This window comes from Hypanus sabinus (genome assembly GCF_030144855.1).
Source record: "Hypanus sabinus isolate sHypSab1 chromosome X1 unlocalized genomic scaffold, sHypSab1.hap1 SUPER_X1_unloc_12, whole genome shotgun sequence".
Lineage (NCBI taxonomy): Eukaryota > Metazoa > Chordata > Chondrichthyes > Myliobatiformes > Dasyatidae > Hypanus > Hypanus sabinus.
In genome coordinates, this window is record NW_026778960.1 from 330636 (window position 1) to 474814 (window position 144179).

The 144179-nt window shown below is 51.9% G+C and overlaps 2 protein-coding genes across 6 annotated transcripts in view; one reads left to right on the top strand and one right to left on the bottom strand.

Moving 5' to 3' along the window:
- LOC132385591 (chromobox protein homolog 1) overlaps positions 1 to 991 on the top strand; it is a 64254-nt gene extending 63263 nt beyond the window's left edge. For both annotated transcript variants that reach the window (XM_059957763.1, XM_059957764.1), the window contains exon 5: positions 708 to 991. In XM_059957763.1, the coding sequence (XP_059813746.1) occupies positions 708 to 849 (142 nt within the window). In that variant the 3' untranslated portion in view covers positions 850 to 991. The remainder of the gene's footprint in view (positions 1 to 707) is intronic.
- Positions 992 to 29965: 28974 nt separating this feature from the next.
- nfe2l1b (nfe2 like bZIP transcription factor 1b) lies at positions 29966 to 115756 on the bottom strand. Of its 4 annotated transcripts, XM_059957765.1 has the most exons (6): positions 114843 to 115755; positions 66427 to 66639; positions 48882 to 48968; positions 46084 to 46260; positions 35525 to 36849; positions 29966 to 31763 (listed from the first exon to the last, which is right to left on the bottom strand). In XM_059957765.1, the coding sequence occupies exons 1-6, from the start codon at positions 115347 to 115349 to the stop codon at positions 31622 to 31624; spliced, it is 2451 nt and encodes an 816-aa protein (XP_059813748.1). In that variant the 5' UTR covers positions 115350 to 115755; the 3' UTR covers positions 29966 to 31621. The 4 variants fall into 4 exon arrangements, with proteins under 4 accessions (XP_059813748.1, XP_059813750.1, XP_059813749.1 ...); XM_059957767.1 differs by lacking the exon at positions 66427 to 66639; XM_059957766.1 differs by lacking the exon at positions 46084 to 46260.
- Between the last annotated feature and the right edge of the window lie 28423 nt (positions 115757 to 144179).

The window sequence follows — 144179 nt, forward strand, 5'->3', positions numbered from 1 at the left end:
GAATAAGTACGTGGTGGGGGGGGAGGAGTACTAGGTAACAGGTGAGACCAGGTGAGAGTGGAAGATGTGTCGGTGAGTGAGGGGAAGAGGACAGGCTGACAGATAATAAGTGAGACCAGGTGAGGGGGAAGGTGTTTGGATGGGAGAAGGGGTAGTGAGGTAAGAAGCTGGGAGGTGGTCAGTTGAAGAAGAAGGAATCCTGACAGGAGAGAAGAGAGGACCCGGGGAGAAAGGGACTGGAAGTGTGGTGGCACTTGTGAGCACAAAGTCACCAGTTTGATTTGGCACAAAGGCGCATTTTGCTGTGTGTGTTTCGATGCGCATGTGACAATTAACGCTAATTTCTCCCCCTCGCTCTCCTGCACCTTCTCCCTTCCTTTCCAGCCCTGAAGAAGGGCCTCGACCCAAAATGTCGACTGCTTTTTCCCCTCCATGGACGCTGCCTGACCCGCTGAGATTCTCCAGCATTGTGTGTGCGTGTGTGTTGCTCCAGACTTACAGCATCTGCAGAATCGCCTCCTCCTCCCTTTCCCGAGGACGTTGCTGCCTCCTGACCTGCTGAGTCCCTCCAGCGTTTCGTGTGCAGTAAGACTCGCTGGGCAGAAGGGCCTGTTTCGGTGCTGTGTGACTCTAATCCTGAGCCCCCTGTGGCACACGGTCTTTGCGTTTTTGAAACCTGCCCCTAACAGTGGTGTTCTGCCCTGCAGGAAGAACTCCGACGAGGCTGACCTGGTGCCGGCGAAAGAGGCGAACGTGAAGTGCCCCCAGGTGGTAATCTCTTTTTACGAGGAGCGCCTAACGTGGCACTCGTACCCGACCGAGGAAGAGGAGAAAAAGGAGGAGAAGTAACTGGGCTCGAGGGGCTCACAGAAAAAAAACAAACACACAAGACACTCACACACACACACACACACACACACACACACACACACACACACACACACACACACACACACACACACACACACACACACACACACACTCACACACACACACACACACTCACACACACACACACACACACACACCTCCCCTTTAACACTTCACACGATGAGAAAAAGAATAATCCTGACATGTCCAGAAGTGGTTTTCCCTTGTACAGATGTAAAGTTTTCAAGACATTACTTTGTAGTTCATTTCGGACATAATATCATCGTCTCTGATAGGGAGAGCGGGCAGGTTGTTTTTTTTAAAAATCCAGCAGGAGTTTCTCGAATTCCGTTATATTTTTCTCTCCAGGTCTTGGGTATAACAACTGATCGTAGCAGCCAGTGAATTGTAGATTAGTTGCCTTGGCTTGTAGAACGTTTGTGGGGTGCCGACTGGAGTCGGAGGCTCTCCTTGTTCGATGTTGAGTGTCGTTCCCTCCCCGCCCCTCCTTTTCCATTGCGCGTTCTTGGATACGAGAAGCGACTCGCGCATTTTAGAAAACTCCCCGGTGGGACTGGGAAGGCGGCGGGACCCAGCAGTTCCCGCCGCTGGAATGCCTCTCTGCCCCCCCTTAAACCCTGCCTTCCCTCTGGTGGTGTCCACGCGAAAGGCCAAGGGGCTGCCTGCTGCTACCCCAACCAACCTGCGGGACGTTTGTTAACGTACGCTGCCTCCTTTCCCCTCACTTCTCTCTCTGTCTCCATTCTTCAGTCGTGTTTCCGTTGTAGTGAAAGACACAGCTTCTGTTCGACCCTCCCTGCTTTAAGGCCTGGAAGTACAGTTTAGTGGTGGCGGGGGGGGGGGCTCAGTCTTCATTCGTCTCTGAGGCTGTTAACAGCCTTCTGTCTGTTACTTCAGGTGTTGTCATGCTCCAGAGCCCCTCCATCCTCGCCCCGCGCCCCCCGTTGGACTTGGATTAACCCCTACCTGCCTATTCTCTGCAGCATGTGAGCTTCAGACACTCGGTGACTGGGTCCGTGAGCAGGATGGAGGCAAAGTGCTGGCTGAACCAAGGATGTGCCAGTCTGCGACGGACGTGATGAATCAGTGTTTTCAGTTGTAAGCAACTCTTCTCCCACCCCCCCCCCCCCCCCCCACCAAGGTTCACATCCCAACCATCTCTCTCGTGTCCCAGCCTCTTCCTCCAGTATTTTCTGCTTGTTACAGTCACGATGGGGCAGGTTGTGTCTCCCCTCCCGTCAGCAGCCGTTGAGAGAATGAGCTCTGACAAACCCCCCCCCCCCCCCCACTTCATTTTGATGCAGCAGCACAGAGCAAGGCCAGAGAGCTCGGAGGCTCTGTGGGTCCCCCCCAAGGGGTTGTTGCACACGTTCTGGGAGCGACAGCTGCCCGGGCATCTCACCCAGCCCCAGATTACATCTGATTATGGACAGCAGTTTCTGGTTTGATAGAAACCCCCCCCCCCCCCCCCAATCTTCTTGCTAAATCTACCTGCGGCAGGGAGGAGGGAAGACGGCCATCTTACCGGTTTGCGTTTTTCTCTCATCCCTGCCGGCTGCCCAGAAATGATCCCCCAGAGCCGGTAGCAGTCGCAGATCAAGCTGAAAGGTGTACGTTTATTCTCTCTGCAATATTCTGCTTTTTTGAAACAGTGGAGGGCTGAGGGTAGGTTTTGCGCTTCCGGGGAGACCTTGGGGTGGGGGGGGGGGGGGAGAGAGAGGGAGCGGAGAGGTTTAGGCCGCCTACTGTTAGTTCAGGTTGGCGGAGTGGGAGAGACTTTCTTCATTTGGTATTCTGGAAGTCCATTGCCCGCGCACAGCAGAAGTATTGATTTGACAGTGTTCCGGTGTTATTGCAGTAAGACCGATTATAATGTGCTCTGTAGTACTTTTTAAACAGGATGGGGAGGGAGGGGGGGAATATATTTGTGTCTGAGGTATTTGTGGAAGGAAGTGGCAGAAGCTGGGGGATTGAAGTGTTAATGTCACTTTCCTAGCTTTCATCCGTTGGAGCCCTTCTGCCCCGTTCACATTTGCTCTTCAGGTGTTGTCTTTTAGAGGGGAGAACTGATTTTAGCTGGTTTTAAAGGATCTGTTTTTTGTAGAATTCCTACCGAGTATTGTGATAAACTGATTCTGCAGCTCTGCACCGTGCGTGTGCCGACGAACGCGCGCACAAATATTATTGTGTAATAAAACGGACAAAAAGAATAACCCCTTTCTCAGCGGCGTCTTCCGTCCTTCCAGCTGGCAGAGTAATCAGAATCGGGTTTAAAGTTCACGGGCAGGATTAGCGCCGAGTGGGGCCTTTCCTCCCTTTCCTTGCAGCTGTGCTGTCCCAGCAAGCCCCCAACCTCCCCGACAAGACCCGGTACGTCTTTGGAGGGCGGGAAGAAACACGCATTCTGTGGGGTGGACCCACAGACCGCACCAGAGCCGAACTCTGAACTCCAGCACACCTTGAGCTGGAAAAGTTCCGCGCTAACCACCACACCACTGTGGGTTTATCGCTGACACATTGTGAAATCTTGCGGAGGCAGCGTATTGCAAAACATCATAATAAAAACCATAAGTAACAAGAAGTGTACACATCGCTGGCCGGTGGTGTAGTGGCATCAGCACTGGACTTTGAGATGAGCGGCTCCAGGTTCGAATCCCACCGCCTCCCTTATGCGCTTTCCATCCGCGCTGGGTTGAGCGTCGAGCCGGGAACTCGGCCTCGTAAAATGCCAGAGGCACAGCAAGGTTGCCCCAGTGAGGTGCGGGAGGGTGTTAGTAAATGGGTAATAAATACTTCATTTATAATGTACAATACAATGTCACAGTAACATTACAAATATTAGAAGAGAAATTTTTTTTACAAATAGAAAATGAGTTACCTCTAACGGAGTGGGGCGGTTATCACTTCCCCGGCTACAGGTTGACTCATTATGGAGCCTGATGTCCGAGGGTAAGAATGGCCTCATTTCGTGCTCTTTGGAGCAGCGCAGTTGTCTCAGTCTGTTACTGAAAGTGCTCCCCTGTTCGGCCAAGGTGGCACGCAGAGGGTGAGGAACGTTGTCCAGAATTGCCAGGGTTTTCCGGAGGGTCCTTTGTTCTATCACAGCCCCCAGTGTGTCCAGTTTGACTCCTGTAACAGAGCCGGCCTTTCTAATCAGTTTATTGAGCCTGTTAGCATCATCCGTGTTGATGCCATTGCCCCAGCTCACCACCGCACAGTGATTGTACTGGTGACAACAGACTGGTAGAACGTGTGAAGGAGAGGCCTGCACCCTCCAAAGGACCTCAGTCTCCTCGGGAAGTCGAGGCGACTCTGGCCCTTCTTGTACACTGTGTTGGTGCTCCACTCAAGCCTGCCATTCAGGTGCCCCCCCAAAAGAGTAAAATAAAGTTGTGAGGTAGCGTTCATGGGTGCAGTGTCCATTCAGAAATCGGCAGAGGGGAAGAAGCTGTTCCTGAATCGCTGAGTCTGTGTATTCAGGCTCCTGTACCCCCTCTCTGATGGCGGAGGGGAAGAAGCTGTTCCTGAATCGTTGAGTGTGTGTCTTCAGGCTCCTGTACCCTCTCCCTGATGGCAGAGGGGAAGGAGCTGTTCCCGAATCGTTGAGTGTGTGTCTTCAGGCTCCTGTACCTCCTCCCTGATGGCTGAGGGGAAGAAGTTGTTCCTGAATCACTGAGTGTGTGTCTTCAGGCTCCTGTACCTCCTCCCTGATGGCAGAGGGGAAGAAGCTGTTCCTGAATCGCTGAGTCTGTGTCTTCAGGCTCCTGTACCCCCTCCCTGATAGTAGCAACGAGAAGAGGGCATGTCCTGGGTGATGGGGAATGGGAATAAGCTGCAGAAAGTTGGGAATTCAGTCACTGAATCAAGGTTTAGAGTGCTTGGTACAGGCAGCCAGAATTAAGTGGTTAATTCTTCATTTTCAAAGTTCAAGAAAACTTATCAAGGTACGTGGCGTCCCCTCAGTGTGGTACACCTGTACATCGCATCAATGCAAAACCCAATCAGCCAGTTGTGTGGCGCCAACTCAATGCATTAAACACATTGTTCAGGCCAAACAGAGTTGGGAAGAAATGTGATCTGAGTGACTGAGCGTGGAATGATGGCTGGTGGTCCGGATGTTTCAGAAACCGCTCAGCTCCTGCCATTTTCACAGACAAGTTCACAGAGAGTGGTGCAAAGCAAAAAAAAAAACAGCCAATGAGCAGCAGTTCTGTGGGCGAAACCCCCTTGTTAATAATGTGAGAGGTCAGAGAAGAACCCCAGGGCTCTGAAAGAGGTGGCTGGGGAGATTGTAGACTCATTGGTAGTGATCTTTCAAGAATCAATAGGTTCTGGGGGGGCTGGAAAATTGCAAATGCCACTCCACTCTTCCAAGAAGGGAGAGAGGCTGAAGAAAGGAAATCATAGACCAGTTAGCCTGACCTCAGTGGTGGGAAGGTGTTGGAGTCAATTGTTTAGGTTGAGGTCTCAGGGCACATGATAAAATAGGTCACAGCATAGTTTCCTCAAGGGAAAATCTTGCCTAACAAATCTGTTTGAATTCTTTGACGAAGTAACAAGCAGGATAGACAAAAGGAGAATAGGTTGATGATGTGTACTTGGATTTCCAGAAGGGCTTTGACACGGTGCCACGCACGCGGCTGCTTAACGAGCTATGAGCCCATGGTATTGCAGGAAAGATTCCAGTATGGAATCTAATTGGCAGGAGGCAAAGAGTGGGAATAAGGGGAGCCTGTTATGGCTGGCTGCCGGTGACTAGTGTTCCACAGGGGTTGGTGTTGGGACCACTTTTTAAGATTTGGATAGCGTAATAGTTGGCTTTGTGACCAAGTTTGCTGATGGTATGAAGATAGGTGGAGGGGCAGGTAGTGTTGAGGGAGCAGGGAGACTGCTGAAGGATGAGGAGAATGGGCAAAGAAGTGGCAGATGGAATTTGTGTCAGGAATTGTATGGTCATGCACTTTGATAGAAGGAATAAAAACAAGACCTAAATGGAGAGAGAACTTAAAAATCGGAGGTGAAAGTGGACTTGGGGGTCCTTGTGCAGGATTCCCTAAAAGTTAATATGCAGGCTGAGTCGGTGGTGAGGAAGGCAAAAGCAATGATAACTTTATAAGGGACTGGTGAGTCTTGAGAGGAGTTTTGGGCCCCTTAACTAAGAGAAGATGTGCTGACATTGGAAAGCGTTCGAAGGAGGCTCATGAGAATGATTCTGGAAAGGAGAGGGTTGTAGTTTGAAGAGCATTTGATAGCTCTGGGCTTGTACTGGCTGGAATTTAGAAGAATGAAGGGGATCTTCTTTTACTGAATATTAAAAGGCAGCGATCGAGTGAAGGGGGAGGGGAAGTTTCGTTTAGAGACATTGATAGGATGCAGAAGTGGGCTGAGAAGTGGCAGATGGAGTTCAACCCGGAGAAGTGTGAGGTGGTACACTTTGGAAGGACAAACTCCCAAGGCAGAGTACAAAGTAAATAGCAGGATACTTGGGAGTGTGGAGGAGCAGAGGGATCTGGGGGTACATGTACACAGATCCCTGAAATTTGCCTCACAGGTAGATAGGGTAGTTAAGAAAGCTTATGGGGTGTTAGGTTTCATAAGTCGAGGGATAGAGTTTAAGAGACGCGATATAATGATGCAGCTCTGTAAAACTCTAGTTAGGCCACACTTGGAGTACTGTGTCCAGTTCTGGTCGCCTCTCTATAGGAAGGATGTGGAAGCATTGGAAAGGGTACAGAGGAGATTTACCAGGATGCTGCCTGGTTTAGAGAGTATGGATTATGATCAGAGATTAAGGGAGCTAGGGCTTTACTCTCTGGAGAGAAGGAGACATGATAGAGGTGTACAAGATATTAAGAGGAATAGACAGAATGGGACAGCCAGCACCTCTTCCCCAGGGCACCACTGCTCAGTACAAGAGGACATGGCTTTAAGATAAGGGGTGGAAAGTTCAAGGGGGATATTAGAGGAAGGTTTTTCACTCAGAGAGTGGTTGGTGCGTGGAATGCACTACCTGAGTCAGTGGTGGAGGCAGATACACTAGTGAAGTTTAAGAGACTACTAGACAGGTATATGGAGGAATTTAAGGTGGGGGGGGTTATATGGGAGCCAGGGTTTGAGGGTCGGCACAACATTGTGGGCTGAAGGGCCTGTAATGTGCTGTACTATTCTATGTTCTATAGTGGCAGAGTCTTTAACCAGAGGGCACAGCCTCAGAATGGAAAGAGGGTATCCATTTAGACGGGAGGAGAGGAGGAATTTCTTTAGCCAGAGGGTGGTGAATCTGTGGAATTTGTTGCGTTGCCACGGACAGCTGTGGAGGCCAAATCATTGGGTGTATTTAATTAAGGCAGTTGTTGATAGGTTCTTGCTTGGTCAGGGCGACAAAGGTTATGGGGACGAGGTTGGAGAAGGTAATGGCGGAGCAGACTCGATGAGCCCAATGGCCTAGTTCTACCTCTTGAGGTCTTACGAAGAACAGCCGGGCTGGTTCAAGCTGACGGGAAGGCGACATGAACTCAGATAACCAGTCGTTACCACAGTGGTGTCCAGGAGAACGTCTTTGCACTCTGCTGCCCTGAGATTCATTTTCTTGCTGGCTTTCACAGAAGAACAAAGAAATGCGACAGAATCGGTGAAACTCTTCGTAAGGCTGCTGTTGGCAGGGGAGTGCAGCGTTCAGAACATTCAGCGTCACAACACAGCACACCAGAGGGCATATGTACAAAATTAAGGGAGGGAAGTTTAGGGGAGACATCAGGGGTAAGTTTTTTACACAGAGGGTTGTGAGTGCCTGGAATGACTTGCCAGGGATGGTGGTGGAGGCTAAAACATTAGGGGTATTTAAGAGCCTCTTGGACAGGCACATGGATGAAAGAAAAATGGAGGGTTATGGGGTAGTGTGGGTCTAGTACTTTTTTGTAAGGTTTATGTGGGTCGGCACAACATGGAGGGCTGAAGGGCCTGTACTGTGCAGCAGTGTTCTATGGTAATATGCTGGCCTTTTGACCTACTGTGAGGTCAATCTAACCTTTCCCTCCTTTTTTTCTGTCATCCAGGAGCCTGTCTTGAGAGTTTCTGAAATGTCCCTAATGTATCATCTGCCCCTTGGCAGGGCGTTCCACACACCCACCACTCTCTGTATATTTAAAAAAAACCTTAAGTTAACCTTGTATTTTCCTCCAACCACCTTAAAAAAATTTGCCCACTCGATCTATGCCTTTTATCATCTTGTGTGCCTCTGTCAAGTCGCCGGGTTGCGGCCTGAAACTTTGTACTTTTTACTTTTTTCTTCCCCCATAGATGCTGCCGGGCCTGCTGAGTTCCACCAGCATTTTGTGTGTTGCCTCTCATCCTCCTTCATTCCAAGGAAAGTTAAACCCCAGCTCGACCCTCATGAGTCGAGCGTTTGGGTGTGCAGGCTGACCTGCCCTCCCATTACTCTCTCCCAGATACAGGGGAACTCGCCGCAGTCGGGCTCTCACCTACGTGAGCTGCTTCAGAAAAGCGGGCAAGGGCTCCCCCTGCTGGCGCTGGCCATTATTTATTTATCTGTTTGGAGATGAGTCACTTTTACTGTCATTTCGACCATAACCGCTGCTACAGAGCACAGTAAAAATGAGGCAACGTTTTTCAGGACCATGGTGTTACATGACACAGTACAAGAACTAGACTGAACTACGTAATAAAAAACAACACAGAGAAAGCTACCGACACAGGACTGCGTAAAGTGCACAAAAACAGTGCAGGCATTACAATAAATAATAAACAGGACAATAGGGCAGTAAGGTGTCAGTCCAGGCTCTGGGTATTGAGGAGTCTGATGGCCTGGGGGAAGAAACTGTTACACAGTCTGGTCGTGAGAGCCCGAATGCTCCGGTGCCTTTTCCCAGACGGCAGGACGGAGAGGAGTTTGTATGAGGGGTGTGTGGGGTCCTTCATAATACTGTTTCCTTTGCGGATGCAGCATGTGGTGTAAATATCCATAATGGCAGGAAGAGAGACCCCGATGATCTTCTCAGCTGACCTCACTATCCGCTGCAGGGTCTTGCGATCCGAGACGGTGCAATTTCCAAACCAGGCAGTGATGCAGCTGCTCGGGATGCTCTCAATACAACCCCTGTAGAATGTGATGAGGATGGGGGGTGGGAGATGGACTTTCCTCAGCCTTCGCAGAAAGTAGAGACGCTGCTGGGCTTTCTTTGCTGTGGAGCTGGTGTTGAGGGACCATGTACGCCTCCAGCGAGTCACCCCTCACCCTCCTCGGCTCCAACGAGAGAAGCTTCTGTCGGCTGTGGGAGGGAACCGGGACACCCGGAGGAAACCCCGGCGCGCAGACACGGGAAGGGACGCGCCGGAACTGAACCTTGGCCTCCGAACCACCGTGCTGCTCCTCATTGCCGTACTGCCCACCCAAATCCTCGGGCGATGTCCCCTCGCCCATCACTCGCCTTCAGGTGTTTCACTCTCATTCTGGTGAAATACAGAGAGTGTAGCCCACGGCGACTCTCACAGGCTAACCCCCTCGTCTCCAGGACCACCCTCAAAGCCTGCAAGGAGACCAGAACTGCACGCAGTACTGCAGGTCCGGCCTCGCCAGTACCCTGTACAGTTGACGCACGACCTCAGCCCCTCCGCCGACGAAGGCCAGGGTTCCATTCGCCTTCTTCATAACCTGCTGCATCTGCAGGCCAGCCTTTTTTCAATTCAGGAGAAGACCGGAGTGGGTGGGGTGAAACTGAGAGCCGGAAAGGTGATTGGTGAAAGTGATACGGAGCTGGAGAAGGGAAAGGATCATGGGATGGGAGGCCTCGGGAGAAAGAAAGGGGGAGGGGAGCACCAGAGGGAGATGGAGAACAGGCAAAGTGATGGGCAGAGAGAGAGGAAAAAACAAACAACTGAATATGTCAGGGATGGGGTAAGAAGGAGAGGAGGGGCATTAACAGAAGTTAGAGAAGTCAATGTTCATTCCATCAGGTTGGAAGCTACCCAGCCGGTATATAAGGTGTTGTTCCTCCAACCTGTGTGGCTTCATCTTGACAGTAGAGGAGGCTATGGATAGACATATCAGAATGGGAATGGGACGTGGAATTAAAATGTGTGGCCACTGGGAGATCCTGCTTTCTCTGGCAGACCTCCAACGGGATCCCACGACCAAGCACATCTTTCCCTCTCCCCCCCCCCCCCTGCTTTCCGCAGGGATCGCTCCCTACGCAACTCCCTCGTCCACTCGTCCCCTCATCCCTTCCCACCGATCTCCATCCCGGCACTTATCCTTGTAAACGGAACAAGTGCTACACCTGCCCTTACACATCCTCCCTCAGCACCATTCAGGGCCCCAGACAGTCCTTCCAGGTGAGGCGACACTTCACCTGTGAGTCGGCTGGTGTGGTATACTGTGTCCGGTGCTCCCGGTGTCGCCTTTTATATATTGGTGAGACCCGACGCAGACTGGGAGACCGTTTCGCTGAACACCTACGCTCGTCTGCCAGAGAAAGCAGGATCTCCCAGTGGCCACACATTTTAATTCCACGTCCCATTCCCATTCTGATATGTCTATCCATGGCCTCCTCTACTGTCAAGATGAAGCCGCAATCAGGTTGGAGGTACAACACCTTATATACCGTCTGGGTAGACTCCAACCTGTTGGCATGAACATTGACTTCTCTAACTTCCGTTAATGCCCCTCCTCTCCTTCTTACCCCATCCCTGACATATTCAGTTGTTAGTTTTTTTTCCTCTCTCTCTGCCCATCACACTTTGCCTGTTCTCCATCTCCCTCTGGTGCTCCCCTCCCCCTTTCTTTCTCCCGAGGCCTCCCGTCCCATGATCCTTTCCCTTCTCCAGCTCCGTATCACTTTCGCCAATCACCTTTCCGGTTCTCAGCTTCATCCCCACCCACTCCGGTCTTCTCCTATCATTTTGCATTTCCCCCTCCCCCACTACTTTCAAATCTCTTACTATCTTTCCTTTCAGTTAGTCCTGACAAAGGGTGTCGACCCGAAATGTCAACAGTGCTTCTCCCTATAGATGCTGCCTGGCCTGCTGTGTTCCACCAGCATTTTGTGTGTGTGTTGCTTGAATTTCCAGCATCTGCAGATTTCCTCATGTTTGCTCTTTTACAATTCAGAATCAGATTTAATATCGCCAGAATATGCCGTGGAATTTACTGTTAGTCGGTAGCAGTACGTAATAGCAACTGTAAATTTTAGTAAGTATGTATATTAGAAAAGTTAAATAAGTAGTGCAAAAATAGAAATAAAAAGGTAGTGAGGTAGTGTTCAGGAGTTCAATGTCCATTTAGGAATCTGATGGGAGAGGGGAAGAAGCTGTTCCTGAATCGTTGAGTGTGTGTCTTCAGGCTCCTGTACCTCCTCCTTTGATGGCAGAGGGGAAGAAGCTGTTCCTGAATCGTTGAGTGTGTGTCTTCAGGATCCTGTACCTCCTCCCTGATGGCAGAGGGGAAGAAGATGTTCCTGAATCGTTGAGTGTGTGTCTTCAGGATCCTGTACCTCCTCCCTGATGGCATAGGGGAAGAAGATGTTCCTGAATCGTTGAGTGTGTGTCTTCAGGATCCTGTACCTCCTCCCTGATGGCAGAGGGGAAGAAGCTATTCCCGAATCGTTGAGGGTGTGTCTTCAGGCTCCTGTACCTCCTCCCTGATGGCAGAGGGGAAGAAGCTGTTCCCGAATCGTTGAGTGTGTGTCTTCAAGCTCCTGTACCTGCTCCCTTGATGGCAGAGGGGAAGAAGCAGTTCCTGAATCGTTGAGTGTGTGTCTTCAAGCTCCTGTACCTCCTCCCTTGATGGCAGAGGGGAAGAAGCTGTTCCTGAATCGTTGAGTGTGTGTCTTCAGGCTCCTGTACCTCCTCCCTGATGGCAGAGGGGAAGAAACTGTTCCTGAATCGCTGAGTGTGTGTCTCCAGGCTCCTGAACCTCCTCCCTGATGGCAGAGGGGAAGAAGCTGTTCCTGAATCGTTGAGTGTGTGTCTTCAGGATCCTGTACCTCCTCCCTGATGGCAGAGGGGAAGAAGCTGTTCCTGAATCGTTGAGTGTGTGTCTTCAGGATCCTGTACCTCCTCCCTGATGGCAGAGGGGAAGAAGCTGTTCCTGAATCATTGAGTGTGTGCCTTCAGGCTCCTGTACCTCCTCCCTGATGGCAGAGGGGAAGAAGCTGTCCCTGAATCGCCGAGTGTGTGTCTTCAGGCTCCTGTACCTCCTCCCCGATGGCAGAGGGGAAGAAGCTGTCCCTGAATCGTTGAGTGTGTGTCTTCAGGCTCCTGTACCTCCTCCCTTGATGGCAGAGGGGAAGAAGCTGTTCCTGAATCGTTGAGTGTGTGTCTTCAGGCTCCTGTACCTCCTCCTTTGATGGCAGAGGGGAAGAAGCTGTTCCTGAATCGTTGAGTGTGTGTCTTCAGGATCCTGTACCTCCTCCCTGATGGCATAGGGGAAGAAGCTGTTCCTGAATCATTGAGTGTGTGTCTTCAGGATCCTGTACCTCCTCCCTGATGGCATAGGGGAAGAAGATGTTCCTGAATCGTTGAGTGTGTGTCTTCAGGATCCTGTACCTCCTCCCTGATGGCAGAGGGGAAGAAGCTATTCCCGAATCGTTGAGGGTGTGTCTTCAGGCTCCTGTACCTCCTCCCTGATGGCAGAGGGGAAGAAGCTGTTCCCGAATCGTTGAGTGTGTGTCTTCAAGCTCCTGTACCTGCTCCCTTGATGGCAGAGGGGAAGAAGCAGTTCCTGAATCGTTGAGTGTGTGTCTTCAAGCTCCTGTACCTCCTCCCTTGATGGCAGAGGGGAAGAAGCTGTTCCTGAATCGTTGAGTGTGTGTCTTCAGGCTCCTGTACCTCCTCCCTGATGGCAGAGGGGAAGAAACTGTTCCTGAATCGCTGAGTGTGTGTCTCCAGGCTCCTGAACCTCCTCCCTGATGGCAGTGGGGAAGAAGCTGTTCCTGAATCGTTGAGTGTGTGTCTTCAGGATCCTGTACCTCCTCCCTGATGGCAGAGGGGAAAAAGCTGTTCCTGAATCGTTGAGTGTGTGTCTTCAGGATCCTGTACCTCCTCCCTGATGGCAGAGGGGAAGAAGCTGTTCCTGAATCATTGAGTGTGTGCCTTCAGGCTCCTGTACCTCCTCCCTGATGGCAGAGGGGAAGAAGCTGTCCCTGAATCGCCGAGTGTGTGTCTTCAGGCTCCTGTACCTCCTCCCCGATGGCAGAGGGGAAGAAGCTGTCCCTGAATCACTGAGTGTGTGTCTTCAGGCTCCTCTACCTCCTCCCTGATGGCAGAGGGTAAGAAGCTGTTCCTGAGTCGTTGAGTGTGTGTCTTCAGGCTCCTGTACCTCCTCCCTGATGGCAGAGGGGAAGAAGCTGTTCCTGAATCACTGAGTGTGTGTCTTCAGGCTCCTGTACCTCCTCCCTGATGGCAGAGGGGAAGAAGCTGTTCCTGAATCACTGAGTGTGAGTCTTCAGGCTCCTGTACCTCCTCCCTGATGGCAGAGGGGAAGAAGCTGTTCCTGAATCACTGAATGTGTGTCTTCAGGCTCCTGTACCTCCTCCCTGATGGCAGAGGGGAAGAAGCTGTCCCTGAATCACTGAGTGTGTGTCTTCAGGCTCCTGTACCTCCTCCCTGATGGTAGAAATGAGAAGAGGGCATGACTAGGGGGTGAGGGGGGGGTGGGTGTCCTTAGCAACAGGCACCGCCTTTCTGAGGGACTACTCCTTTGAAGATGTCCCAGAGAGTGTAAGGCCCTAGATGGAGCTGACAAGCACCCCCGAGTCCCTCTGCACGTCATCACGTTGGCATCTTTCACAATCTATATAATGATCTAATCCTCTATTGTTCCTTCTGAAATAGACAACCTCTCACCTACCAACATTGTACCCCACCTGCCGAACTTTTGCCCATTCTCGTGATCTATCTATATCTATCTGCAGACTCGCCACATCATCTGGGCAATCTGCTATTCCACTCAGTTTAGTGTCATTAGCAAACTTAAGTAAGACCATAAGATTTAGGAGCAGAAGTAGGCCATTCGGCCCATCGGGTCTGTGCTCCGCCGCCATTCAATCACGGGCTGATCCAATTCTTCCAGTCAGCCCCACTCTCCTGCCTTTACTCCATTACCCTGTCATGCCTGGCTAATCAAGAACCTATGTTATGTTATGGGAATTGTTATGGGAAACAGAGAAATGGCAGAAGAATTTAATGAGTACTTTAGATCTGTTTTCACTAAGGAAGACACAAGCAATCTCCCAGATGTATGGATGGGCCAAGGACATAGGGTAACAGAGGAAATGAAACAGATTGATATTAGGAAGGAAACGGTGATGAGAAGACTGATGGGACTGAAGGCCGACAAATCCCCAGGTCCAGATGGTCTGCATCCTAAAGTACTAAAGGAAATGGCTATGGAAATTGCGGATGCATTGGTAATCATTTTCCAATGTTCCTTAGATTCAGGATCAGTTCCCGACTTATCCCACTTTTTAAGAAAGGAGGGAGGGAGAAAACAGAGAACTATCGTCCTGTCAGTCTAACATCGGTGGTGGGGAAGATGCTAGAGTCCATTATTAAGGATGAAATAGTGGCATATCTAGATAGCAGTGATAGGATTGGGCCGAGCCAGCATGGATTTACCAAGGGTAAATCATGCTTGACTAATCTGTTGGAGTTTTTCGAGGATGTAACCAAGAAGTTAGACGGGGGAGATCCAGTGGATGTAGTGTACCTCGATTTTCAGAAGGCATTTGATAAGGTCCCACATAGGAGATTGGTGGGTAAAATCAAAGCTCAGGGCATCGAGGGGAAGATATTGACATGGATAGAAAACTGTTTGCCAGATAGAAAGCAAAGGGTAATGGTGAATGGGTGTTTCTTGGAATGACAGGTGGTGATAGTGGGGTGCCACACGGCTCGGTATTGGGACCACAGCTGTTTACTATTTACTTCAACGATTTGGATGAAGGCATTGAAAATAACATCAGCAAATTTGCTGATGATACTAAGCTGGGTGGCAGTGTGACATGTGATGAGGATATTAGGAGAATTCAGGGTGACTTGGATAGGCTGGGTGATTGGGCAGATACTTGGCAGATGACGTTTAATGTGAATAAGTGTGAGGTTATCCACTTTGGGAGTAAGAACAGGAAAGCAGATTATTATCTGAACAGTGTAGAGTTGGGTAAGGGAGAAATACAAAGAGATCTAGGAGTCCTTGTTCATCAGTCACTGAAGGTGAATGAGCAAGTGCAGCAGGCAGTGAAGAAAGCTAATGGAATGTTGGCCTTTGTAATAAAGGGAATTGAGTACAAGAGCAAGAAAATCCTCTTGCATTTGTACAGAGCCCTGGTGAGACCACACCTGGAGTACTGCGTACAGTTTTGGTCTCCAGGGTTAAGGAAGGACATCCTGGCTGTAGAGGAAGTGCAGCGTAGATTCACGAGGTTAATCCCTGGGATGTCAGGACTGTCTTATGCAGAGAGGTTAGAGAGACTGGGCTTGTACACGCTGGAATTAAGGAGATTGAGAGGGGATCTGATTGCAACATATAAGATTATTAAGGGATTGGACAAGATAGAGGCAGGAAATATGTTCCAGATGCTGGGAGAGTCCAGTACCAGAGGGCATGGTTTGAGAATAAGGAGTAGGTCATTTAGGACAGGAATTAAGGAAAAACGTCTTCTCCCAGAGAGTTGTGGGGGTGTGGAATGCACTGCCTCGGAAGGCAGTGGAGGCCAATTCTCTGGATGCTTTCAAGAAGGAGCTAGATAGGTATCTTATGGATAGGGGAATCAAGGGATATGGGGACAAGGCAGGAACCGGGTATTGATAGTAGATGATCAGCCATGATCTCAGAATGGCGGTGCAGGCTCGAAGGGCCGAATGGTCTACTTCTGCACCTATTGTCTATTGTCTATTGTATTTATCTCTGCCTTAAATGCACCCAATGACTTGGCCTCCACGGTCGCTCGTGGCAACAAATTCCACAAATTCACCACCCTCTGGCTAAATCACCTTCTGGTATGAGGGGTTCAAAAATAAACTGCACAGAGATGTAAAATTGGCCAGCTCCTTCACGAGCGCTAGTCTCCCCAGCAACAAGGACAATCTCTCAAAAGAGGTGGCACCATCATTAAGGAACCCCCCCCCCCCCCCCACCGTCACCCGGGACGTGCCCTCTTCCCGCTGCGAGGATGTACAGGAGTCAGTGGGTGATTGGGGGTGTGGAGGGGTGGGGGGGGGGGGGTGGATCAGTGGGTGATTGAGGGTGTGGAGGGGTGTGGGGGAGTGGATCAGTGGGTGATTGGGGGTGTGGAGGGGTGGGTCAGTGGGTGTTTGGGGGTGTGGAGGGGTGGGTCTGTGGGAGGTTGGGGGTGTGGAGGGGTGGGTCAGTGGGTGATTGGGGTGTGGAGGAGTGGGTCAGTGGGTGATTGGGGTGTGGAGGGGTGGGTCAGTGGGTGATTGGGGGGTGTGGAGGGGTGGGTCAGTGGGTGATTGGGGTGTGGAGGGGTGGGTCAGTAGGTGATTGGGGGTGTGGAGGGGTGGGTCAGTGGGTGATTGGGGGGTGTGGAGGGGTGGGTCAGTGAGTGATTGGGGGTGTGGAGGGGTGGGTCAGTGGGTGATTGGGGGTGTGGGTCAGTGGGTGGTTGGGGGTGTGGAGGGGTGGGTCAGTGGGTGATTGGGGGTGTGGGTCAGTGGGTGGTTGGGGGTGTGGAGGGGTGGGTCAGTGGGTGATTGGGGGTGTGGGTCAGTGGGTGGTTGGGGGTGTGGAGGGGTGGGTCAGTGGGTGATTGAGGGTGTGGAGGGGTGGGTCAGTGGGGGATTGGGGGTGTGGAGGGGTGGGTCAGTGGGTGATGGGGGTGTGGAGGGGTGGGTCAGTGGGTGATTGGGGGTATGGAGGGGTGTGGGGGGGTGGATCAGTGGGTGATTGGGGGTGTGGAGGGGTGGGTCAGTGGGTGTTTGGGGGTGTGGAGGGGTGGGTCTGTGGGTGGTTGGGGGTGTGGAGGGGTGGGTCAGTGGGTGATTGGGGGTGGAGGGGTGGGTCAGTGAGTGATTGGGGGTGTGGGTCAGTGGGTGGTTGGGGGTGTGGAGGGGTGGGTCAGTGGGTGGTTGGGGCTGTAGAGTGGTGGGTCGGTGGGCGATTGGGGGTGTGGAGTGGTGGGTCAGTGGGTGGTTGGGGCTGTAGAGTGGTGGGTCAGTGGGTGATTGGGGGTGTGGAGGGGTCGGTCAGTGGGTGATTGGAGGTGTGGAGAGGTGGATCAGTGGGTGATTGGGGATGTGGAGGGGTGGGTCAGTGGGTGATTGGGGGTGTGGACTGCTGGGTCGGTGGGTGGTTGGGGGTGTAGAGTGGTGGGTCGGTGGGTGATTGGGGGTGTGGATGGGTGGGTCAGTGGGTGGTTGGGGGTGTGGAGGGGTGGGTCAGTGAGTGATTGGGGGTGTGGAGGGGTGGGTCAGTGGGTGATTGGGGGTGTGGAGGGGTGGGTCAGTGGGTGATTGGGTGTGTGGAGGGATGGGTCAGTGGGTGATTGGGGGTGTGGAGGGGTGGGTCAGTGGGTGATTGGGGGTGTGGAGGGGTGGGTCAGTGGGTGATTGGGGGTGTGGAGGGGTGGGTCAGTGGGTCATTGGGAGTGTGGACTGTTGGGTCAGTGGGTCATTGGGGGTGTGGAAGGGTGGGTCAGTGGGTGATTGGGGGTGTGGAGGGGTCGGTCAGTGGGTGATTGGAGGTGTGGAGAGGTGGGTCAGTGGGTGATTGGGGATGTGGAGGGGTGGGTCAGTGGGTGATTGGGGGTGTGGACTGCTGGGTCGGTGGGTGGTTGGGGGTGTAGAGTGGTGGGTCGGTGGGTGATTGGGGGTGTGGATGGGTGGGTCAGTGGGTGGTTGGGGGTGTGGAGGGGTGGGTCAGTGAGTGATTGGGGGTGTGGAGGGGTGGGTCAGTGGGTGATTGGGGGTGTGGAGGGGTGGGTCAGTGGGTGATTGGGTGTGTGGAGGGATGGGTCAGTGGGTGATTGGGGGTGTGGAGGGGTGGGTCAGTGGGTGATTGGGGGTGTGGAGGGGTGGGTCAGTGGGTGATTGGGGGTGTGGAGGGGTGGGTCAGTGGGTGATTGGGAGTGTGGACTGTTGGGTCAGTGGGTCATTGGGGGTGTGGAAGGGTGGGTCAGTGGGTAATTGGGGTGTGGAGGGTTGGGTCAGTGGGTGATTGGGGGTGTGGAGGGGTGGGTCAGTGGGTGATTGGGGTGTGGAGGGTTGGGTCAGTGGGTGATTGGGGGTGTGGAGGGGTGGGTCAGTGGGTGATTGGGAGTGTGGACTGTTGGGTCAGTGGGTCATTGGGGGTGTGGAAGGGTGGGTCAGTGGGTGATTGGGGTGTGGAGGGGTGGGTCAGTGGGTGATTGGGGGTGGAGGGGTGGGTCAGTGAGTGATTGGGGGTGTGGGTCAGTGGGTGGTTGGGGGTGTGGAGGGGTGGGTCAGTGGGTGGTTGGGGCTGTAGAGTGGTGGGTCGGTGGGCGATTGGGGGTGTGGAGTGGTGGGTCAGTGGGTGGTTGGGGCTGTAGAGTGGTGGGTCAGTGGGTGATTGGGGGTGTGGAGGGGTCGGTCAGTGGGTGATTGGAGGTGTGGAGAGGTGGGTCAGTGGGTGATTGGGGATGTGGAGGGGTGGGTCAGTGGGTGATTGGGGGTGTGGACTGCTGGGTCGGTGGGTGGTTGGGGGTGTAGAGTGGTGGGTCGGTGGGTGATTGGGGGTGTGGATGGGTGGGTCAGTGGGTGGTTGGGGGTGTGGAGGGGTGGGTCAGTGAGCGATTGGGGGTGTGGAGGGGTGGGTCAGTGGGTGATTGGGGGTGTGGAGGGGTGGGTCAGTGGGTGATTGGGTGTGTGGAGGGGTGGGTCAGTGGGTGATTGGGAGTGTGGACTGTTGGGTCAGTGGGTCATTGGGGGTGTGGAAGGGTGGGTCAGTGGGTGATTGGGGGTGTGGAGGGGTCGGTCAGTGGGTGATTGGAGGTGTGGAGAGGTGGGTCAGTGGGTGATTGGGGATGTGGAGGGGTGGGTCAGTGGGTGATTGGGGGTGTGGACTGCTGGGTCGGTGGGTGGTTGGGGGTGTAGAGTGGTGGGTCGGTGGGTGATTGGGGGTGTGGATGGGTGGGTCAGTGGGTGGTTGGGGGTGTAGAGTGGTGGGTCGGTGGGTGATTGGGGGTGTGGAGGGGTGGGTCAGTGGGTGATTGGGGGTGTGGAGGGGTGGGTCAGTGGGTGATTGGGTGTGTGGAGGGGTGGGTCAGTGGGTGATTGGGAGTGTGGACTGTTGGGTCAGTGGGTCATTGGGGGTGTGGAAGGGTGGGTCAGTGGGTGATTGGGGGTGTGGAGGGGTCGGTCAGTGGGTGATTGGAGGTGTGGAGAGGTGGGTCAGTGGGTGATTGGGGATGTGGAGGGGTGGGTCAGTGGGTGATTGGGGGTGTGGATGGGTGGGTCAGTGGGTGGTTGGGGGTGTAGAGTGGTGGGTCGGTGGGTGATTGGGGGTGTGGATGGGTGGGTCAGTGGGTGGTTGGGGGTGTGGAGGGGTGGGTCAGTGAGTGATTGGGGGTGTGGAGGGGTGGGTCAGTGGGTGATTGGGGGTGTGGAGGGGTGGGTCAGTGGGTGATTGGGGGTGTGGAGGGGTGGGTCAGTGGGTGATTGGGGGTGTGGAGGGGTGGGTCGGTGGGTGATTGGGGGTGTGGATGGGTGGGTCGGTGGGTGGTTGGGGGTGTGGAGGGGTGGGTCGGTGAGTGATTGGGGGTGTGGAGGGGTGGGTCAGTGGGTGATTGGGGGTGTGGAGGGGTGGGTCAGTGGGTGATTGGGTGTGTGGAGGGATGGGTCAGTGGGTGATTGGGGGTGTGGAGGGGTGGGTCAGTGGGTGATTGGGGGTGTGGAGGGGTGGGTCAGTGGGTGATTGGGGGTGTGGAGGGGTGGGTCAGTGGGTGATTGGGAGTGTGGACTGTTGGGTCAGTGGGTCATTGGTGGTGTGGAAGGGTGGGTCAGTGGGTGATTGGGGGTGTGGAGGGGTCGGTCAGTGGGTGATTGGAGGTGTGGAGAGGTGGGTCAGTGGGTGATTGGGGATGTGGAGGGGTGGGTCAGTGGGTGATTGGGGGTGTGGACTGCTGGGTCGGTGGGTGGTTGGGGGTGTAGAGTGGTGGGTCGGTGGGTGATTGGGGGTGTGGATGGGTGGGTCAGTGGGTGATTGGGGGTGTGGAGGGGTGGGTCAGTGAGTGATTGGGGGTGTGGAGGGGTGGGTCAGTGGGTGATTGGGGGTGTGGAGGGGTGGGTCAGTGGGTGATTGGGTGTGTGGAGGGATGGGTCAGTGGGTGATTGGGGGTGTGGAGGGGTGGGTCAGTGGGTGATTGGGGGTGTGGAGGGGTGGGTCAGTGGGTGATTGGGGGTGTGGAGGGGTGGGTCAGTGGGTGATTGGGAGTGTGGACTGTTGGGTCAGTGGGTCATTGGGGGTGTGGAAGGGTGGGTCAGTGGGTGATTGGGGTGTGGAGGGTTGGGTCAGTGGGTGATTGGGGGTGTGGAGGGGTGGGTCAGTGGGTGATTGGGGTGTGGAGGGTTGGGTCAGTGGGTGATTGGGGGTGTGGAGGGGTGGGTCAGTGGGTGATTGGGAGTGTGGACTGTTGGGTCAGTGGGTCATTGGGGGTGTGGAAGGGTGGGTCAGTGGGTGATTGGGGTGTGGAGGGGTGGGTCAGTGGGTGATTGGGGGTGGAGGGGTGGGTCAGTGAGTGATTGGGGGTGTGGGTCAGTGGGTGGTTGGGGGTGTGGAGGGGTGGGTCAGTGGGTGGTTGGGGCTGTAGAGTGGTGGGTCGGTGGGCGATTGGGGGTGTGGAGTGGTGGGTCGGTGGGTGGTTGGGGCTGTAGAGTGGTGGGTCAGTGGGTGATTGGCGGTGTGGAGGGGTCGGTCAGTGGGTGATTGGAGGTGTGGAGAGGTGGGTCAGTGGGTGATTGGGGATGTGGAGGGGTGGATCAGTGGGTGATTGGGGGTGTGGACTGCTGGGTCGGTGGGTGGTTGGGGGTGTAGAGTGGTGGGTCGGTGGGTGATTGGGGGTGTGGTTGGGTGGTTCAGTGGGTGGTTGGGGGTGTGGAGGGGTGGGTCAGTGAGTGATTGGGGGTGTGGAGGTGTGGGTTAGTGTGTGATTGGGGGTGTGGAGGGGTGGGTCAGTGGGTGATTGGGTGTGTGGAGGGGTGGGTCAGTGGGTGATTGGGAGTGTGGACTGTTGGGTCAGTGGGTCATTGGGGGTGTGGAAGGGTGGGTCAGTGGGTGATTGGGGGTGTGGAGGGGTCGGTCAGTGGGTGATTGGAGGTGTGGAGAGGTGGGTCAGTGGGTGATTGGGGATGTGGAGGGGTGGGTCAGTGGGTGATTGGGGGTGTGGACTGCTGGGTCGGTGGGTGGTTGGGGGTGTAGAGTGGTGGGTCGGTGGGTGATTGGGGGTGTGGATGGGTGGGTCAGTGGGTGGTTGGGGGTGTGGAGGGGTGGGTCAGTGAGTGATTGGGGGTGTGGAGGGGTGGGTCAGTGGGTGATTGGGGGTGTGGAGGGGTGGGTCAGTGGGTGATTGGGTGTGTGGAGGGATGGGTCAGTGGGTGATTGGGGGTGTGGAGGGGTGGGTCAGTGGGTGATTGGGGGTGTGGAGGGGTGGGTCAGTGGGTGATTGGGGGTGTGGAGGGGTGGGTCGGTGGGTGATTGGGGGTGTGGATGGGTGGGTCAGTGGGTGGTTGGGGGTGTGGAGGGGTGGGTCAGTGAGTGATTGGGGGTGTGGAGGGGTGGGTCAGTGGGTGATTGGGGGTGTGGAGGGGTGGGTCAGTGGGTGATTGGGTGTGTGGAGGGATGGGTCAGTGGGTGATTGGGGGTGTGGAGGGGTGGGTCAGTGGGTGATTGGGGGTGTGGAGGGGTGGGTCAGTGGGTGATTGGGGGTGTGGAGGGGTGGGTCAGTGGGTGATTGGGAGTGTGGACTGTTGGGTCAGTGGGTCATTGGGGGTGTGGAAGGGTGGGTCAGTGGGTGATTGGGGGTGTGGAGGGGTCGGTCAGTGGGTGATTGGAGGTGTGGAGAGGTGGGTCAGTGGGTGATTGGGGATGTGGAGGGGTGGGTCAGTGGGTGATTGGGGGTGTGGACTGCTGGGTCGGTGGGTGGTTGGGGGTGTAGAGTGGTGGTTCGGTGGGTGATTGGGGGTGTGGATCGGTGGGTCAGTGGGTGGTTGGGGGTGTGGAGGGGTGGGTCAGTGAGTGATTGGGGGTGTGGAGGGGTGGGTCAGTGGGTGATTGGGGGTGTGGAGGGGTGGGTCAGTGGGTGATTGGGTGTGTGGAGGGATGGGTCAGTGGGTGATTGGGGGTGTGGAGGGGTGGGTCAGTGGGTGATTGGGGGTGTGGAGGGGTGGGTCAGTGGGTGATTGGGGGTGTGGAGGGGTGGGTCAGTGGGTGATTGGGAGTGTGGACTGTTGGGTCAGTGGGTCATTGGGGGTGTGGAAGGGTGGGTCAGTGGGTGATTGGGGTGTGGAGGGTTGGGTCAGTGGGTGATTGGGGGTGTGGAGGGGTGGGTCAGTGGGTGATTGGGGTGTGGAGGGTTGGGTCAGTGGGTGATTGGGGGTGTGGAGGGGTGGGTCAGTGGGAGATTGGGGGTGTGTGGAGGGGTGGGTCAGTGGGTGATTGGGGTGTGGAGGGTTGGGTCAGTGGGTGATTGGGGGTGTGGAGGGGTGGGTCAGTGGGAGATTGGGGATGTGTGGAGGGGTGGGTCAGTGGGTGATTGGGGTGTGGAGGGTTGGGTCAGTGGGTGATTGGGGGTGTGGAGGGGTGGGTCAGTGGGTGATTGGGGTGTGGAGGGGTGGGTCAGTGGGTGATTGGGGGTGTGGAGGGGCGGGTCAGTGGGTGATTTGGGGTGTGGTGGGGTGGGTCAGTTGGTGGAGGTGTTGATCAGCTTGGGGTAAAGTCGCTGTTTTTAAGTGAAGCGTGGATGCTCTGTTCAAAGTAAACTTATTTATCACACACAAGTCATACACTGTCCCGACCACGGTGAACGTTTCGCGATGACGGAATTCTTGCCGTTTTCAGCATTTGTGCGTTCTGCCCCCCGTTGGGGGAAGGTCTACCCCGTTCTGTCTACACGCGTCGAATCAATCCAATCTAGTTAATCAAACCTCTCCCATTCACGTCGTTACTCTCATTGTTTAACCGGCCGACTTTGCCCAGTGTGATCAAGTTCACCTACTAAACCGGACGCCTAAGGATGCGGTCACGGGGAGAGCGCAGGAGCTCCTTGCAGTCGGCGCCGGGAATTGAACCCGGGCTCCCCGGCCCTGTCGCACGGCCACACTCACTGTCCCATGGAGAACTTCACTGGTTGGATCACGGCTCGGGTTAGGGTAAAAGCCGGGGGAGGTTGCAATCCCAGCCAGCTCCATCAGGGGGCACTAGACTGCTCAAGCTGATGGCTGGTGGCAGTGTTAACACCAGAAGACTTCGGGACGGAATCAGACTATTCGGCCCACCACTTCTGTGCCATTCCACCCTGGCTCATTCATTTTCCTCGCACGCCAATCTCCTGCCTTCTCACCGCAAGCCTTCATGCCCCGAACAATCAGGAACTTTATGACTTGGCCTCCACCATCATTGTGGCAACGAATTCCACAGAATCACCACCCTCTGGCTGAAGAAATTCCTCCTCATCTCCCTTCTAAATGAATGTTCCTCTGTCCTGAGGTTGTGTCCTCTGGTCTTAGACCCCAACCATGGGAAACATCCACTCTGTCGGTGCCCTCTGATTCTAAACTCCACTCACGATCGGAAACATCCTCTCCACATCCACTCTGTCTGTGCCCTCTGGTCCAATACTCCCCCACTATAGGAAACATCCTCTCCACATCCACTCTGTCTGTGCCCTCTGGTCCTAGACTCCCCCACTATAGGAAACATCCTCTCCACATCCACTCTATCTGTGTCCTCTGGTCCGAGACACCCCCACTATAGGAAACATCCTCTCCACATCCACTCTATCTGTGTCCTCTGGTCCTAGACTCCCCCACTATAGGAAACATCCTCTCCACATCCACTCTATCAGTGTCCTCTGGTCCCAGACTCCCCTACTATAGGAAACATCCTCTCCACATCCACTCTATCTGTGTCCTCTGGTCCTAGACTCCCCCACTATAGGAAACACCCTCTCCACATCCACTCTATCTGTGTCCTCTGGTCCTAGACTCCCACATTATAGGAAACATCCTCTCCACATCCACTCTATCAAGGCCTTTCAACATTCGATAGGTTTCAATGAGATCCCCCCTCATTCTTCTGAATTTCAGTACAGGCCCAGAGCCATCAGACACCTCTGATATGTTAAGCCTTTCAACCCCAGAATCATTTTTGTGAACCTCCTTTGATTTGAACCCTCTCCAATGCCAGCACATCCTTTCTTAGATAAGGGGCCCAAAACTGCTCACAGTACTCTGAGTGAGGCCCGGTATTACACCCTTGCTTTTATATCCCAATCCTCTCAAAGTGAATGCCAACATTCCATTTGTCTTCCTCGCCACCGACTCAACCTGCAAGTTGACCTTTCGGGAACCCTGCACAAGGACTACCACGTCAGTTCTTCTCTGCATGTAGGAAATAGTCAATGACTTTATTTTTTCAACCACGGTGCATGGCCATACATTTCCCGACACTGTATGCCACCCGACGCTCCTCTGCCCGTTCTCCTGACGTCTAATCCCTTCTCAGCTTCCCTGCATCCGCAACACTGCCTGCCACTCCACGTATCGCTGTATCGTTCCCAAACTTGGCCTCAAAGCCATCAATTTCGTCATCCGAATCATTGACATATAACGTAAAAAGAACTGGTCCCAACTCTGCCCATTGCGGAACATCTCACGTCACAGTCGTCAACAAATTGTCTGCAAAAGTGTTGCTTCCTCGGATTTTTTTTTTTTGTTTACGATAGACGGCTTGGAGCTGAACACAAGTATAATTTCAGACTACTTGTACCACGTAGGAGTATGGAGAAACGGGATATTAAATTTAATTGAATATAATGTGTTTAATTGCTTAATAGCGCTGTCGATTTCCAATAGCTTAACTGATCTAAAATGTTCTGTTGATGATTTTCGTTTGTACTCAGTGTCTGAGGCTCCTCGCTTTAGTGTCCAACAATAATCAGCCAGCATTGACGGATTCCAGTTGCTCTGATTCCATTTCTCCGTGACCGCAATGTCCGGGTGAATCCTTTCACCGTGCTCATCACTGACAGCGCCAAGATTTTCAAGGCAGAAGTCTAAATGGGAATGGAGAAAATGAATCTTCAGTGACGTGTTGGACTTCATGATTTTGTTTGCTTGATGCATGTTGTCAGCCAGCTGCAGGTAGTTTGGTGTTCTGTAGTTGCCAAGAAAACCTTCATCAACGTCCTTGAATGATTTTCTCCGGTCCCACTGGAAGTTCTTCGAATTGCCTGTCGTCCATGTCCTGTGTCTATTTGTGGACAAACTAAAATGCCTCCCTTAATCTTGGCATCTGTTATTCCGAGAAACATTACTCTCAAATATTGAAATCCTTCACCTTTGCCTTTCTAAAACGTGTCCTGCCATGAAGCATTGGCCCTGCCGGGACAAGATGGAAAACCTTTCAGCTTACGTGGTGGGCGACATCTTAATTGGCTTCAACTTCAACTCTCTTATCACGGTCCAGTATTGAAAACCCAATACCTTCGAATGGAAATTCAGTAGTGGATATGGCCAGGTCCATCACGGGTAAAACCCTCCCCACCACTGAGCACACCTACATGAAATCCTGTCGCAGAAAAGCAGCATCCATCGTAGAAGGTCCCCCCCCCCCCCACCACCCCACCATCCAGGCCATACTCCCTTCTTGCAGGAAGGAGGTACAGGAGCCTCAGGTCCCACAACACCAGGTTCAGGAACAGTTATTATCCCTCAACCATCAGGAAGGAGGTACAGGAGCCTCAGGACCCACACCACCAGGTTCAGGAACAGTTATTAACCCTCACCAATCAGGAAGGAGGTACAGGAGCCTCAGGTCCCACACCACCAGGTTCAGGGACAGTTATTACCCCTCAACCATCAGGAAGGAGGTACAGGAGCCTCAGGACCCACACCACCAGGTCCAGGAATAGTTATGACCCCCTCAACCATCAGGAAGGAGGTACAGGAGCCTTAGGACCCACACCAGCAGGTTCAATAAGTTATTACCTCTCAACCATCAGGAAGGAGGTACAGGAGTGGTGTGTGGTGTGGGTCCTGAGGCTCCTGCACCTCCTAACTGACAGCAGCAGCGAGAAGAGAGCATGGCCTGAGTGAAGAAGGTAGCTTTCCTCCACAGAACAGAACCGAATGTTAACAATGGGCAGGGAAGTGCCAGATGCAGGTTAATGCTGGAAGATCTGCGGAATAAGATTCGGGTTAAGTTCATGAGTGAAATAGGATTATTCAGATTCAGCCTGTGCACTGCTGCAGCAGAAGGTCACATTTCATATCTCATCTGCGACGTACTTTTAAAAGTTTATTTATTGAGATACAAGACAGTATATCAGCTCTTCTGGTGCTTATCCCCTGAATTAATACCGTTTACAATGACCAACTAGTCTCCCAACCGTTACGTCTTTGGACCATGGGACGAAACCAGCACGGCCACGGGGCGAGAACTTACAATCCCTTCATGTGAAGTGGTGGGAATTGAACCCGGATCGCCAGTCCCAGGCTACCAGGGAGCAGAAAACTGAGCTTTGCTTGTTGCGTTCTGGGCTGTGCGCAGCAAAATCAGAACCAGAATTCTTTATCATTGCCAAGTATGAGGACTCATACAGGGAATCTGATGCCGGTTACCCCTCCACACGCCCAGTCACCCACTGACCCACCCCTCCACACGCCCAATCACCCACTGACCCACCCCTCCACACGCCCAATCACCCACTGACCCACCCCTCCAACACTAACAACCAACCATTGACCCACCCCTCCACACGCCCAATCACCCACTGACCCACCCCTCCACACCCCCAATCACCCACTGACCTACCCCTCCACACCCCCAATCACCCACTGACCCACCCCTCCACACGCCCAATCACCCACTGACTCACCCCTCCACACCCCCAATCACCCACTGACCCACCCCTCCACACCCCAATCACCCACTGATCCACCCCTCCACACGCCAGTCACCCACTGACCCACCCCTCCACACGCCCAATCACCCACTGACCCACCCCTCCACACTAACAACCAACCACTGACCCACCCCTCCACACGCCCAATCACCCACTGACCCACCCCTCCACACCCCCAATCACCCACTGACCCACCCCTCCACACCCCCAATCACCCACTGACCCACCCCTCCACACGCCCAATCACCCACTGACCCACCTCTCCACATCCCCAATCACCCCACTGACCCACCCCTCCACACCCCCAATCACCCACTGACCCACTCTCCACACCCCCAATCACCCACTGACCCACCTCTCCACATCCCCAATCACCCACTGACCCACCCCTCCACACCCCCAATCACTAACTGACCCACCCCTCCACGCCCCTATCACCCACTGACCCCACACCTCCACGCCCCCAATCTCCCACTGACCCACCCCTCCACCCCCAATCACCCACTTACCTACCCCTCCACACGCCCAATCACCCACTGACCCACCCCTCCACGCCCCTATCACCCACTGACCCACACCTCCACGCCCCCAATCTCCCACTGACCCACCCCTCCACACCCCCAATCACCCACTTACCTACCCCTCCACACGCCCAATCACCCACTGACCCACCACTCCACACCCCCAACTACCCACTGACCCACCACTCCACACCCCCAATCACCCACTGACTCACCCCTCCACACACAACAACCACCTACTAACCCACCCCACACACCCCTAATCACCCTTTGACCCACCCCCAATCACCCACTGACCCACCCCTCCACTCCCCCAGGCACCCACTGACCCATGGCTCCACACCCCCAATCACCCACTGACCCACCCTTCCACACCCCCAATCACTCACTGACCCTCTCCTCAACACCGCCAATCACCCACTGACCCACCACTCCACACCCACAACCACCTACTATCCCACCCCACAGACACCCGTAATCACCTTCTGACCCACCCTTCCACTCCCCCAATCACCCACTCCTCCACACCCACCTACTAACCCACCCCTCCACATCCCCAAACCACCCACTGACCCACCCCTCCACTCCCCCAGGCACCCACTGACCCATGGCTCCACACCCCCAATCACCCACTGACCCACCCCTCAACACCGCCAATCACCCACTGACCCACCCCTCCACACCCCCAATCACCCACTGACCCAACCCTCCACACCCCCAATCACCCACTGACCCACCACTCCACACCCCCAACTACCCACTGACCCATCCCTCCACACCCACAACCACCTAACCTACCCCACACACACCCGTAATCACCTTCTGACCCACCCCAATCACCCACTGACCCACCCCTCCACTCCCCCAAGCACCCATTGACCCACCCCTCCACACCCCCAATCACCCACTGACCCGCCTCTCCACACCCCCAATCACCCACTGACTCACCCCTCCACACCCACAACCACCTACTAACCCACCCCACACACCCCTAATCACCCTCTGACCCACCCCCAATCACCCACTGACCCATGGCTCCACACCCCACACTCACTGACCCACCCCTCAACACCCCCAATCATCCACTGACCCACCCCTCCACACCCCCAATCATCCACTGACCCACCCCCTCCACACCCCCAATCACCCACTGACCCACCCCTCCACACCCCAATCCCCCTCTGACCCACCCCTCCACACCCCAATCCCCCTCTGACCCACCCCTCCACACCCCAATCCCCCTCTGACCCACCCCTCCACACCCCCAACCCACTGGAACTGTTTTCAGAACATCCCCTAAAAAGCAGTGCCGAGGCAGACACTGTAGCATGTCCCGGTAGCCGCCTGCAAGGAGTTTGAGTGTTCCTTCCCCCCCCCCCGCCCCCACACACACCTGTGAACCCCGTTTCGAAGGTAAATTGGTCGAGTTTAATTCGTATGTACGTCACTGATCTGGACTACGGTATTAATGGATTTGTGGCTAAATTTGCTGATGATACAAAGACAGGTGGAGGAGCGGGTAGTGTTGAGGAAACAGACTTAGTTTAGGGGAATGGGCAAATAAGTGGCAAATGAAATACAATGTTGGAAAGTGTATGGTCATGCACTTTGGTGGAAGAAATAAAAGGGCAAACTATTATTTAGATAGGGGGAGAATTCAAAATGCAGAGATGCAAAGAAACTTGGGAGTCCTTGTGCAGGATACCCTAAAGGTTAACCACCAGGTTGAGTCGGTGGTGGAGAAGGCGAATGCAATGTTGGCATTCATTTCTAGAGGTATGGAATATAAGAGCGGGGATGTGATGTTGAGGCTCTACAAGGCACTCATGAGACCACACGGGGTATTGTGTGCAGTTTTGGGCTCCTTATTTAAGAAAGGATGTGCTGACATTGGAGAGGGTTCAGAGAAGATTCACGAGAATGATTCCAGGAAGGAAAGGGTTAACATATGAGGAATGTCTGGAAGCTCTTGGGCTGTATTCCCTGGAGTTCAGGAGAATGAGGGGGGAAATCTCATAGAAACATTCCGAATATCAAAAGGCCTGAACAGATTAGATATGGCAAAGTTATTTCCCATGGTAGGTGAGTCTAGGACAAGGGGGCACGACTTGATGATTGAAGGACGTCGTTTTAGAACTGAGGTGCAGAGGAATTACTTTAGTCAGAGGGCAGTAAATCTGTGGAGGCCAAGTCATTGAGTGCGTTTAAGGCGGAGATAGAGAGGTTCTTGATTAGCCAGGGCATCAAAGGGTATGGGGAGAAGGCAGGGGAGTGGGGATGACTGGAAGAATTGGATCAGCCCGTGATTGAATGGCGGAGCAGACTCGACGGGCCGAATGGCCTACTCCTGCTCCTGTATCTTACGTCGTTAAACGGGCAGTTGCCGTTGCCTCTTTTCTGCGCCCTCCACCTCCAGTAAATGAAACGCTCGAATACGTGTGAAAATATAACTAATTTATTGAGTTCTCTCCCCCCACCCCCAAACAATCCTGGTTTGCTGCTAGTATCCGTATAAATGCAAATATATACAACAGAATGGAGAGATTCCCTGAAAAATAATAATTCCAGACACTTAGTTACAAGCAACATCATGATGTGAAAAAAAAATCTGACAGGAAAACGAGCGGGAGACAGCATCATCCGAGAGAGGAAAAAAAATCTTAAATTAAAACAGACAGACGAACGGGAGGGAGGTTACTGGTTACTGTGCAGGGGCCCGACAGTGAGGAGTTAGCGCACAGCGACAGGTTGGTGAAGGGCGACCAAATTCACCGGCGATACCTTCCGAGCAGTAGTGGGCGAGCCCGGTCGGGGCCTGAACCGGGATTTCACTCTCCTACGCCACCCTCCCCCCTAACTCGGCTATCAAGTATCAGTAAGCGGGACCCTTCCGTAACCCGCCAGCTCGGGTGGAGACTGGAGAAAGCGGACTCGGGTTTGCCTCTTGTGCACGGGCGAATAACGGGTTAATGATCTGCCGGCGATATTAGGTCCCGGGCCCCAGCCGAATTACCGCGGCGCCTGCCCGGGATTTCACCTGCGGGAAGCCCCCCGGCGGACCGGAGCCCGGCACACAAGGCTGTCTTTCCCCCCCCCCCCCCCCAGCATCCAACCACAGATTTTAATCCGAACCCACCCTTTCCTCCACTTGTCGGTCAAGCGAGTCGGGGAGGAGTCCCTGTGACCGATAATTAACTTGGGACTCCCTTGGCCGCTCCTGCGGGATTTACAACCACAACACCGACCGCCCCCCCACTCCGGAGACCCCACCGTCAGAGGTTAGGGGGAGGAGGCGGCAGAACGGGTTTGGGAGGGGGTGGTGGGGTAGTAACGTGGCAGACTCGATGGGGCAAATGTTCCAATTCTGCCCGTAGGTCTTACGGTCCTGATACACACTGTTCTGGAGTGTATGGGGTGTCCAGGGAGGGGCAGTGCCTTCGGTGAAAGGGCTTGCCGCGTCCAATCCGGGGGGGGGGGCGGGGCAGCAGTCAGGCGGGCTGAACCAGGTGTGGGTGGCCGGTGAGCCTCATACCCCGCTGAGACAGGGTCGCGATCCCACTGTGCAGAAATCAGCTCCGGCGGACGAGATCCCACGGCCAAATCCGCTACGCCCCGCGGAGAGCGAAGGGCAATTGACGAGACACAGAAGATGTCCATTGCAACTAGGGGGAGACCCCGGTTTGGGGCGCTTGCAGGGACCGCTGGACCCGGGGGCTTCCCAGGTCGAGAGAGAGAGAGAGAGAGGAACTGTCCCGGCGAGTTCAAAAGACCATCCCGCACAGGTTTCGGGTGCGACGGACAGGCGGCGCCGCGCTGGTCTCCCGTGTGGGGTCTGATCAACCCCTCCCACCCCCACCCTTCCCCGCCAGCCCCTGTTACCGAGCACACCGAGGTAATTGAAGGGAGGGGGCTGAGGATTATAAATTGGGGAGGGACAGGACGCTGGCGTGTCAAAGCGAAATAAAGAGCCCCATTTAAAAGGTCGCTGTGGCAGCCGCTACTTTTCACCCGGCTCAGTATTCAGAGCGAGTAACACAACACCCCCCCCCCCCACACACACACACACATACATACATACACATATATATTTACGCTTCAGCTCCAACCCCCAGCTCGGGGATACGGGCCTGATTCCGCACAAAGAGAGAGGGAGAAAGTCTGACTGTACGGTAAGAGTTCACACAAAGAAGGGATATCTCCCCGACGACGACAGTTAATAAACTTCAACTCGTATTTACTGTAAACATACAAAGGGAAAGAGTTAGACATCTTTCAGGAGGAAAAAATAAACCCGCACGCGAAAAAAGGGGGGGGGGAACCTGCGGCATTCTCGCTCCCCACACCCCCACCCCGCTTCATCTCCTCTACCGCCAGGAAAATGGAGGGGGGGTGGTTCACGAGGTGCGTCGTCCCATCTCACTCGTCTCCTTTCTTGCTCGTCGTCAGTAGTTTTGGCAAGTTGGGAGGTGGGGGAGAGGACGACTAAATCTGGACACCCCCCACCTCGGACACGCCAGGGCAAAGAGTCTGTTAGCGGCGGCTGCGCTGGGGAGGGGGGGGGGCGTTGACGAGGCCAGCCGGGCGATACACAATTGCTTTGCGGTCGGTCGGTACTGGATGGGAGCGCCAAGGCCATCGCACAGCCTGGGATTCTCTCTGCCCTCGGTCAGGGAGGTCACTGAATGCGAGGGGGATACAGACAGCTCATCCTCATCCGCACGCACACACGGCATTCGTCCCCACCTCATCCCCGGACTAAAACGATGGTTTGGGGGGGGGGCGCAGGGGTGACAACAGGGGACATTCCGCGGTCAGTATTTTCTGCGTCGCCTGGGGCATCATTTCAGTCCAGTATCTTCACGCACCCACTCAGAGAAACGGCAGCTCTTCGAGCCAGTGAACCATCGGCCCGATGCAATTTTGGTTTCTCTGAGCTGCGGAAGAAGCTGTTAGTACTTCCCGTCTTCCTCCACCACAGCGAACCGCTTCGTTTGGGCACCGACTCATTTCATTGTCCAGTCGATGGGTGGTTCGTTACAGAGAAAAAATTCGGGAAACGCCCAAGCGCTTCACTGTCGTCAAAACAGTTCCTCTTTGTAAAGTCTGTTTGAACCAATTAATGACACGGGCTAGCCATCCTTAACCAGCTTTGAACACGACATACCGTGTGCCAGGGAGGTCTGCAAAGCCCAGCCTGAAATCTCAGGTGGGACGGGGACCCCCCACTCGTGTCCTCTTGCACACGCTCACACGGCGACCTCCAGATTACAACATAAAAGCCCGGATCCCGTGTCCCCGCAGGCTGGGAGCAAAGGGGAAGAGTTGCGCGCCTGGACATCCCTGGCCCGAGCTGGGAGGCGAGGAGAGCCACCTTCCACGGCCCCAGGCCCCGTCTCCACTCCACGGGGAACTTTCTTTTTCTAAAACCCAGTTCTTTGACTGGCGAGACACCGAACCCACACCATCGTGCGTCTGGCAGCTCCCGGAAGTCTACCTGACAACCAATCTGTTGTCAGTGGAAACAATTTAATCCTCAGATTCTTACCAGAGCCTCTAAACCAGGGGTCCCCAACTTGTTTTTAATGCTCTTGGACCAATACCATAAAGCTTGGGGGGGGGGGGGGCTCGAAACTTCTGACCAGTGATGTCAGTTTCTTCCAGTTACCCCACAACACACCTCATCGGTGGAGTGCAAAGATCTGAGCTTAGGAGAATGAGGGGGATTTGATAAAGGGACACAAAATTATGGGGGGGGGGTGGAAATCGCTAGTGTCGAGTGGCAGGTCACACTTGGGCAGCTACCCCGACCAGGTAACGTGGAACTGCGGGGGCAGGTGGTGATGTGGCCGGGGGGAGGGGGGGGTCACTGCCCAGAAGGAAGAACCATCTGCCAGGACCAATCGCCACCGGCACGCATGATGGACGAGCGAACGGCAAGATACGGTAAATGCAAGCAGGCTTTCCCCACCGAGGCTGGTTGAGACTGGAACTGGAGGTCACGGGTTAAGGGTGAAAGGTGAAATGTTTAGGGGACCCCCCCCCCCCCCCCCCGTGGCGAGAGTCTGGAACGAGCCGCCAGCGGAAGGGGCGGGTTCGATTTCAACATTTAGGAAGTATATAGATGGGAGGGGTATGGAGGGCAGATGGGCTGAAGGGCCTGCTGGGGGGGGGGCTGTAGTGTTCTGTGACTTCTGTTGGGTGAGGTGAACTAAAGGAGTGGGGGGTGGGGGGGGAAAGAGGTCACGACCGTAGTGTTGCTGGGGAGACCGAGGAGGGAACCTGACAGCACTGGAAGACCGCAGTGATGGAGGAAGGTTGGGTCGGCTGGGGCAGCTCCTGGTCGGAGTGGGGATCCAGAGTTGATTAAAAGCAATGGAGAGTTGTACTGCTGGGTGGGCAGCCGTGCCTGAAAGGCAAGTTTGGACCGGGAGAGCTCTTCCTCAACCGTCACGCGCACAAATGGGTCAAATTCTTCCACCAAGCAGAGATCCCAACTCCTGCTTAGATGCTGACAGGTCCAGCCGCACCCCCCCTCACCCCCCAGGCGAGGCACAGCGGGTGACAGGGCTTCCTTTCTCGTGATGAGGGAGGGGTGGAGGGAGCAAGACAAAAGGAAGATTTTACAGTTAAAGAGGCTCACTGGATGCCTTCGTATCTTGCCCCACTCTCGGCAAGCTCTAGACTTGACAAAACCCCAGCAGCGTCTGGGATACTCAAACCACCCCATCTGGCACCAACCATCATTCCGCGGTCAAAGCCACTTCGATCGCAATGCCTTGCCCCACTCTGACGCCTGGCCTGAACGACAGCTGAACCTCTTGATCACGGCCTGCGTGCTTTCACGCACCCAGCCGCTGCCCCGTGATCGGGCGCCTGCACTGACGCACAGGCGGGTTCAGTAAAGTGGCCACCGAGCACACATACAACAGGAAATAATAAAAGTGAGTCACGGGAGCCAAACTGCCAAGCTAAATAAATAGAACTGGGCAACTCGGTCGAAAATCTCCTTCTCACCAAACACCACATAACGGGAATCCACACAGAGACCCGAGAAAACTTCACCAACCTGAACCGTTAACCACAGATGCCCCCCCCCCCCCCCCAACCAGCGTTCTCTGGCTGGGGACCGCGTAGTCGGACCTGCGGTACAGCCGTACCTCGCCGACCTCCACCAGGAACTCCGACCCTCGCCCAGCTACTTATCCCCTCTCCCCCCCCACCCCCACCGACAAACCCGACCAACTCTAACCTGATTGTGGGACAGCTTACAATGGCCGACTAACCTTCTAACCGGGTCGCCTTTGGTACTGTGGGACCGGTGCATTCCGCGGGGAGCCCCCCGAACTCCCGACCTCACACTACCCCCCCCCCCACCTTCCCTGTGCACCTGGCCTCGATAAGGATAAATGTTACAGCACTTGTCTACAAGGAGGGACGACTCAGGCAGGGCTGTGTACGGCGTACGTGGTTCGTAACTGTGCTCTCTGCAGAGCAGGCAGCTCTTTCTGTCCTCCGCGGTTTCAATATCAGCAAATAACAAGGAAACCTGCGCCGGGGGCCTCCTTCGTCGCACCTCCCAAACCACCACGCGCCCACACAGACACATACACACACGCACACGCTGTTCAATCTAGGGACATGCCAGGCTATGCACTCGGCAATCCTCTCAGATGTGGTCAAACACAAACCATCATCAATTCAACACACACATATATATATTTATATAAAGCTCTGTCACCAACCCTTCTGTGGGGGACTATTTTTTTTAAACTGTCTTTAACTGTCCTGCAGTTGCAAGGGTTTCTTTCTCTCTGAAAACAAGAAAGGTGCAAATCGAGTGTGTGTGTGTGTGTGCGTCTGCTTTCGAAAGCAAGCAATGCTGCCTTTCAGCGAGCTTTTGACTCCCCCCCCCATCTCTCTCTCTCTCTCTCGCTCCTCCCCCCCCACATCCCCACCACCACCAAGTTCGGTCTGAGCGGAGAAGACAGCGCGTCTCACTTCTTCTTGCTGTTCTTCTTGTCCGGCTTCCCTTGCTGGGCAGTCAGGGCGCGAGGCATGACCAGCATGCTGCCGTCGTTGCTGTACTGCAGGGAGTACTGGCTGGGGGAGTAGGGGCGGCCCTCCTCGTCGCGGAGGCAGGCGAACACCTCGTGGTAGAGCTCCTGCAGCTTCTGCTTCATCTGCCGCAGCGAGCGGGCAAACTCGCCGTTCTCCTTCAGCAGCCGGGACCGCTGCTTCTTCAGGTGCTCCACGTCCTGGTCCAGGTTCAGGATGGTGTCCAGCTTCCGCTTCCGGCAGTTCTGGGCCGCCAGCTTGTTCTTGCCACGGCGCCGGATGTCGCGGATCAGGGTCAGCTGCGCCTCCGTCAGGTGGTGCTTGGACAGCAGCTCGTTGAACTCGTCGACGGGCAGGTTGATGATCTTGTCGTTGGAGAAGGGGATCTTCAGCACCCGGGCCCTGCGCTCGTCGCGTCCCAGGTGCAGATCGATGCGGCTCGGGTGGGCTTCCTTCAAGGCCGCTTTCTTCCCCGGGGTGGGGTACGGCTGCTGCCCGGAGATGGAGGCCCCGGGGGGCAGGTTGTAGGTGTGGTTGTGGTTGACCGGATCCAGGTGCGGCAGGGAGCGGTAAAAGCTGGGATTCTGGTAACTCATCCGGCAGAACTTGCTGAACTCGGGCTGGTAGCCGCCCACCGCCCCTTCCCCCTCCTCGGAATCTGCTGCCTCCGAATCGGTGCTGTAGCCCACGGCCCCTTCCTCGGAGAACGACAGGGAGGAGGAGGAGGAGGAGGAGGAGGACGAGGACGACTCCGAGCTGCTGGGGGACACTGGGCTCTGGCTCGAGTCGAGGGAGAGGCCCGAGTCGGAGTCGAGCTCCTCTTCGATCTGGGAAGCCATCGGGCAGAAGCCTTCCTCCATGGCCAGGTCCATCAGGCTGATCTCGTCCAGCATGGCGTCGTCCAGCAGGCTGGACAGGGAGTCGGGCATCACCGAGGGCCCCGTCTCGTTGCTGGTGCCATTGGCGGCGTGCGGGAACAGCAGCCCGGTGAAGTTGGCGCAGCCGAAGGCGGCGTCGAAGCTGGTGGAGTTGGTGGACGCCAGCCGCTGGAGGCCGGGGGGAGGGCTGTGGCCCGCGGGAGCGTTCTCCAGGGTGGGGTTGAAGAAGGGCTGGAAGTCCTGGCCGCACGAGGGCAAGGTGGCGTCGTGAAGGCTGACGTCGTGATTGATGGCGGTGGCCGGCGGCTGGTCGTAGCCGACGGACAAGTCAGAAACGCTGCTGCCAGCGTCATCGCTGAACGATGCCCCTCCATTGGCCACTTCCATATCCTGCACACACACAAAGACAGAAAGATACCGTTAAAAATACTAGCTGCACACTTTCCTACACTCAGAGATCTCCACGCAAGACAGAGGAGCCCAGGACAGGCCCTCTTCTCATTACTACCATCGGGGAGGAGGTACAGGAGCCTGAAGACACACGCCCAATGTTTTACAAACAGCTTCTTCCCCTCCGCCATCAGATTACTGAACGGACATTGAACAGATGTGTACTACTGCACTATCTGGTTTTTTTTGCACTCGATTTGCACACTAATTTTATTGAAAATGTTTACATATATTGAGCTCCCTTAAGGTTGTTACAGCCGGGAGTGGTGATGGGGATAAACACCTGATGGCGTGCGTCTCAAACAGCCTCTGACAACCGAGTCCAGCTCCAGCCCTTCACCTGTGGTTTAGCTACTGAGCCCGGCAGGACAGTTTCGACTGACAGGAGAAGGGGCAAGGGTGGGTCACTGGCGCCTTAAAACCAGTCGCTCCAGGCAGATGGGGCTGGTCGGCCGGGGTCGGCAGCTCATCTAGGAGAAGGAAAACTCTGATCTCAAACCTCCCGCTGCCTTGTGGCTGCACCCATTCACGGGGAAGGCTTTGGGAGTGAACCCCCGAAGGAAAAATCTGGAGTTGGAGTCCCTGAGGCAGTCCTACGCTGACCTGCAACTCCTGGTGTCAAACTGTATCGGTCTCTGCCGTTCCTGTGTGTTCATCAGCTGCGTGGAGAGGGGGAGCCCGCCACACGGGCAACAGCTCACTCTCCGTATCCTACTGACCGGGCTTGCGTACCCAGACAGCTGGGATGCAACGTCCACGGCCGACCCTGACCAACGGAGGCCTCGTTTCTCTTATGGTAATAGTTATTTTTTTTACTATTATGCTTTGCATCGGGGAAGATTTCATGACATACGCCAGTGACATTAAACTTGATTCCAATTCAGGGTCTGATTCTGAATTGCTACTTGATCGCGGCCTGTGCCTTTTCCCTCTCAGCCCGACTCCCCAGCATCCTGCGTGCTATGGTAGCATGGAGGCAGCAGCGATCGGAGTTCTATCCCTGCCGCTACCCCCAAGGAGTTGTAGATTCTCCCCGGGACAATGAGAGATTTCCCTGGGGGCTCTGGTTCCCTCCTGCGTTCGAGTGAGGTAGGGGGTTAGTATGCTGGGGGCAAGCTGTGTTGGCGCCAGAAGCTGGCGATACTTGCGGGGGCGCGTCCTCTGACTGTGTTGCTGGTAACGCTAGTTGGGACTGGTTCACTGGGAAACAGCACGGACCAGAAGGGCCGAACAGCCTGTTCCAATGCTGTATATCATTCATGCAGGTGGCTGGGTAGAGATATGTCTCTACCAAAGGAGGTTCGAGTCGCTCCTTCCCTCCGCCAGCCTGCAGGTCACCCTTGGGCAAGGTGTAGCCCCTGCTTAGCCCCCCCAACAGGGTCAGGTGAAACCGTGGGAGCAGGTGGTGGACGGTTGTACGAGCAGCCGGTGCAGATCACAAGTCCTGGTGATGTGACACTGACGCCAGGCAGACAATCTCTGAAGAGTATTGATAATGACCGGGGGTCACCCGTCTTGTAAAGACACTGTCTGGGAGAACACGATGGCAAACCACTTCGGTAGATAAAATTTGCCAAGAACAATCATGGTCGTGGAAGGACCACGATCGCCCATGTCATACGACACGGCACAGAATGATGATTATAATATTATTCACACTTACACTGTATAAAGTTACAAGAGAATGTTCGTGAACCCTTTGCAATTAGCTGGTTTTCTGTATTAATTACTCATTAAATGTGGTCTGATCTTCATCTAAGTCACAATAATAGACAAACACAATCTGCCTGAACTGATAACACACAAATAATTGTGCTTCTCATAGATACTGAGTACAAAGTCCAGGTTCAAAAAGGTATGTGAACCATTTGGGTAGTGCCTTCTATGAATGCAATTTGGAGTCAGGTGTTCCAGTCAGTGAGATAATCTTTAAGTTAGATATGACCCTTGTGGCTAAAGGGATCAAGGGGTATGGAGAGAAAGCAGGTACAGGGTTCTGAGTTGGATGATCATACAATGGCGGTGCAGGCTCGAGGGGCCAAATGGCCTACTCCTGCACCTATTTTCTATGTTTCTATGAGATTGGAGCTGTGGGTTGTCAAGGTGCCCTGCCCTGTAAGATGGGACTTTCAAAGTCCGGTTTCTGACAGAGCCTCCTTTTCTCAAGAATGATTTATATGCACCACGCCTCGATCTAAACAGCTTTCAGACGGCTGTAGAAGAAGAATTGTAGAGATACATGAAGCTGGAAAAGGCTACAAAAAACATTTCTAAAGGCCTGAGTGTTCATCAGCCTTCAGTAAAGGAAAATTGTCTACAGATGGACCACAAGACCATAACACATAGTAGAATTCAGCCCATCGAGTCTGCTCTGCCATTCCATTATGGCTGATCCCAGATCCCACTCAACCCCACAAACCTGCCTTCTCGCCGTATCCTTTGATGCCCCTGACCGGTCAGGAAACGATTAACGTCCGCCTTAAATATACCCACGGACCTGGCCTCCGCCGCAGCCTGTGGCAGAGCATTCCACAGATTCTGGCAAAAAAATTCCTCCTGACCTCTATTCTAAAAGGTCGCCCCTCAATTCTGAGGCTGTGCCCTCTAATTCCGGATGCCCCCACCACAAGAAACATCCTCTCCACATCCACCCTATCTAGTCCTTTCAACATTCGGTAGGTTTCAATGAAATTCCCCATGCATCCTTCTAAATTCCAGTGAGTACAGGCCCAAAGCTGCCAAATACTCACAGACAATAGATAATAGGTGCAGAAGTAGACCATTCGGCCCTTCGAGCCTGCACTGCCATTCTAAGATCATGGCTGATCATGTGTTAACTCCTTCATTCCTGGAACCATCCCCATGAACTCTCTCCCCTGGGCTGTCTCCTTTCTGAGATATGGTGCCTCATTAGTGTCTGATTAAGCCTCAGCATTCCCTCCTATTCTAATCCCCTTGAAATAAATGCCAACACTGCATTTGCTTTCTTTATCAAAACTTGTGAGTTAGCCTCCTGGGACCCTTGCACGAGGACTCCTGAGTCCCTCTGATGCTGAAACCTTCTCCCCGTTAGTCTGCACCACTGTTCCTTTTACCAAAATACCTCATCACACATTTCCCAATGCTCTATTCCATCTGCCACAATTTTGCCCGTTCTTCCAGTTGGTCAAGTCCCGCTGCAATCACATTGCTTCCTCAGCACTACCTACTCCTCCACCTGTCTTCGTATCTTCCGCAAACTTTGCCACAAAGCCACCAGTTCCGTTATCTAAATCGCTGACAAACAACGTGAAAAGTAGAGGTCCCAACACCGACCCCGAGGAACATCACTAGTCACTGGCAGCCAACCAGAAAAGGCCCCTTTATTCCCACTTGCTGCCTCCTGCCCGTCAGCCATTCCTCTGTCCATGCCAGAATCTTTCCTGTAACGCCATAGGATATCTTGTTAGTCTGGCACCTTGACAAACGCCTTCTGAAAATCTAAGTAACGGACACCCGCCGCCTCTCCTTTGTCCACCCTGCTTGTCACTTCCTCGGAGGGAACTCAGTACCATTACGATTCTCCCTAGGAGCAGGCATCCTGCAAAGATTGCGCCAAGAACTCAACACCCAACGCAACACGGACTGTTTGAACTGCTTCCATCTGGTAGGCGCTTCAGATCCCTCCAGACTAAGACTAATAGGCACTGGAGAAGTTTTTTCCCTACTGCGGTCACTTTGCTGAACAGTTAACTGCCGGTTAACTGTCAGCTAACTATTACTTGGATTGCACTACCTGTGTGTATAATCTATATTTTCATTTATATTTATCATTATTATTGTTATGAGCAGAGAGACAACATCTGCCGGAAGTAAATTCCTTGTATGCGCACAGGTACTTGGCGATTAAAGTCTGTTTCTGATTCTGACAGAGCTGAAGAAGCAGCCAAGGGTAACAGCAAAAGACCTGCAGAAACCTAGCAAAAGTCTCTGTCCACCGTAACAGAAACATTGAACAGGAATAGTGTTCGTGGAAGGACACCGCAGAGGAAACTCTCCAAAATAATTTAATTTTTTTTTTGAAATGTTCCAGTCAGAATCCAGATCTAAACCCAATTGACCTGAAGAGGGCCGTTCATGCAAGGTTTCCCGGAAATGATGAGGAACTGAAACGGTTTTGTATGGGGGGGGGGGGGGGGGAATGGTCTAACACTTTCTCGCCATTGTGCAGCTACTAAACACAAGGGTTCATTCCTGCCTGGACTGTGAATGATTAAACAGTCTGCTCAAAAAAGACGTGAAAAGCACAGTTGTTTGTGCGTTACGAGTTTAGGCAGATTGTGTTTGTTCAGTATTGTGACTTAGATTTTTAGCATTCTTCCAGGATGCACCACAACCTGGTACGGAAGTTGTCCTGTCCAAGACCGGAAGAAGCTGCAGAAGATCGTGAACACAGCCCAGCACATCACACAAACCAGTCTTCCATCCCTGGAAACATCCTCTCCACATCCACTCTATCTGTGTCCTCTGGTCCTAGACTCCCCCACAATAGGAAACATCCTCTCCACATCCACTCTATCTGTGCCCTCTGGTCCTAGACTCCCCCACTATAGGAAACATCCTCTCCACATCCACTCTATCTGTGCCCTCTGGTCCTAGACTCCCCCACTATAGGAAACATCCTCTCCACATCCACTCTATCTGTGCCCTCTGGTCCTAGACTCCCCCACTATAGGAAACATCCTCTCCACATCCACTCTATCTGTGCCCTCTGGTCCTAGACTCCCCCACTATAGGAAACATCCTCTCCACATCCACTCTATCTGTGCCCTCTGGTCCTAGACTCCCCCACTATAGGAAACATCCTCTCCACATCCACTCTATCTGTGTCCTCTGGTCCTAGACCCCCACAGTATAGGAAACATCCTCTCCACATCCACTCTATCTGTGTCCTCTGGTCCTAGACTCCCCCACTATAGGAAACATCCTCTCCACATCCACTCTGTCTGTGCCCTCTGGTCCTAGACATCCCCCCACTATAGGAAACATCCTCTCCACATCCATTCTATCTGTGCCTTTCATTCCCGGAATCAGTTATACATACAGTGGTAGGTTATAACTGTAGCCACTGTAAGGATGAGATAGAATGGTTTGTTGTCCTGTAGATTGCATCTATAATATCTACAACGTAGCCCAGCACATCACGCAAATCAATCTTCTATCCCTGGACTCACTTTACACCACACGCTACTGGAGCAGTGCCGCCAGGATAATCAAGGACATGACCCACCGAGCCAACACAATTTTTGTCCCTCTTCCCTCCGGGAGAAGGTTCAGGAGCTTGAAGATTCGTACGGCCAGATTTGGGAACAGCTTCTTTCCAACTGTGATAAGACTGCTGAACGGATCCTGACCCGGATCTGGGCCGTACCTTCCAAATATCCGGACCTGACTTGCACTACCTTACTTTCCCTTTTCTATTTTCTAATTATGATTTATAATTTAAATTTTTGTTACATTTACTTCGATTTGTACTTCAGGGAGCGCGAAGTGCAGAAACAAATATTGCTGCGATCATTGTACACTCTAGTGTCAATTGTTTGGCGACAATAAAGTAAGTAATTAGATGAAGATCACACCACATTTTATGATTAATTAGTACAGAAAACCAGGTAATTGCAAAGAGTTCACGGACTTTTCTCTTGCAGTTGTATTCTATATATTCTGCAGTGTTCAATCCTAGAACACTATATAGTGATATGATTGTAGCAGAATTAGGCCATTCAGCCCATCCAGTCTGTTCCACCGTTCCATCATGGCTGATTTACTATCCCTCTCAACCCCATTCTCCTGCCTTCTCTCCGTGACCTTTGACGCCCTGACTAATCAGGAACCTGTCAACCCCCGTCTTTAAACATGCCCTAAGACCTGGTCTCCACAGCCGTAAATTTCCACAGATTCAACCCCCTCCGGCTGAAGAAATTCCTGCTCTGGGGCGGTGGACAGCTGCAGAGCAGATGAGGGACGCCCAGGGACAGGTGCCGAGCTCTTGGCAGGGACCCAAATTCCGTTTCGAAAGTGGCATCATCGGCTGTTGCTCCGCAGCTTGCTTGGCGAGCACGATGCCCTCGTTGTCTCACGGGTGCTGTCCTGCCCCCCACGCCAGCGGCTGTCCGAGCTGCGACTACAATTGATTCCCGCAACACTGTCTTACTGTTTAATTGCCACAGTTTTTTGCAGTTTAACCTTCTGTCCGTGTTGGTATTACTTACAGCTACGTACACACACAGATCTGCTCTTCAGTGGGTTCAGAGTACATGTATGTCACCATATACAACCCAGAGATTCATTGTCTTGTGTGCATACTCAACAAATCTATAGAATAATAAACATAATAGGACGAATGAACGGCCGCCCAACCTGGGCGTTCAGCCAGAGCGCAGAAGACAACAAACTGTGCAAAAACAAAAGGAAATAAATAATAGTAATAAATAACTAAGCAATAAGTATCGAGAACTTGAGATGAGAAGTCCTTGAAAGTGAGTCCATTGTTTATTGGACCCTTGTGGTTATATATGTTTGACTCTGGAAAGCTCTGGAAGCTTTTCTGCATTATTTGAATGGGGTCTATCTGATTGGTTGGCTCTTAACTGCAAATTTGAACGGAACGTTTCTCGTCTTTGGGGATAAAAAGCGCCGAGCACGAGCCAGCTTCTTTTTTTGCTTCTTCATTTGCTAGACCGCTCACTGTTCATTTTTAAACTTCCTTCGTTCTATTAACGCTTAATGAAACGGCGGTGAAGCAGCAAGCTTGCTGCCCCCGCTTCCGAATTCACAAGGAAATTTGGATTGAGGAATGTCAGAACCCGACAGCCTGCGAGGAGTTTGCACGTCCTCCCCGTTGCCACGTGAGTTTCCTCCGGGTGCTCTGGTTTCCTCCCACCGTCCAGACGCATGCTGAGATGGGGATAGGATTAGAGCGCTGTGGGCATGAAACGTAGGCGACCCTCGCCGGCTGCCCCCAGCTCATCCTCGGACTGCATCGGTCGGCAAAACACCGCATTTCACTGTATGCCCGAGCTCGACACACAAGGATGACCGTCACGAGCGACAGCAACTCTACCCTGAGCAAAAGGACAGGGTGGTTAGACTCATAGAAAAGGACAGCACAGTTAAAGGCCCTTCGGCCCTTCAAGTCCATGCCAAACCATTTAAAATGCCTGCTCCCATTAGCCGGCACTAGGACCACAGCCCTCCATACCCCTACCATCCAAGTACCTATCCAACCTTCCCTTAAACATTGAAATCGAGCTCACATCCATCACTGGTGCTGGTCAGTTCGTTCCGCGCTCTCACCACCTTCTGAACAAGTTTCCCCTCGTGTTCCCCTTAAACTTTTCAGCCTTAGCCCTTGACTCCGAATCGTAGGCCCATCTAACCTCAGCAGGAGGGAGCCTGCATTTACCTCATCTCTACCCCTCCTAATTTTGTGTACCCTCTATCAAATCTCCCCCAATTTAATTTAAAGTTTAGCACTGTTAGATTCCCCGCTGTCAAGCAGATAAAACTCTGCAAGTAATCAGCTGGTCAGGAAGCATTTACTGAGATTGGTGATTGGGTTTCGATTCCCGCCGTCGTAAGGGGTTCGTACGATCTCCCTGCGAGCGTGTGGGTTTCCCCCAGTGGCTCCGGTTTCCTCCCAGGTCCCAAAGACGTACCAATTACTAAGGAGTAGTACCCTGTAGGGGTGCTACGCCAGCAGCTCCGGGTGTCTGCTTCCCTCCCACGTCCCAAAGACGCGCGGGTTAGGGTCAGCACGCTGTGGGGACTGCGCTGTCAGCGCCAGAAGTACGGCAACACTCGCGGGCTCCCCCCGGCACATTCTCAGACGCAAACGGCGCCCCTCGCCGTTTGCCTCGATGTACGTGTGACAAATAACTAATCGTTACTCATTACGTTCCTGCCTGCCTCACTCAGTCACGCGTTAAGCTCCTGTTTCTACCTGCAAGGCCAACTGTCGAGAGAATAAAAGGGTCCACACCCACCCCCCCCCCCCCACAATCTCTCTGACCCACCACCGTCAGGAGGGAGCATCAGGACTGGGACGCCTCCCTCCCTCGGGCGGAGAGACCGATGAATCCCCTGCCAGCACCGTGGCCTCGTCACAAGGACAGCGATCCGTTTACCTGCGCTGCGCGTTGCTACGTGCATTTTGAATTACGTTTTATTCAGACTTCTGTGGTAATCTTTTGGTTTTACATGCTGTCTGCGAGACAGAGAGCGCCCAGTAAACGCACTCCTTAACCCACAGACAAACACTGCCTTGGCATTCTGCTGTTGCCCTGCTGAGCGCGCACACTTCAAAGTCTTCCCCCGGAATATTCTCCTCGTGGGCCCTGAACCAAGCCAATCCACTTGGGTTGGCTTTATGGTGCCTTTCCTGCCATACACGGTGAAATATTCCATTTCTTGAGTAATGGCGATGCGTAACTGCGTATAAATTGTTTATAGACTGTATTTAAGGTAGATACTGTTTATTTTGCAATATGATTGTAACTACATTGTGGGATGCGTCAGATTCTAATTCATGCGTAGTCTTAAGTTAACTTTGTGGGCAGCCGGTATGCAATCATGCTGAATAAACAGGGCTGGGCACTCTCGGTAAGGAACAGAGAGAGTGAGAATTAGGAGCTGTCAGAAGTTCACTGTGTTTTCTGATAAATATCATTCTGTAAATATTGCCAGTTTCTTTTCGCCAGGCAGCATCTACACGGAGAAGCACTGTCGACGTTTCGGGCCGAGTCCTGACAAAGGGTCTCGGCCCGAAACGTCGAAAGTGCTTCTCCCTGTAGATGCTGCCTGGCCTGCTGCGTTCCACCAGCATTTTGTGTGTGTTGTTGCTTGAACTTCCAGCATCTGCAGATTTCCTCGTGTGTCCAGTTTCTTTTTGCTATTTTAGATGCAACGAATAAACGCTTGAGGTGTGAAACGACCCCAGTGATGATCCCCTCTGGTCGTAACAGTGTCAGATTCGTTGTACGGTCAGATTACAATAAACTTGAACTTGTGAGCGGCAACAGCCGGCCGAGGTGGGGGTTCGACCCACCAGCGGTTTGACCCTTGATCATGCATCAAACTCCATGCACCAGGCAACAAGTGGACAACACACCTGCCCGAAACTTGGAACACACTCACCTGGAGTTCCATAAGGGACATGAGGTCCTGCCACTGCTGCTCCAAGTCTAACGGAGTCTCCGACGGCCGCAAAGGTGACAGGAGGGCCGTCTGTGAGGAAGTGGCCGGGCTCTCACGGGTACTGGACAGAGCGCTATCTAAAGCTTCATTCAGCTCCGAGGACACGGCAGCTGGAAACTGACAACACAAGATACGGGAGTCCGTAAGACCACTGGACAAGGGAGCAGAGTTGTGCCGTTCCGCCTACAGATCCTGCTCCGCCATTCCATCGTGGCTGATTTATTATCTCACTTTATTATCCTGCCTTCTCCCCAGGACTCCGGAGGACCTGACCTAACTATCAATCTATGCTTCCCCTCCCACCCCCCAGCCCCGTGACACCACTGGCATTTACGCAGCAATGAAGGTCGTCCACCTCTGTCACGCACAGCTTCACTGCGGTTTGGGTCAAAGTTTTAATTTTACCGGTTAGCATCGTTGGCCCTGAGCTGAACCCCCTCGAACCTGGAGGACCATTGGACCACTCTCAGTCTGACCTCTACCCTTTGACCTGTTTGGCACGGGTGACCAGACCCAGCGCCAAAGGATAAATCCCCAATTCTAGCCAACACATCTCTCCGGGTCATTGAGGCACGCAAACCTCCAATCCCTGCGACAAGACGGTGGTCCTCATAGAGACGCCTCTGCTTTATACATACTCAATGATTTGTTCACGAAATTCCACAGACTCACCACCCTCTGGCTAAAGCAATTACTATCAACTGTCCTTCCATTCTGAGACCGTGCCCTCTGGTCCTAGACTCCCCCACTACAGGAAACATCCTCTCCACATCCACTCTATCTGTGTCCTCTGGTCCTAGACTCCCCCACTACAGGAAACATCCTCTCCACATCCACTCTATCAGTGCCCTCTGGTCCTAGACTCCCCCCCATAGGAAACATCCTCTCCACATCCACTCCATCTGTGCCCTCTGGTCCTAGACTCACCCACTATAGGTAACATGCTCTCCACATCCACTCTATCTGTGTCCTCTGGTCCTAGACTCCCCCATTATAAGAAACATCCTCTCCACATCCAGTCTATCTGTGTCCTCTGGTCCTAGACTCCCTCACTATAGGAAACATCCTCTCCACATCCACTCTATCTGTGTCCTCTGGTCCTAGACTCCCCCACTATAGGAAACATCCTCTCCACATCCACTCTCTCTGTGTCCTCTGGTCCTAGACTCCCCCACTATAGGAAACATCCTCTCCACATCCACTCTGTCTGTGTCCTCTGGTCCTAGACTCCCCCACTATAGGAAACATCCTCTCCACATCCACTCTATCTGTGCCCTCTGGTCCGAGACTCCCCCACTATGGGAAACATCCTCTCCACACCCACTCTATCTGTGCCCTCTGCTCCTAGACTCCCCCACTTTAGGAAACATCCTCTCCACACCCACTCTATCTGTGCCCTCTGGTCCTAGACTCCCCCACTATAGGAAACATCCTCTCCACATCCACTCTATCTGTGCCCTCTGGTCCGAGACTCCCCCACTATGGGAAACATCCTCTCCACATCCACTCTCTCTGTGTCCTCTGGTCCTAGACACCCACTATAGGTAACATGCTCTCCACATCCACTCTATCTGTGTCCTCTGGTCCTAGACTCCCCCACTATAGGTAACATGCTCTCCACATCCACTCTATCTGTGTCCTCTGGTCCTAGACTCCCTCACTATAGGAAACATCCTCTCCACATCCACTCTATCTGTGTCCTCTGGTCCTAGACTCCCCCACTATAGGAAACATCCTCTCCACATCCACTCTCTCTGTGTCCTCTGGTCCTAGACTCCCCCACTATAGGAAACATCCTCTCCACATCCACTCTGTCTGTGTCCTCTGGTCCTAGACTCCCCCACTATAGGAAACATCCTCTCCACATCCACTCTATCTGTGTCCACTAGTCCTAGACTCCCCCACTATAGGAAACATCCTCTCCACATCCACTCTCTCTGTGTCCTCTGGTCCTAGACTCCCCCACTATAGGAAACATCCTCTCCACATCCACTCTATCTGTGCCCTCTGGTCCTAGACTCCCCCACTACAGGAAACATCCTCTCCACATCCTCTCTATCTGTGCCCTCTGGTCCTAGACTCCCCCACTACAGGAAACATCCTCTCCACATCCACTCTAACTGTGTTCTCACAAGTCAATCATTTATTTCGAGGGATGATTCTTGCGAACCTCCCGTTTATACTCGGCCCTGTGACGCACTCCACGACGAACAGAGAGCCCACGGAGTGGGTGCTGATGCCGAGACAATTCTGAGTTTTAAATGCAGGCCACCTCTCCAGGTGTTACCACTCACACTGCTGGCCACAGGTGGCTGACCAGGCCGCACAATGGCGCGGGGGGGAGGCCTCTCGCACCCAGTTCCGCCGAGAATGGTCGTTGCCCGAGTCTTACTCCAGATGCCAGGCGTAACGTCCCACCGCCAAAGCACCGCTGGGTCTCAGCAGGACAGGCAGCGTGGCCGGAGGGGAGTGGGCAGTCGACACTGCTTATTCCCCTCCCGAGGGGCTGCCCGACCTGCTGGGTTGCACCAGCTCTTTGTGCGGGTCGCTCAAAGTTCACAGAGACGCAGCGCTGGCGAAAGGATAGATGAAGCAGCCAGAGCACGTTTTACCAGCCATCTAACTGGAAACGGTTGAAGGAAGCAGCCTGTTATCGCGGTGGTGCATGGCTGCACGATTCGAGATCAAGCCCCTTAACGTGCGACCTAGACCCCAGGCTCTCCGTGCAGACCACATACCTGAGAATCAGCAGCGAAGGGGAATGTCTCCTCCAGGAGCCTCAGGCACTCCTCAAAGGAGGACGCCTGCTCGACCACGTCCGGCACCTGCCAAAACATAACCAGTAACACGGGCTTAGACTCGGCACATCATCTCAACTTCTGACAAACTTCTAAACGCGGTGGGAATACGCTGACAGTCCCGTACAGAAACACCAATGCCCTCGAATGGGAAAGCCTGCAAAACGCACAGTGGGTACGGCCCAGCTCATCACAGGAAAAGCCCTCCCCAGCAGCCAGCATATCTACTTGGAGCGCCGCTGCAGGAAAGTAGCATCCATCATCAGGGATCCTCACCACCTATACAGGCCATGCTCTATTCTCGCTGCTGCCATCAGGAAGGAGGTACAGGAGCCTCAGGACCCACACCACGAGGTTCAGGGACAGTTATTACCCCTCAACCATCAGGAAGGAGGTACAGGAGCCTCAGGACCCACACCACCAGGTTCAGGGACAGTTATTATCCATCAGGAAGGAGGTACAGGAGCCTCAGGACCCACACCACCAGCTTCAGGAACAGTTATTACCCCTCAACCATCAGGAAGGAGGTACAGGAGCCTCAGGACTCACACCACCAGGTTCAGGAACAGTTATTACCCCTCAACCATCAGGAAGGAGGTACAGGAGCCTCAGGACTCACACCACCAGGTTCAGGAACAGTTATTACCCCTCAACCATCAGGAAGGAGGTACAGGAGCCTCAGGACTCACATCACCAGGTTCAGGAAACAGTTATTACCCCTCAAACATCAGGAAGGAGGTACAGGAGCCTCAGGACTCACACCACCAGGTTCAGGAACAGTTATTACCCCTCAACCATCAGGAAGGAGGTACAGGAGCCTCAGGACTCACACCACCAGGTTCAGGAACAGTTATTACCCCTCAAACATCAGGAAGGAGGTACAGGAGCCTCAGGACTCACACCACCAAGTTCAAAACCATCAGGCTCCTGAACCAAAGGGGATAACTTCCTCAACCCAACACTGAACTGCTCTCACATCCTGTGGACCCACCCAAGGGCATTTCATCTCATGCTCTCACTATCTATGGCTTATTTAATATTATCACTAATTTGTTGTTTTGCATTTGCTATGAATGCTGCCAAAAAATTAATCTCAAGGTTGTAAATGTTGACATATACGTCCTTCAATAATAGATTTACTTTGAACTTGAAGATAGTCTTCCGGATGGTTTCAAAAAACACAAGACAGGAGTAGAATTAGGCTGCAGGCAGACAGACGGACATACTTTATCGATCCCGAGGGAAATTGGGTTTCGTTACAGTCACACCAATACTGTAGAAATATAGCAATATAAAACCATAAATAATTAAATAATAAGTTTATCATGCCCAGTGGAATTAAGTCCAGGACCAGCCTCTTGGCTCAGGGTGTCTGACACACCGAGGGAGGAGTTGTAAAGTTTGATGGCCACAGGTAGAGGAGTAACTTCCTATGACGCTCAGTGTTACATCTCAGTGGAATGAGTCTCTGACTGAATGTACTCCTGTGCCTAACCAGTAATTATGGAGTGGATGGGAGACATTGTCCAAGATGGCATGCAACTTGGACAGCATCCTTTTTTCAGACACCACCGTCAGAGAGTCCAGTTCCACCCCCACAACATCACCGGCCTTATGAATGAGTTTGTTGATTCTGTTGGTGTCTGCTACCCTCAGCCTGCTGCCCCAGCACACAACTGCAAACATGATAGCACTGGCCACCACAGACTCGTAGAACATCCTCAGCGTCGTGCGGCAGATGTTAAAGGACCTCAGTCTCCTCAGGAAACTTGGCCCATCTATCAGGGCTGACTTACTTTCCTTCTCACCGTAGCCTTTGATACCCTTCTTAATCAGGAGCCTATCAACTTCCACTGTAAGTACACCCAAGGACTCGGCCTCCACAGCTGCTTGCAGCAGCGAACTCCACAGACTCACCGCCCTCTGGTTGAAGAAATTCCTCCTCGTCTCTGCTGTAAAGGGGCGTCCCATTCTGAGGCAGGTTCCAGACTCTCTCACTACTGGAAAGAACCTCTACACGTCCACTCTATCTTGGCCTTTCAACAGAGAGCAAGCTTCAATGAGGAAACCCCCCTCCCGACCACTTCTTCTGAATGATTTTGAGACAGGGCTTTGTCTTCGGTCGAAAGAAGATAGCAGGGAAAGGAGATATTGGATAGCTAAATCTGATCCAGTATTCAACATGATCACCAGGTCAGAGGGGACACGAGTCTGACACGAGCCATCTCTTCCGCAACTGTTCCCAATCTCCAGGTCTTACAAAAATCCCCCCTTCCGATTCCACTTTACGCACCTCTATCCACAACTCTTGAGATTCGTCGCCCACTGCGAGAAGCTCCCATGCACCCCGGTTTAAATGACTGCTCCCTAATTCTATCAAAATGGAGATCTCCCCATGAACGCTCTCGCCATTAGTAAAGGATTATTAGAGGCAGGATTTTGACTTTCTTCAGCAATTAATTAATTAGGTGATCATAAATTAATCATTCGGTAATCATTAATTAATGAGAGGCATTAATTGTGTGGAGAAGCAGGAAAGCCATATTCGAATGTGTGGGGTTGGTGTGTGGCCTAGTGGATAAGGCTTCGGTCTAGTGATCTGAAGGTCACTGGTTCGAGCCTCAGCTGAGGCAGCGTGTTGTGTCCTTGAGCAAGGCTCTTAACCACACATTGCTCTGCGACGACATCGACAAGATGCATGGGTCCTAATGCCCTTCCCTTGGACAACATCGGTGGCATGGAGGGGGGTAAGGCCTGCAGCTTGGGCAACTGCCGGTCTCCCAGACAACCCTGCCCAGGCCTGCGCCCTGGAAACACCTTCCAAGGCGCAAGTCCACAGTCTATCGAGACTAACAGATGCCTATTATTGGTGGTCCAAGGAACCTTACGAGGAACAAGAGTCGTACATTGAATGGGTCGTAAAGAGAGCTTCTGGCCATTTGTTCTTCACAAAATCAAGAGTACTGACGTTACCCTGAAGCTGTGTAAGACATTGCTGAGGCCTAATCTGAAGTGCTGTGTACCGTTCTGGTCACCCGCCTACAGGGAAGATCGAAAGAGCACAGAGGAAAAAAAATTTGCAAAGATGCTGCTGGGACGAGAGGACCTGAGCTCCGAATAGGATTCACACCACCCGTTTCAAGAACGCACAGCCATCAGGCTCTTGAACCAAAGGGGATAACTTCACTCACCCCCATCACTGAACTGTTCCCACAACCCGTGGACTCACTTTCTAGGGCTCCTCATCTCACGTTCTCAATATTTACATTTGCACTTGCACAAGTTCGTTGCCTCCCGCACACTGGTTGAACGCCCGGGCCGGCCGGTTTTTCATCGATCCCGTTCTATCGATTTGCCTAATCTCGGAGATTTATAGGGTGACATATACGCACTTTGATAATAAAATTCACTTTGAAATTTGAGAACGAGGGGGAGGCACACCGAGTTATGTGGGGTGAAGACAGAGTAGACACAAGCAGGCTCTGTTCTGGGCAAGACTAGAACTCGGGGTCACGGGTGAAAGGTGGAATGTTTATGGAGCAACAACTTCGCTCAGGGGGTGGTGTGAATGCGGAACGAGCTGCCAGCTGAAGCAGTGATTGTAAAATCAATTGCCACGTTTAAGAGAAGCTTGGGTAAGTACAGGGTGCGAAGGGCCCCGGGTGTGGGTCAATAGGACTAGGTGGAGTAACACTTTGGTATGCACTGGATGGGCAGCAGGGCCTGTTTCTCTCCCGTAGTTTCGATGATTGTATACATGGGTAGGTGACAACAAATTAGGAGCATCTGTACTATACTTTATTATCACCAAACAATTGATACTAGAGTGTTCAATCATCACAGTGATATTTGTTGCTGTGCTTCGCACACCCTGGAGTACAAATCAAATTAAATATAATAAAAATTTAAATTATAAATCATAATTAGAAAATAGAAAAGGGAAAGTAAGGTAGTGCAAGTCAGGTCCGGATATTTGGAAGGTACGGCCCAGATCCGGGTCAGGATCCGTTCAGCAGTCTTATCACAGTTGGAAAGAAGCTGTTCCCAAATCTGGCCGTACGAATCTTCAAGCTCCTGAACCTTCTCCCGGAGGGGTTGGCTGGGTGGGTCGTGTCCTTGATTATCCTGGCAGCACTACTCTGACAGCGTGCGGTGTAAAGTGAGACCAAGGATAGAAGATTGATTTGCGTGATGTGCTGGGCTACGTTGTAGATATTATAGATGCAAATTATAGATATTATAGGAAACAAACCATTCTATCTCATCCTTACAACGGCTACAGTAATAACCTACCACTGTATGTATAACTGATTCCGGGAATGAAAGGCGCAGTTAGAATGGATGTGGAGAGGATGTTTCCTATAGTGGGGGAGTCTGGGACCAGAGGACACAGATAGAGTGGATGTGGAGAGGATGTTTCCTATAGTGGGGGAGTCTAGGACCAGAGGACACAGATAGAGTAGATGTGGAGAGGATGTTTCCTATAGTGGGGGAGTCTAGGACGAGGACAGATAGAGTGGATGTGCAGAGGATGTTTCCTATAGTGGGGAGTCTAGGACGAGGACAGATAGAGTGGATGTGGAGAGGATGTCTCCTATGGTGGGATCAGAGGACACAGCCTCAGAAGAGAGGGATGTTCATTTAGAATGGAGATGAGAAGGAAAGTGGGTGGAGAATCTGTGGAATTCATTGCCACAGGCGGCTGTGGATAGGCTGCTGGGTAGTCAGGGAGTGAGAGGTTACAGGGAGGAGGCAGGAGAATGTGGTTGAGAGGGAAATGGATTAGCCATGATAGAATGGTACAGACTCGATGGACCGAATGGCCTGATTCTGCTCCTATGTTATAAATCAGAAACACAAGAGACCCTGCAGACGCTGGATACCCAGAGCAGCGCCCGGAATGATTTCGCGAGAAGGCTGGGTTTCAACTGAACGCTGCCCCTCCGCCCTCGAAACTGAAGGGACGCTCAGAGTAAATTTATCATCAGGAAAAACTACTGTCCCCATTACATCTGCTGGCCTCTTGGGGGGGCATCAAAGGTCCTCCATCTTGGCGGCATTCCTCGTGCCATTAACTTTGTCACTAATCGAGGTACAGGTAAGTCACCATATGCCACCCTGAGAAGCATTTTCTTCCAGGCATTGCCAGTAGAACAAAGAAGTACAACTGTAAGAAACTAAACACAAAGACTGGCAACAGCCAAAGTGCAATAAAATGCAGAAAGAAACATAATAACTTGGCAAATGAAACTTGGGAGAGAGCTCCCCGTAATCCGCAAAAGAACAGAGACAATTTACAAGGAAACCTCTCCACGCCGGGCCCTCCAATGGGGATACGTCGCTCCACAGAATGGGTTCATTTTGTGAATCAGGTCTTTGCCAGGATTATTTACGGGGGCATTGTCAGGTCTTGAGGACCCGGGAGTGATAGGGAAAGGTTGAAACAGGTTAGGATGTTATCAAAAAAATTCCCTCCTCCTCCTGATGGCATGGATATCAATATCTCCTTCCAGTTAAAAAAAATTCCCTCCTCCTCCTCTCTTTCCCACTCTGGCCTCTCACCTCTTCTCACCTGCCTATCACCTCCCCCTGGTGTCCCTCCTCCTTCCCTTTCTCCCACGGTCCACTCTCCTCTCCTATCAGATTCCTTCCTCTCCAGCCCTTTACCTTTCCCACCCATCACCTCCCCCTGGTGTCCCTCCTCCTTCCCTTTCTCCCACGGTCCTCTCTCCTCTCCGATCAGATTCCTTCCTCTCCAGCCCTTTACCTCTCCCACCCATCACCTCCCCCTGGTGTCCCTCCTCCTTCCCTTTCTCCCATGGTCCACTCTCCTCTCCTATCAGATTCCTTCCTCTCCAGCCCTTTACCTTTCCCACCCATCACCTCCCCCTGGTGTCCCTCCTCCTTCCCTTTCTCCCACGGTCCTCTCTCCTCTCCGATCAGATTCCTTCCTCTCCAGCCCTTTACCTCTCCCACCATCACCCCCCCCCCCCCCACCGGTGTCCCTCCTCCTTCCCTTTCTCCCACGGTCCACTCTCCTCTCCTATCAGATTCCTTCCTCTCCAGCCCTTTACCTTTCCCACCCATCACCTCCCCCTGGTGTCCCTCCTCCTTCCCTCTCTCCCACGGTCCACTCTCCTCTCCTATCAGATTCCTTCCTCTCCAGCCCTTTACCTTTCCCACCCATCACCTCCCCCTGGTGTCCCTCCTCCTTCCCTTTCTCCCACGGTCCACTCTCCTCTCCTGTCAGATTCCTTCCTCTCCAGCCCTTGACCTTTCCCACCCACCACCTCCCCCTGGTGTCCCTCCTCCTTCCCTCTCTCCCACGGTCCACTCCCCTCTCCTATCAGATTCCTTCCTCTCCAGCCCTTTACCTTTCCAACCCATCACCTCCCCCTGGTGTCCCTCCTCCTTCCCTTTCTCCCACGGTCCACTCTCCTCTCCTGTCAGATTCCTTCCTCTCCAGCCCTTGACCTTTCCCACCCACCACCTCCCCCTGGTGTCCCTCCTCCTTCCCTTTCTCCCACGGTCCACTCCCCTCTCCTATCAGATTCCTTCCTCTCCAGCCCTTTACCTTTCCTACCCACCACCTCCCCCTGGTGTCCCTCCTCCTTCCCTTTCTCCCACGGTCCACTCCCCTCTCCTATCAGATTCCTTCCTCTCCAGCCCTTTACCTTTCCTACCCACCACCTCCCCCTGGTGTCCCTCCTCCTTCCCTTTCTCCCACGGTCCACTCCCCTCTCCTATCAGATTCCTTCCTCTTCAGCCCTTTACCTTTCCTACCCACCACCTCCCCCTGGTGTCCCTCCTCCTTCCCTTTCTCCCACGGTCCACTCTCCTCTCCTATCAGATTCCTTCCTCTCCAGCCCTTGACCTTTCCCACCCACCTGGCTTCACCCATCACCCTCCAGCTGTCTGCCTTCCCCCTCCCTCCACCTTTTAATTCTGGCATCTTCCCCCTTCCTTTCCAGCCCTGAAGAAGGGTCTCGGCCCCGAAACGCCAACTGTTTATTCCCCTCCGTAGATGCTGCCTGACCTGCTGAGTTCCTCCTGCGTTTTGAGTGTGATGCTCTGCAGACTTTAGTCACTGGACAGCAGAAGATCGAGGGGGAGATTTGATCGAGGTGTACAAAATAATGAGGGGTATAGATAGGGTAACTGCAAGAGGTAGGGGTAGGATTAAAACTAGAGGTCATGGGCTTAGAGTGAAAGGTGAAGTGTTGAAGTGGAATGAGCTGCCAGTGCAAGTGGTGGAAGCAATTTCAACATTTAAGAGAAGTTTGGATTGGTACCTGGATGGGAGGGGTGTGGAGGGTTGATGGGACTGGGCAGACTAATGGGTCGGCACAGACTAGATGGGCCAAAGGGCCTGTTTCTGCGCATTAGTGTATCATGGAGAGTCTGGCTTGAGACATGTTGGAAAGAAGAGGGATGCAAGTGATTTCAAAAACTCACAAGGCATAAGTTCCCCTGGCTTTTTTTCCTCCCTCCCTCTCTTTCTCTCTCCCGATTAATTCATCTTGAAGGATCACAGGAAGATTGGGGGTTAAACGCAGGGCAGTTTTGTGCTCATCCAACTGGTATCCTTCCAGAGAAACCTAACAGGGGTGTTTATTGTGCAGAGTACAATTGGGGAGGAGCCAGAAGCGACTTATTTTCGTGGGCACAATCAAAGCACGGGATCTCGTCCTGCGAAAGACCAGTGGAGTTCACCACCTGTCCATGAAGGGCCGGGTGTGGATTCCAAAGGCCTTCGGCACCCCTGCCTAGTAAGAGGCACACAGCAAGCGGTTAGGCAGAGAATTTCCCCACAGAGGAAACTACTACTACGAGGAGGCTTAATTTTAAGGCGATTGGAGGGAAGTTGAGTCAGTGAAGTGGAGATGTGTCTCTACCGGAGGAGTTGTAGGGCGCTCCTTTCCTCCGCTGGCCTGCAGGTCACCCTTGGGCAAGGGGAAGCCCCTGCTTAACTCCACCAATCAGGGTCACGTAGGAGTGGCCGGTACAGATCACAAGTCCTGGTGATGCGACTACTGATGCCAGGCAGACAATCTCTGAAGAGAATTGATAATGCCTGGGGGGGGGGGGGGGGGGGGGGGAAGGTCACCCATCTTGTAAAAGACAGTCTGCCCCAGGAGGAGGCGACGGCAAACGACTTGGGGTTGTGCTGTTCTCCGATCCTGGCAAGTCACTTGCAAGTAGATTGCCGAGATCGGACAACAACCCAAACCAACCATCGACCACCTGAGCTGCACGTCTTCCAAGTTATTTCCAGCAAGCCACTTCTGGAGAAAAATTTGCCAAGAAAAGTCACGGTGACCCGTGATATGACACAGCGCATATTGATGATGTCATACAACACGGCTCATAAGGATGATAATGGAGAAAGGTAGAGAGGGAATTGTCAATGGCAAGTTTTTTTTAAAATACAGGTGGGGGCAGAGGCAGATATATTATGGGGTATTTAAGAATTCGATAGGCAGATGGATGACAGAAAGCTGGAGGGACATATGGGAAGGAAGGGTTAGATTGATGACGGAAGAGTTTAAAAATCAGCACGATGTCACCTCTACTGTTCTACGGTCTAACAAAAATCAAGGTGGTTAGGAATCAGACAGAAAATACCAATAGGGTCTAGTCCTCGCTCCTTAATGTGAGCAGATCACATGCAATAGAATTCACCACTATGTTGGCAGATGGCAGAGAACTGCAAAGACTGCCTTCTCTTTCTCTTCTCTTCTCAGTTCTGGTCACCTCACTGCAGGAAGGATGTAGAAGCCATAGAAAGGGTGCAGAGGAGACTTACAAGGATGTTGCCTGAATTGGGGAGCGTGCCTTATGAGAACAGGTTGAATGAACTCGGCCTTTTCTCCTTGGAGCGACGGAGGATGAGAGGTGACCTGACAGAGGTGTATAAGATGATGAGAGGCATTGATCGTGTGGATAGTCAGAGGCTTTTTCCCAGGGCTGGAATGGGACAGTTTTAAGGTGCTGGGGAGCAGGTTTAGAGGAGATGTCAGAGTTAAGTTTTTTTTTTTAAAAAACGCAGAGAGGGGTGCGTGTGTGGAATGGGCTGCCGGCGTCAGTGGTGAAGGTGGAAATGATAGGGTCTTTTAAGAGACTCCTGGACAGGTACATGGAGCTTAGTAAAATAGAGGGCTATGGGTAACCCCGGGTAATTTCTAAAGTCAGTACATGTTTGGCACAGCATTGGGGGCTGAAGGGCCTGTATTGAGCTGTCGGTTTCCTATGATCTATATCAGTCAACAACATCATTAATGAACTCAGAATAGAGCCACGCCGGCAAGTTCCTAACGAACGCTCCCTTTGGCGTACGCATAAACTTCGAAACTGAGCCACAGCAAGTTGTAAACCCAGCCAGCTCCATCATAGTCACCAGCCTCCCTTCAAAAGGCCACGCCCATCATCAACGCACCCCCCCTCACCCAGGACATGCCCCCTTCTCATTGTCATGGCATCTGGCAACTGAAAATCGACACGTACAAACAAGCTGGAGGAACTCAGCAGGTCGGACAGCATCCGTGGAAACGAGCAGTCAACGTTTCGGGCCGAGACCCTTCGTAAGGACTCAAAACTGAAAATCGACCTTGGCAAGCAATTGAAAGTTCCCTGACTTCATCACATCACCGTCCCCGAGGCCAGGCGTGGTCGTCCTGTCAGAAACCTTGAAGCAGATGGTCATGGAGGAGCTGACAGTGCCTTGGGAAGACCGGATTGAGGAGACGATCCAGCGCAAGAAAGCCAAATTTACCCGGAGCTGGTAGAGCAGTGCCAGAGACTGGGGTGGAGGGCACTTGTGAGCCGATAGAAGTGGGATGTGGAGGTTTTGCTGGCTGCTTGCCATGCAGAACCAACTCTCTCTTCTCTTTGGCATTACAGGGGGGCTGCAGAGAAAAGGAGCACCAGGACCCTCACAGAGGCTGCTGAGGGAGCCTCCAGGTGGCTGTGGATCAAGAGGTGTGACCGGTGGACGACACTGCCAGGGCCCGACCATCCCCGGCTGGGTCGCCTGGGCGAGGGAGTCTGACGTTTAAAGTCCCGAAACACCTGATGACCCCCCCTGAAGGTGTGTCCCACCAGGTCCTAGGAAGTGTTGCAGCATCCATCATCCAGGTGGTGGTGCAGACTTCAGGAAGGGTCAGACGAAGGAACATATACCAACCCTCGCAGAGGGATCAGAAGTGGAGAGAGTGAGCAGCTTCAAGTTCCTGGGTGTCAAGATCTGTAAGGATCTAACCTGGACCCAATACATTGATGTAGTCATAAAGGTGGCAAGACAGTGGCTATACTTTATTAGGAGTTTGAAGATATTTGGTATGTCACCAAATACACTCAAAAACTTCTACTGATGTACCGTGGAGAGGATTCTGAAAGGCTGCATCACCGTCTGGTATGGTGGGGTGTGGGCTACTGCACAGGACCGAAAGAAGCTGCAGAGGGTTGTAAATCTAGTCAGCTCTATCTAGGGCACCAGCTTACAAAGTACCCAGGACATCTTCAGGGAGCGGTGTCTCAGAAAGGCAGTGTCCGTTATTAAAGACCCCCAGCGCCCAGGACATGCCCATTTCTCACTGTTACCATCAGGGAGAAAGTACAGGAGCCTGAAGACACACTCTCAATGATTCAGGAACAGCTTCTTCCCCTCTGACACCAGGGAGGAGGTACAGGAGCCTGAAGACACACTCTCAACGATTCAGGAACAGCTTCTTCCCCTCTGCCATCAGGGAGGAGGTACAGGAGCCTGAGGACACACACTCAACCATTCAGGAACAGCTTCTTCCCATCTGCCATCAGGGAGGAGGTACAGGAGCCTGAAGGCACACACTCAACGATTCAGGAACAGCTTCTTCCCCTCCGCCATCAGATTCCTGAATGGACTTTGAAGCTTTGGACACTGCCTCACTTTTTTTTAATATACAGTATTTCTGTTTTTAAATAATCTACTCAGTAAATGTAACTGATTTATTTATTATTAAATTTTATTTTTTTAATTATATATTTTTTCTCTCTCTGCCATATTACATATTGCATTGAACTGCCGCTGCTAAGTTAACAAATTCCACATCACGTGCCGGTGACAATAAACCTGATTCTGATTTGAAATTTCAGGAACAACTTCCGACCCTCCACCAACGAATTTCCAAATGGACGGTGAACCCATGGAACACTGCTACCTCAAACACGAGGAAATCTGCAGATGCTGGAAATTCAAGCAACACACACACAAAATGCTGGTGGAATTCCAGGCAGCGTCTGTAGGGAGAAGCTGTGTCGATGTTTTGGGCCGAGACCCTTCGTCGACAGCGCTGCTCCCCGGCCTGGCCTGCCGCGTTCCACCGGCGTTTTGTGTCTATTACACTACCCCCTCACTACTTTTTCTAATCGCTGCTTTTTTGCACTCATTTCTTACATAATTACTGTAATTCACCGTTTTAAAAATTTTGTATTGCACTGCTGTTGCAGAAAACAACAAATTTCACAGCGTTATTAAACCTGGTTCTGATTCAGTGATGCATCAAATTCCGCAACCTATGTGTAGCGGCCCCCGAGGTACACTGCGCTGCCGAACGAAGACCGACTCACGTTGTTAAAATTGTACCTGGTTTCCCGCTTACACAGTACGGCACAGGCACCTCCAGCCCAACCAGCCGCACCTATCTTGCCCTGGCCCAACTGGTAGGTCTTTGGTCTGCGGGGGTGGGGGGAACTAGACGTACACAGGGAGGAGATATGGACTTCTTACAGGAGTCAAACTCCGACGACCCCGAGGAGCAACAGCGTCACACTCACCCCCCCCCCAAGCTGAAAGCGTACCTCCTCCTGTTCTGACCTGGGGAGTGCGAAGACACACACACTCACTCAGCCGGCTCAAGTGGTGCACGTGAGCTCGATTTCAACGTTTAACAAAAGTTGGGATAGGTACGTGGATGGGAGGGCTGTGGTCCGGGTGCGGGTCGATGGGGGGCGGGGGGAGGCCGTTTAGACAAGGTTGGCCTCACGCTGAATTTTTCGATGGGTATGACTAAGGGAGGAACAAAGGGTTCTGAAGATGCTGCAGGAAATAAAATTCGGAGACACACAGATACCCTTCCAGTTCTTGTAATGTCCGGATCCAGAAATAATGCAGAGTGGTGAATGCACCCCAACCCCCCACACACACACACAAACTTAGCTGCGCTGGCATTTAATCCCCAGCGCCCGCCCTCTCCGGGCAGAAATGACGTCAGAGGTGCATTACCAAAGTCTCCCCCCGCGCGCTGGCTATTTGTGAGCCAGTTCGCCTGCGCAGAAAGTGGATCACTAACAACAGGATCAATGAAAGATCAACCAGAGTGTAGAAGACAACAGACTGTGCAAACACAAGTATAAATATAGAGCGACAAATAATGAGAACACGAGATTAAGAGTCCTTAAAGTGAGACCAGTGGTTGTGGGACCATCGCAGTGGAGGGGCAGGTGAGCGTACAGACACATGCACGCACACACACAGAATCCAGTGGCAAGCAGCCTCTGAGCCGGGGAACACTCGGGAGAATTTCAGACCTGGCTCCCCCCACCATCACGCCAGGCTAGACTGAGGCCCGGAGACCAGGCTCCAACTGTTGACTCAGCACTGGCTTTTGATCACAACTGCTAAACCCACAGAACGGTAACTCCACAGGCCCGGAGCCTTCCCTCCCGCTCTGCTGACCAGAGAACACACAGTACCACACCTTGGGTTTGCAGGGCAGCGTTCAGAAAGAAAACTGGCATGATCGATGTGGGTGGAGGGAACACAGGAGGTATCTCGGGTCTCCCTCGCTGGCACAGAGGTATCGAACTGCCTGGTTTGCGGACTGTAGTTTCAATGGGACAAGGACTCCCCAGGGGCCTTGCTGGTGCTTGTATGGTTTGGGGGGGGGGGAAGGGGATCGATTACTATCGTCCATTCCACAGGGCCCCTTGTTTCATGGACGTCTCTGAAGAGTATGAATTTCAGGCTGCGTACTCCGACATTAAATGCACCTTCGAATCCTCGCTCTATCGCAGATGCAGCGACAGGTACAAAGCGGCGGAGGGGCTCGGCAGGCCGGGCGCCATCGATGGGGGGAGGGGGGGGGGGAGAAATGATGGGAATGGCGCAGAAGCCAGAATACAGTGGGGGGGGAGAGGGGTCAGAAGGGAGAAGAATACAAGCATCTTCTGCCCTTCACCTCTCCCACCGATCAAAGGCACCTAATGGGTACCGGCGACCCGGGTTCAAATTCCCCCCCGCCCCGCCACCTGCAAGAAGCCTGTATGTTCTTCCCCCGTGACGGCGCGGGAGTCCTCCGGGTGCCCCGGATTCCGCCCCCCCAGTCTAAAGGCGCGCAGGCTGGTGGGTTAACTGGCCGTTGTAAACTGTCCTGTGATGAGGCTGGAGTTAAATCGGGAGATTGCTGGGCAGTGTATCTCAATGAAATATCGCCCCCCCCACTCCCCCCCAGACGGCTCTGGAGCGCCAGGGATCAATTCCCTCTCTCCCCACGAATACACGGGTTCCCCCAGGTGCTCTGAACTCCTCCCACACGCCACAGCTCGTGAGTAAACAAAAGGTGCACCGCAGATGCTGTGGTCAAATCAAGACGTACAAACAAGCTGGATGAACTCAGCAGGTCGGGCAGTATCCGTGGAAAGGAGCAGTCAACGTTTCGGGCCGAGACCCTTCGTCAAAGGGTTGACTGAGACGTTGACTGCTTCTTTCAACGGATGCTGCCCGACCTGCTGAGTTCATCCAGCTCACGAGTGAGTGGATTGGAAGATTGAGGGCACGCTATGTTGACGAGGGAAGCACGCCAATTCGTGACGGCTGCCCCCGGGGCAACAGCTGGTGCAAATGAGGCAATCTCACCCTATTACTTCAAGGTGCGCCTGGCAAAAAATCTCACCCAGGAAACACAAAGGCTCTTCAATGGAAAATCCTACAGAAAGTAATGGATATAACGCTGATGCAGGAAAGCAGCATCTATCATCAGGGACACCCCCCGCCCCCCCAACACAGGTCATGCTCTCTTCTCACTGTTGCCATCAGGAAGGAGGTACAGGAGCCCCAGGTCCCATACCACCTGGTTCAGGAACAGTTATTACCCCTCAACCATCAGGAAGGAGGTACAGGAGCCCCAGGTCCCATACCACCTGGTTCAGGAACAGTTATTACCCCTCAACCATCAGGAAGGAGGTACAGGAGCCTCAGGACCCATACCACCTGGTTCAGGAACAGTTATTACCCCTCAACCATCAGGAAGGAGGCACAGGAGCCTCAGGACCCACACCACCAGGTTCAGGAACAGTAATCACCCCTCCACCATCAGGGCCCTGAACCAGCGGGAACAACCTCACTCGTCGGATCACTGAACTGCTCCCACAGCATACGGACTCACCAATCCTTCAAGTAGGCAAATCGGTCATTGTAAACTGTCCCGTGACTCGGCTCGGGTTAAATCGGCGGCCTGCTCGGTGGTGCGGCGAGAAGGGCCTGTCCCGCACTGCATCGCAATAAACGAGTAAAAATCTCCATGTCGATACCTGTTGCGTTTCCCCCCTTTCATATTCGCGGAGTTTGTGCTCACTCGCCCCAACACTGAGCTATACCCACAACCTACGGCCTGCTGGGTGCGGTCCTTTCACTTATCTTACTGTGCTCACCGTGCATGACCGCAAGGCAACAAATCTCAGAGAGACATATATGTACTAAATCTAAATCTAGTTTGGACCTTGAATCCACGCCCCAGCTTTATAAACCTCTCAGGTCGCTCCCGAGTGAGGTGAGCAAAGTCTTTCCAACATTTTATAACTGCAATTAGCAGAAATTAGCTTCAATCCAGCTAACTACCAGCGAATCACTTCTGACCTCCATTGCTACGCCTTCCCCTCTGGCGTGGCAGCCAGGTCTGCAATCAGCACAGACGAGCAGAGAATCCCAGTCAGGTTTAATACGGAACTGTATAATGTGCTCTTATGTGGCAGATTACACACATACAAAGAATATAGATAGATATAATATATAAATATTATATAAACATTAAACAAATTAAAATTAGTTCAAAACGAGAAAAAAAAAGTAGTGAGGTAGCATTCAGGGTTCAATGTCCATTCACAAAACTGACGGCAGAGGGGAAGAAGCTGTTCCTGAATCGCTGAGTGTGTGTCTTCAGGCTCCTGTACCTCCTCCCTGATGGCAGAGGGGAAGGAGCTGTTCCTGAATCGCTGAGTGTGTGTCTTCAGGCTCCTGTACCTCCTCCCTGATGGCAGAGGGGAAGAAGCTGTTCCTGAATCGTTGAGTGTGTGTCTTCAGGCTCCTGTACCTCCTCCCTAATGGCAGAGGGGAGGAAGCTGTTCCTGAATCGCTGAGTGTGTGTCTTCAGGCTCCTGTACCTACTCCCTGATGGCAGAGGGGAAGAAGCTGTTCCTGAATCATTGAGTGTGTGCCTTCAGGCTCCTGTACCTACTCCCTGATGGCAGAGGGGAAGCTGTTCCTGAATCGTTGAGTGTGTGTCTTCAAGCTCCTGTTCCTCCCCCCTGATGGCAGAGGGGAAGATGCTGTTCCTGAATCGTTGAGTGTGTGTCTTCAAGCTCCTGTTCCTCCCCCCTGATGGCAGAGGGGAAGAAGCTGTTCCTGAATCGCTGAGTGTGTGTCTTCAGGCTCCTGTACCTCCTCCCTAATGGCAGAGGGGAGGAAGCTGTTCCTGAATCGCTGAGTGTGTGTCTTCAGGCTCCTGTACCTCCTCCCTGATGGCAGAGGGGAAGAAGCTGTTCCTGAATCGTTGAGTGTGTGTCTTCAGGCTCCTGTACCTACTCCCTGATGGCAGAGGGGAAGAAGCTGTTCCTGAATCATTGAGTGTGTGCCTTCAGGCTCCTGTACCTACTCCCTGATGGCAGAGGGGAAGCTGTTCCTGAATCGTTGAGTGTGTGTCTTCAGGCTCCTGTTCCTCCTCCCTGATGGTAGCAATGAGAAGAGGGCATGTCCTGGGAGATGGGGGTCCTTAACGATGGACGCTGCCTTTTTGAGGCATCGCCTTTTGAAGATGTCCTGGGTGCTGGGGAGGACGGTGCCCATGATGGAGCTGACCAAGTTTACAACTTTCTGCAGCTTATTTCTGATCCTGCAAAGTGCCCCCCCCACCCACCCCCCACCATACCAGATGGTGATGCAGCCAGTTAGAATGCTTCCCACGGTACATCTGTAGAAATTTGCAAGTATCTTTGGTGACATACCAAACTCCCAATGAAATATAGCCCCTGTCGTGACTTCTGCGTAACTGCATCAATACGTTGGAGTCCAGGGTAGACCCTGAGAGACATTGACAACCAGGAACTCGAAATTCCTCACCCTCTCCATCTCTGATCGCTCTTTGAAGACTGGTGTGTCTACCCTCATCTTACCATTTCCACAGTCAACTCCTTGGTCTCACTGACACTAAATGAAAGGTTACTGGTATGACACCACTCAACCAGCTGATCTATCTTGCCCCTGTACGCCCGCTTGTCACTGGATTTGGTCACCAATGCACAGGATTTGAAACAGCTGCACAGAGTTTTAAACTCAGTCAGCTCCGTCGTGGGCGCTAACCTCCTCCCCAGCGGGAAACATCTTCAAGTGACGATGTCTTTTTTTAAAAAAAAAGGCAGCATCAATCATTGAAGACCCTCACAGTCCTCAACGATACCATCAGGGAGGTACAGGAGCCCGAGGACACTCACTCATCGCTTTAGGAACAGCTTCTTCCCCTCCGGTGTCAGGTTTCTGAACGGTGCAGGAACCCTTGACCACCACCTCACTATAGAATCAGAATCAGGTTTAATACAACAGGTATGGAGATGATCATGAAACTGGCTGTTCTGTGGCAGCAGTCTGGGGCCATACATGAAAATACATGAAGTTACAGTAAGAAATATTTTAAGAAGTGGAAAAGAGAGCGAAACTTGAGCAGTGCTCAGAAATCTGATAGCGGAGGGGAAGCAGCTGTTCCTAAAACGTTGGAACATGCGTCTCCAAGGCTCCTGAACCTCCTCTCTGGTGGTAACAATGAGAAGAGGGCATGTCCGAAGTGGCTCACTCATTACGTGCTGTGCTGTACGTCATGGGCGATCACAGTCTTGGCAAATTTTGCTACGGAAGTGGTTTGCCCACGCCTTCTTCCGTGCAGTGTCTTTACAAGACAGGGTGACCCCAGCCAATATCAATGACCCGCCCGCAACTTACAACCTTAACACACACGTCTTTGGAGCGTGGGAGGGAACTGGAGCACGCGGAGGAAACTCGCACAGCCACAGGGAGGACGTATAAACTCCTCGCAGGGCAGCGGCAGGAATTTGAACCCCGATCTCCTGATCAGCAGCACCGTACTAGTGTTACATTAACTGGGTCGCCAGGTAACTGGATGCGCGGAAATTATTTTTCTGGACGAGACAGGGTGAGCTCGTGTCCGACGCGGCAAACCGGTACCTGAACGGGAAGGCGTTCTCCGGTCTCCCCGTCCACCGCAACGGCGCTCTGCGGCAAACCGTCCCTCCCATTTCCGCTCTCCTCGTCACTCCTCTGCTTCTGCTCCTCCTTTCCGCGCTCGCTCTCCTTCTGCCTGCAGCTGTAGTCAAACACCTCTCTCCCTGCGCCCAGATCGATGTCTTGTCTCCAGAGAACGTCAATCAGATCGATGTCCTGGAAGCAGAGAAACTCAGTCACCCCACCTTGACGCCGGTCAGCACTTCGGCTTGCCCGCCACGGAACCGAGCCGCCGGGCCGGCCAGGAAGATTGGCAAGGCCGGCGGGGGGGGGGGGGGGGGGGGGGGGGGGTCACAGACGGGTTAGCGGGCGCACAGCGGGAATACAGGAGAGCATCCAAAGTAATTTTTGCTAATCCAGCACCACCAAAGCTCTATAAACCCTCAAGCCCGGCTGTGAGAGGAGGAGGGTGGGGCACGGGACTAAGAACCCATTCCCACTAAAACCCGCGGCTACAGTTACGCCAACTGGAGCTCACCCCTGGAAGAGGAAGAATCTTTGATGATGGCCTACACCTGGGAACAACTTGACAAGACCATTAAGACACAGGAGCAGAATCAGGCCATTTGGCCCATCGACTGAACTCCACCACTTCATCACGGCTGATCCATTTCCCTCTCGGCCCCCAGTCTCCTGCCTTCTCCCCGTGTCATTTCACGCCCTCACTAATCAAGAATCCTTAATGTGTGCCTTAAATACACCCAACGACTTGACCTCCACAGCCGCCTGAAATTCCACAGATTCACCACTCTGTCTGAAGAAATGGCTCGTCTCCATTCTAAATGGGTGCCCTCTACTCTGAGGCTGTGACTTCTGGTCTTAGACTCCTCTCCATCGAGGCCTTTCAACTTCCTATAGGTTTCAATGAGATCCCCTCTCGTTCTTCTGAACTCTGGCGAGTACAGGCCCAGAGCCATTAACCGCTCCTCACGTGGTAAACCTACCAATCCCAGAATCATTCTCGTGTCCTTTGTTAGACAAGGGGACCCAGCACAGCGGAATCTGGTGAGCTGATTTCGGCAGCCTGGGCCTTGGTGAGGGAGACGGTCTGGTTGCCAGGCTCCGCAGTGTGCCGTACGGCTCTTTGAGAAGAGAAGGTTTTCAAAGCTTGCAGAGAGATTTAGGCCAGTTAGAAGAGTGGGCTGAAAGATGGCAGATGGAGTTTAATGCTGATAAGTGTTAGGTGCTACATTTTGGTAGGACTAATCAAAATAGGACATACATGGTAAATGGTAGGACATTGAGGAATGCAGTAGAACAGAGTGATCTAGGAATAATGGTGCATAGTTCCCTGAAGGTGGAATCTCATGTGGATAGGGTGGTGAAGAAAGTTTTTGGTATGCTGGCCTTTATAAGTCAGAGCATTGAGTTTAAGAGTTGGGATGTAATGTTAAAATTGTACAAGGCATTGGTGAGGCCAAATTTGGAGTATTGTGTACAGTTCTGGTCACCGAATAATGGGAAAGATGTCAACAAAATAGAGGGAGTACAGAGGAGATTTACTAGAATGTTACCTGGGTTTCAGCACCTAGGTGATACATCATCAATAACTCTAGGAGACTGGAAGTGAACGATAGGCTTTTATTAACAGCGAAAAGGGAGCACGACATCTCGAAGACTGAGGGAGGAGTGAATGTATACAGTTTATACAGGGGTCTGTGGGAGGAGCCACAGGAGCAGTCAGCAGAGGGGCGTGTCCAGACAGGTATACATAGTTTACCACATTAAATTACAGGGAAAGGTTGGACAAGGTAGGTCTTTATTCTTTGGAGTGTAGAAGGTTGAGGGAGGACTTGATAGAGGTATTTATCCTCAATGGATAGAGTTGACGTGGATAGGCTTTTTCCATTGAGAGTAGGGGAGATTCAAACAAGAGGACATGAGTTGAGAGTTGGGGGCAGAAGTTTAGGGGTTACACGAGGGGGAACTTCTTTACTCAGAGAGTGGTAGCTGTGTGGAACGAGCTTCCAGTAGAAGTGGTAGAGGCAGGTTTGATATTGTCATTTAAAGTAAAATTGGATAGGTATATGGACAGGAAAGGAATGGAGATTTATGGACTGAGTGCAGGTTGGTGGGACTAGGTGAGAGTAAGCGTTTGGCACAGACTAGAAGGGCCAAGATGGCCCGTTTCTGTGCTATAATTATTATCTGGTTATAAGGCGGGAAAGAGGGTAACCAGAACAGGGGATGGAAAGGTGGGGGAAGAAATGACCAGAAGTCAGAGAAATCGATGCTTCATGTCGTCAGGTTGGAGGAACCCAGACGGAATAGGTGTTACCTCTCCAACCTGAGCTGGGCCTCTTCGTGACAGCACAGGAGGCTGTGGACCGGCACGACGGAATGGGAATGGGTGGCCACCGGTAGGCCCTGCCTTTCGTGGCGGACAGAAGGTAAATGGCCGGTGGCCTTGCTGACCAGAGAGGCCCGGGGCTTTTGTCCTCCGCCTCTGCCGACTGTGGTGGCCAGTGCTATCATGGTTGCTGTTGTGTGCTGGGGCAGCAGGCTGAGGGTAGCAGACACCAACAGAATCAACAGGCTCATTCGATGTTATGGGGGTGGAACTGGACTCTCTGACGGTGGTGTCTGAAAAGAGGATGCTGTCCAAGTTGCATGCCAACTTGGACAATGTCTCTCATCCACTCCATAATGTACTGGTCAGGCACAGGAGTACATTCAGCCAGACTCATTCCACCGAGATGCAACACTGAGCGTCACAGGAAGTCATTCCTGCCTGTGGCCATCAAACTTTACAACTCCTCCCTCGGGGTGTCAGACACCCTGAGCCAATAGGCTGGTCCTGGACTTATTTCCACTGGGCATGATTAACATTATTATTTAAGGGTTTATATTGCTGTATTTCTTCACTATTCTTGGTTGGAGCTGCTGTAATGAAACCCAATTTCCCTCGGGATCAATAAAGTATGTCCGTCTGTCTGTACTGTCACTTAAGGTAAAATTGGATAGGTATATGGACAGGAAAGGAATGGAGGGTTATGGGTGAGTGGGGGCCACTGGGACTAGGTGAGTGTAAGCGTCGGCACGGACTAGAAGGGCCGAGATGGCCTGTTTCTGTGCTGTAGTTGTTATATGGTTAAACCCACCATACAGCAGTGGTGTTTATAAGCAGAGGGAAGCTTGGGCTGAAGAGTAAAAGAACACAATAGTCTCAGCCCGAAATATTAGTCGTACTCCTCTCCGTAAATGCCGCCTGACCTGTTGAGCTCATCCAGCGTTTTCTGTGCGTTACGCTGGATTTCCAGCATCCCCACAATCTCCTGCGTTAGACAGGAGAACGTGGCCGGCAGGGGACTGGGGAGAGCCTGTTTGCCCCCCAAGACCAGCTACTGAGGGAGCTTCTTCACCAATGACTGCAGTTTCGTGAACCTCCTCCCCCAGATAACAAAGTCTACGCTTGCGAGACACGGGCAACATCCCGGGACAAAAGGGCAGCAAGAGAATTCGAGTCACCCAATTTAACGCAATGACCTGTACTAACAAGAAACATTTGAGTTAACCACCCGCTTTGAGTCAGCTCCAACATGGGGAGATTAATTTATTGATCCAAAGGAAATCACAGTGTCACAGTGACATTACAAGTGCACAGATAAACAAATATATCAGAGAAGGAAAAATAAAAAACGTTACCCCAAACAATCTGATGGGAGGGGAAGAGTCATCACTTCCCCGGCTATAGGTTGACTCATTATGGAGCCTAATGGCCGAGGGTAAGAATGGCCTCATTTCTGTTACTGAAAGTGCTCCCCCGTTCAGCCAAGGTGGCACGCAGAGGGTGAGGAACGTTGTCCAGAATCGCCAGGGTTTTCCGTTAGGGTCCTTTGTTCCATCACAGCCCCCAGTGTGTCCAGTTTGACTCCTGTAACTGAGCCAGCCTCTCTAATCAGTTTATTGAACCTGTTGGCATCACCCGCGTTGCACACAGAAGATTGTACTGGTGGCAACAGACTGCTTGAGCGTGTGATGGAGAGGCCTCCACACTCCAGAGGGACTCGGTCTCCTCAGGAAGTCGAGGCGACTCTGGCCCTTCTTGTACACAGCCTCTGTGTTGGGGCTCCACTCAAGTCTGTCATCCAGGTGCCCCCCCAGGTACCTGTAGGTCCTTACCACAATGGTTTAATGATCCGTCTTAACCCACTCTCCTGTACTCCTCTCTCAACCACCTTCCTCTGCAAAACGCTGGAGGAACACAGTGGGTCAACCGAGCATCCGTGTTCTGTTGGATGGTCCACGACCTCCTTCTGTGCCACGATGAGGCCACCCTCGGGGTGGAGGAGCAACTGCTTCCATTCCTTCTGGGCAGCCTCCAACCCGGTGGCATGAGTATCAACTTCTCCTTTGGGTAAAAACAAATTCCCTCCCCCTCCACCCTCCTATTCCTCACTCTGGCCTCTTTCCTCTTCTCAGCCGCCTATCACCTCCCCCGGTGCCCCACCTACCTTCCCTTACTCGTATGGTCCACTCTCCTCAGATTCCTTCCTCTCCGGCCCTTTACCTCTCTCTGCCAGCCACTTGGCTTCACCCGTCGCCTTTCAGCAAGCCTCCGTTCCAGTCCTGTCGAAGGGTCCCAGCCTGAAACATTGACTGTACTCGTTTCCATAGATGCTGCCAGGCCTGCTGACTTCCTCCAGGTGCCTGTGTGGACTTAAGCACACCCCTTGCACTCTGAACCACTTGAGTGGCCTGCTCCGGAAGCAGATGGGGCCAGCAAACAACACAACCGAAGGCAATGCCTTTCAGACAGCTCACGTTGCTAGTTCTGTTACTATTCTCCCCCTCCCCCCCCCCCCCACAAAACCTGACTCTGCTGCGATTAGAACCCGTGATTTACATTTTGGCGATGTGCTGTCGAGGCCAGCCGAGCGATCAGGAGCTCTGATGCCTCCGAGGGAGTTTGGGGAGGTTGCGAGCGGCCTGGAGACGGGGCGAATGCCCGTGATCGACTCTATTTCTTGCTGCTCAAAGCGTCGAGCAAGAGTAAAATCAACGAGGACGAGAGAGCGGAAAGTGAGTGGATATAAGAGGGTCTGACCAGTCTCTCACACGGAGGAAGGTGCCCGTGTCCGACCAGTCTCTCACAGGGAGGAAGGTGCCCGTGTCCGACCAGTCTCTCACACGGAGGAAGGTGCCCGTGTCCGACCAGTCTCTCACACGGAGGAAGGTGCCCGTCTCCGACCAGTCTCTCACACGGAGGAAGGTGCCCGTCTCCGACCAGTCTCTCACACGGAGGAAGGTGCCCGTCTCCGACCAGTCTCTCACATGGAGGAAGGTGCCCGTCTCCGACCAGTCTCTCACACAGAGGAAGGTGCCCGTGTCCAACCAGTCTGTCACAGGGAGGAAGGTGCCCGTCTCCGACCAGTCTGTCACACGGAGGAAGGTGCCCGTCTCCGACCAGTCTCTCACACGGAGGAAGGTGCCCGTCTCCGACCAGTCTCTCACACGGAGGAAGGTGCCCGTCTCCGACCAGTCTCTCACACGGAGGAAGGTGCCCGTCTCCGACCAGTCTCTCACACGGAGGAAGGTGCCCGTGTCCGACCAGTCTCTCACACAGAGGAAGGTGCCCGTGTCCAACCAGTCTGTCACACGGAGGAAGGTGCCCGTCTCCGACCAGTCTGTCACACGGAGGAAGGTGCCCGTCTCCGACCAGTCTGTCACACGGAGGAAGGTGCCCGTCTCCGACCAGTCTGTCACACGGAGGAAGGTGCCCATGTCTGACCAGTCTGTCACACGGAGGAAGGTGCCCGTCTCCGACCAGTCTGTCACACGGAGGAAGGTGCCCGTGTCCGACCAGTCTGTCACACGGAGGAAGGTGCCCGTGTCCGACCAGTCTCTCACACGGAGGAAGGTGCCCGTGTCCGACCAGTCTCTCACACAGAGGAAGGTGCCCGTGTCCGACCAGTCTGTCACACGGAGGAAGGTGCCCGTCTCCGACCAGTCTGTCACACGGAGGAAGGTGCCCGTCTCCGACCAGTCTCTCACACGGAGGAAGGTGCCCGTCTCCGACCAGTCTCTCACACGGAGGAAGGTGCCCATCTCCGACCAGTCTCTCACACGGAGGAAGGTGCCCATGTCCGACCAGTCTCTCACACGGAGGAAGGTGCCCGTGTTTGACAGCGACGGAGTCCAGTCTTGGACAAGGTTTAATCAACGCGGTTTATGGACTGGACTCTGCAGTTCACGTTATCGTGTGTTTCTGGATTCTTCTCTTAGTTAACTTGCTATTTTGTTTAATATTTATCGGGGCAGACTGGCACTGTGGCCTAAAGACAACAAATGACGGTCCTCAATTGAACTAATCTGTGATCTGAGGCTATATTTTGGCTCCTTTTTGATGCTTGCCTGTTTTTTTATATATATACATGTCAGTTGTTTGATATTTTTCTTTGAACGGGTTCCATGGTCCTTGTTTTGTGACTCTGCGTGGAAGGCCAACCTCAAGGTTGTACACTGCGTAAACACTTATAGAATATAAATGTACTTTGAATCTTTGATTAGTTACTAACAGCATCATCCAGATTCCTCTGGAATCTCCCAGCTGATAGCCACTTAAAAGAAAAATCCACCAGCAGTGGAAAACGCATTTCACTGCCCGTCTCGATGTACAGACAGAGCCTGGGACCACAGGCACCGCCTCAGAATACGTCCCTTTAGAACGGAGCTGAGGAGGGATTTCTTTAGCCGGGGGGGGGGGGGGGGGGGGGTGAATGGTGAGTCTGCGGGATTTGTTGTTATGGAAGCCAAGCCATTGGGTACGTTTAAAGCAGCGGTTGATAGGTCAGGGTGTCCCGACGTTACAGGGAGAATCATCCTGATTGGCTGACACCACATTCCCAAGGAGAACAGCGTAGCCACTTATCTCAGCTCGAACCCAAACAGACTGTTCTCACAGAGCTGCTAACATGAAATAACTACAGCATAGCAGTTAAAAAGGGTGTTACACTTTGAAAAGCAGAGAATAATTTCTAAGTAGGGAGAGAATGCAGAAATCAGAGGAGCAAAGGCACTTCGGGAGCCCTCCTGCAGGATCCCCGGAAGTGGCAGGTTGAGTCGGCGGTGAGGAAGGCAAATGCAATGTTAGCAATCATTTCAAGAGGACTGGACTATAAAAGGATGCAATGCCACGGCTTTACTGGTCAGACTGCACTTGGAGTTCAGTGAGCAGTATTCGGCCCCTTGAACACCAAATGCAGAGCAGGTTCACGAGAATGATTCCAGGAGTGCAAGGGTTAACACAATTTTTTGCGCCTGTACTCCCTGGAGTTTAACAGAATGGGGGGGCGTGGGGGAGAGAGAGATATCATTGAAGCCTATCAGATATTGAAAGGCCTGCAGATAGAGTGGATGTGGAGAGGATGTTTCCTATAGTGGGGGAGTCTGGGACCAGAGGACACAGATAGAGTGGATGTGGAGAGGATGTTTCCTATAGTGGGGAGTCTAGTACCAGAGGACACAGATAGAGTGGATGTGAAGAGGATGTTTCCTATAGTGTGGGAGTCTGGGACCAGAGGACACAGATAGAGTGGATGTGGAGAGGATGTTTCCTATAGTGGGGGAGTCTGGGACCAGAGGACACAGATAGAGTGGATGTGGAGAGGATGTTTCCTATAGTGGGGGAGTCTAGGACCAGAGGACACAGATAGAGTGGATGTGGAGAGGATGTTTCCTATAGTGGGGGAGTCTAGGACCAGAGGACACAGATAGGGTGGATGTGGAGAGGAAGTTTCTTGTAGTGGGGAAGTCTAGGACCAGAGGGCACAGCCTCAGAAGAGAGGGACGTCCCTTTAGAACAGAGAGGAGGAGGAATTTCTTTAGCCAGAGGGTGGTGAATCTGTGGAATTCATTGCCACATCCGACTATGGAGGCCGAGTCACCGGGCATATTTAAAGCAGAGCTTGATAGTTTCTTGATGAGTCAGGGTGCCAAAGGTTACGGGGAGAAGGCCAGAGAGTGGGGTTGAGATAGTAAATCAGCCATGATGGAACAGAGGAACAGAATCGACAGGCTGAATGGCCTAATTCTGCTCCTATGTCTTACGGAAGTGGTAGTTGGAGATGAGTCCCTATCAAAAGAAGGTGTGAGGTGTTCCTTCCCTCTGCTAGCCTGCAGGTCACCCTTGGGAAAGGGGTAGCACCTGCTTGGCCCCACCCAAGATCAAGGTCATGTGAAGCCAAGCTCATACGAGCAGCCAGTGCAGATCACAAGTCCTGGTGATGCGACCACTGACGCCAGGCAGACTATCTCTGTAGAGTATTGATAATGGCCAGGGGTCACATGTCTTGTAAAGACACACTGCCCCAGAAGGCAGCAATGGCAACCCCACATCTGTAGAAACATTTGCCAAGAACAGTCATGGTCGGCCACGTCATAGCACGTGGCGCCTAATGACGATGTCATACAACGCGGCACATATTGATGATGTTTTATGGTCTGACATCCCCACCCAGTTTGGTCGTTCATAAGTTTAAAATTATATTTCCATTATCCAAATTAATGAGATGTGTTATCAGTGGCTTGCTCAGTGACAGAAGTACATTGCATATTAAAATCTACAAATTACAAATATGTGTATATACACACACACACACAGGTAGCACAAAAAGAGCAGAGAAAGAAATTCATGGGTTCAGCGCCTCTCAAAAATTGGATGGTGGAGGGGAAGAAGTTGTTCCCAAATCGCCAGGTGTGTTGTGTCCTTACACCTCCTCCCTAATGGTAGCAAAGAGAACAGGGCAGGTTCTGAGTATTGGGGGGCCCATGATAACACATGCTGTCTTTGAGAGGCATCACACTGTCAGGTTCCTGTGCTACCATTAAGGAGAGAGAATGTTGCGGCTATATAGGACCCTGGTCGGACCCCACTTGGAGTACCGTGCTCAGTTCTGGTCGCCTCACTACAGGAAGGATGTGGAACCCACAGGAAGGGTGCAGAGGAGATTTACAAGGATGTTGTCTGGATTGGGGAGCATGCCTTATGAGAATAGGTTGAGTGAACTCGGCCTTTTCTCCTCGGAGCGACAGATAGAGGTGACCTGATAGAGGTGTACAAGATGATGAGAGGCATTGATCGTGTGGATAGTCAGAGGCTTTTTCCCAGGGCTGAAATGGCTAGCATGAGAGGGCACACCATTTTAAGGTGCTTGGAAGTAGGTACAGAGATATCAGGGGCAAGATTTTTTTTTTATTACACGCAGTGGTGAGTACGTGGAATGGGCTGCCAGCGACGGTGGTGGAGGCGGAAACAATAGGGTCTTTTAAGAGACTCCTGGATGAATACATGGTGTCATCCTCTCCTCATCCACTCTTTTGAGGCCTTTCAGCATTCGGTTGGTTTCAGTGAGATCGTCCCTTCATTCTTCTGAATTCCAATGAGAATAGGCTCCTTGCAACTCTTTTATCCCTGGAATCATTCTCGTGAACCTTCTCTGAACAATCTTCCATGTCAGCACATCCCTGGTTAGATAAGGGGCCCAAAACTGCTCACCGTACACGATTTGCAGTCTAACCAAGCTTCACAAAGCCTCAACAATACATCCTTGCCTCTTGTGTTCTCATCCTCTTGAAATGAATGCCAGCATGGCATTTGCCTTCCTCACCACCGACTCAACCTGCAAGTTAACATCCAGGGAATCCTGCACCAGGACTCCCAGGTCCCTGTGCATCCGATTTTTGGATTTTCTGCTCATTTAGAAAATAGTCAACGCTTTCAGTTCTTCTACCAAACTCCAGGGCAAGGAATCCCACAGATTTGCCACCCTCCAGTCGAAGAATTTCCTCTTCAGGTAACAAACTTGATTCTGCCCTTCAGCTCCTGCCTCGACCTGGCCAGTTACCCGAAGAATTCCCGCAGATTATCACCGCCCAGTCTGTTCGGCAGCTCACTGAGGAGACGTTACAACAAACAAGACAGACACGCCTCCTCTGCTCAGACACCTTCACCCCCCCCCCCCCCCCCCCCCGACTTCAATGACACGGGCACTCCCCAAGAATCACTTCGACAGCCACAGACAGAAAAACGAACAGGAGATTATTGTTTTAAAAAAGTGACATTGAAGGATAAACACAAGAGAGAACACCTATATCGAACAGTTTTTCTCTGGGCATATGCATCACGTCCAGATTTAGACCATGTTGACTAACTGAGATGAAGTAAAGGCATCGTCAGCCTGATGCACTCGAAGAAAGATCACCTGATACGGCTTTCAGAAAGCTGGAAAAACCAGCACTGAGTTTCTCAATCGAATATTCATCCCCTAATCAGTACCACAGCAGATTGTTTACTGAAATGGTCTCTGGCAGCCAGCTACTGTGTAGACTAACTGTATACAGGTTGAACAAGCGCTAGAAATGCCTCTACAAATCTGCCCCTTATAGGGGGGAGTCTAGGACCAGAGGACACAGATAGAGTGGATGTAGAGAGGATGTTTCCTATGGTGGGGGAGTCTAGGACCAGAGGACACAGATAGAGTGATGTAGAGAGGATGTTTCCTATAGCGGGGGAGTCTAGGACTAGAGGGCACAGCCTCAGATTAGAAAGACATCCAGTTAGAATGGAGAAGAGTCGGAATTTCTTCAGCTAGAGGGTGGTGAATCTGTGTAATTCATTGCCACAGACGGCTGTGGAGGTCGAGTCATTGGGTGTATTCTAAAGCAGAGGTTGATAAAATTAGTCAGGGTATCAGGGAGAAGGCAGGAGATTGGGGTTGAGATGGATAATAAATCAGCCATGATTGAATGATGGAAGAGATTTGATGGGCCAAATGGCCTAATTCTGCTCCTTATGGTCCAAGTACTACAGCTTGAATTCTGTGAGAGTCGTGTCATCTGGCAGACACCGGTATTGTTTCATAGGCAAAGACATGTTTTACTGGCAGGTCATATGCTTCAAATAATTAAGATACAAGGCTTAAAATTTAGTAATAGTTTATTTATAGGTCAATAAGTCCTGGTTGCACAGCAGGGACTGCTACAAGCACAAGACCACGAGACATAGGAGGACAACAACTGGCCCATCGAGCCTGCTCCACCATTTCACCCCGGCCGATTTAGTATCCCTCTCAAAGATTCCAAGTACACTTGTTATCGAAGTACAACTTGGAGATTCGTCCTCCAGCAGGCAGCCGCGGAACAAAACCAACTGCCACGGTCAAAGGAAACGTCAAACCCCCAACGTGCAAGAATAAGACAAAGTACACAATTGGCAAAAGGATAAGCAGAGAACAGACAGAATATCAAACATCGAACCAGTCCAGCTCCACAAGCCCAGTGCAGACCGCAAAGCCGATCTTAGTCACAGCACCCTGGTCTGTATCGACCGCCCCTCTCAAACTGCTTAAAACAAAAAAAAAGCACGCAGAATCCTGAAACAATGCAACATGATCCTCAATGTCTCCACCCCACCACCTCCAAAATGAGTCCAGCACCTCGCCGATCAATCCTTGCAACATGAAATCACCAGTACCCTGTACAGCCTGTACAGTTGCAGCATAACACCACCCCCTGCTCTTAAATTCCATCCCTCCGGCAATGAAGGGCAACATCCCATTTGCCTTCTTGATGGCCTGCTGCACCTGCAAACCAACCCTTTGTGATTCAACGGTATAGTCTTGTGGAGATGGCTCAGGAAGAAATAAGACGGTAAGGCACAGGAACGGCAGGATTAGGCCATTTTGGCCCATCGAGTCTGCTCAGCCATTCAATCATGGCTGATACTTTCTCCCCACAAGCCAGAGGCATTATGAAAATGGAGGCTGCTGAAGTTGATTACAAACACATCAACAAGTTCACGGCCAGCAACAGAACAAGGCTGAAAGGGCTCAAAGATGGAAGAAACACGCCTTCAGTCAAAAGCTCAGCGTTATGTAACATCGAGACATACAGTGAAATGCATTGTTTGGGTCAGGGGCCAGCGGTTGCCATTCCCGCCACGGTCTGTAAGGAGTCTGCACGCTGTCTCTGTGTGCGTTTCCTCCCGGTGCTCTGGTTTCCACCCACAGTCCAAAAGGCACACGAGTTAGGAGTTGGCGAAGTTGGTTGTGGACTTTACATTGGCAATAATTGCTGGCTGCCCCCAGAACATTGCCTCACTACGAGACCAGGTTTTGTTTTGGGGAGGCGGGGTGGGGGAAAATCACATTTGCAATGAAGGGGGGGGGGGGGGGGGGAAGATAACCGGACAAACTTGGATCATTCTTCCTGCTGCGGCAGAGGCTGAGGGGAGATCTGATAGAGGTTTTATAAGATTATGAGAGGCAGAGATCGGATAGACAAAACACCTTTTTCCCAGGGTTGAAATGTCTAATATCAGAAGACATGCATTGAAGGTGAGAGGGGGTCATTGCAAGGGAGACGTGAGGGGTAATTTATTTATTTTTACTTGGAGGGTGCTGGGTGCCTGGAATGAGCTGCCTGGGCTGGTGGTAGAGGCCGAAACATTAGGGACTTTTAAGAGATGTTTCGATAGGCACGCGAATGTGAGGAAAATGGAAGGTCATGGACATTGTGTCGACAGAAGGGATTAGTTTAGTGGCCATTTGATTACTAATTCAATTAGTCTAGCACAACCTTGTGGGATGAAAGCCCTGTTCCTGTGCTATGCTGCTCTTTGTTCATCAGGCATTCATTACGCACTGTGTCATTTAACATTATGGGCCATGTCGCTACGATGGCCGTGGTCTTTCCACGACCGTGATTGCTCTTGGCAAATTTTTCTACAAAAGTGGTTTGCCATCCCCTTCTTCTGGACAGTGCCTTTACAAGACGGGTAACCCCCAGCCATTATCAATACTCTTCAGAGATTGTCTGCCTGGCGTCAGTGGTCGCATCACCAGGACTTGTGATCTGCACCGGCTGCTCATACGACCGTCCACCACCTGCCCCCACGGTTTCACCTGACCCTGAACGGGGGCTAAGCAGGTGCTACACCAAGGGTGACCTGCAGGCCAGTGGAGGGAAGGAGCACTTTACACCTCCTTTGGTAGAGACTTATCTCCACCCTACCACCCACTCTATGTTAAGAGGAATTAAGTCATAAAGGAAGTGAATTTTAACTGTTATTGAAGCAGCTGCTGAAAGCAATCATTTTTCCAATAAAACTCGCTGATGACAACCGCAGCTATTGGATAACCCTGGTTAGGGCCAAGGACTGGTGGACAGGGAAGTTTCCGGATGAGCCCATTAGGCCCAGCAGTGCCCTCAGACATTGGCGATATATTACTGACCTGACGCATTACCGAAGCTTATTAATGCAACACCCAACGTAACATAATATTTCTGTAGAAATGTGTTTGGGTTATGGTTGGAGATAATGGGTGCTTTGGAGTGGGAGCTGGGTTCTTTGTTTGGTGGGAGGCGAAGACACTAGACAGGACCGGTCATAGGATTCGAGCCGGTGGGGGACGGAGCAAGCTACCGAGGTCGACTGAGGAACAGGGGGTACACGTGTGTATTTTGGATGATTTGAGCTCCAACTTGTGCGCATTTGACCGTTTGAAATTAAGCAGCCTAGGAAACCAGATGGGAAAGTAAGGAGAGAGGCGGCCCATTTTGCGAGGGTATCACCACACAGAAATATTGCAGATGGAGATTAACACAAAAATATACCTAAACGCAAGGGAAAGTGAAATTACCCAAATGGAAAAGGGTAATACAATATAGAACATTACAGAACAGCACAGACCCTTCAGCCCACAATGCTATGCCATACTTTTAACCAGCTCCAAGATCAATCCCACCCTTCCCACCGATATCGTTCTTCATTTTTCTATCCTAAGACCACAAGACGTGGAAGCAGAATTAGGCTATTTGGCTCGTTGAGGCTGCTCCAGCATTTAATCATGGCTGTTTGTTTTCTACCTCCCCAGCCTTCTCCCCATAACAGAACAGAAGAAATAGGAGCAGGAGTCGGCCATCTGGCCCATTGAAGCCTGCCCCGCCATTCAATAAGATGGTCTGGACACGGACCCATCTCCACCTACCTGCCTCTTCCCCATAACCCTTAGTTCCCCGACTATGCAAAAATCTATCCAACCTTGTCTTAAAAATATTCACCGCTTTATTGGGCAGAGAATTCTGCAGATTCACCACTCTCTTGGAAAACCAGTTCCTCCTCATCTCTGTTCTAAATCTACTCCTCTGAATCTTGAGGCTGTGTCCCCTCGTTCTAGTCTCACCTGCCAGTGGAAACAACTCTGCCTCTATGTTGTCTACTCCTTTCATAATTTTATGATCTTCACCCATTGTTCTGAATTCCAGCAAGCACCGTCCCAGGCAACTCAATCTGTCCTCGTAGTCAAACCCCCTCATCTCTGGTGAACCTCCTCTGCACCGCCTCCAAAGCAGGCCTTCAAGTAAGGAGACCAGAACTGAACTCAGTACTCCAGGTGCACCTTTTGATGCCATTTCCCATCAAGAACCTATCGAGCTCTGCCTTTAATACATCCACTGACCTGGCCTCCGCAGATGCCTGTGGTAACAAATTCGACACATCCATCGCCCTCTGGCTAAAGAAATTTCGCCGCATCTGTTTTAAATGGGGGAGGGGGGCCTCTATCCTGAGGCTGTGCCCTCTTGTCCTAGACTCCCCCCACCATGGGAAACATCCTTCCCAGGTCTACAGTCCTGACCGTTCAACATTCAAAAGGTTTCAATGAGATCACCCCCTCATTCTTCTAAATTCTAGGCAGTACAGACCCAGAGCTATCAAACATCTCATAGGACAACTCAATCATCCTTGTGAACCTCCTCTGGACCCTCTCCAATACCAGCACATCTCTTCTTCGATGAGGAGCCCAAAATGGTTCACAGTTCTCAAGATGAGGCCTCACCAGTGCCTTATAAAGCCTCAGCATCACATCCCTGCTCTTGTATTCTGGACCTCTTGAAAAGAACGCTAACGCTGAATTTGCCTTCCTCACCAATGACTCGACCTGCAAGTTAACCTTCAGGGTGTTCTGCACAGGGACTCCCAACTCCCTTCGCATCTCAGACGCCTGGATTTTGTCCCCATTTAGAAAATGGTCCGCACATTTATCCCTTCTACCGAAGTGCCTGACCATGTATTTTGCAACATTGTATTTCATTTGCCACTTTCTTGCCCTTTTCTAATCTGTCCAAGTCCTTCTGCAGCCTGAACACTACCTGCCCCTCCACAAACCTCCGTACCATCTGCAACCTTGCCATCTATTCCATTATCTAAATAATTGATACACAGCATAAAAAGCAGTCCTATAAAAATAGTACTAGCGGTACTATAAAGATAGTAGGCATTATTATCTTCTGTTTTCAAGTGTACTTACAGTTTTGGGGGTTTGATTGTTCTGATTTACTTTCTACATTTTGTTTTGGTTGGTCTGGAGTTTTTTTTTGCTGTGGGGCTTGGGGAGGATACTAACTTTACATGACTTCAACTTGGGTGCTTTCTCAATTATCTTATTTTGTATTATATTACTATTGTATGTTTATCTTGCACTGTACTAATTTTCTACTTTGTTTTTGGGGTTTTTTTTTGTAGTGTAGAAAATGCATAACAAAAAGAAGCGGTCCCAACACCGACCCCTGCGGAACACCACTTGTCACTGGCAGCCAGCCAGGAGAGGATTCTTCTCCCCACTCGCTGCCTCCTACCGATCAGCCAATGCTCTCACCATGCCAGTAACTTTCCTGTGATACCACAGGCTTCTAAGTTGGTAAGCAGCCTCATGTGTGGCACCTTGTCAAAGTCCAAATATACAATGTCCACTGCATCCCCTTTACCTTTCCTACTTGTAATAATCTCCTCAAAGAATTTCAACAGGTTCATCAGGCAGGATTTTCCCCTCAAGAAAACCATTCTGACATTGTCCTGTGTCACCAAGTACTCCGTCACCCCATCCTTAACAACTGACTCCAACATCTTCCCAACCACTGAGGTCAGGCTAACTGGTCTATAAATTTCCATTCTGCTGCATCCCTCCTTCCTTAAAGAGTGGAGCGACATTTGCAATTTTTCCGTCCTCTGGCAACAGAGTTCAATGATTTTTTTTGAAAGATCATTACAAATGCTTCCACGATCTCTAAGACAAGTCTTCCAGAACCCCAGGGTGCAGTTTATCTGGTCTGGTAGGTTAGAGCACACTTGGGTCTTTCAGCTTTTTGAGCACCTCCTTCTTTGTAATAGCAACTGCACCCACTTCTCTTCCCTCACACCCTGCAACATCCGGCACACTGCTGGTGTCTTCCACAGTGAAGACCGATGCAAAATACTGCCATCTCCTTGCCCCCCCCCCCCCCAGTTATTTCTCAAGCCTCATTTTCTAGCAGTCCTATATCCACGCTCATCTCATTTTTTTTTTCAACCAACTTGGAAAAGCTTTTACTACTTTGATATTGTTTGCTATCTTGCTTTCATATTTCACCCTCTCCCTCCTAACGATTCCTTTAGCTGCTCTATGTAGAGCCTCTGACCCAACGACTTGGCTTCCACAGCTGCCCATGCCAACAAAGTCCAACTTCACCGCCTTCTGGCTTAAGAAATTCCTCCTCTTCTCCGTTCTAAATTAACGCCCCTCTATTATGAAGTAGCTTCCTCTGGCCTTAAGACTCCCCCGCTACATCGAGGCCTTTCAACATTCAACAAGAGCATCGCCAAGATTCATTGGTCACAGGTACATCAAAACTACGGACGGCCAACACAATCTGACGATGAGCCGGGGGGCAGCCTGCAAGTGACAGAATTTCAGATGGCAGCGAGAAGGTGCACAGGAGCAAGACAAATCAGCCGGCTGCAACCACCTCAGCAAGAGCAAAGAACGTTGACTGCGGACTTCAGAAAGGGCAAGTAAAGGGAACACGCACCAGTTCTCGTCGAGGGAGCAGAGGCGGAAAAGGGTGAGCAACTTCAAGTTCTTGGGTGACAACATCTCTGAGGATCCACCCTGGGCCGCTACAAAGGTGGCACGACAGCGGCTATATCTCATTAGGAGTTTGAGGAGATTTGATGAAAACACTCAGAAATTTCAACTGATGTACCGTGGAGAGCATTCTGACTGGCTGCATCACCGTCTGGTATGGGGGCACCACACAGGATCGAAATAAGCTGCAGAATGTTGTGAACTCGGTCAGTTCCATCGTGGGCACCGGCCTCCCCAGCATCCAGGACATGCCCCCTTCTCATTGCCATCATTGAGGTAGTGGTACAGGAGCCTGAAGACACACACTCAACGATTCAGGAACAGCTTCCTGAACAGGACATCAAACCCATGAACACTACCTCACTAGTTATTTAACTTTAAGTCCATGTTTGTTGGTCCCGCTTGGTGGAGCAGTAATATCAACGCCGGACTCCAGAGCGAAGGTTCCCGAGTTCGAATCCAAGTCGGGTTGAGCATCGAGCTAGCAACTCGGCCTCGTGAAAACAAGAATAGCTTGCTACGGAAACACCGTCGTGACGGTGCCCCGAAAACTCCACTGCCAAGTTAAGGGCTATTCTTCTTCACGTTTGCTGCACTTCAGTTCATTATTGCAACGTACTGCTGCCGCAAAAAATACAAATTTCATGACATATGCCGGTGATATTAAACCTGATTGAATCTAAATTGGGAGGCATGGGAGCATTGGGCAAGCAGGGCCTGGTACCATGCTGCACTTGAAAACAAATTAAAATAATAAATATGCCCATAACCGGTACATCTTTGGACTGTGGGAGGAATCCCGAGCACCCACAGAAATCATGTGGTCTCAGGGAGAACATACCAGTTCCTCAGACGGTGGCAAGAACTGCACCCCAGTGACTGATTGCGGGCGGTGTAACCTCGCACGAAACGCTATGCTATCGTGTCACCTGCAATCTCCTTCCAAGTATTTACCCACCTCCACCTTAAATGTGACTAATGATCTAATCTCATCTGGGCAGCGGGGTGGAATTACGCCTCGACCAGAGGAGGTGTGAGGCGCTCCTTCCCTCCACTAGCCTGCTGGTCACCCTTGGGCGAGGTGTAGCACCCACTTAGGCCCGCCCCCCCGGAGCAGGGTCAGGTGAACCCATGGGAGCCGGTGGTGGACGGTCATATGAGCAGCCGGTGCAGATCTCAAGTCCTGGTGATGTGACCACTGACGCCAGGCAGACAATCTCTGAAGAGTATTGATAATGGCTGGGGTTACCCGGCTTGTAAAGACACTGTGCAGAAGACGATGGCAAACCACTTTGGCAGAAAAGTCTGCCGAGAACAATCGTGGTCACAGAAAGACCATGACTGCCCATTTCATAACACAATGATGATACCATACGACACGGTACATATCAAACAAACTCTCAGCCAGTCGAGGAGGAAGAGAATGCCAGGCTCTCCACCCACAACAGAAGGTAGGTCTGTGCAGCTCAGTTACAAAACATAATCTCTTTACTTTCTATTGTTGTGAACTCCAAGCAATACAAGCCAAAATCATCTACTCACATAGATCAACTCGCTGAGACCAATTATACTGGTGAATCTCCTTTGAACGGCCCCCAATGCTATGGTTTCCTCCCAAGCTGGAAGCAGAATATCCTGGGTGCGGCCTCATCCACACCCTGTGCAACCGTGGCAAAACCTCCTTGTTCTCAAACTCCCAACTCTTTCCAATAGGCACCGACGAGCTGGACCTGCCTGCCAACATTCTTTGTTGTGGTTCGCACCTGGATCCGCCCGGACTTGATGCTCTCCACCTCGGGCTCACCCCACCCACTGTTGCTCCCCCACCAGAGTACACGACCTCACACTCCAGTCACCACCCGGGGGGGGGGGGATCGAAACGCAGATTCCGCCCGGTGCGCCGGTTCTGACTCACCGACCAGTACGGTGGCAGACAACACGCACAAGCTCGGGATAAGCTGGAGGAAGCTGCGGACTCCGCCAGCTCCATCACTAGCCTCTCTGGGATCCCTTCGAAAGGAAGCATCTGACATTAAGGACCCCCAGCACATGCCCTCTTCTCACTGCTACCATCAGAGAGGAGGGAGCCTGAAGACACACACACTCAACGATTCAGGAACAGCTTCTTTCCCGACGCCAGATTTCTGAATGGACAATGAATCAATATACTCTACCCACTACCTTTTTTTCTTTTACTGTACAGTGGCACACAAAAGTTTAGGCACCCCCAGTCAAAATTTCTGCTACTGTGAATAGCTAAGCAAGTAAAAGATGACATGATTTCCAAAAGGCATGAAGTTAAAGATGGCACATTTCTTTGAATATTTTAAGATTACTTTTTTTATTTCCATCTTTTACAGCTTCCAAGTAACAAAAACGGAAAAGGGCCTGAAGCAAAAGTTTGGGGCACCCTGCACGGTCAGTACTTAGTAACACCACCTTTGGCAAGTATCACAGCTTGTGAACTCTTTCTGTAGCCAGCCAAGAGTCTTTCAATTCTTGTCTGGAGGATTTTTGCTCATTCTTTCTGGCAAAAGGCTTCTAGTTCTGTGAAATTCTTGGGCCCTCTTGCATGCACTGCTCTTTTGAGGTCTATCCACAGATTTTCGATGATGTTTAGGTCGGGGGACTGAGGGCCATGGCAAAACCTGCAGCTTGTGCTTCTTGAGGTGGTCCATTGTGGATTTTGAGGGGTGTTTAGGATCATTATCCTGTTGTAGAAGCCATCCTCTTTTCATCTAAAGCTTTTTTACAGACGGTGTGATGTTTGCTTCCAGAATTTGCTGGTATTTAATTGAATTCATTCTTCCCTCAACCAGTGAAATGTTCCCGGTGCCACTGGCTGCAACACAAGCCCAAAGCAGGATTGATCCACCCCCGTGCTTCACAGTTGGAGAGGTGTTCTTCTCATGAAATTCTGCACCCTTTTTCCCCCCTCCAAACATACCTTTGCTTATTGCAGCCAAAAAGTTCTATTTTAACTTCATCAGTCCACAGGACTTGTTTCCAAAATGCTTCAGAATTGTTCAGATATTCCTTTGCAAACTTCTGACACTGAGTTTTGTGGTGAGGACCCAGGAAAGGTTTTCTTCTGACGACTCTTCCATGAAGATCATATTTGTGCAGGTGTCGCTGCACAGTAGAACAGTGCACCACCACTCCAGAGTCTGCTAAATCTTCCTGAAGGTCTTTTGCAGCCAAATGGGGGGGTTTTGATTTGCCTTTCCAGCAATCCTTCGAGCAGTTCTCTCAGAAAGTTTTCCTGGTCTTCCAGACCTCAACTTGACCTCCACCGTTCCTGTTAACTGCCATTTCTTAATTACATTAAGAACTGAGGAAACAGCTACCTGAAAATGCTTTGCTATCTTCTTATAGCCTTCTGCTTTGTGGGCATTATTTATTTTAATGTTCAGAGTGCTAGGCAGCTGCTTAGAGAAGCCCATGGCTGCTGATTGTTGGGACAAGGTTTGATGAGTCAGGGTGTTTATAAAGCTTTGAAATTTGCATTCCCTGGCCTTTCCTAATGACGACTGTGAACAAGCCATAGCCCTAACAAGCTAGTTAAGGTCTGAGACCTTGGTAAAAGTTATCTGAGAGCTCAAATCTCTTGGGGTGCCCAAACTTTTGCATGGTGCTCCTTTCCTTTTTCTCCCCACTCTAAAATTGTACAAAACAAAAATAAACTAATCTTGCTTAAAATGTTGAAAAGGATATTTCATCTTTAACTTAATGACTTTGAGATCAGTTCATCTTCTACTCACTTAACTATTGACAGAAACAGAAATTTTGACCGGGGAGCTCAAACTTTTGCATGCCACTGTGTGTCTGAAAATACAGTAAATGAGTTTTTAAATTATGTATTGCAATGTACTGCTGCCAGAAAACAACACATTGCATGACATATGCCGGTGGTATTAAACCTGATTCTAATGCTGCCAATGTCTGTGTCACAACCTGGGTGGCATGGTAATGTGACACTATGCCAGCTCGGAACACATCCCGTCGGTAAGAGTTCAAGTTCTGCACCTTTCGGTGAATATTCTCTGCGCACCCTCCCCGAGGAATGCGTGGGTTTTCCCTCGGGTGTCCCCAATTTCCTCCCACAGGGACCAGGTAGGTTAACTGGTCGCTGGATTGGGTTTGGGTTAAATCGGGGGTTGTGAGGGGTGTTGAGGGCAGCCCACTCCCAACACTGTATCATTACATAATCTGTCCCTCCCCCTTCGAAATATCAAACCTGAAATCCTCTCCAGCTTGAAATAATGAAGACCCAAAGTACTACACCTGCCTCATTCACCTCCATTCAGGGCACCAGAGCTTTAATATGACTCAGCCTCCACAGCCATCTGTGGCAATGAATTTCACAGATTCACCACCCTCTGGCTAAAGAAATTCCTCTTCATCTCTGTTCTAAAGGGTCGTCTCTCTATACTGAGGCTCCTGCACTATAGGAAACATCCTCTCCACATCCACTGTGTCCTCTGGTCCTAGACACCCACTATAGGAAACATCCTCTCCACATCCACTCTGTCTGTGTCCTCTGGTCCTACACTCCCCCACTATAGGAAAAATCCTCTCCACATCCAGTCTGTCTGTGTCCTCTGGTCCTAGACTCCCCCACTATGGGAAACATCCTCTCCACATCCACTCTGTCTGTGCCCTCTGGTCCTAGACTCCCTCACTCATCCTCTCCACATCCGATCTACGAGTCCTTTCAATATTCAATGAAGGCACCTATTTTTCTAAAAGCTGCAGGCCCAGAACCCAACACCTCTCATTTGATGAGCCTAATGATTCCGTCCTGGAATAATTTTCGTGAACCTCCTCTGAAACCTCTCCAATGTCAGCACATCTCTTCTGGATTTTGGGCCCAAAACTACTCACAATACTCCAACTGAGGCCATCCTTGCTTTTAAATCCTAGACCTCTTGAAATGAACGCCAACATCACAATTGCCTTCCTCACCGCTGACTCAACCTGCAAATTAACCTTCAGGGAATCCTGCATCAGGACTCCCGAGTCCCCTTGCACCTCAAAGTTTTGAATTTAGAAATTTTGAGTTTAGAAAATAAGTCAACCCTTACATTTCTTCCATCGAAGTGCATGACCATACATTTCCTGATACCCTATTCCATCTGCCACTTCTCTCCCCATTCTCCTAATGTGTCCAAGTCCTCCTGGAGACACTCCGCTTCCTCGAAACTACCTGCCCCTCTACCCATCTTCGTATCGTCCCCAAACCTGGCCCCACAGAGCCATCAATTCCGTCAGCCAAATCGTTTTGGCATACAATGTCAAAAGAAGTGGTCCCCAACACCAAATCTCCTGTAGAACAACACTAGTCACCAGCAGCCGACCGGTTAAAGCCTCCCCTCATTCACACTTTTTGCCTCCTGCCAATCAGCCAACGTTCTATCTACGCTCGTATCTTTCCTGTACAAGCAATGTGGAATGATTGAATCAGTGTTCAACACAAGCTTTCCACTGTATCCCGCTGCATGTGACAATAATAAACATCACTGAGTCGCTGTTGAGCAAGAGCTGCCATTCCTGTTGCAAGATCACACTGCTATGTTTAGCCAATAGTTGGTAAGTCACCAAAGGCTCTGGTAAACTTATCTAGATGCACCATGGAGAACATGGTTTCATCACCATCTGCTACGAATCAGAAAAGGCTGCAGAAAGTTGGAAACTCAGCCAGCTCCGTGGGTGAAATATTCAAGAAGTGTGATGCCTCAGAAAGGCGGCGCCCATCATGACAGACCCCCACCACTCAAGGATATGCCCCCTTCACAACACTACCAGGACAGGAGCCTGAAGAAAAAACTTCTCCCCCTCCTCCATCAGATTTTTGAATCCAGGAATACTCCTAACTTTTTGCACTATTTATTTAATAGAATTATAATATCGTGATCATGTGCCATGCCGTTTGAGGTGGGCGATCGTGGTCTTTCCATGACTGTTCTTGGCAAATCTTTCTGCGAAAGTGGTTTACCATCCCCTTCTTCTGGACAGTGTCTTTACTAGACGGGTGACCCCCAGCCATTATCAATACTCGTCAGAGATTGTCTGCCTGGCGTCAGTGGTCGCATCACCAGGACTTGTGATCTGCACCGGCTGCTCGTACGACCGTCCACCACCTGCTCCCACGGCTTCACGTCACCCTGATCAGGGGCTAAGCAGTGGCCACACCTCGCCTAAGGGTGACCTGCAGGCTAGCGGAGGGAAGCACCTCACACCTCCTTTGGTAGAGACCTATCTCCACCCTGACACCTGCAGGAATGATATACAGCACTGGAACAGGCTGTTCGGCCCTTCTGGTCCATGCTGTTACCCAGTGAACCAGTCCCAATTGGTGTTACCAGCAACACAGTCAAAGGACGTGCCCCCACAAGTATTGTCAGCTCCTGGCACCAACACAGCTTGCCCCCAGTGTACTAACTCCCTACCTCACTTGAACGCGGGAGGGAACCACAGCCATCCCAAAGGCAGGCGCTGAGGAGACCAGCAAGTCCCGAATCTACGATACATATGGGCACAAGTCATGAGGGTCGTGCTCTGGTTTCCTCCCACGTCCCATGGACGTTCCGGTTAGGGTTAGGAAGTTGCTGGCGTGCTAGGCCAGAACGTGTGAATACACTTGCGGGCTGCCCCCAGCACATACTTAACCGTCGATGCAAAGATTTCGAAGCACGCGTGATATACAAGAATCTTTCTGGACAAACAGGTTTGTGATCGGCAGGGAGGAAAGAGCCAGTAACGTCCGTGCCAGATGATCCTTGGGAAAGAATGACTGAGCTGGTTACGTACGTGAGCGGGAGCGAACTCCTGGCACAGCGGCAGCCACAAGGGGACCAAATAGTCACTCCCGTTCCCGTATGTAAACCCCAGCACGCGGGGGGGAGAGGGGTGATCGGTGAATTCCACTACTACACATAAACCCTCATCACAGCGGCAGACACGTGGCGGGATGGTGGGTGTGAGTGATCGGTCACTCCCAGTCCCGTATGTAAACCCTCATCACTCCCGCTCCTGCGCGGAGAACCCTCGTCACAGCGGCAGACACGTGGCGGGATGGTGGGTGTGAGTGATCGGTCACTCCCAGTCCCGTATGTAAACCCTCATCACTCCCGCTCCTGCGCGGAGAACCCTCGTCACAGCGGCAGACACGTGGCGGGATGGTGGGTGTGAGTGATCGGTCAATCCCAGTCCCGTATGTAAACCCTCATCACTCCCGCTCCTGCGCGGAGAACCCTCGTCACAGCGGCAGACACGTGGCGGGGTGGTGGGTGTGAGTGATCGGTCACTCCCAGTCCCGTATGTAAACCCTCATCACTCCCGCTCCTGCGCGGAGAACCCTCGTCACAGCGGCAAGTACAGACAGCAGTCAGGTATGGAAATCCCCAACAAATCCTGGCGACCGGATTAGCTCTGCTCCAGGTGGAGTTATTGACAAGCTCGGCTGAACTCCCACCACACGATACCAGAACAAACAGCTATTTTTAGCCCGTCTCGGAACACCATGTTGTTTGTTGATAAGTTCCAGCATATCCGCGGGTGGGGGGGGGGGGGGGGAGAGAGAGAAACACACTTGACTGTCGGGTGCGGACTTCAAAACAGCCACCCTGGGGAGGGGGTAGAAATCTTAACGTGCTCCCTGCTCAACCAGAAACAGCAGCTTGCACTTGAAGTAAAGCCTTCAGATTTTCCCCGACTTCCTCCCAGCGCAAAACTGCTTGCTTCTTCCTGGGGTAAAGTCCCCAAGAAGAACTCCTGGCATTTCAAAGAACTGTGCCTTGCTATATCATCCTTAAAAAAAACAAAATCCGCGCAGTATTGATGTCCGGCTGCGGTCACCTCCTCCTAGGAAGGAGGTGGAAGGTTCAGCGAGGGTGCGGAAGAGGTTCATGGGGACGCTGCCTGGATTGCCTGACGAGGAGAGTTTGAGTGAGCTACGGCCCCCTGAGGCGAGCAGTGCCTCAGAAAGGCAGCGCCCATCATTAAGGACCCCCCCCACCACCACCAACAGCCCAGGAGGTGCCCTCTTCTGGTTGCTACTCTCGGGAGGGAGGTACAGAAGCCCGAAGGCGCGCACTCAGGAACAGCTTCTTCCCATTTCGAAATGGACACCGAACTCATGAAAATACTTGTTTCTTTTTACTATTTTAATAGTCCTTGACAACATACTTCAGATTTTCCCCTCTATAATTACGCGTTTCTTTGTACTGCTGCTACAAAACAAAGTCCGCAAGATATGCCGGCGACATTAACCCTGACTGTCACTCTGAAACGAACACGGTTACTGCTTGCCGCTGGCTCCAGTCATCCTGGGTGTGCGGCAGAGAGGTCGGTCTGTTTACAGTGCACGCCATGCAGCTCAGCATCTCTGGGAAGTTAAAGTAAACAGCAACACCCTCAATGGCTCTGTCTACGCCCTCCGGAAAAGCAGCTCGCACAATGACACTACCCATCCCACCCGCTGAACCAGCTCCATCATGGACGATTTATTAACCCCCTCAACCCCACTCTCCCCGTAACCTTTGACGTACTGACTCATCGAGAACCCATCAAACTCCACTTTAAATATCCCCATTGGCCTCTGGCATTGAATTCCACAGTTCCACCACCCTCTGGCGAAAGAAGTTCCTCTCGTCTCTGATATAAATGGACGTCCCTCTGCCCTGAGGCTTCCAGACTCCTGTGAGTACAAGCCGAGTGCCAAACTTTCCTCGTACGTTCACCCTTCATTGGCTGGGTCATTCTCCTAAAACCTCCTCTGGACCTTCGAGTGCCATCGTCCTCGCCCCAGTAGGCTTGAGAACACACCACACTAGCGGACAGAGCAGGCCTGTCATGTGACGGATTAGATCTCTCAATCTAGCTCGACAGGGCCCTTGCACCTTGTACGTCGACTTGCAGTGCCCTCGGGTCCTCAGCATCGTCGTTGCCAAGGGGAGGGGATAGCGGGGATGAGACCTATTACACACCCAACCCCCCAACGGTGCGCGCCTCAAATAGCCCCTGGCAAACCAAGCCCATCTCCTGGCCTTCATGCATGGCTTAGTGCCTACTGACAGCGGAAGGGGTAAGGATGGGTTAATGGCGCCTTAGAACCAGTCGCTTCGGGCAGATGGGGCTCATCTAGAGGGAAAACTCTGATCTCAAATCCCTGGGGCAGGCTTCGGGAGTGAGCCCCGAGTTGGAGCTCCAAAGTCTGTCCTGCACGGAGTCCAGCTCCTGGCCTCCACCCCTGGCTTAGCGACTCAGCCTGGGAGAATCCCTTGTCCCGACAGGAGAAGGGGTAAAGGCGGGTGACATGGAGTTGAACGCTGACTGGCAACTCCTGCAATGCCACTGGTGCCGAACCGTGTCGGCCATAGAGTCATAGAAAAGCACAGGACAGAGTCCCTTCAGCCTATCCAGTCCGTGCTGAACCCAGGACAGAAAAAGCCCCTTCAGCCCATCCAGTCCGTACTGGACCACTTAAACTACCTACTTCCAAAGGTCTCTGCTATTCCTTCGGATTTGTCAGGAGAGCCTGCTACATGGGCAACAGCTTGATCTCCACATCGTACTACTGTGGCTTGACCAACACAGGTAGAACCTGACCAGCGGAGGCCTCCGCTACACGTTCTGCACGGTGCCTCCCCCACATTTTTCTACGTCAGAATGGACTGCCTCGATGGCAAATCGACAGAAGTCTCGCACTGTTTCCTGGTGCACGGGACCACTAACTCGCGCATGGGGAAGATTTAACGATGGGAAAGCTGCTGCTCAGGAGGCAGTCCCACTCTCTCGACCCCGGAAACCCCCGTGCAGTGATCGCCCCGACGGGGGCAGAACCAGCTTTGTGGCTGTTGGGAGCATACAGCTGACCCTACCCCCCCCAACCCCCGTGACGATAATGAACCAGTTACAGGGAGCTCCAAAGTGTGCACAAACAGGCCATCTAGCCCATCGAGTCTGTTCCATCATTCCCCATCAACCCCACCCTCCTGACCCTTCCCTTTGACTAATCGAAAACCTACTACCCTCCGCTTCCAATACGCCCAGTGACTCAGCCCCCACCCCCTCACAGCCGCCCGTGGCGACGGATTCCACGGACTCAGCGCCACCCGGGGAAAGAGATTCCTCATCTGCGTACCAGTCAAGGGTGGCAGGTTTCCCCTGCAGGCGCGGTGCGTTTTGGCCACAATGTCACGGTGAGATGAGAGAGCAGGCAGGCGCACACATACACACACATGAGAAAACATGGCCACCAAGCGTCCAACGAATGCTTGGAGGGAAGGAAAGCCGCATGTCCCAAGTCTGCACCACAATAAAGATAATATATTACGAGAAGGTTCTGGTGGTGGTGGGGGGGGGGGGGGGGGGGAAGCTTAGGAGGCGATGGAACCTTTGTTTGCATCTTCGGACAAAGCTCTACCTCCATCTGTAATGTCTCTATTTTCCCCTCTCAGGGTTCTTTTGAAGACCCTGACCTGGAGTTTCGCGCTGACTTCGGCTCTTTGCGGGAATGGGGTCGGCTCGCAGAGTCTCACGACCGGCCGCTTTTCGATATGCCAAGGACGCGGCCTAGCGCGCCTTCGAGGTGTGGGGATTTCCGCGGCTCGGGGTCGGTGCCGCCGCCCGATGCGTCGCGGGAGACGGAGGATCGAAAGCAGCGAGCTGCCCGCTGGCTGGGTGCCCAGAGACCCCGAGCTTTTTGGGCAGAGCTCAGAACAAGTGACCCAACAGACTTTTAACACCGTAGATCAGCCAGTTGTTTGTTACGTCCCCCCTCTTGCTGTGAAATGGGAACACTTCCTTGTCCCTTACTAACAAGGGAGAGCCTGTGGTGTGTCGAATACCGGGTCATCGGGGTGACTGCAAGTCGATGCTTTGCTGCACGCTTGAGTGCTCGGTGGGGGGGGGGGTGCCGATGCTTTTTAGCTGGTGGGGAAGAGGGGGGGGTCGTCACTTGCTGTTGCTTATGCATGGGAGGGAGGAGCCGGGGGGCACAGGTTCAATCATTCAGCTGTCATTCACTCTTTGGGGCACTCCTGTTTACATGGACATTTGCGAAGAAAAAGAATTTCAGGATGTGTATCGCATACGTTTCACTGACACTAAATACACCTTCAGTTGCCATTTACCTCCTGTGCGCTCGACAGGTTGTGGGTGCAGATGTGCCCCCTCTGTGAGTCAGTCACCTCCTCCCTCTCGGCCGCTCTCCCCTCCGCCCCCTCTCGTTAACGAGGCATTCTCACCAACAGAGCCGCTGCTCACTGGATGATTTCTTTCCCTGCTTTTCGCACCATTCTTGTTAAGCTCCCAGAGACTGTTGGAGGTGCGAACGGCAGGAGACCGGCACTCAAACCTTCCCGCAGGCGAAGTCAGTCAGATCACATTTCTCCCCCCATTCTGATGTTTGGTCTGAACAACAACTGAACCTCGTGACCGTGTCTGCGTGCTCTTATGCACCGAGTTGCTGCCCCGTGATTGGCTGATTAGATAGCTGCATTAACGAGCAGGTGCACCGCAAAGTGGCCACACACTGCATTAGAGCGGTGGCCGATTACATATTTGCATTATCGAGCTGCACTTAATGAAGTGGCCACTGAGTGCATACGTAAACAGCAGAAGGAAGTTGCCCACCAGGTGGAGGCAATTAGAGGCTTTTTTAAAGATACATCTGGATAGGCATGGAAATGAGGAAGATGGAGTGATATATGGCCATTGTGAGGGTAGGCAGGGTGTTGTTGATTTGTTTCTGAGTTGGTGCAGCATAACATTATGGGCCGAACAGCCTGCGTTCTGCTCTTCTACATTCTATGTCTAATGATCAAACTGGACGACAAAGATTTTGCTTCCTGAATACCTTCAGGTGTACCTTATGAATTTTGGGCTACTGATCATGAAAATCACCGTGAAATTTCCCTATCACGCACCTTTTTTTTTAAAAAGATGAAAATAAGTTTATTATTTCAATTCATAATTCAAGTCAATTAAAATGTTGCCTACAACATAAGCTGGAAAGTTTCCTATCTTGTCCAGGTATGCTTACTGCTGCAGGACAGGTTTCAGTAATAATTATTGGGTTCAGGACTGTAAGGATGGAATTTGCTATCACCAGGCACAGAAATTTCTATGAAGGATTTTGATATTTGAGACAGATGCTTCTCAGAATAACTGATGCCAAGGTTAAGGAAAGCATTTTTGTTGGTCTGCAAATCAAACAGGTCATCAATGACAGAATTTGAAGAATTTCTACTGGGACCGGGGAAAATCACATGGAAAGCATTCAAGGAAGCTGTTGAAATTTTTCCTCAGCATCTACAGAGCACCAAACTACATGCAAACACGAGGAAATCTGCAGATGCTGGAAATTCAAACAACACACACACAATGCTGGTGGAACACAGCAGGCCAGGCAGCATCTAGAAGGAGAAGCACTGTCGACGTTTCAGGCCGAGACCCTTCGTCCTGACAGTGCTTCTCCTTATAGATGCTGCCTGTCCTGCTGTGTTCCACCAGCATTTCTTGTCTGTTGTTGACCAAACTACATACAGCTGGCTGAAAGTATTCTTCAACCATACAAAACCGTGAAATGCAACGTGTCACTAAAGATTCATTTTCTCCATTCCCATTTAGACCTCTTCCCTGCAAATCTTGGTGCTGTCAGTGACGAGCACGGTGAAAGGATTCACCAGGACATCGTGGAGAAAAGATACCAGGGCAACTGGAATCCATCAATGCCAGCTGATTATTGTTGGACACGTAAGCGAGAAGCCTCAGACACCGAGTACAAACGAAAATCATCGACAAAATATTTTCAACTTAGTTGAACTATTGCAAAGCATCAGAACCATTATGCAATTAAGCACATCATATCCAATAAAAGTTAATTTGGTGTTTCTCCAAATTCCTACGTGATCCAAGTGTTCTGAAATTATATTGTGTGTTCATCTTCAGTCTATGGTAAACAAAAAGAAAATTCTGAGGAAGCAACGCTTTAGAAAAAAAATTTGCTGTCCGGTGTGACCAGGTGGTCAACCATCAACGTGAAGCTACAAATTCCAAGTCTGGATTACGATCAAGGCAAGTTATAACGAGATAGATCTGGAGAGGGGAGAAGAGCAATGCACGTCGTTCAGTTAGCAGAGCATTGACCTTTCTAAATATCCACATCCTTCCTGTGCCTCTGACTTTGCACACAGATCCACTGCCAAGACTGCGGCTGAACTAACTGGCATGCACCGCGGGCCGTGCCCTTACAGCTGTCCGTCTCTATGACACTACCAAACAAACCCGACCTGGCGAGGCTGGGCTAGACACTGATGCGGCCGGCTTCCAGCCACGACGATCAGTGCAGCTCCCTTCTTTCCGGCTCGGGGTAGAGGTGTGGCATCAGCCAGACTCTGTCGCAGCTTTCCGAGCAACACCTGAGCGGAGGTAAAGTATTCCTCGGATTAACCCGAAACCACAATGCTCAAAAGGGGATCCAAATGAGAGAGCGTGACACACACACAATGTGCGGGGGGACTCAGCAGGTCAGGCAGCATCTACGGAAAAGACAAAAACAGCCCCAGTATTGTGCTGAGACCCTTCATCAGGACTGGAAAGGAAGGGGGAAAAGAGGCCAGAATTAAAACGTGGGGGAAGGTGACAGGCGAACTGGGTGGGAGTGGTCAAGGGGTTGGAGAAGGTTGGAGAGGAGAGCGGACCACAGGAGCAAACAGAGGAGGAAGGGACTCGGGGAAATTATAAGCAGTAATAAGGCCAGTCAGGAATGGGGCAGGGGTAGAAATTAATATTCATGCTATCAGGTTAGAGGGTACCCGGACAGAATTCAAGGTGTGCCTCTCCACCCCGAGGGTGGCCTCATCTCGGCACGCAAGGCAGCCGCGGATCGAACGAGGGAACGCACCTAAAAGACACAGGAGCCAAATTAGGCCATTCAGCCCATCTCGCCTGCTCTGCTATTTCACCAAGGCGGATCCCGCCCTCTTGCCAGATCCCTTGAAGCCCGACCAATCAGGAATCTATCAAACTTCCGCTTTAAATATACCCACAGACTCGGCCTCCACCGCGGCCTGTGGCGGAATATTCCACGGAATCACTACTCTCCGACTAAGAAAAATTCCTCCTTACTCCTGTTCTGAAGGGTCGCCCCTCAATTTTGAGACTGTGCCCTCTAGTTCTGGTTACAACCCCCCCCCCCCCCCACCCCACCAGAGGAAACATCCTCTCCACAGACATCCTATCCAGACGTTTCCAACATTCGGTAGGTTTCAATCAGATCCCTATGCATTCTTCTAAATTCCAGTGAGTACAGGCCCAAAGCTGCCAAACCCTCATGTTAACCCCTTAATTCCTGAAATCAACCTCGTGAACCTCCTCTGGACTCTCTCCAGGGTCAAATTAAACGGTACACTTAATTTAGGGAAACTGCTTCAGAGCTCGGAGCCTAAACGAATAGAGGAACACCCCTCCTCCCCCATTCTCCTCTGAGGAAAATTGAACAGGGGGTGCCTTGCGGCCAAAGAGCGAGAAGTTAGAACTGAAGGATTAGAGGTATTTAAAATTTATGAGGGGGATAGATAGAGTTGACGTGGATAGGCTTTTTCCTTTGAGAGTAGGGGAGATTCAAACAAGAGGACACGAGTTGAGAGTTAAGGGGTAAAAATTCAGGGGTAACACCAAGGGGAACTTCTTTACACAGAGCGTGGTAACTGTGTGGAACGAGCTTCCAGTAGAAGTGGTAGAGGCAGGTTCAGTATTGTCATTTGAAGTAAAATTGGATAGGAAAATGGACAGGAAAGGAATGGAGGGTTATGGGCTGAGTGCAGGTCGGTGGGACTAGGTGAGAGTAAGCGTTCGGCACGGACTAGAAGGGCCGAGATGGCCTGTTTCCATGCTGTAATTGGTATCTGGATCAGAGATCTCTAGAGCAGGGTTCCCAGCCTGGGTCCACACACCCCTTGCTTAACGGTATTGGCCAAACCCTGCTCTAGATATTACAAGACTGACCGGATAAGGGGGCAATTGGCCATGAGAAAGGAGAGGGCTGAGAATGGGACTCAGATCTTCGCAGGGTGACGTGGGGGGGAAACAGACACTGCATCCCATTTGGCAACAGCTTTCTGAAATCAATGTTGCAAACGGTTAAGTCTTCCAAGAACTGGAGCTTCAAAGATCCCTGTTCAGAATCTGCTCACCTTCAATAAACTAAGCTGGGTCGATCTTAACCCTTACATACTGTTCGGGTCAAACATGACCCGTTTCGACATTTGACAGCAGTTAAAACACCCTAAATGCCTTTTTTTTAAAACCGAAATTTGATGACTCTTCCTAAGGTGACCCAAAATGCGCAAAAATAGAAATATTTTAAAATGTTATACTTTTGTACAGGTGCTACAATTTTCTGTACACTGAAGCTGTCCCCAGGTCAAATTTGACCCGTATCTGTTGAAATGGATTTTTACATCTGAAACATTAATTAAGGATTAGTCACCCATTTATTTATGTCAGATAGGGTGATTTATACATTCTAAATATATCTGTGCTTCAAAATTTGGTAAAGACATTTGTAATGAGGGGATTTTTGAGCCGGGTCAAAATTGACCTGGACCATTCTGTAATGGTATGCAAGGGTTAAGAGTAGATTATAATACTCAAAGTACATATATGTCACCACATACAACCCTGAGATTCGTTTTCTTGCAGGCATACTCAGCCAATCTATAGCATAATCATAACAGAATCAACGCAAGGCCGGGTGTTCAACAAAAGAGTGCAGAAGACAACAAACTCTGCCAATACAAAAAATAATAGTAAATAAATAAGCAATATTGAGAACAAGGGACGAAGAGACCTTGAAAGTGAGTCCATTGCTCGTGGCTCCTGTACCTCCTTCCTGATGGTTGAGGGGTAATAACTGTCCCTGAACCTGGTGGTGTGGGTCCTGAGGCTCCTGTACCTCCTTCCTGATGGTTGAGGGGTAATAACTGTCCCTGAACCTGGTGGTGTGGGTCCTGAGGCTCCTGTACCTCCTTCCTGATGGTTGAGGGATAATAACTGTTCCTGAACCTGGTGGTGTGGGACCTGAGGCTCCTGTACCTCCTTCCTGATGGTTGAGGGGTGATAACTGTTCCTGAACCTGGTGGTACGGGCCCCAAGGCTCCTGATGGTACCAGTGAGACGTCCTGGGTGGAGGTAGGGGTCCCTGATGATGGATGCTGCTTTCCTGCAACAGCATCTCATGTAGAGGTTATCAGCAGTGGGGAGGGTTTTTACCAGTGACGGACTGGGCTGTAACTGGCCAAAGGGCCTGTATTTTTGCTATACCGTTGTGTTCTGGGTTGGACATATTGCCCCAATTGGCGTCTGTCATCTTTAGGACATCTCTCCAAACTCCATCAGCACAAATGTACGAGGCATGTGCAGAAGCTCTCTATTTAATATTCCTAAAAGTGAGTAACTAAATTAGCACTCCCCTGTGAGGTGCAAGGAGTCCAGAGAGGGGCAGTACTTCTGAAGGGGCAGCTTACTCACCCTTGGTCCCCACCACTCAGCTCTCACCTGTGGCGCCAAGCTGCCGCTTGCTCGCGACAGCGGCCGCACACCCCGATACTCCGCTCCGACAGGCGGGCTGAACCAGGAGGGGGTGACTATTTATTATTTATTGTAATGCCTGCACTGTTTTGTGCACTTTATGCAGTCCTGGGTAGGTCTGTAGTCTAGTGTAGTTGTTTGTGTGTGTGTGTTTTTTTAAAAACATAGTTCAGTCCAGTTTTTGTACAGTGTCATGTAACACCACGGTCCTGAAAAACGTTGTCGCTTTTTTACTACGTACTGCACATAGCAGTTATGGTCGAAATGTCAATAAAAGTGACTTGACTGGCGCGTGTCGCACACCAGTGAGATGGGGACACGCCTGTCCTGCTATGCAGAAGTCAGTTCCGGCGGAGGGGGGTGGACGTGATCGACAGTGAGACCCAGCGGCCAGGAAGGCGGTTCTGCAACGCTCCGCGGAGGGCAAAGAACGTGAGGAGGCACAGAGGGTCATCCAGCCGAGTTTGTGACGCTTATCCGTATGACCGTCGAGAGAGAGAGAGAGAGAGAGAGAGTGGACCTGCCCCAGTACAACAGCTTTTCCACTTTAAAAACTCTACCCCTCTCTTTCCTATCTTTGTCGGACACAATGGACCCGTGCATAATCTGACAGGTACGACCACAAACTACCCTTTCGCACGACTGCAGAGTCAACTCGGGCACCTGCCCACACTGGTCTGACCGGTTACAACGGGCCAGCAAGGAGTTTGCGCTTTCAAAAGGTGTGCAGGTTAGAGCTGGTAAGCGCCAGCGCGCCATGTTGGAGGGGGGGTTCGAGGCAGGTTTCGTCCGGCCGAAGGATTTGGCCCAAAATGTCGACCGTTTTGCTCTTTCCCGAGACGCTGCCTGACCTGCTGAATCCCCGTGTCTCTGGAATTCAGACTGAGACCCATTGAACATTGAAAACCCTTGATAGAGTGGATGTGGAGAGGCTGTTTCCCATGGTGAGGGATTGCAAGACCAGAGGACACAGACTAGAGGGATGCCCATTTAGAACGAAGATGAGGACGGTGAATCTGTAGAATTTGTTGCCACAGGAGGCTAGAGCATTGAGCACATTTAACCATGTAACAATTACATCACGGTAACAGGCCATCTCGGCCCTTCTAGTCCATGCCGAACACTCACTCTCACCTAGTCCCACCGACCTGCACTCAGCCCATAACCCTCCATTCCTTTCCTGTCCATTTACCTATCCAATTTTACTTCAAATGACAATATCGAACCTGCCTCTACCACTTCTACTGGAAGCTCATTCCACACAGCTACCACTCCCTGAGTAAAGAAATTCCCCCTCGTGTTACCCCTAAACTTTTGGTGCTTAACTCTCAATTCATGTCCTCTCGTTCGAATCTCCCCTACTCTCAATGGAAATAGTCTATCCCTGCAGCACACACAAAATGCTGGTGGAACGCAGCAGGTCAGGCAGCATCTACAGGGAGAAGCAGTGTCGAAGTTTCGGGCCAAGACCCTTCGTCAGGACTAACTGAAAGATAGTAAGAGATTTGAAAGTAGGACGGCCTAAAGCCTATCCACTTCAACTCTATCTATCCCCCCCTCAATTTTAAATACCTCTATCAAGTCACCCCAAGGACTCTCAATTGACAGATTCGCAATTAGTCAGGGTAGAAGGCAGGAGATTGTGGCTGAAAGTGAAAATGGATGGGAAATGACACAATGGGCCAAACTTCCCAACTGGGCTCCTGCACTAGCAACACTCGCGGGCTGCCCCAGTGCATGGTAGCGTAGTGGTTAGCGCGACGCTTTACAGTGTGCCCGCGGCAGGGGTTCGAATCCCGCCATTGCCTGCAAGGAGTTTGCGCATGCTTCTGTGTGACCGTGTGGGTTTCCCTCCGGGTGTTCCTGTTTCCACACAGGGTCCAACGACGTAGCAGTGGGTAGGTTAATTGGTCACTGCAAACTGCCCCGCGATTAGGCTAGGGTTAAATCAGGGATTGCTGGGCACGAAAGGGCAGGGAGGGCCTATTCCACGCTGTATCTCAGTAAATAAGATTTACGCTGGCCGTGAATGTAAATGACGCACTTGACTCCGTTTCGAACACGCCGGTCAGAGACAAACCCAAGCTAATCAAATATATAAAGCAGGAGTTAACAACTTGGGGCCCCTCGGTTAAGGGTCAAGGCTCCATTGCACGAGGTTGCGAACCCCTCTGACTGAGGCAAGTCAGGGCAACTCGGATACGGGGGCTGTTACCATCAGGAGCAGAGGGAGCCCCATGTTTTACCAATTGACCGCAAACAACTTCCACCTTGCTCCACCACACACTACGACCCCTCTACAAACGGCCATGACCAAACTTAACCACCTGCAGAGTTAAAATCGCAACACCCCATGTATTTCACAGGGGCATATTCAGAAAAAACACACAAGGAAGAGACACACCAGAGCAGGGGTTCCCAGCCTTGGGGGGGGGGGGGGGGGTCCATGGACCCCTCGGGGTTCATGACATGAAAAACGTTGGGGAAGCCCCAATGCAGAAGAATTAAAAATGCCAGGTGTCAGATGATTTCAAAGGAGCATTATCAAGTAATTACTCTGAAACAACACACAAGGAGTGATTACGCCAGGTGTCACAATAGAGGCTCAAGTTGTTACTTTAAGAAACACTGAAAATAATGGAGACACAGAGCGATTTAGATAGGGAAACCCAGAGTTCAACCCAGGCAGGTCAGGGCACAGCTGCTGAGCAGAGATACAAATGAACTGACTCACCGAAAGAGGACAGCACGAGAAACTGATCAAAACTTACTGCACAGGAGGCCATTTCACCCCTTCAAGGACACCCACCATCCAGGCTCGCTTCCCACTGCTGCCAATGGGAGAGAGGTGCAGGACCCACACCACCAGGTTCAGGAACAGTTATTACCCCTCAACAATCAGGAAGGAGGTACAGGAGCCTCAGGTCCCACACCACCAGGTTCAGGAACAGTTATTACCCCTCAACAATCAGGAAGGAGGTGCAGGAGCCTCAGGTCCCACACCACCAGGTTCAGGAACAGTTATTGCCTCTCACACATCAGGAAGGAGGTACAGGAGCCTCAGGTCCCACACCACCAGGTTCAGGAACAGTTATTGCCTCTCATCAGACTCCTGAACCAAAGAGGATAACTTCACCCACCGAACCGATCCCACAACCGACGGAGTCACTCTCAAGGACTCTGCAACTCCATAAGACACAGGAGCGGCCATCAAGTCCATTCAGCCCATCAAGCCTGCTCCCCCATTCCATCATGGCTGATCCATTTCCCCCCCCTTCAGCGCCAATCTCCTGCCTCCTCTCCAGAACCTCCCAACCTGCACAGCCACCTCATGCAGTCGTATTATTTACTGCATCGGCAATTTGTGCTGCTCTGTCAATGAATCTCAGGGCAGCAGGTGGTGACAAATGTACGACGACAATAAATTTACTGACTGCACGATACAGTCACAATGGTAGATATGATCGTAGTGGTTCGGTATTTATTCCTCTGTAGACGCCTGCAAGAAAAATCAATCCCAGGGCGGTGCGTACCAACAGCCACAATTGTGTGCTAAAGCCTTTATGGTGCCCAAGACCTTTGCACACGGCACTGTGTCTGTCAACGTGCAGCGAAGAGCGAGTTTGTAAATCCGGCGGGAGCACAGGGCGTTGGGAATGGCGAGGGGGTGGAGCGCCGCGGGAGGGGTGTGGGACAGGCGGCAGAGGAGGTGCGCTGGGGGTGGGAGGGGCCAGACACCCACCCAGCACTGAGTTAACAGGCAAGGTCATTTGATACCAAACAAGCGGTTTATCAGACATTTACAGAATGTCTCTCTGGTGCCTCCCCCTTTTCCCCAGCCATGATCGCCCTCTCCCTGTCCACCCCCCCCGCCTTCCCACTCTCAGTCCACAACAGAGACCCAGATCAGAATCGGGTTTATCATCACTCACGTAGGTTCAGAAATTTGTTGGCTTTTTTTGCGGCAGCAGTACAGTGCCTTACATAAAATTACTACAGTATCGTGTGCAAAATTCTTAGGCCCCCTTGCTGTATGTGCCCGAGATTGCTGTACAATAGCCGATGTACTTTCAAAATAAATTTACTTTGAACTTTGTATGCACGTACTCAAAATAAAGCTGCTAAGCCCACTCCAATCTTCCTGAACCACACGCACAGACCATTAGGTAAGAGTTCTGCAAATGGATGTCTGAGCACTTCTCCAGAACAAAAAGAGGGTTTCTATACTTTAAGGGGTACAACTTCCTGACCCCTCTACCCCCTCCTGGCTGAAAAGATTTGCCCCAACCTCATTTCAAAGTGACTCCACCGTGGACCTGGATGCAGCCCAGCCCGGCTGCGAAGGGGGCGGGGGGGTGGTGGTGGGAGGTAACCACAGAGCAGGTCTGCCCAGGGAGATAGCAGAGCAGGAGGGGTGAGGTGGGGGCACATCACTGTTAGCGGCCGACCAGCTGGAATCTCAGCCCACGGACCCCTCGGTGAACGGTCGGGATTCGTGGTATGAGGAAGGCTGGGATACCGAATGAGATGGGTAACACAGAGAACGGGGGGGGGGGCAAAAATCGAAGCCAGTTTTTACTACCCACTGGAATAGGATATCACCGAGGGCACCATGAGCTCCCAAGCCCAGCTACAGGAAGAGATCTGCGCACAGGATTGGCAAGCCCATGCCGTCAAAACCCAGCGCTACGGAAACACCAGCCAAAGCTCCAGGGGATTCACTCTGGGACAAGGCGGCTCTTCGAGCCATGAAGCCAAATTGCAAGACACCGCGGTCCAGGACAGAGGATTCTGCTGTTTGCTGCATCCTGGACTTTGTCGGATCGCCAGCAGCTGCTCCCTCACCTCTGCCCCTCAGGGCCGTGTCCCAAGCCCCCTCCTTTACACTCTGTACAACCGTGACTTGTGTTGCGACCCACAGCTCCAATCTGCTAATTAAATTTGCAGAAGACACTACACTGATTGGCCTAATCGCAAATAATAATGAGGCAGCCGACAGAGAAGAAGTCATCACCCCTGACGCAGTGGTGTCACAGAAACAAAGGAGCTGGTTGTGGACTACAGGGGAAATGGAGACAGGCTGGCCCCCATTAACATCAGTGGATCTGGGGTTGAGAGGGTGAACAGCTTTAAGTTCCTCAGCACAAACATCCCCGAGGATCTCACGTGGTCTGTACACATGAGCCGTGTGGTGAAAAATGCACAACTCTTTCACCTCAAGATGGTTGAAGAAGTTTGGTATGGGCCCCCAAATCCTAAGAACTTCCTACAGGGGCACAATTGAGAGCATCCTGACTGGCTGCATCACTGCCTGGTACGGGAACTGTACCTCCCTCAATCGCAGGACTCTGCAAAGAGTGGTGCGGACAGCCCAGCACATCTGTAGTTGTGAACTTCCCACTATTCAGGACATTTACAGAGACAGGTGTGCAAAAAGGGCCCGAAGGATCATTGGGGACCCGAGTCACCCCAACCACAAACTGTTCCAGCTGCCACCATCCAGGAAACGGTACCGCAGGACCGACAGGCTCCGGGACAGCTTCTTCCATCAGACTGATTAATTCACACTGACGCAACTGCATTTCTATGTTATGTTGACTGTCCTGTTGTACATGCAATTTATTACAAATCACTATAAATTCCACATTGCACATTTAGACAGAAAGGAAACAAAGATTTTTACTCCTCAGGAAGGAAGTAAGTAATAAAGTCAATTCAATTCAAATAGAATATTTAACACAAATGATTTAGAGGATCAAGTCGGCCTGGACTCATAACTCCTTAACTATGGAAGGCAGCAGATTGATGCTGAACTGATCTGATTAAGTCTGCAGATTGCTTGGGCAATGTTTGAAGGAGAGTTTAAGAGTGCGAGGGAATAGGTTTGTGGGTTTTTTTCCCCCAATTTACAAATATAATGGAACATGACACAACTGCCCACAGCAACCATATCTGCCCTGTCACATGGCTGTCAAGAGGCACGACACTGTCCGGCTGTGGTCGGCCTCCCCTTGTGACCAGCACAGCTGCTGCGGGAAGCTCGACCGGAATCCAATGCCGCTCACTCACATTCTTCCCTGAAGCCCGGCTTGGAAATAACACGATTATTTATAGCACCTTGGGCAGGGAGCAGAATGAATAAACAGGCAGCAAGCAACTGAACCCCCCCCCCCCCCACCTCTTCTCCTCACCTGCCCTTCACCTCCCCCTGGTGCCCTTCTCCCATCAGATTCCATCTTCTCTGGCCCCTTACCTTGTCCACCAAATCACCTCCCAGCTTCTTACTTCATTTATCAGCTTCGACCTTGTCCTCCCTCCTGTCCCCCCCGCCCAAAAAACCTTCTCAGTCTGGCATCTTCCAGTCCTGATGAAGGGTCTTAAGCCAAAATATTGACTGTTTAAACCCACACTTTTCCCCTTTTCTTCTATGGCTCTCATCTTTTACACCATTCAACGTTCTAGCTCTCTGCTTCATCCCTCCCCCTCCAAGTTTCACCTATCGCCCGGCATTTCTCACTCCTCTCTCTCTCCCCCCCCCTCACCTTTCAAATCTACTCAGCTTTTCTCCCCCCTCCAGACCTGCCGCAGGGTCTTGGCCTGAAATGTCAAATGTACTCCCACCCCACCCCCCCCACAGATGCTGCCTGGCCTGCCGAGTTCTTCCAGCATTTTATGTGTTGCTCGGATTTCAAACATCTGCAGATTTTCTCTTGTTTCCGTTTAAATGTTATTTCCTCTGTAGCTGAACAATTAGTTACCTGCTAGATTTTTTAATATATATAAATAAAGAACATTTATACATAAATGCTTAGCATGTTTCCTAGTGGTCACAGTTTGTATAAACAGTCGTTCAGTGTATCCCTAGTGGTTAAAGTATTCGTCTGGTTATCTGAAGGTCGCTAGATTGAGCCTTGGCTGAGGCTTGTGTGTGTGTCCTTGAGCAAGGCACTTAACCACAGGTTGCTCTGCGACAACACCGGTGCCAAGCTGTATGGGTCCTAGTGCCCTTCCCTTGGACAACATCAGTGGCGTGGAGAGGGGAGACTTGTGGCTTGGGCAACTGCCGGTCTTCCATAAAAGACCATTGTGGCCTGGAACCTTTCCAAGGTCTATCGAGACCAGCCCAGTTGCTCCAATCTTTCAACATACGACAGTCCCGCCATCCCGGGAATTAACCTCGTGAACCTACGCTGCATTCCCTCAATAGCAAGAATGTCCTTCCTCAAATTTGGAGACCAAAACTGCACACAGTACTCCAGGTGTGGTCTCACCAGGGCCCTGTGCAACTGCAGAAGGACCTCTTTGCTCCTGTACTCAACTCCCCTTGTTATGAAGGCCAACATGCCATCAGCTTTCTTCACTGCCTGCTGTACCTGCATGCTTACTTTGAGTGACTGATGAACAAGGACACCTAGATCTCGTTGTACTTCCCCTTTACACAAAGATTGAATAGGTTATAAGACTTTATACCTTGGAACGTAAAAGATCAAGGAGAGATTTGATAGAGGCGCACAAAATTATGTATAGGATAAACGCAAAAACAGGCTTCTTTCCACTTAGGTTGTGTGGGACTGCATACAACCAGAGGTCACAGGTTAAGGGTGAAAGGTGAAACGATTAAGGGGGACGCAAGGGGAAACTTCTTCACTCAGAGGGTACTTGAGAGGGTGGAATGAGCTCGATTTCAACGTTTAAATGAAGTGTGGATGGGTACAGTGGTTACAGTTCTTTGTAGCTCTGGAACCTTCTCTGCATTATTTGAAAAGGGACTATGGGCCTCCTGGAACTTATTTCCACGGACGCTGCCTGACCCGATGAGATCTTCCAGCATCTGCTGCTCTGGATTTCCAGACTCCCTTTCACGTTTACGCTGAAAGATCTTGAAGTTGCAGCAAAAGACAGAAATACTCAAGAGCACTGGTTCCATTTCCAAGCTCAAAAAGTAACACTGGTAGAAGACAATGGAGTCGGAAAATTTGGGTTTGTAAATGGTGTAGAGGAACAGTCTGAGCCAGTGTAGAACAGGTGGAAAAACCGGTAAGCCAGCAAGGACAAACAATGCAGGACCCACACCCCCAGATTCAGGAATAATTATTGCCCTTCAACCATCAGGAAGGAGGTACAGGAGCCTCAGGACCCACACCACCAGGTTCAGGAACAATTATTGCCCTTCAACCATCAGGAAGGAGGTACAGGAGCCTCAGGACCCACACCCCCAGATTCAGGAACAATTATTGCCCTTCAACCATCAGGAAGGAGGTACAGGAGCCTCAGGACCCACAACCCCAGTTTCAGGAACAATTATTTACCCAGAGACACTAGGCTCCTGAATAAAAGGGAATAACTACACTGACTTGCCCCAACATTGAAATGTTCCCACCCACAACCAATGATCACTTTAAGGACTCTATGTCATTTGCTCATTATTTATTTTTTTTTTTTTAAAACATTTGCATAGTTCGTTGTCTTCTGTTCTGCACTCTGCCTGGAGGAACTCAACAGGTCAGGCAGCAAATACGAAAATAAATAAACAGTTGACTTTCCAGGCCCAGACCCTCCATCAGGATTGGAAGGGGAGTTTGACAGAATAAAATAAAGGGGTGGGGTTGGGGGAAGGAGGACAGCTAGCTGTTGGTGAAGCCAGATGGGTGAAGGAGAAATCTATCAGAACAGTGGATCATGGGAGAGGAAGGTAGAGGGGCCAGGACTCGTGGGAACTCAGGGCCAAGACTGGCTGAAGCTGTAAAGAAATTCCAGGAAAGACACACCGGATCCTGCAGTGGCAGCAAGCAAATTTCCCCAAAGAAATTCACTTAGCCTATCAAAATCCATTTAAGGCAGGACTCAGCAGATGCCCCAGGGAATTACACTCCTTTCAGAACCCGCAGAACAGAGAGAGTGCTCATCAAGGGTAAACCTGATTCGCCAATTGTCGTGGTGTGTTGGCACAACATGCAACATTTTAAAACAACATTCAATAAGGAAGTAGATAAAATTGAAGTTAAAGGTTAGAGATATGGAATAAATTGTGAATACACTGATGTTTGATGTGCTGTGCAAAGGCCACACACCTATAGCTAGGATACCCAAAACTTCTTTCACAGTACTGCAGCAATTTTATGTATCACAGTGTACTATTGCTGCAAAAACAAATTTCATGATACGCGAGTGATGATAAACCTGATTCTAATCTGGGTCTCTATTGAGGACTGAGAGTGGAAGGTGTGGGGGGGGGGGGGGGAGGGAGAGGAGAATCGTGGTTGGGGTAAAAAGGGAAGGGAAGGAGTGAGAAGCTGCAGAGAGACATTCTGTAATGATCAATGAACCAATTGTCTGGAACCGGATGACCTTGCCTGGCGTCTCAGGGCTGGGCGTGTCTGCCCCCGCCCATGGTACTCCTCCGCTGCCCCCTATCCCACACCCCTCCCGTGTTGCCCCACCCTCACCATTCCCAACATCCTTTGCTCCCATCAGATTTACGAACTCTCTCCACTCAACGATGACAAATATAGTTCTTATATGTACACAAAGAAATTTTAACACGCACATGCATACATATATACCCAAGGCACAATGCACCATACTGTTGGCATTTACAATAGAAACAGCATTAAAGTAGAGTTTACAGTGGAGTGACGGAGATAACAGGTGGGGTGGGAAGAAAATTTCAAAGAGGCGTGAAGTTTAATAGTCCAATACTGGGGCGTTTGGAGACAGCAGCTTGCAGGGCAGGTCTTGCCCATGATGACCTTTCCTGTCCTGAACACACACAAATCCAGCAGTACTGGCAGACGGCAGCCAACAGCCTTGCCTGCTGACCCAACAGTTCGCTGTAGCTTTTCTGTAATTGTGCGAGGGTATCATGGGGAGCAGAGTTTTTTTTTGCAGACAGGGGAGCAAACAGACGGCAGCAAAGAACAATATTGAGGAACACGGGGGGGGGGGGGTCACCCTACAACCCCTGTGGGCTGCCCCCACCCCGGCAAATCCTCGGACCACCCTGGCCTTTGACGCGGACGGCGCATTCCGCTGCAAACCCAAACGGGAATCCAATCTGAAACCAAACCCCGGGTTGAATGGGGAGGATAGGCGAGCTTTACTTTGGCGGGGCAGCGCAGAACTGGGCCTCTGCGTGCACGGGTTCAACCACAGCCCCAATTCCAGGGCAGTTTGCAGTGACCGTTTAACCCACTAACCCGCGGTTCTCTGAACCACGACGCCACCCCCACGGTGCCCCAAAGATCCCCCGAGTTGCATCAGAAAGCACAGGGAAGTGAATTCTAGTTTCACTTTCCTGTCGAGATGGAATTATGCCCAAAAAAAAACCCACAACGAGGGGACTGGTGCTCAACGGACGCGTCAAACCCTGCAGTTTCAGTTTTCCCTCCCCGTCTTCAAGGAGATGCTAACGACTTCCATTTGGCAGAGGCCCAGAACGGCCCTAGAACCAGAAACCCAATAAGACACCGCAGGCACAGACTGTGCCCTGCAGGGACGTGTTTACAGTACGCTTTGAAATACTTTCAGTGAACCGCCACAGACACAAGACCAAGAGGTGAACGAGGTACAGGCCCAATTTCCAGCAGGTTCCACTGAACACAGATGTCAACATGATACACCACTGTGACCGGCTGTGCAAGCAACAAAAGCCAGGTTTAAATACGTCCAGAGAACAACCTGAGAAATGAAAGGGCGAACGTATGAGGGGCAACAGAGGGCCCTTGGGCCGTACTCAATGCAGTTTAGAAGAATGAAGGGGATTCTTATTGAAAACTGTCAAACAGTCAAAGAGCAAGACAGATGTGGAGAAGACCAGAGGACACAGATAGAGTGGATGTGGAGAGGATGGTTCCTACAGTGGGGGAAGTCTAGGACCAGAGGACACAGATAGAGTGGATGTGGAGTGGATGTTTCCTGTAGTGTGGGAGTCTAGGACCAGAGGACACAGATAGAGTGGATGTGGAGAGGATGTTTCCTATAGTGTGGGAGTCTAGGACCAGAGGACACAGATAGAGTGGATGTGGAGAGGATGTTTCCTATAGTGGGGGAGTCTAGGACCAGAGGACACAGATAGAGTGGATGTGGAGAGGATGTTTCCTATAGTGGGGGAGTCTAGGACCAGAGGACACAGATAGAGTGGATGTGGAGAGGATGTTTCCTGTAGTGAGGGAGTCTAGGACCAGAGGACACAGATAGAGTGGATGTGGAGAGGATGCTTCCTATAGTGGGGGAGTCTAGGACCAGAGGACACAGATAGAGTGGATGTGGAGAGGATGTTTCCTGTAGTGAGGGAGTCTAGGACCAGAGGACACAGATAGAGTGGATGTGGAGAGGATGGTTCCTACAGTGGGGGAAGTCTAGGACCAGAGGACACAGATAGAGTGGATGTGGAGTGGATGTTTCCTGTAGTGTGGGAGTCTAGGACCAGAGGACACAGATAGAGTGGATGTGGAGAGGATGTTTCCTATAGTGTGGGAGTCTAGGACCAGAGGACACAGATAGAGTGGATGTGGAGAGGATGTTTCCTATAGTGGGGGAGTCTAGGACCAGAGGACACAGATAGAGTGGATGTGGAGAGGATGTTTCCTATAGTGGGGGAGTCTAGGACCAGAGGACACAGATAGAGTGGATGTGGAGAGGATGTTTCCTATAGTGGGGGAGTCTAGGACCAGAGGACACAGATAGAGTGGATGTGGAGAGGATGTTTCCTATAGTGGGGGAGTCTAGGACCAGAGGACACAGATAGAGTGGATGTGGAGAGGATGTTTCCTGTAGTGAGGGAGTCTAGGACCAGAGGACACAGATAGAGTGGATGTGGAGAGGATGCTTCCTATAGTGGGGGAGTCTAGGACCAGAGGACACAGATAGAGTGGATGTGGAGAGGATGTTTCCTGTAGTGAGGGAGTCTAGGACCAGAGGACACAGATAGAGTGGATGTGGAGAGGATGTTTCCTATTGTGGGGGAGTCCAGGACCAGAGGACACAGATAGAGTGGATCTGGAGAGGAAGTTTCCTATACTGGGGGAATCCTGGACATGGACCCAGCATAGAGGGATATCCACTTCCAACAGTGATGAGGAGCAATTTCTTTACCAGAGGGCAGCAAATTTGTGGAATTCATTTCCCAGGTCTGTGGAGGCCAAGCCATTGGGTATGTTTAGACTGGATATTTCAACAGTGGGGGAATCTGTGACCAGAGGGCACAGCCTCAGACTAGAAAGATGTCCCTCAACAACAGAGATTAGGATTCTCTTTAGCCGGAGAGTGGTGAATCTACAGGCGGCAGTGGTGATCAAGTCAATGGGTAAGTTTAAAGCAGCCGATCACGTGCTCCTGAACAGTCAGGATGTCAAATATTAAGGGGAGAAGGCAGGAGAATGGGGTTGAGGGGGGATAGTAAATCAGCCACGATGGGCCAAATGTCCTGATTCCGCTCCTGCGTCTTATGCTCAGGGAATTGGGTTAAAGGTACGCTGCAGTAAAAATTTAAAAGTGGCCACCCGTTCAGCAACAATCCAAAGTTGCCGCACTGTAGAATGACAAAGTGAAGTTCCAAGCTACCCCTCGTATCCTCCCTCGATCCCACAGAATAGGGCTCTCACCAATGGGCGTTGTCGATCGGAGAGGAGGCTGCATAGCCTCCTCGCCAGGAACCGCCAGACTCAAAAACAGTGGCTTTCCCTGAGCAGTGAGGCCAATCAACACCTCCAGCCACTGACTCACCCCTCCACACACCCAATCACTCACTGACCCACCCCTCCACACACCCAATCACCCAATGACCCACCCCTCCACACCCCCAATCACTCACTGACCCACCCCTCCACACCCCCAATCACCCACTGATCCACCCCTCCACACCCCCAATCACCCACTGACCCACCCCTCCACACCCCCAACCACCCACTGACCCACCCGTCCACACCCCAATCACCCTCTTACCCACCCCTCCACACCCCCAATCACCCTCTTACCCACCCCTCCACACCCCCAATCACCCACCGACCCACCCCTCCACACCCCCAATCACCCACCGACCCACCCCTCCACACCCCAACCACCACTACTTTCTCATTCCCTGTCAGAGTCACCTTGTGCCCAGCGTCACTTTACGGACACACAATCGGCGTGTAGAAGCTATCTTGTGTATTTATATATATTGTGTTTTTTTTTCAATTTATTGGGTTCCTTATCTTGTGCTATATCAAAGCGATGCCAGATACAAGATATATGAATATCAATTGTACTTTGTTAACATGCTATCTCACTGTAAATCACAGGCACCAGAAAGCCTGCAAGATGCTGGAAATCCAGAGCAACACACACACACAAAACGCCGGAGGAACTCAGCAGGCCAGGCAGCGTCTACTGAAGTGAACCCTGAGCTTTTCCCACCCAACCAGGCTTCAGCTAGCCTCTTCCCACCACACCCCTCCTCCCCCGTAATTCAGGCTTCCCTCCCAGTCCTGGTGACGGGCCTCGGCCCGAAATGCCGACGGTTTTAACCTTTACCGTGGAAGCTGCCTGGTACGCTGTGCACTTTTGTGCCAGCGTTGCATATATCTTGTGTGTTTCTTTTGTGCTGGATCGGATCTGGAGCAACAATTATTTCATTCTCTCTTATGCTTGTGTTGTGGTAATGGCATTAAACTTCCATCTTCCAAGGCAATAAGCTCTATTACATCACATATCAATACAGTATATTGATTTCCCAAAAAAAGCTCTCCCCTGCACCTTTAACAGTAACGTTCCACTCTATTAGGGGAAGTAATGAACAGTTGGCACATTTACCAGAAGGCCATTTTCTGCCCAGCATAGTACAGGAGCAACTGTTTAATCCAGAAGGCCTCAGATGATTCAACCACGATGCTAACTGAACAACAATCACTCAAAAAGCACGGGAGACAGTGCAGGCGCCAGGAACCCAGAGAAGTGCGCCAAAACGCAGGAGGAACTCAGGGTGCCAGGCAGCGTCCGTGGAGGGGGAACAGGCATCCAAGCCATTCGGGCGGAGACCCTGCGCCAAGCCCACTGCAAAACGGGCTCAGCGAAGATGCCCAGAACTCCAAACACTTGCATCTTGTTGGCAAACCACATCACAGCCTCAATCTCTGCACTTTTGAACTCTAGTCTCTCTCTAATCATCCACCCTCTCAAACCTCAAAGTGGCTGGATTGTCAAGTTAGGCTGTCCTCTCACTCACAGCTTTTACAGACTTTCTGGTAGCAATTTTTTTTTAAAAAAGCAAGTCCCTCCCTGTAGGGAGAGGGGCACCCAACCTTTTTAAAACACCTTTGAGCACCCGCCAATCGATGGAGACTTGCTTCACCTGGCAGCTAGTTAACACCCCACTAGAGGACAAGAGATCAGAAGCAGGCCATTTGGCCCATCGAGTCTGCTCCGCCATTTAATCGATTTCTCCTCTGGTCCACAAACTCCTGCCTTTCTCCCGGACTAATCAAGAAGCTGTCAACCCTTAAGTGGACCCATCGAGCAAGGATCTAACTCCCCCATCGATGCTCAGCTGCTACAGGGAGGGGGGGGCTGGGCATGGGACTAGCCTGTTTGGAAGATACACAAACAACAGCAGCTATAAAGACCTCAATCATGGGGGTGGGAGAGAGGAAGGTGGGTACAACTGGAGACATTATGTAAGAACAGAGCTCGACTCTGGGCGGTGGAAAGATCTCCCAATTTCTCTAGAATCCAGGACAGATCTAAGTGGAGTGGACCTGGGGGTGGGGGCAGGGGCACACCTGCAGATCAAAAGCAGTATATTAAAAAACAAACACGTTTTATTTGAGGATAGGACAAAAAATAGGGGTATTGAAGGGAGAGAGAGAATGGGGTTGAAATAAATACCTCCTTGGTCAGCTCGCTGCTCATGGGCAATCCGACAGCCCCCAGGGTCTCCTCTAGCTGCTCGGGGGGCGAGCCATTGTCCCTGCCGCTGCTCTCGGCCACCGCCGCCTCGTTCACGCCGCCCGGGTTGTCCAAGGGCAGGGCGGGCTGCGAGGCCGCCACCGAGCTGTCGGCCTCCCGGCCGCCGTGCACCAGCCAGGCGCTGAGCTCGGTGCTGGGCACCAGCAGGCGGTCGAGGCCGCGGACGTCGTTGAGCAGCAGCCGGCGCGCCGTGAAGTAGTAGTCCAGGTCCACGCTCTTGGGGTGAAGGTCGTAGCCGCCCAGGCTGTTGCGCCAGTTGTGGAACTGGGTCTGGGTGTAGGCCGAGCTCTGGCCCAGGATGATCTCCCGCAGCGGGGGCAGCTGCGCGTTCAGGTACGAGTCGACGTCCAGCCGCACGCCCATCAGGCTCAGCAGGATGGTGAACTGGATCAGCCCCTCGGTGAAGTACTTCTTCAGGGGTAGCATCTTCGGGCCGAGCAGCGGGCCTGGGGCGTGGGGTCAGGGCGGAAAGGGGGGGAGTGCCCCTCCCGCCGCTTCCCGCGAAGGCACAAAGAAAAAACCCCCGCCCCTCCCCCGGGCTCTCCCCGTCCCTTCGTCTAGCCCCGAAATCCGCCGCCTGGAAGCCGGGAGGCCTTCAATGGAGACCCGCTTCCCTCCCGCTGGCCCAGGCTCGGTCCGGGGCCCGCTCTCGCACACAGAGAAAGAAATAGCAATCGGCCGCCAAGGCCCCGAGCCTCGGGCTCCGCGTCTGTGCCCGCGGTGTTGTGGTCGCCGATTTGTTGTGGCGTGCCAGCCCGCAGACGCTCCGCTCCTCACAAACGTGTCCGCCCGGAGTCGCCGCGCCGCCGCCACTTCCTCATCCTGCGTCCGAACTGACGCGGCGGTCGCCCAATGGCCGACCGCCGCGTCATATCGGGCGGGGCCGCCCCACACCCAGCCGGCCAATCAGCCGCCGGCGGTGTGTGTGAGGGGGGAGGAAATAACAGATGGGGAAATCGGGGGGCGTGGCTCTGTTGCTATGCGGCAAGCCGGTCAAGGCCCCACCCCGGCGGTGGGGGGAGGGGAGGAGGGGCGGAGTTCGGCGTCCTCGCTCGTGACGTATGTTGTCAGTCAAACGGTTCGGGCGGGCCGCTGTTAATATTTCTCCTCCCCCATCCCCCACCACCACGCACGCACACGCACACACACACACACAAACAGCTTGCAGGCCGCTGCGTCGATTTAGATGGCCCGCCCACAGTATTACGTCGACCCCGCCCGCCGTCGGCTACGCCACCATGACTTGCACTTCTGCGGCGCACGCGCGCTGAGCCGGGGTGGGCGCGGCGCCATCTTGCAGAGGGGCAATCGGGATTTTTGACCCCTCCCCTCCCCTCCCCATCCCCCACGGTAAAAGTCGCTCGGGTCGATGGCCGACTGCGCAGGTGCGTGGAAACCTTTCTTCCCGCCCATCTACTGTCAGATAACCAGATTTACAAGAGAGAGAAAACATATATAAATGGACCTTTAAATCGCGTGCAATATTTATAAGCAGGAACACAATTAGATTAAGGAGCAGAGTCCATTAACTTTCGAAAGTAAATTGGATTATCTGAGTGCATATATATCCACGAGTTCAAAGTGAATTTTATTATCAAAGTACATGTATGTCGCCTTAAGATTCAGTTTCCTGCGGGTATTCACAGCAAATCTCGAGAATAGTAACTACGACATTGAAAGATCGACCAGTGCAGGAGACAAGAAACTGTGCCAAGGCCAATATAAATGAATGCCAGTAAATAACGAGAACTTGAGATTAAAAGGGTCCTTAAAGTGAAATCGTTGGTTGTGGGAACATCTCAATGCTGGGGAAAGCGGGTGTAGTTATCCCCTTTTGTACAAGAGCCTGATAGTTGAGGGGTCATAACTGTTCCTGAACCTGGTGGTGTGGGTCCTGAGGCTCCAGTACCTTCTTCCTGATGGCTGAGTGGTAATAACTGTTCCTGAACCTGGTGGTGTGGGTCCTGAAGCTCCTGTACCTTCTTCCTGATGGCTGAGTGGTAATAACTGTTCCTGAACCTGGTGGTGTGGGTCCTGAGGCTCCTGTACCTCCTTCCTGATGGTTGAAGGGGTAATAACTGTTCCTGAACCTGGTGGTGTGGGTCCTGAAGCTCCTGTACCTTCTTCCTGATTGCTGAGTGGTAATAACTGTTCCTGAACCTGGTGGTGTGGGTCCTGAGGTTCCTGTACCTCCTTCCTGATGGTTGAGGGAGTAATAACTGTTCCTGAACCTGGTGGTGTGGGTCCCAAGGCTCCTCTACCTCCTTCCTGATGGTTGAGGGGTAATAACTGTTCCTGAACCTGGTGGTGTAGGTCCAGAGGCTTCTGTACCTCCTTCCTGATGGTTGAGGGGTGATACCTGTTCCTGAACCTGGTGGTGTGGGTCCTGAGGCTCCTGTACCTCGTTCCTGATGGTTGAGGGGCAATAACTGTTCCTGAACCTGGTGGTGTGGGTCCTGAGGCTCCTGTACCTCCTTCCTGACGGTTGAGGGATAATAACTGTCTCTGAACCTGGTGGTGTGGGTCCTGAGACTCCTGTACCTCCTTCCTGACGGTTGAGGGATAATAACTGTCTCTGAACCTGGTGGTGTGGGTCCTGAGACTCCTGTACCTCCTTTCTGACGGTTGAGGGGTAATAACTGTCCCTGAACCTGGTGGTGTGGGTCCTGAGGCTCCTGTACCTCCTTCCTGATGGTTGAGGGGGTAATAACTGTTCCTGTACCTGGTGGTGTGGGTCCTGAGGCTCCTGTACCTCCTTCCTGATGGTTGAGGGGTAATAACAGTTCCTGAACCTGGTAGTGTGGGACCTGAGGCTCCTGTACCTCCTTCCTGATGGCTGAGTGGTAATAACTGTTCCTGAACCTGGTGGTGTGGGACCTGAGGCTCCTGTACCTCCTTCCTGATGGTTGAGGGGTAATAACTGCTCCTGAACCTGGTGGTATGGGTCCTGAGGCTCCCATACCTCCTTCCTGATGGTTGAGGGGTAATAACTGTCCCTGAACCTGGTGGTGTGGGTCCTGAGGCTCCTGTACCTCCTTCCTGATGGCAGTAGTGAGAAGAGAGCATGGCCTGGTTGCTGGGGTCCCTGTTGATGGATGCTGCTTTCCTTTGACAGCTCTCCTCGAAGGAGGATGCAGGATAAACAGCTGAGGCAAACCGAGGGCTCCTCAGAAACCTCCTCAGAGGTTCAATGTTTCACTCCTGAACAGGCAGTCCTGGGGTAGGGACTACAGGGGCGATCGAAAGCAAGGATTCGGAAAGATTGAGGACGGAACTGGATCTCTCTCCTACACAGTGGAGTTTGGGTCTGATGTCACCTGGAGACGACACATCGATCAATCGAGAGGAACAGAGTCAATTGTTAGAGAGGACAGTTGTCACAACCACTTCCTACAGTCCCAGAGTCAACTTGTACAACCACCAGGCTCCAAAACCTGATATTGTTTCACAGCGGTAAGTCTCACTTTGCCAGAGATTAATGTACCGAATATTCCAATGATGGTGTAAATATATTCCTTTGTCCATTTATCCCTCCAGGCACTTGACCCTGCGAGTGGCCTAACCTGCCCATTCACCCCCTCCCTCACCTCCATTCAGGGGCCCCAAACAATCCTTCCGGTGGTGGGGGGGGGGGCAACGCTTCACCGGCGGATCTGCTGCGGCTGTCTGCTCCTGACGTGGCCTCCTCTACACTGGGGAGACCTGTTGTAAATTGGCGGGGGAACCCCTTCGTCAAGCAGCTGCACTCCAGCCGCCGGGAAGAAGGGCTTCCCGGTGGCCGAACTCTTTTAATTCCGACTCCCAAAATGTGAACTTAATTCTTGTAAAAAGATTAGACCTCCAACATGATAATCGATTTCTCCTTCTGGTAAAGAAAAAATCCCTTCCCCTCCCCCTTCTATTCCCCACTCTGGACCCTTACCTCTTCTCACTTGCCTATCACCTCCTCCTGTGGCACACTCTCCCCTCCTATCAGATTTCCTCCTCTCCAGCCCTTTATCTTTCCCATTCTGACATCTTCCCCATTCCTGTTCAGGCCCGATGAAGGGTCTCTGCCTGAAATGTCGACTGTTTATTCCCCTCCATAGATGCTGCCTGACCTGCAGAGTTCCTCCAGCATTTTGTGTGTGTTGCTTTGTTTAACATAGAAACATAGAAAACCTACAGCACAATACAGGCCCTTCGGCCCACAAAGCTGTGCCGAACATGTACTTATTTTAGAAATTACCTAGGGTTACCCGTAGCCCTCTATTTTTCTAAGCTCCGTGTACCCATCCAGGAGTTTCTTAAAAGACCCTATCGTATCCACCTCCCCCACCGTCACCAGCAGCCCATTCCACGCACTCACCACTCTCTGAGTAAAAAACTTACCCCTGACATCTCCTCTGTACCTAAAACCTGTTCCCTCTCGTGTTAGCTATTCCAACTTTTGCGATAGTCGATGTGTTAGTGATGATTTTTCAAAACTCTTTAGATTCTGGATTAGTTCCTGAGGATTGGAGGGTGGCTAATGTAACCCCCACTTTTTAAAAAAGGAGGGGGAGAGAAACCGGGGAGTTAGCCTGACATTGGTGGTGGGGAAAATGCTAGAGTCGGTTATCAAAGATGTGATAACAGCACATTTGGAAAGTGGTGAAATCATCGGACAAAGTCAGCATGGATTTGTGAAAGGAAAATCATGTCTGACGAATCTTATAGAATTTTTTGAGGATGTAACTAGTAGAGTGGATAGGGGAGAGCCAGTGGATGTGGTATATTTGGATTTTCAAAAGGCTTTTGACAAGGTCCCACACTGGAGATCAGTGTGCAAACTTAAAACACACGGCATTGGAGGGTATGGTATTGATGTGGATAGAGAATTGGTTGGCAGACAGGAAGCAAAGAGTGGGAATAAATGGGACCTTTTCAGAATGGCAGGCAGTGACTAGTGGGGTACCCCAAGGCTCAGTGCTGGGACCCCAGTTGTTTACAATATATATTAATGATTTAGACAAGGAAATTAAATGCAGCATCTGCAAGTTTGCGGATGACACAAAGCTGGGCGGCTGATCATCCAACTCAGAACCCTGTACCTGTGTTCTCTCCATACCCCCGATCCCTTTAGCCACAAGGGCCATATCTAACACCCTCTTAAATATAGCCAATGAACCAGCCCCAACTGTTTCCTGTGGCAGAGAATTCCACAGATTCACCACTCTCTGTGTGAAGAAGTTTCTCCTCATCTCAGTCCTAAAAGGCTTCCGCTTTATCCTTAAACTGTGACCCCTCGTTCTGGACTTCCCCAACATCGGAAACAATCTTCCTGCATCTAGCCTGTCCAATCCCTTTAGAATTTTATACGTTTCAATAAGATCCCCCCCCCCCTCAGTCTTCTAAATTCCAGTGAGTATAAGCCCAGTCAATCCAGTCTTTCTTCATCTGAAAGTGCTGGGGTTGTGCAGGTGAGTCCGGGTACCTCAGATATCAGGGGAACTTCCTTCCCGCAAAGATTTTTCACTCTTTTACAAGGATGTTGCAAGACCTGAGTTTTACAAAAGATAATAGGTGCAGGAGTAGGCCATTCGGCCCTTCGAGCCAGCACCGCCATTCAATGTGATCATGGCTGATCATCCACAATCGGTACCCCCGTTCCTGCCTTCTCCCCATATCCCTTGACCCCGCTATCTTTAAAAGCTCTATCTAACCCTTTCTTGAAAGCATCCAGAGAATTGGCCTCCACTGCTTTCTGAGGCAGAGCATTCCACAGATCCACAATTCTCTTGGTGAAAAAGTTTCTCCTCAACTCCATTCTAAATGCCCTACCCCCTTATTCTTAAACTGTGGCCTCTGGTTCTGGACTCCCCCAACACTGGGAACATGTTTCCTGCCTCTAGCGTGTCTAATCCCTTGATAATCTTATATGTTTCAATCAGATCCCCTCTCATCCTTCTAAATTCCAGTGTATACAAGCCCAGTTGCTCCAATCTTTCAACATTTGTCAGTCCTGCCATCCCAGGAATTAACCTTGTGAACCTACTCTACACTCCCTCAATAGCAAGAATGTCCTTCCTCAAATTTGGAGTCCAAAACTGCACACAATACTCCAGGTGTGGTCTCACCAGGGCCCTGTACAACTGCAGAAGGACCTCTTTGCTCCTGTACTCAACTCCCCTTGTTATGAAGGCCAACATGCCATCATCTTTCTTCACTGCATGCTTACTTTCAGTGATCTAGATCTCGTTGTACTTCCCCTTTACGCAAAGATTGAATAGGTTATAAGACTTTATACCATGGAACGTAAAAGATCAAGGAGAGATTTGACAGAAGCGTACGAAATTATGTATAGGATAAACGCAAAAACAGGCTTCTTTCCACTGAGGTTGAGTGGGACTACAACCAGAGGTCACGGGTTAAGGGTGAAAGGTGAACTACATATACCTGTCTGGACACGCCCCTCTGCTGACTGCTCCTGTGGCTCCTCCCACAGACCCCAGTATAAAGGCGATTGGAGGCACTGCTCCTCCCTCAGTCTCCAGGATGTTGTGTGGTGGTCTCTTGCTGCTAATCGTGGCCTATCGTTCGCCTCCTGTCTCCGAGAGTTATTGATGGTGCATCAGGGTGAAAGGTGAAACGTTTAAGGGGGACGTGAGGGGAAACTTCTTCACTCAGAGGGTGGGGAGAGTGTGGAACAAGCTGCCGGTGCAAGTGGTGCACGCGAGCTCGATTTCAATGTTTAAGCGAAGTGTGGACGGGTCCATGCATGATAGGGGTATGGAGGGCTGTAGCTCTGGTGCAGGTTGACGCGATTGGGTAGTTTAAATGGTTCAGCACAGGCTAGATGGGCTGAAAGGACTGTTTCTGTGCGGTACTTATCCATGACTCTGCAATTCTAACACCTTCCATGTCCTATTCACAACATTCCCCAGACAGACTGCGGCTGATGAAATGATTCTGAAACGTCCCTGTGCTAAAGGACACTTCAGACTCAGCAAGCTGTCAGAAACAGCGGTGTGAATGTGGCCAGACGGTCGGTTTCACGGGACCGAAACCCAAAGGTGCTGGGAATGCTTGGTAGGTCGGCCAACACCGCGGATGAAGAAATAGATCAATTGCTTCGTCGAAACCGCGGAAGTGAGAAAACTTGGAAATGAGGATCTAAATCAGTTTTATTATTACTGACATGCAGTGCTGTGTGAAATCCTGACGCATATATAGAGCAAGGATGCCTGGACTTCCGCACAGTACTGTTGTGATTTTATGCATTGCCCTGCACCACTGCTCAAGAAAATAGCAAATTTCACAACACGTGATGATAAACATACTGATGCACCACCAATAACTCACTCTGAGACGTAAAGGCAAGATATCGGCTTTTATTGACTGGAAGAGGGAACAAACAGTGAGTGACCACCATACTACATCCTGGAGACTGAGAGGCCGGGCTCAGACCTTGATCGCCTTTATACAGGGGTCTATGGGAGGAGCCACAGGAGCAGTCAGCAGGGGGCGTGTCCAGACAGGTATATGTAGTTCACCACAAAACCTGATTCTGATCTGGGTCTCTATTGTGGGCTGAGAGTGGGAAGGGGGGGCAGGGAGAGGGGGAACCATGGTTGGGAAAAGGGGAAGGGAGAGGGGAGCACCAGAGAGAGATTCTGTAATGATCAATAAACCGATTGTTTAGAATCAGATGATCTCACCTGGTGTCTCAGGGCTGGGTGTGTCTGCACCCTTCCGACCCCCAGGCACTCCTTCTCTGCCCCCTGTCCCACACCCCTCCCGCGGCGCTCCACCCTCACCATTCCCAACACCCTTTGCTCCCGCCGGATTTACAAACTCGCTCAACACGTAGAAACAAACCAGATGAACTCAGCAGGTCGGGCAGCATCCGTTGAAACGAGCAAGTCAACGTTTCGGGCTGAGGCCCTTCGTTGGCCTGCAACGTTGACTTGCTCGTTTCCACGGATGCTGCCCGGCCTGCTGAGTTCATCCGGCTCGTTTGTATGTGTTGACTTGACCCCAGCATCTGCAGCGTACTTTGTGTTTACAAACTCGCTCTCTGCTCCACGCTGACAAATACAGCACCGTGTGCAAAAGGCTTAGACGCCCCTGGCTGAGACTTCTGCGCAGTAACTGTACATTGTGAAATTTGTTGTTTTGTGGCGGAGGTACAGTGCAATAAATAATTTTTAAAAGTAAGTAAGCACTGCAAAAAGAGAGCAAAAAGAAAATGAGTGAGGTGCTGTACATGGGTTCAGTGTCCATTCAGAAATGTAACGGCGGTGGGGAAGAAGCTACTCCTAAAACGGTGAGTGTGCATCTTTTGGCTCCATGGTGCACCTGTAGAAATTTGCTGGTGCCTTTGGCACCAGTGAACAACGCTACCTCGGGCGATGTCTTGCAGGTGGTCCACGAAGCTGTTCCTTTCACGTCTTTTGCATCTTCTTTTTCGCTTAAACTTGGAGACCGGGGTCTATGGTTTGATGGCGTGTTTTTACTCCTCAGGCCGATTGAGCGATCTAGCACTTGGCTGCCTCAGAGAAGGTCCCAAGGGGTGAGCGGCCTCAAGCCGCTCACAGCCCGCGATCGACTCCGGGTCTCACCAGACTCACTGAGTAAAAGCACGTCGCAGAAGGTTGCAACACGAAGGCCGGTGCGGAAGGCGGGCGGGTGTCCGGCGCCATCTACCAGCCTCCCGCTCCCTGCTGCTGGAGGAAGTTGTGACGTTCTCTCAGTCACTCATTGCTGCCGGGGAAAGGCTCTGGTGTTCAAATAGTCTCTCTCCCTCTCTCCCCCATCTCTATCACACGCTCCCTCTCTCCCCTCTCTCTCTGTCTCCACCCCACTCTCTCTATCTGGCTATCTCCTTCTGTCTGTATGTCTCTCTCTATCTATCTGGCTATCTCTTTCTGTCTGTCTGTCTCCCCCACCCCTCTCTCTCTCTATCTGGCTATCTCCTGTCTGTCTGTCTGTCTCTCTCACTATCTATCTGGCTATCTCATTCTGTCTGTCTGTCTGTCTCTATCTATCTGGCTATCTCTTTCTGTCTGTCTGTCTCCCCCCCTCTCTCTTTCTCTCTCTCTGTCTGACTATCTCCTTCTGTTTGTCTGTCTCCCCCCACCTCTCTCTATCTGGCTATCTCCTTCTGTCTGTTTGTCTCCCCCCCTTTCTCTCTCTGTCTGGCTATCTCCTTCTGTTTGTCTGTCTCCCCCCACCTCTCTCTATCTGGCTATCTCCTTCTGTCTGTTTGTCTCCCCCCCTTTCTCTCTCTGTCTGGCTATCTCCTTCTGTTTGTCTGTCTCCCCCCCCCCTTCTATCTGGCTATCTCCTTCTGTCTGTTTGTCTCCCCCCCTTTCTCTCTCTGTCTGGCTATTTCCTTCTGTTTGTCTGTCTCCCCCCACCTCTCTCTATCTGGCTATCTCCTTCTGTCTGTTTGTCTCCCCCCCTTTCTCTCTCTGTCTGGCTATCTCCTTCTGTTTGTCTGTCTCCCCCCCCCCCTTCTATCTGGCTATCTCCTTCTGTCTGTTTGTCTCCCCCCCCTTTCTCTCTATCTGGCTATCTCCAGTCTGTCTGTCTCTCTCCCTCCCCCCCACTTTCTCTCTCTCCTGTCTGTGTCTCACTCTCTCTCTCCCTCCCCATCTCTCTCTCTCTCTCTCTCTCTCTCTCTCTATCTGGCTATCTCTTTTACCCTCTCTCTCTCTCTCCTCCTCCCCCTTCCCCCTCTCTATCTGGCAATCTCCTTCTGTCTGTCCGTCTGTCTCTCTCTCCCCCCCATCTCTCTCACTATCTCTGTCCATCTGCTCCCTCCCTCTGTCTATCTCCTCCCTCCACCCTCTCTATCTCTCTCACTATCTGTCTATCTCCTCCCTCCCCCTCTCTGTCTATCTCTCTCACTATCTGTCTATCTCATCCTTCCCTCCCCCTCTCTGTCTATCTCTCTCACTATCTATCTGTCTATCTCCTCCCTCCCCCCCTCTCTATCTCACTATCTATTTGTCTATCTCCTCCCTCCCTCCCTCTCTATCTGTCTCCTCCCTCCCCCCTCTCTATCTCACTATCTATTTGTCTATCTCCTCCCTCCCTCCCTCTCTATCTGTCTCCTCCCTCCCCCCTCTTTATCTCACTATCTATCTATCTGTCTCCTCCCTCCCTCTCTATCTATCTCCTCCCTCCCCCCTCCCTCTCTCCCACTGGAGAATGTTACCGATGCTCTGGGTCTGTGCTTTGCAGATTTGACTGTAATTCACTAGGACTTTTTCAATTGTGTGCACGGGTGGGGGGGGGGGGGGAGAGTTGATGTTTGAATGGGTTAAACGGTGTTCCTTTGTTTCGTGGCTGTCTGCGGAGTTGAATGCTGCTTAGGTACTTTGATAGTAAGTCTCCCCAAACTACTGATGAACTATAACGCAGGAGACACTCAGGATGTCAGGCAGTATCTGTGGAAAGGGGGAGGAACAGACATTAATGATTCATCTTCAACCTGGCATTGACTGCATACCTTTCTCTCCGCAAATGCTGCCTGACCTGCCGAGCGTTTCCAAAGCCTCCTGTTTGTTTTTCATATTTCCCGGCATCTGCAGCAACCGGCTTTTCAATCTGTTGTCTGAAGATAATTACCAGCCCCCGGGGCAAGGAAGCGAACCCATTGTTTGTGTCGCTGTCATGCCATCCACGAAACCGTTTAAAAAAAGGAGATGAGAGCTCGACGTCTCGCCTAAAAGCTGGCTAGTTCTCCCTGCTGGCGTTAAAACAGTCCATTTCCTGAGTACGGAAAACGGGCCTCCATAAATTTCCCAAATGTTGTAAATAGTCACAGCCCATTACCAGACAACTGGCTGTTGGAAAACAATGAGGTTGTTTCGTGCATCTCTTCCAATAATTTATCAGTATTTACTACCACATCCACCAAATGATTCCACGGTAATGTTCTGGCATCCCTCTGACAATCTGCGAAGTTAGAAGACGGTTCTTTCACCATGCATTCAGATTTCTAATGAGATACACATTTATAAAGCACGTCCTTCCTGCCGGCCTTCCTTCAGGAAGGAGGCTACTTTACATCCACACCAGGGACCACCAGACTCAAAAAAAACAGTGACTTTCCCCCAAGCAGTGAGGCTGACCGACACCTCCACCCACTAACACACCCCTCCACACCCCCAATCACCCACTGAACACACCCCTCCACACCCCCAATCACCCACTGACCCACCCCTCCACACCCCCAATCATCCACTGACCCACCCCTCCACACCCCCAATCATCCACTGACCCACCCCTCCAAACCTCAATCACCCACTGACCCACCCCTCCACACCCCCAATCACCCACTGACCCACCCCTCCACACCCCCAATCACCCACTGACCACCCCCCTCCACACCCCCAATCATCCACTGACCCACCCCTCCAAACCCCAATCACCCACTGACCCACCCCTCCACAACCCCAATCACCCACTGACCCGCCCCTCCACACCCCAAATCACCCACTGACCCACCCCTCCACACCCCCAATCACCCACAGACCCTCCCCTCCACACACCCCCAATCACCCACTGACCCACCCCTCCACACCCCCAACCACCGACCCTCCCCTCCACACCCCCAATCACCCACTGACCCACCCCAGCCCCAATCACCCACTGATCCACCCCTCCACACCCCAATCACCCACTGACCCACCCCTCCACACCCCCAATCATCCACTGACCCACCCCTCCAAACCCCAATCACCCACTGACCCACCCCTCCACACCCCCAATCACCCACTGACCCACCCCTCCACACCCCCAACCACCGACCCTCCCCTCCACACCCCCAATCACCCACTGACCCACCCCACCCCCAATCACCCACTGATCCACCCCTCCACACCCCAATCACCCACTGACCCACCCCTCCACACCCCAACCACCCACTGACCCACCCCTCCACAACCCCAATCACCCACTGACCCACCCCTCCACACCCCCAATCACCCACTGACCCACCCCTCCACACCCCCAATCACCCACTGACCCACCCCACCCCCAATCACCCACTGATCCACCCCTCCACACCCCAATCACCCACTGACCCACCCCTCCACACCCCCAATCACTCACTGACCCACCCCTCCACACCCCCAACCACCCACCAACCCACCCCTCCACAAACCCAATCACCCACTGACCCACCCCTCCACACCCCCAATCACCCACTGACCCACCCCTCCACACCCCAACCACCCACTGACCCACCCCTCCACAACCCCCAATCACCCACTGACCCACCCCTCCACACCCCCAATCACCCACCGACCCACCCCTCCACACCCCCAATAACCCACTGACCCACCCCTCCACACCCCCAATCACCCACTGACCCACCCCTCCACACCCCCAATCACCCACCGACCCACCCCTCCACACCCCCAATCACCCACTGACCCACCTCCCTCCACACCCCCAACCACCCCTCCACACCCTCAATCATCCACCGACCCACCCCTCCACACCCCCAATCACCCACTGACCCACCCCTCCACACTCCCAATCATCCACTGACCCACCACTCCACACCCCCAATCACCCACCGACCCACCCCTCCACACCCCCAATCACCCACTGACCCACCTCCCTCCACACCCCCAACCACCCCTCCACACCCTCAATCATCCACCGACCCACCCCTCCACACCCCCAATCACCCACTGACCCACCCCTCCACACCCCCAATCACCCACTGACCCACCCCTCCACACCCCAACCACCCACTGACCCACCCCTCCACAACCCCCAATCACCCTGACCCACCCCTCCACACCCCCAATCACCCACCGACCCACCCCTCCACACCCCCAATCACCCACTGACCCACCCCTCCACACCCCCAATCACCCACTGACCCACCCCTCCACACCCCCAATCACCCACCGACCCACCCCTCCACACCCCCAATCACCCACTGACCCACCTCCCTCCACACCCCCAACCACCCCTCCACACCCTCAATCATCCACCGACCCACCCCTCCACACCCCCAATCACCCACTGACCCACCCCTCCACACCCCCAACCACCGACCCTCCCCTCCACACCCCCAATCACCCACTGACCCACCCCACCCCCAATCACCCACTGATCCACCCCTCCACACCCCAATCACCCACTGACCCACCCCTCCACACCCCAACCACCCACTGACCCACCCCTCCACACCCCCAATCACCCACTGACCCACCCCTCCACACCCCCAATCACCCACTGACCCACCCCTCCACACCCCCAATCACCCACTGACCCACCCCACCCCCAATCACCCACTGATCCACCCCTCCACACCCCAATCACCCACTGACCCACCCCTCCACACCCCCAATCACTCACTGACCCACCCCTCCACACCCCCAACCACCCACCAACTCACCCCTCCACAAACCCAATCACCCACTGACCCACCCCTCCACACCCCCAATCACCCACTGACCCACCCCTCCACACCCCAACCACCCACTGACCCACCCCTCCACAACCCCCAATCACCCACTGACCCACCCCTCCACACCCCCAATCACCCACCGACCCACCCCTCCACACCCCCAATCACCCACTGACCCACCCCTCCACACCCCCAATCACCCACTGACCCACCCCTCCACACCCCCAATCACCCACCGACCCACCCCTCCACACCCCCAATCACCCACTGACCCACCTCCCTCCACACCCCCAACCACCCCTCCACACCCTCAATCATCCACCGACCCACCCCTCCACACCCCCAATCACCCACTGACCCACCCCTCCACACTCCCAATCATCCACTGACCCACCACTCCACACCCCCAATCACCCACCGACCCACCCCTCCACACCCCCAATCACCCACTGACCCACCTCCCTCCACACCCCCAACCACCCCTCCACACCCTCAATCATCCACCGACCCACCCCTCCACACCCCCAATCACCCACTGACCCACCCCTCCACACCCCCAATCACCCACTGACCCACCCCTCCACACCCCAACCACCCACTGACCCACCCCTCCACACCCCAACCACCCACTGACCCACCCCTCCACAACCCCCAATCACCCACTGACCCACCCCTCCACACCCCCAATCACCCACCGACCCACCCCTCCACACCCCCAATCACCCACTGACCCACCCCTCCACACCCCCAATCACCCACTGACCCACCCCTCCACACCCCCAATCACCCACCGACCCACCCCTCCACACCCCCAATCACCCACTGACCCACCTCCCTCCACACCCCCAACCACCCCTCCACACCCTCAATCATCCACCGACCCACCCCTCCACACCCCCAATCACCCACTGACCCACCCCTCCACACTCCCAATCATCCACTGACCCACCACTCCACACCCCCAATCACCCACCGACCCACCCCTCCACACCCCGAATCACCCACTGACCCACCTCCCTCCACACCCCCAACCACCCCTCCACACCCTCAATCATCCACCGACCCACCCCTCCACACCCCCAATCACCCACTGACCCACCCCCACACTCCCAATCACCCATTGACCCACCCCTCCACACCCCCAATCACTCACTGACCCAACCCTCCACACTCCCAATCATCCACTGACCCACCCCTCCACACCCCCAATCACCCACTGACCCACCCCCACACTCCCAATCATCCACTGACCCACCCCTTCACACCCCCAACCACCCACTGACCCACCCCTCCAACCTCCACTACTTTCTCATTTCCTGTCAGAGTCACCTTGTGTACAGACACTCCTGTGCCCAGCGTCACTTTATGGACACACAATCAATCTGTGTGTGTAAGCTATCTTATGTGTTCTTTTGTGTTCTTTATTGTGTTCTTTTTTGTGTTTTTGTGTTCTTTATTCTTTATTTATTGTGTTCTTTATCTAATTGTGTGTGTTTTTTCTGCTGCATCGGATCCGGAATAACAATGATTTTATTTTTCTTTACACCCGTGTACTGGAAATGATCATAAACAATCTACATATTTTTATTGTGTTTTTATTATTATTGTGTGCTTTTTTTTGTGCTGCGTTGGACCCAGAGTAAGAATTCTTTCATTCTCTCCTTGAGTACAGGAAATGATACTGTTACGTATCCGTGGGTATCTTGTACTTGTCATGTGACAGGTGTTGAAGCTTTACTGGACTTGAGGTAATGGTCTTGTGATGGTGGAGTGACGTCATTTTCCCACCAGTAGAGATCATGTGACAGGTTTTTCAACAGGGTATAAAAGGAGGACCCCTCCCTGTGAGGAGGGGCAGTTCGTGGCTGGATTTGCCATTTTGACTCCGTGCCACTGCGTGGTCCAATATTATGACGCAGTTTCATTGAAAGGTGGAGTTTTATTTTCTGCCTAAAGTTTAAAAGGTCATTGCCAGCAGTTTATTTATAATACTGCCAGTTAAAAATCAGTGGAGAGTGAAGATCGGAGTTGGGGAGCTAAAAGATCGAGGAAAGTCGATTTCGACAGTGAAACAGGTTCGACCTTGTTTGATCCTCATTTGGAAGGAATTCGTTGGCTGTGCCCGTGTTAATCCCTGGGATAATAGCAGAAAGGGTTGGGTACAGTTTTGTAAAGGAAAGGGCAGTGCCTTTGAGCCATTTCATTTTCATCTTCGTAAATTCTCCGGGAAAAGTATAGCTCGACTGAGAACCGCAGCAACACGACGTGAAAGAGAATTTAAATCGTCTAAAAAAAGTCTCTCCTTTAATGGACTGTAAGCATTTTGAACTTTTGCAGTACTATGAAGAACTGTTTTCGCTTTATCCCTTTAAGAACTTTTTAAGCTGCAGCACAGCAGCTGATTTCCAGTTGCGTTAGTCGTTTGTTTACTTTTGGGGGTTTGTTTTTCAGTGTTTGATAAATGTTTTATTTGTTATTAAAAAAAACCCTGCCTCACTTATGTATTTATTGTTGCTGAATCTGTAATGATACAGAGCAGACAGGCATCTCGTCTCAACCTGGTACATCCTCTTTATCTGTTTATATTGTTTTACGTAACGCACACACGACGAATGTTGGCCGGCTAGTCGGCAGCGCAGTGGCACCCGCACTGGACTTCGAGATGAGCGATCGCCGGTTCGAATCTGGCCGGATCCTCGCACCACGCTTCCCATCCGCGCCCGGTTCAGCGCCGAGGTGGCAACACGGCTTCGTAAAATAAAACACACACCATAGAACCATAGAACGCTGCAGCACAGTACAGGCCCTTCATCCCTCCATGTTGTGCCAACCCATATAATCCTTTTAAAAAAAGTACTAAACCCACACTACCCCATAACCCTCCATTCTTCTTTCATCCATGTGCCTGTCCAAGAGGTTCTTAAATACCCCTGATGTTTTAGCCTCCACCACCATCCCTGGCAAGTCATTCCAGGCGCTCACAACCCTCTGTGTAAAAAACTTACCCCTGATGTCTCCCCTAAACTTCCCTCCCTTAATTTTGTACATATGCCCTCTGGTGTTTGCTGTTGGTGCCCTGGGAAACAGGTACTGACTATCCACCGTATCTATGCCTCTCATAATCTTGTAGACCTTTATCAAGTCCCCTTTCATTCTTCTACACTCCAAAGAGAAAAGTCCCAGCTCTGCTAACCTTGCTTCATATGACTTGTTCTCCAAACCAGGCAACACCCTGGTAAATCTCCTCTGCACCCTCTCCATAGCTTCCACATCCTTCCTATAATGAGGTGACCAGAATTGAACAAAATACTCTAAGTGCGGTCTCACCAGAGATTTGTAGAGTTACAACATTGCCTTCCTACTCTTGAACTCAATCCCACTGTTAATGAAGCCTAGCATCCCATAGGCCTTCTTAACTACCCTATCAACCTGCGCAGCGACACAACGGACAAACGCTAAAGAAATGGTCAGGTTGCTGCCCGATGCGCCAGAAAGGCGGGGAGAGGAACGGCAGCTGGAAATGATATTAAACAATGGGTCTCGAATTTCAAAGCGAATTTATCGTCAGTGTTACCATACACTACTTTGTGATCCATCTGACAGGGAGGACGGCTCGCCGGGGTTTCTCTCCCCACCCATCCAGAATCGCTGTTGGCAAGGACCCCTCCCACCCTCCCCGCAATCTCTCCGACCTCCTACCATCAGGAAGAAGGTACCACAGTGGGGGAGCAAGGACTGTCTGTCAGGCTGGGTAATGGCTTCCTTCCCCAGGCTGTGAGACTTCTCAAGAGGAGGGCGGTAGAACAGAGGGATCTGGGAATACAGATACATAATTCCCTAAAAGTGGCGTCACTGGTAGATAGGGTCGAAAAGAGAGCTTTTGGTACATTGACTTTCATAAATCAAAGTACTGAGTGTAAGAGTTGGAATGTTATGGTGAGGTTGTATAAGACATTGGTGAGGCTGAATTTGGAGTATTGTGTGCAGTTTTGGTCACCGAATTACAGGAAGGATATTAATAAGGTTGAAAGAGTGCAGAGAAGGTTTGCAAGGATGTTGCCGGGACTTGAGAAACTGAGTTACAGAGAAAGGCTGAATAGGTTAGGACTTTATTCCCTGGAGCGTAGGAGAATGAGGGGAGATTTAATTGAGGTGTATAAAATTATGATGGGTATAGATAGAGTGAATGTAAGCAGGCTTTTTCCACTGAGGCTAGGGGAGAAAAAAAACAGAGGACATGGGTTAAGGGTGAAGGGGGAAAAGTTTAAAGGGAACTTTAGGGGGAGCTTCTTCACACAGAGAGTGGTGGGAGTGCGGAATGAGCTGCCAGTTGAAGTGGTGAATGTGGGCTCACTTATAACATTTAAGAAAAACTTGGAAGACAGGTACATGGATGAGAGGGTTATGGAGAGATATGGTCCAGGTGCAGGTCAGTGGGACGAGGCAGAAAAATGGTTCGGCACAGCCAAGAAGGGCCGAAAGGCCTGGTTCTGTGCTGTAATGTTCTGTGGTTCAACTCCCTGATACCACCCAGCACACATTATCTATGACAGCATCAGTAGCATTATACTGGCATATATTTAAGTAGGCACTTTGTGCCAACTTGTGTGTCTACAGAATGTTTATTATCTGTTAATATCATTGTGCTAATATTTAATGTGCCCTGTGTAGACCGTGCAAACTGTGGTATGCACCTTGATCCCAGAGGAACCTTGTTTTGTTTGGCTGTATGCATGTGTATGCTTAGAAAGACGGAAAACCTACAGCACGATGCGGTGCCGAACTTCTACTTACTTTAGAAGTTACCTAGGGTTACCCATAGCCCTCTATTTTTCTGAGCTCCATGTACCTACCCAGGAGTCTCTTAAAAGACCCTATCGTATCCGCCTCCACCACCGTCACCGGCAGCCCATTCCACACACTCACCACTCTCTGAGTAAAAAACTTACCCCTGACATCTCCTCTGTACCTACTCCCAAGCTCCCTAGAACTGTGCCCTCTCGTGCTAGCCATTTCAGCCCTGGGAAAAAGCCTCTGACTATCCACACAATCAATGCTTCTCATCATCTTGTACACCTCTATCAGGTCACCTCTCATCCTCCGTCACTCCAAGGAGAAAAGGCCGAGTTCACTCAACCTATTCTCATAAGGCATGCTCCCCAATCCAGGCAACATCCTTGTAAATCTCCTCTGCACCCTTTCTATGGCTTCCACGTCCTTCAAGTGACAACAAACTTGAATTTGGACTTTCACTTACTCGCAGGCACTTACACAAGAAAGAAAGGATAGTTTTACTGAAACTATACCTAAACAGACAAATGCGTGAAAGAGTTCAAGCTCTGCAAAATAGCTAAGGACGTGAGTCGCAAAGCGTCCTTGCAAATGAGTCTGTAGGTCGTAGAATCGGTTCAGAGTTGTGGTGAGTGAAATTTCATATTCATTTTGATTTATTCATTACTTGTAATTGTGGGTATTTGGGAACTCTGTCCCCGGAAGTTCAAATAAATTTATTATCAAAGAACATACAGTCCTGTGCAAAGGTTTTAGGTATGTATGTACACACACACATATATATACACACACATGCGTGCGTGCGTGCGTGGGTGCGTGCGTGCGTGCGTGCGTGCGTGCGTGCATGTGTGTGTGTGTGTATATATATATATATATATATATATATATATATGTATGTAGTGAGGATGCCTAAGACTTTTACAGTACTGTAGTAATTTTATGTATTTAAATGTACTGCTGCTGCAAAATATTTTAAAAAAACAAATTTTATGACATATGTGAGTGATGATAAACCTGATTCTGATACGGGTCTGTATTGCGGACTGAGAGTGGGAAGTTGGGGGGGGGGCGGGGCAGGGAGAGGGGGAATCATGGTTGGGAAAAGGGGAAGGGAGAGAGGGGAGGGAGCGGGAAGCACCAGAGAGATATCTTGTAACGATCAACAAACCAGTTGTTTGTAATCAAATGACCGTAAGATATAGGAGCAGAAGTAGGCCATTTGGCCCATCGAGTTTGTTCCGCCATTCAGTAACGGGCCGATCCAATTCTTCCAGTCATCCCCACTCCCCTGCCTTCTCCCCATACCCTTTGATGCCCTGGCTGATCAAGAACCTCTCTATCTCGGCCTTAAATGCACCCAATGATTTGGCCTCCACAGCAATGACCCTGCCTGGTGTCCCAGGGCTGGGTGTGTGTGTCTGCACCCACACTCCCCCACCACCCCCCCCCCGCCACCAGCACTCCTTCTCACACTACTCCACCCTCGCCATTCCCAACATCCCGTGCTCCCGCCAGATTCACAAAGCCCGCGCTCTTGGTCCACACCACCGTGCAAAGATCTCAGGCATCCTAACTATATATATGGACACATGCCTAAGACTGCTGCACTCTACGGTCGCAGCCGTTCACGGCAAACAGAAACACAATCGAATCAATGAAAGGCTGCAGATGGGAAGATGGAAAAATAACCAGAGTGAAAAAGTCAACAATCTGCGCAAATGCAAAGAGAAAAGAAAAAAAGAATAACGACAGAAAATAAACAATAAGTATCGTGAACCTGAGTCGTAGAATCCTAAAAGGTGAGTCCTCAGGTTGTGGGATCAGATCAGGGCTGGGGTGAGCGAAGTCATCCTCTCTGGTTCAGCTGCCTGACGGTTGAGGGGTAATACCTGTTCCTGAACCTGGTGGTGTGGGTCCTGAGGCTCCTGTACCTCCTTCTTTATGGTTGAGGGGGTAATAACTGTTCCTGAACCTGGTGGTGTGGGTCCTGAGGCTCCTGTACCTCCTTCCTGATGGTTGAGGGGGTAATAACTGTTCCTGAACCTGGTGGTGTGGGTCCTGAGGCTCCTGGACCTCCTTCCTGATGGTTGAGGGGTAATAACTGTTCCTGAACCTGGTGGTGTGGGTCCTGAGGCTCCTGTACCTCCATCCTGATGGTTGAGGGGGTAATTACTGTTCCTGAACCTGGTGCTGTGGGTCCTGAGGCTCGAGTACCTCCATCCTGATGGTTGAGGGGGTAATAACTGTTTCTGAACCTGGTGGTGTGAGACCTGAGGCTCCTGTACCTCCTTCTTGATGGCAGAGGGGTAATAACTGTTCCTGAACCTTGTGGTGTGAGACCTGAGGCTCCTGTACCTCCTTCCTGATGGTTGAGGGGTAATAACTGTTCTTGAACCTGGTGGTGTGGGTCCTCAGGCCCCTGTACCTCCATCCTGATGGTTGAGGGGGTGATTACTGTTCCTGAACCTGGTGGTGTGGGTCCTGAGGCTCGAGTACCTCCATCCTGATGGTTGAGGGGGTAATAACTGTTCCTGAACCTGGTGGTGTAAGACCTCAGGCTCCTGCACCGCCTTCCTGATGGCAGAGGGGTAATAACTGTTCCTGAACCTGGTGGTGTGAGACCTGAGGCTCCTGTACCTCCTTCCTGATGGTTAATAACTGTCCCTGAACCTGGTGGTGTGGGTCCTGAGGCTCGTGTACCTCCTTCCTGATGGTTGAGGGGGTAATAACTGTTCCTGAACCTGGTGGTGTGAGACCTGAGGCTCCTGTACCTCCTTGCTGATGGCAGAGGGGTAATAACTGTTCCTGAACCTGGTGGTGTGAGACCTGAGGCTCCTGTACCTCCTTGCTGATGGCAGAGGGGTAATAACTGTTCCTGAACCTGGTGGTGTGAGACCTGAGGCTCCTGTACCTCCTTCCTGATGGTTGAGGGGTATTAACTGTTCCTGAACCTGGTGGTGTGGGTCCTGAGGCTCCTGTACCTCCTTGCTGATGGTTGAGGGGGTAATAACTGTTCCTGCACCTGGTGCTGTGGGTCCTGAGGCTCCTGTACCTCCTTCCTGATGGTTGAGGGTTAATAACTGTTCCTGAACCTGGTGGTGTAGGTCCTAAGGCTCCTGTATGTCCTTCCTGATGGTTGAGGGGTAATAACTGTTCCTGAACCTGGTGGTGTGAGACCTGAGGCTCGTGTACCTCCTTCCTGATGGTTGAGGGGGGTAATAACTGTTCCTGAACCTGGTGGTGTGGGTCCCAAGGCTCGCGTACCTCTTTCCTGATGGTTGAGGGGTAATAGCTGTCCCTGAACCTGGTGGTGTGGGTCCTGAGGCTCGTGTACCTCCTTCCTGATGGTTGAGGGGGGTAATAACTGTTCCTCAACCTGGTGGTGTGAGACCTGAGGCTCCTGTACCACCTTCCTGATGGCAGAGGGGTAATAACTGTTCCTGAACCTGGTAGTGTGAGACCTGAGGCTCCTGTACCTCCTACCTGATGGTTGAGGGGTAATAATTGTTCCTGAACCTGGTGGTGTGAGATCTGAGGCTCCTGTACCTCCTACCTGATGGCAGAGGGGTAATAACTGTTCCTGAACCTGGTGCTGTGAGACCTGAGGCTCCTGTACCTCCTTCCTGATGCTTGAGGGGTAACAACTGTTTCTGAACCTGGTGGTGTGGGTCCTGAGGCTCTTGTACCTCCTTCCTGATGGTTGAGGGGGTAATAACTGTTTACGAACCTGGTGGTGTGAGACCTGAGGCTCCTGTACCTCCTCCCTGATGGTTGAGGGGTAATAACTGTTCCTGAACCTGGTGGTGTGGGTCCTGAGGCTACTGTACCTCCTTCCTGATGGTTGAGGGGTAATAATTGTTCCTGAACCTGGTGGTGTGGGTCCTGAGGCTCCTGTACCTCCTTCCTGATGGTTGAGGGGGTAATAACTTTCTCAACCTGGTGCTGTGAGACCTGAGGCTCCTGTACCTCCTTCCTGATGGCTGAGGGGTAATAACTGTTCCTGAACCTGGTGGTGTGGGTCCTGAGGCTCCTGTACCTCCTTCCTGATGGTTGAGGGGTAATAATTGTCCCTGAACTTGGTGGTGTGGGTCCTGAGGCTCATGTACCTCCTTCCTGATGGTTGAGGGGGTAATAACTGTTTCTGAACATGGTGGTGTGAGACCTGAGGCTCCTGTACCTCCTTCCTGATGGTTGAGGGGCAATAACTGTTCCTGAATGTGGTGGTGTGGGTCCTGAAGCTCCTGTACCTCCTTCCTGATGGTTGAGTGGTAATAACTGTTCCTGAACCTGGTGCTGTGGGTCCTGAGGCTCGTTTACCTCCTTCCTGATGGTTGAGGGGGTAATAACTGTTCCTGCACCTGGTGGTGTGGGTCCTGAGGCTCCTGTACCTCCTTCCCGATGGTTGAGGGGGTAATAACTGTTTCTGAACATGGTGGTGTGGGTCCTTACGCTCCTGTACCTCCTTCCTGATGGTTGAGGGGGTAATAACTGTTCCTGAACCTGGTGGTGTGGGTCCTGAGGCTCCTGTACCTCCTTCCTGATGGTTCAGGGGGTAATAACTGTTTCTGAACTGGGTGTTGTGAGACCTGAGGCTCCTGTACCTCCTTCCTGATGGTTGAGGGGTAACAACTGTTTCTCAACCTGGTGGTGTGGGTCCTGTGGCTCCTGAACCTCCTTCCTGATGGCTGAGGGGTAATAACTGTTTCTGAACCTGGTGGTGTGGGTCCGAGTCTCCTGTACCTCCTTCCTGATGGTTGAGGGGGTAATAACTGTTTCTGAACCTGGTGGTGTGAGACCTGAGGCTCCTGTACCTCCTTCCTGATGGTTGAGGGGTAACAACTGTTCCTGAACCTGGTGGTGTGGGTCCTGAGGCTCCTGTACCTCCTTAATGATGGTTGAGGGGGTAATAACTGTTCCTGCCCCTGGTGCTGTGGGTCCTGAGGCTCCTGTACCTCCTTCCTGATGGTTGAGGGGTAATAACTGTCCCTGAACCTGGTGATGTGGGTCCTGAAGCTCCTGTACCTCCTTCCTGATGGTTGAGGGGTAATAACTGTTCCTGAAGCTGGTGGTGTGGGTCCCAAGGCTCCCGTACCTGTTTCATGATGGTTGAGGGGTAATAGTTGTCCCTGAACCTGGTGGTGTGGGGCCTGAGGCTCGTGTACCTCCTTCCTGATGGTTGAGGGTGTAATAACTGTTCCTGAACCTGGTGGTGTGAGACCTGAGGCTCCTGTACCTCCTTCCTGATGGCAGAGGGGTAATAACTGTTCCTGAACCTGGTGCTGTGAGACCTGAGGCTCCTGTACCTCCTTCCTGATGGTTGAGGGGTAATAACTGTTCCTGCACCTGGTGGTGTGGGTCCTGAGGCTCCTGAACCTCCTTCCTGATGGTTGAGGGGTAATAACTGTTCCTGAACCTGGTGGTGTGGGTCCTGAGGCTCCTGTACCTCCTTCCTGATGGTTGAGGGGTAATAACTGCTCCTGAACCTGGTGGTGTGGGTCCTGAGGCTCCTGTACCTTCCTCCTGATGGTTGAGGGGTAATAACCTGGTGGTGTGGGACCTGATGCTCCTGTACCTCCTTCCTGATTGTTGAGGGGTAATAACTGTTCCTGAAGCTGGTGGTGTGGGTCCTGAGGCTCCTGTACCTCCTTCCTGATGGTTGAGGGGCAATAACTGTTCCTGCACCTGGTGGTGTGGGTCCTGAGGCTCCTGAACCTCCTTCCTGATGGTTGAGGGGTAATAACTGTTCCTGAACCTGGTAGTGTGGGTCCTGAGGCTCCTGTACCTCCTTCCTGATGGTTGAGGGGTAATAACTGCTCCTGAACCTGGTGGTGTGGGTCCTGAGGCTCCTGTACCTTCCTCCTGATGGTTGAGGGGAAATAACTGTTACTGAACCTGGTGGTGTGGGACCTGATGCTCCTGTACCTCCTTCCTGATTGTTGAGGGGTAATAACTGTTCCTGAAGCTGGTGGTGTGGGTCCTGAGGCTCCTGTACCTCCTTCCTGATGGTTGAGGGGCAATAACTGTTCCTGCACCTGGTGGTGTGGGTCCTGAGGCTCCTGAACCTCCTTCCTGATGGTTGAGGGGTAATAACTGTTCCTGAACCTGGTAGTGTGGGTCCTGAGGCTCCTGTACCTCCTTCCTGATGGTTGAGGGGTAATAACTGCTCCTGAACCTGGTGGTGTGGGTCCTGAGGCTCCTGTACCTCCTTCCTGATGGTTGAGGGGGTAATAACTGTTCCTGAACCTGGTGGTGTGGGTCCTGAGGCTCCTGGACCTCCTTCCTGATGGTTGAGGGGTAATAACTGTTCCTGAACCTGGTGGTGTGGGTCCTGAGGCTCCTGTACCTCCATCCTGATGGTTGAGGGGGTAATTACTGTTCCTGAACCTGGTGCTGTGGGTCCTGAGGCTCGAGTACCTCCATCCTGATGGTTGAGGGGGTAATAACTGTTTCTGAACCTGGTGGTGTGAGACCTGAGGCTCCTGTACCTCCTTCCTGATGGCAGAGGGGTAATAACTGTTCCTGAACCTTGTGGTGTGAGACCTGAGGCTCCTGTACCTCCTTCCTGATGGTTGAGGGGTAATAACTGTTCTTGAACCTGGTGGTGTGGGTCCTCAGGCCCCTGTACCTCCATCCTGATGGTTGAGGGGGTGATTACTGTTCCTGAACCTGGTGGTGTGGGTCCTGAGGCTCGAGTACCTCCATCCTGATGGTTGAGGGGGTAATAACTGTTCCTGAACCTGGTGGTGTAAGACCTCAGGCTCCTGCACCGCCTTCCTGATGGCAGAGGGGTAATAACTGTTCCTGAACCTGGTGGTGTGAGACCTGAGGCTCCTGTACCTCCTTCCTGATGGTTAATAACTGTCCCTGAACCTGGTGGTGTGGGTCCTGAGGCTCGTGTACCTCCTTCCTGATGGTTGAGGGGGTAATAACTGTTCCTGAACCTGGTGGTGTGAGACCTGAGGCTCCTGTACCTCCTTGCTGATGGCAGAGGGGTAATAACTGTTCCTGAACCTGGTGGTGTGAGACCTGAGGCTCCTGTACCTCCTTGCTGATGGTTGAGGGGGTAATAACTGTTCCTGCACCTGGTGCTGTGGGTCCTGAGGCTCCGGTACCTCCTTCCTGATGGTTGAGGGGGTAATTGTTCCTGAACCTGGTGGTGTGTGTCCCTAGGCTCCTGTACCTCCATCCTGATGGTTGAGGGGGTGATTACTGTTCCTGAACCTGGTGGTGTGGGTCCTGAGGCTCGAGTACCTCCATCCTGATGGTTGAGGGGGTAATAACTGTTCCTGAACCTGGTGGTGTAAGACCTCAGGCTCCTGCACCGCCTTCCTGATGGCAGAGGGGTAATAACTGTTCCTGAACCTGGTGGTGTGAGACCTGAGGCTCCTGTACCTCCTTCCTGATGGTTAATAACTGTCCCTGAACCTGGTGGTGTGGGTCCTGAGGCTCGTGTACCTCCTTCCTGATGGTTGAGGGGGTAATAACTGTTCCTGAACCTGGTGGTGTGAGACCTGAGGCTCCTGTACCTCCTTGCTGATGGCAGAGGGGTAATAACTGTTCCTGAACCTGGTGGTGTGAGACCTGAGGCTCCTGTACCTCCTTGCTGATGGCAGAGGGGTAATAACTGTTCCTGAACCTGGTGGTGTGAGACCTGAGGCTCCTGTACCTCCTTCCTGATGGTTGAGGGGTATTAACTGTTCCTGAACCTGGTGGTGTGGGTCCTGAGGCTCCTGTACCTCCTTGCTGATGGTTGAGGGGGTAATAACTGTTCCTGCACCTGGTGCTGTGGGTCCTGAGGCTCCTGTACCTCCTTCCTGATGGTTGAGGGTTAATAACTGTTCCTGAACCTGGTGGTGTAGGTCCTAAGGCTCCTGTATGTCCTTCCTGATGGTTGAGGGGTAATAACTGTTCCTGAACCTGGTGGTGTGAGACCTGAGGCTCGTGTACCTCCTTCCTGATGGTTGAGGGGGGTAATAACTGTTCCTGAACCTGGTGGTGTGGGTCCCAAGGCTCGCGTACCTCTTTCCTGATGGTTGAGGGGTAATAGCTGTCCCTGAACCTGGTGGTGTGGGTCCTGAGGCTCGTGTACCTCCTTCCTGATGGTTGAGGGGGGTAATAACTGTTCCTCAACCTGGTGGTGTGAGACCTGAGGCTCCTGTACCACCTTCCTGATGGCAGAGGGGTAATAACTGTTCCTGAACCTGGTAGTGTGAGACCTGAGGCTCCTGTACCTCCTACCTGATGGTTGAGGGGTAATAATTGTTCCTGAACCTGGTGGTGTGAGATCTGAGGCTCCTGTACCTCCTACCTGATGGCAGAGGGGTAATAACTGTTCCTGAACCTGGTGCTGTGAGACCTGAGGCTCCTGTACCTCCTTCCTGATGCTTGAGGGGTAACAACTGTTTCTGAACCTGGTGGTGTGGGTCCTGAGGCTCTTGTACCTCCTTCCTGATGGTTGAGGGGGTAATAACTGTTTACGAACCTGGTGGTGTGAGACCTGAGGCTCCTGTACCTCCTCCCTGATGGTTGAGGGGTAATAACTGTTCCTGAACCTGGTGGTGTGGGTCCTGAGGCTACTGTACCTCCTTCCTGATGGTTGAGGGGTAATAATTGTTCCTGAACCTGGTGGTGTGGGTCCTGAGGCTCCTGTACCTCCTTCCTGATGGTTGAGGGGGTAATAACTTTCTCAACCTGGTGCTGTGAGACCTGAGGCTCCTGTACCTCCTTCCTGATGGCTGAGGGGTAATAACTGTTCCTGAACCTGGTGGTGTGGGTCCTGAGGCTCCTGTACCTCCTTCCTGATGGTTGAGGGGTAATAATTGTCCCTGAACTTGGTGGTGTGGGTCCTGAGGCTCATGTACCTCCTTCCTGATGGTTGAGGGGGTAATAACTGTTTCTGAACATGGTGGTGTGAGACCTGAGGCTCCTGTACCTCCTTCCTGATGGTTGAGGGGCAATAACTGTTCCTGAATGTGGTGGTGTGGGTCCTGAAGCTCCTGTACCTCCTTCCTGATGGTTGAGTGGTAATAACTGTTCCTGAACCTGGTGCTGTGGGTCCTGAGGCTCGTTTACCTCCTTCCTGATGGTTGAGGGGGTAATAACTGTTCCTGCACCTGGTGGTGTGGGTCCTGAGGCTCCTGTACCTCCTTCCCGATGGTTGAGGGGGTAATAACTGTTTCTGAACATGGTGGTGTGGGTCCTTACGCTCCTGTACCTCCTTCCTGATGGTTGAGGGGGTAATAACTGTTCCTGAACCTGGTGGTGTGGGTCCTGAGGCTCCTGTACCTCCTTCCTGATGGTTCAGGGGGTAATAACTGTTTCTGAACTGGGTGTTGTGAGACCTGAGGCTCCTGTACCTCCTTCCTGATGGTTGAGGGGTAACAACTGTTTCTCAACCTGGTGGTGTGGGTCCTGTGGCTCCTGAACCTCCTTCCTGATGGCTGAGGGGTAATAACTGTTTCTGAACCTGGTGGTGTGGGTCCGAGTCTCCTGTACCTCCTTCCTGATGGTTGAGGGGGTAATAACTGTTTCTGAACCTGGTGGTGTGAGACCTGAGGCTCCTGTACCTCCTTCCTGATGGTTGAGGGGTAACAACTGTTCCTGAACCTGGTGGTGTGGGTCCTGAGGCTCCTGTACCTCCTTAATGATGGTTGAGGGGGTAATAACTGTTCCTGCCCCTGGTGCTGTGGGTCCTGAGGCTCCTGTACCTCCTTCCTGATGGTTGAGGGGTAATAACTGTCCCTGAACCTGGTGGTGTGGGTCCTGAAGCTCCTGTACCTCCTTCCTGATGGTTGAGGGGTAATAACTGTTCCTGAAGCTGGTGGTGTGGGTCCCAAGGCTCCCGTACCTGTTTCATGATGGTTGAGGGGTAATAGTTGTCCCTGAACCTGGTGGTGTGAGACCTGAGGCTCCTGTACCTCCTTCCTGATGGCAGAGGGGTAATAACTGTTCCTGAACCTGGTGCTGTGAGACCTGAGGCTCCTGTACCTCCTTCCTGATGGTTGAGGGGTAATAACTGTTCCTGCACCTGGTGGTGTGGGTCCTGAGGCTCCTGAACCTCCTTCCTGATGGTTGAGGGGTAATAACTGTTCCTGAACCTGGTGGTGTGGGTCCTGAGGCTCCTGTACCTCCTTCCTGATGGTTGAGGGGTAATAACTGCTCCTGAACCTGGTGGTGTGGGTCCTGAGGCTCCTGTACCTTCCTCCTGATGGTTGAGGGGTAATAACCTGGTGGTGTGGGACCTGATGCTCCTGTACCTCCTTCCTGATTGTTGAGGGGTAATAACTGTTCCTGAAGCTGGTGGTGTGGGTCCTGAGGCTCCTGTACCTCCTTCCTGATGGTTGAGGGGCAATAACTGTTCCTGCACCTGGTGGTGTGGGTCCTGAGGCTCCTGAACCTCCTTCCTGATGGTTGAGGGGTAATAACTGTTCCTGAACCTGGTAGTGTGGGTCCTGAGGCTCCTGTACCTCCTTCCTGATGGTTGAGGGGTAATAACTGCTCCTGAACCTGGTGGTGTGGGTCCTGAGGCTCCTGTACCTTCCTCCTGATGGTTGAGGGGAAATAACTGTTACTGAACCTGGTGGTGTGGGACCTGATGCTCCTGTACCTCCTTCCTGATTGTTGAGGGGTAATAACTGTTCCTGAAGCTGGTGGTGTGGGTCCTGAGGCTCCTGTACCTCCTTCCTGATGGTTGAGGGGCAATAACTGTTCCTGCACCTGGTGGTGTGGGTCCTGAGGCTCCTGAGCCTCCTTCCTGATGGTTGAGGGGTAATAACTGTTCCTGAACTTGGTAGTGTGGGTCCTGAGGCTCCTGTACCTCCTTCCTGATGGTTGAGGGGTAATAACTGCTCCTGAACCTGGTGGTGTGGGTCCTGAGGCTCCTGTACCTCCTTCCTGATGGTTGAGGGGGTAATAACTGTTCCTGAACCTGGTGGTGTGGGTCCTGAGGCTCCTGGACCTCCTTCCTGATGGTTGAGGGGTAATAACTGTTCCTGAACCTGGTGGTGTGGGTCCTGAGGCTCCTGTACCTCCATCCTGATGGTTGAGGGGGTAATTACTGTTCCTGA

Coding starts and splice junctions, on each gene's coding strand:
- nfe2l1b (XM_059957765.1), bottom strand. CDS start 115,349: ATGCTACCCCTGAAGAAGTACTTCACCGAGGGGCTGATCCAGTTCACC. Junction 46,261..48,881: donor CCTTCGCTGCTGATTCTCAG/GTATGTGGTCTG, acceptor TTGTGTTGTCAG/TTTCCAGCTGCCGTGTCCTC. Junction 36,850..46,083: donor TGTCCCTTATGGAACTCCAG/GTGAGTGTGTTC, acceptor GTGTGTGTGCAG/GATATGGAAGTGGCCAATGG.